The following is a 114,520-nucleotide window of genomic DNA, read 5'->3' on the forward strand; positions in this document are numbered from 1 at the left end:
CATGGTGGCTTTGCACCTGCAATCCCAGCACGTAGGAGGCTGAGACAGGGAAATTGCTAGTCAAAAGCCAGCCTGGGCCCCATCCTGAGCCACTGTCTCAAGAACATACACAGCGCAGCTTTTCATCCTTATTAAATGAACAGACACGGAATTACTTTGTGAAGTTATGGGAGTCGCTGAACGTGTCCCCTCTCTGCTTAGTCAGCAGATGGTGAGCAGAACCCAGATTGGCACCAGCTCCAGACCACACCGAGCAGCCTGGACCATCCGTGTCTAGAATAGAGCACAGCCCGAGTGTGGTCCACAAGCCTGTCTCAGTCCCCGTCTCTGCAACCTCGCCCTCCCCAGTCACACTGAGGGTTCATGCTGTCCCCTGATGTCCTTGGGGTCTCTCCTTGACTCTGCTGACTGACAAATCTTCCTTATTCTGAGTCTCTGCCCTAATCACCTCCTCCAGGAAGCCCTCTGACATTTTGTGTCTGAATTTGGGGCCCACTAGGGTCTTTCAATCACATGATCAGTGTCTCACTTCTCCTCCTTTCTCCATCTCTGCAGTCTCCTTCAGGCAGGGGCTCTTCCATGCAATGGAATTGTCCAGAGCTGCCGGCCAGTGGTGATACACTCCTTTAATCCCAGCACTTGGGAGGCAGAGGTAGGCAGTTCTCTTGAGTTAGAGGCCAGCCTGGTCTACAGAGTAAGTTCTAGGACACCCAGAGCTATCCAGAGAAACCCTGTCTCAAAAAAAAACCAAAGGGAAAGGAAGGAAGGAAGAAAGGAAAGAAGGCAGGAGGGAGGGAGAGAGGGAAGGAGAGAGAAAGGGAGGGAAGGAGGGGGGAGGGAAGAGATCATTGGGTCACTGTATAGTTTAGGATTCAGACCAGGGCAGCTTTCCAAGTGGTAGAATAACTCTCAGGCCAGGCACCAGGCATAAACCACAGCTATGTTAGACCAACAGAATGTGTGATCACTGCCAAGAGCACTCAACCTCAATGACAGGTCTATGGGAGACAGAAGGAAAGGGACAAGAAAGTAGGCAGGGGGCTGGGGCTGCAGCTCAGTTTGAGAATTTACCTGGCATGCATGAGCCCCTGGGTTCAACCCCCAGCACATTAAGCTGAGCATAATCCCAGGACTCAAGAAATAGAGATGGGAGGATCCGGAAGTATGGATGGAAGCCCATCCTGAGCTTCATGAGATCCTGTCTTAGAAAGGGGGGAGGGGAGGAAGAAACTTACCAGCAATGAGGAGGACAAGCCGACGGGTCTACATGTCTTCTATACCCTTAATTGGCCCAAACACCTTAACACTAGCATCACTTTCTCTGGTGTGAGCGGGACTGCCCCTCCTGAGCGCCCTCACTAATCCACGCACTCTGAGTAGAAGATTCCTTTCTTCTCGTCTACACTGCGGCTTCGGTTTGATATTGTCCCTGGATTCCAACAGCCATAGTCAAGTTTTCAGAGCCAGGAAAATCACTGCACGAGAAGAGGGAATTCCTGTGGCCCCCCGAATCAGATAGGAACATGAGTGGGCCAGGCTCTTTAGCATCCAGCAGACTGTCTCCTAGTCAGTCAACCTAGTCAGTACCACCTACGTGATGGGTAAGGGTGGATGGATGAATGAGCCAATGAGTGTAAGTGGATGCCCTGATGGATGTGTAGGTGAGTAAATGGGAGGGTAGGTGAGTAGACAGATGGAAGGATGATGGATGGATGGATGGATGGATGGATGGATGGATGGATGGGTTTTTTTTTTTTTTAAAGATTTATTTATTTATTATGTATTCAGTGTTCTGAATGCATGTATCCCTGCAGGCCAGAAGAGGGCACCAAATCTCATTACAGATGGTTGTGAGCACATGTGGTTGCTGGGAATTGAACTCATGACCTTTGGAAGAGCAGGCAAAGCTCTTAACCACTGAGCCATCTCTCCAGCCCTGGATGGATGTTTTTGAATGGAGGATGGGTGGGAGAGTGTGTGCATAGGTAGATGGATAGATGGGTAGGTGGAAGGGTGAGCAGAAATATGGGTAGGTAGATAGAGATGGGTAGATTGCTATTACAGGTGGATAAAGGATGAATGGGTGGAGAAATGGATAGATTGATGTGGGTAGGTAGGATGGATGACAAGATACAGAGTAGACGGATGGGTGATGGGCAGGCAGATGGGTGGGTAAGCAGGTGATGGGTCAGTGGATGTGATAGGTAGATAAATGGAAGGGCATATCGATAGATGGGCATATGAAAGGAGAGATGAGTAATCATGCAGATAATAGATGGGTGCATGACTGGATGGTGGGCAAGCAGTGGATCGGTAAAGGGAAGAATGGTTGGCAGAGGGTGGGTAGATGAACAGAAGAATAGATGTGTGGATGGATGGATGGATGGATGGATGGATGGATGGATGGATGGATGGATGGGTAGGCAGGCAATAGATGGACGGATGGGTAAGGGATGGATAGTGGGCAGGTGTATTACTTTCCTACTACCAAAGCAAAACACCAAAATCAAGACTACTTATAAAAGAAAGTGTTTAATTGGCCTTATGGTTTCAGAGGGTTAGAGCCCATGAAGGTGGAGTAACAGGAACAGCTGAGAGCACACAGCTTGATTCACAAGAAGGAGGCAGAGAGAGCTGAGTGGAAATGGCAAGGGCTTTTGAAACCTCAAAGCCTGCCCCCATGACACGCCTCCTCCAAAAAGCCATGCTTCCTAATGCTTCTCAAGCAGTCTTACCAACTGAAGACCAAGCATTCAAACGTATAAGCCTATGTGAGTTATTTTCATTCTAACTCCCACAGTGGGTGATGGATGGACGGGTGGGTGAGGACTGGATGCAAGACACAGACAATCAGATTGCCTAAAACTGAACCTCTTGGACTTGTCACAGGCCGGAAACAGCCACCTGTGACCCCACCTTTCCCTGCTAAAACCCAGAGAGAGAGTGATGCAAGGTGAACCGGCATGAGCCCGCAGCTGCCTTCCTTCCCAGGTTACAAAGTGCCGGGGTCTCCCCAGGGCTGAGATTTGTAGTTCCTGGTTAAATGCTGGAGTTTAATGGGCATGCTGGGGAAATCCTCTTTGGCGAGAGGTAAATGTCTCCCCTACGCCCGCAGCAGTCATTACTTCTGTGGAACCATCTCTCACGAACGTGCCCCAGGCTGGCAGGTAGGGAGCGGATCTGGACAGGGAAGGCAGCCTGCGAAGCCAATGCAGCCGGAGGAGACCGAGGGCAGTTCTTGCAGGAATCTGAGGAAGATGGGAAAGCGTTGGGTCAGTTAGGATGGCAGAGACCTCACAGTGTGAGAGCACACGAGACGGGAAGATTACAGAGTTCAAGGCCGGTCTGGGCTACCTAGTGAGACCCGTTTCAATAGCAACAATAGTGATAAATGAAGGGCTTAGGTCAGCTTGGAGTTTCTGAGGCCTCCGCATTATTTATTGACTGTTTCTGGTTTTGCTTATAGTTGGTTGAATTTTTATTTTATTTTTAAAGGTGTGTGCATGTGTGTGTGTATGTCCCCACATACGCCATGAAAAATGTAGTCATTTCTCTCCTTCTAACGTGTGGAGTCTATGGATCAAATTCAGGCCATCAGAGTTGGCAGCAAACACCTTTACTCACCAGCCCAGTTGTTTGGTTTCAGGAAAGTCTCTCTTTGCGACCCTGACTGGTTTAGAACTCACTACATAGTAGATGAGACTGACCTCAAACTTGGAGCAGCCTCCTGCCTTAACCTCTTCCATGCTGGAATTACATGTGCCACCAAGTCCATCTCTCTTGACATTTGGAGTCATAATGTTCTCCATTTGGAGGCCCGTCGTGTATATTTTTATTTAGTTTTTTTAAATATTGTGTATGTGTGTGTGCACGCACACATATGCCCATGCGTACACTATGGCACACGTGAAGAACAGTAGACAACTTTCAGGAATCACCTGTGAGCCTGGGGATGAAACTCTGTTCTCAGCTTGGTGACAAGAGGCTTTACCATCTCACCAACCCTCTTCTGTGTCTTATGACATAGTGAGCACTGCCCCTGGGTCTCTACCTACAAGAAACCTCCTCCCCAGCTGCATCAATCAGAATGTCATCCAGGGGTCTGCGGAGACCGTCACAAAATTAGCCACCTCTCCAGCAACCGGTTCAAGCATGAGAACTATCCTGGCTCATCAAAAGGGTAACTGAAGGACATGGCTCTCAGGGGCAAGCTGGCCTAGATGGAGCCGGCAGCTCCAAAGGCCATGCTGACCCAGCTAAGCACAGGTCAGGTGTCAGCGGTCCAGCGTCCAGGGAGCCTGCGATGCTGCAGGTGGAAACAATCTCTTCAGCCAGCCTCAGAGAGCTGTCTCCCTGCTCCAGCGAGATAAGAGGGAGCGCCTCCCCGCCACTGAGATCGGTTTTCAATTCAAATGATTAGCACTGTTTACTCAGACCCTGCAGATGTATAGGATCTATGCTAGCTGAAGTTTAAAGAATAAAAGGTGGGGGAGGGGGGACGATTCAGCCCAAATTGAAAAAGTCCCCCTGTAATTACGAGATTGGAGCATATTCACCGAGGGGATCAATAATGGGAAATCTAAGTGCCACTGTTTGCTGAGATTACAGTCTGGAATCGCTTCATCTTGGTTTTTAATTTTCTTTCTCCTTGGCTCATCACCACAGGATCCCAGCCTGAGAGGGGCGGGCAGTGGGGCTGGGCTGCAGCAAGGAAGTCCACGGGCAGGGCTGACCTTCTGTAGGGAATATTTCTTGCTATGTAACTGATTGCCATTCACTTAGCAGCTTAAAATGACCCACACTTATTAGCTCAGAATTTCTCCCAGATTTGAGGGCTGTTGAGAGTGTCTCTGTCCCAGGGTTCCCCCACCCAAGGCTGAGCTCGGTGTCTCAGCCAGGGCTGGGTCTTGTCTCAGGTTCAAGGACGCTCCTTCAGGCTGGCCAGTTCACCCGTTTAAGGCTGTAGACTGGAGGCAGCTAGCTCCATTACCAGACTCTCTGATTTTAAGCTCTTTGAAAGCCCTCACCAGATGTAGCCTGGCCCACCCAGGATCGCGTCCCTCTGACTCATTTGAAGTTCACCGTTTAGGGTCCTGAATGACACTTGCACAAACCCCTCTCTCTTTGCTATGTTTTATTTACTAGACTCAGAGGACATTTTTTTCTGTTGCTATAACAGACTCTCCCCAACCAGATAAATTGTTAACAATGGAAGGTTATTTCACTCACAGCTCTGGAGGCTGGAAAACCCAAGAGCATGGCAGCAGCCCCCAGAGAGAGTCCTCATGCCACGCCTTAACCCAGTTGAAGAGTGAGCCGAGATGGAGGAGGTTGGGGCTGGATCCATCCTGATTTCACCATGGGTCCACCCCTTCAACTTCTCCCATGCCCCCCCCCCACTAGAATTTAGGGTCTCTTCTTCGGTAATTATTATTGTTACACACAGAGAGACACACAGAGCCTACAGAGTCCAATTCGTGTCCCTGTGTATGTGTGTTTAGAGCTGACTTCCTGAGATTAAATAGCCTATCAGGGCACTTGTCCCTGAGAAAACTGATTCTCCCTTTCCTGGCAACCACTGATTGCCTTCGCTCTTCATCTAGAGGTGACCTTGGGACATTTGCCTCATTCGTGTTGGCACGTCAGCTGGTGTGGACTCTCTCCAGAGTCCCCGCCCAGCGCATGGTCTCCCCCACGACTGAGATGTCTAGAGAACTCCTCACGTGCATCTTCATAGGTGAACATTAATCTAGAAAATCTCTCACAGCTATGCCCGGAGGCTTGCCTTCTACCGGATACTCGATCCTGTCAAGTTGATAACGCTAACCACCAGAGGGTATTTCTTTTGGATCTGAATGCTTGATTTCTCTTTCAGTAGTTTGGACATCATTCCTTAGCTTTTGAATGCTTTCCCAAACCCGTATTTTGGGCTAAAGAGGTAGTTTAGTTGGCAAAATGTTTGCGGAGTATATTCAAAGCTCTGGGTTTGGTTCCCAGCACTGTATAAACTAGTGGTGCTTGCCTGTAGCCCCAGCTCTTGGAAGGTAGAAACAGGAGGATCAGGAGTTCAAGGTCATCCTTAGCTACTTCAAGACCAGCCTACACGAGCCCACGTCTTCTCTCTCTCTCATTCTTCCACTTACTTATTCACTACTTCAACCCATTCATTCATTCATCCCTTGGAAATTCTCTTCTGTGCCTTGAACAGCCCTGGGCTTATGGTCAACATTCAAAATTTGTCAAGAGGGCTGGAGAGATGGCTCAGTGGTTAAGAGCACTGGCTGCTCTTCCAGAGGTCCTGAGTTCAATTCCCAGCAACCACATGGTGGCTCACAACCATCTATAATGAAATCTGGCGCCCTCTTCTGGCATGCGGGCATACATGGAGGCAGAATGTTGTATACATAAGAAATAAAGAAACAAATCTTTAAAAAAAAAATTTGTCAAGAATGACACAGATGCTGCAAGCAAGTCACTCCCAACCCAGCAGGAAGGTCCCAAAGAAACGCTGTCCACATGCTGTGAGCCTACACAAAGGTCACCATGCCAGAAGTGGACCCTGCCCTTCCTGGGGCTCTGCTTGTGACTTGGGGAGGGCATACCCCACCTGAGTCAAGGAAAAACGAACTTCAGGAGCAAATGAAGAGGAAAGGATTCTGGAAGCGCAGAATAGGGAGGGAGGCTTTGCCCTGTCCGTGGTGCTGACCCACCTGTAGCTGTCACCCCATCTGTGCCTACCCTCAGGGGTGGGCAGGCAGGATGGAGGTGGTGTGGCAGTCCGCTACAACTTTCATTTTTTGTAACGACCTTCCTGTCTCCCTCCCAGTCTCGCTTGTCAGTCTGTGACCATTAAATTCCTCATTAGCAAACGAGATTTGGATGGGCTCATTAAGATGAGGGATAGCCCCGAGGTGCAATTGGCTGGGGGTGAGCGGGACTGCGTCTTCGCCTTCTTTATTTTCCTGCTTTCTTTATTAAAAAAAAAAAATGCATCCTACTTTCTGAGCACTGGGTTCCGTGTCACTGCCAGACCCAAAAAGTCTCTCGGTTCTTCAGAGGACCAGCTTACAGGGTAGGGAGGGGACAGCCAGGCAACAAACAGCAAGAGCTGCTGACTCATGCGATCCCCAAAGTCATCCACTCAGAGCCCAGGCTGTTGTTATCTTATTAAAGCTCAGTCTTGAGTGCGGTGTTTCAGCGCCTTCCTTGCCTCTCCATCCTCTTCTCCCATCTCTCCCACACAGCCCCAACCTCACTGTGGCTCCCACCAGTTCCTGAGAGCTTCCCAACACTGAGTGTTCATGCCACGGGGATCCTCTAGTGTTGCAGGTAAAGGCTTCTATCAGAAGCTGGACTCAGGGCTGGGGATGTAGCTCAGTTGGTATAGTGATTGCCTCGCTTGCCTGAAGCCCAGGGTTCGATCCCCAGCACTGCATATAAACTTGGCTTAGTGGCACATGCCTATAACCACAGTACTTAAGAGGTAGAGGCAGGATCAAGATTACCCTGGACTACATGGGGAGTTTCCTGCCAGTCTGTAATACATGAGACCCTGTATCTCATGAGGAGGAGGAGGAGGAGAAGGAAGAAAAGGAAGCGGAAGTGGAAGCCACCACAACAGACCTCAAGCAGCTGCCAACACCCACTGAAGCTGAAAGCTCCTGAGATGCATTTCCAGGCTTCTGTCCCTCAGGGCTACACTTCCATATGCTGGCTTTGTGCTTTCTCACGGTTCCTCCTTCTGTCCGGAGGGCCTCCAGTCACCTGTTAAGCCCTGCCAGGACTCCACTACATAGGATTCTATGCCCAACCAGAACCCCTCAACCTCCTGTCCATCAAAAACATGTACCTCTTTCCTCAAAGGAAATAAGAGCCAGTTCGTTCTGGAACCAATATGAATAACCATAGCCTGGGAGCACAGATTTCAGCTACCCCAAATACCACGCTCTGTGAAGAGTCGTGAATCAATACACTTGGGGAGATGGAGAGATGGCTCAGTGGTTAAGGGTGCTTGCTGCTCAATCGTGCGAACTTGGGATCAGACCCCAGCGCACACACTGGGCAAACCACAGTGCCTGTAACTCCAGCTACAGGGGATCCGATGTCCTCTTCCGTCTCCACGTGCATTCACGCATACACACATGCATACACTCACACAGACACAGTCAGACACACATAGACACAGGCATACACTCGTATACACAGACATAGCATTCACATGGGGGGCATACATCCACAGAGACACAGGCACACACTCAAATAGACACAGACGTATGCACTTACACAGAGAATATACTCATATATACACAGACATACACACTCACACAGACACGGGCATGCACACAGACATAGGCACACACTCAAATAGACACAAGCATACACTTACACAGAGAACACACCCACAGGGACAAAGGCATACACACTCACACAGACACGGGCATGCACACAGACATAGGCACACCCTCAAATAGACACAAGCATACACTTACACAGAGAACACACCCACAGGGACAAAGGCATACACACTCACACAGACACGGGCATGCACACAGACATAGGCACACACTCAAATAGACACAAGCATACACTTACACAGAGAACACACCCACAGGGACAAAGGCATACACACTCACACAGACACAGTCATACGCAGAGAGAGACACACACACAGACATACACACGCACATAAGTGAAATAAAGTAAGTTTCAGTGTCTTCTTGAGCCTCAGACACTATTTGATGACATTCTTGGCCTTTGGGTTGTGGAAATAGCGGGTCTGTTCATATATTCTGAAATTATGACCAAGTAGTCACAATCAGATCATACACAGAGGTGGGCAATAAATGGCTCTGTAGAAAGTTTAAGATGAATCTGGCTCTAAACCCGTAACATTCCAGTCCTCCACAGTCAACCAGCCTTGGAAGGTGCTTCCTATGACTGTAGCTTTTTTCTGGAAACATCCCTCTTCTACCTTAGGGGCCATTTAGTGATCATTTTCTTCTTCTTCCTCTTCCTCTTCCCCTTCCTCTTCTTTCTTCTCCCCCTTATCCCTCTTCTTCTATCAAGTCAAAACAGCTAAAGGAGAAGCAAGACTATCTGGAAAGGGAGGTAGGAAGCGGCCACCTAAGTGCCACATGAAGCAGGGCAGAAAGTCCTTCTCATTTCCCTAGGAAGTCAGACAGCAGCCACTCTGGCTTGTGTGTATACACCCCACTTCAGTGCCACATGTAAACGCCTCCCTTCTGTCCATTCTGTCCCTTCTGTCCTTTCTGTCCCAGCAAGCTTCCTCCCAGGTCTGATGTGACTCCAGGCAGACTTGCATACTCAACCCCTCTTCAAACCCTGCCTCGCCCCCCTTCTCCAAAGCTGAAGCCAATTGTACAATTGACTGCAGCCATTCTCTGTGGAAGCCTGGCTGAATATTTCGCCCAGGGTCATTATTACCAGTCAACTGCAGCAGTCTTGAGCCATTAATAGCAGGCGGCCTGTCAGAGACTTCTGAGAGGGGGGCTTGGCACAGGAATGTAGGAAAGAGTGGACGGAGACTTGTCTGGCCAGCATCTAGCATACTTCCTCCTCTACTGCCTTCTATCCCTGCCTCTCCTCAGCCCTCATACTGTCTCCAGAAGACACAGGCCATAGGGATGGATAGGAGCCACCACCTAGACCTAACCACTGAGTGCTTCTGAAGGCAGGTAGAGTGGAGGGTGGGACAGAGACATAGCCCTCACTTGGACTGGACTCTAGAGGACAGGTCAGGGTCTCTCCTTGATTCTCTAAAGGCTTTGCAATTTCTGTGACCCAGGAACAGGACAGGGCTGATGTTCTTTGTACAACAGGTGGCAGTGACACCTGCTTACCATGGAGACCACTAGCAGCGAACTGTGCCCTGGCCTGCAAGCAGATACAGATGCCCCATCCTGCATCCCATCAAGACAAGTCTGGATGTATATGCATTGTTTTTCTCTTCCTGAGCACAGGAAGAGAGAAGCCACCTAAATTGTGGGGCTTTGGCTTGCAGGGCTGTATTCTTACTGTGTCTCCTTCTTCCCAGGCTGGGTTCTCCCTGCAGCATCCCTGTTGTTGAACACATGCTCAGAGGCAGGTCTCTGTGCATGGGCCTGCGCTGCCTCTATGCTGCTCATACACCCTGGGGCCTCCATTTCCAGCTGGGTACCCCAGCTCTCTCTTTCAGCTCCACACCTTGGAGGCATTGCAGCGCTCTGGTAATTGCTTTTGGAAACTCGGTCACCAGTGGTAATTGGTAGAACCTGTCTTGGGCACTGTTGTGCAAGGAAGCAACACTGGGCCTGTCTTTCTCTGGATGAAGAGGGCAGCGTAGCTGTGCAGGAGGCAGCAGGCTGCGCTGTGCCCCCTAGGAGCCAGAGAGCCAGCCAGAGCTCTCTTCTGTCTGTGATGTCTCCCAAGAACTGAAAAACCAGCCTGGGAGAGAGAGATGGGAGGGAGAGGGATGGAAGGAGGAGGGAAATGGGGAAGAGGGAGATGGGGGAAAGGGAGATGGGGGAGCAAGGGCTAGTAAGAGCTCAAATTAAAGGACAGTACCTCAGAGAAGCAGCTTGAACCTGGGGAGGGGGTTGTTTTCTCTGCCTTGGGGCCAGCAACACACTGTTCTAGCCCAAGTCAATGCTCCATGACCCTTTTGGGTTCCATTAATGTGACTCTCTGGCAAGAAATGGTAAGTGGGGGGGTAAGATAGTGAACTGAGAGTGATCCCTCCCCAGCTCCTTCCCTAGGGAGTAACCTGGGCTGAGGTCCCACTTCCCTGAGGACTGTAAGAAATCTGGGGAGTAACCTAGGCTCTCTCTCCTAGACAAAGGTCCCACTCGCCTTCCAGTCTATAAGAACACAGTAAGAAACCAGGACCACCCAGACCTCCCCATAGTGCCCAAAAGTGAGAGGTTTGAGGGAGGGCCCGAAGCAGAGCTGGGGTGTGCTCACTGGTGGAGGGCCTCCCGGGTGAAGGAAGAGCAGACAACAGCAGTCCTGACCCATGGGCTGAGGCAGACGAGGCAGAGAGGGGAACTGGATGGTGTGACCCAGCAGAGCGGGGGTGGGGGGCGGGGGGGTGCTCTGAGACCCATGCCTCTGAGCCACAGGATAAGCCTAAACCTTGGGGAACAAGAGCTCCTCAGGAGCATCAGGAGCAGAGCGCCCCCACACAGACACCCAGAAATCCTGCCCACCCCTACACCCTGGCACATGTAAACACTCTCTAGCAAAGCAAGAAGCACTACCCTCCCGCCCCTCCTCCTGAGGGTCCAATCAGAGGATGACAAGCCACTGACCAGCGCCATCAGCCTCTCCCAGGGACTCCTGCCAGGCAGAGGGACCCGCAACCTGCAACTGATGGGACGCTGGATGTCTTCCTGTCACTCATGCCAGGGGATGCTCTCTACACCTTGTGATTGATGGACTTTAATTTCCCCGGCCCCTCAGTTGTGCCTCTGCTTTGCTCCGGCCTGTCAGGGTGTATGTCTCCTGGCCTCCTGCGCCCTTCTCCTTTCCCTGTTGTTTAATTTGAAGCATCCGTCTGGAGCATCCCAGGGTGGGGACGGTGGCAGGACTGAATGCATTAACTGCTGACAGCTCTATTGATTTTCTCTCCCACGCTGCATAATGCAAGATATATACACACTGATAAGCCGGCCCCTGCCCTGCTCTCTGAAGGGATGGTGTGCCCTTTTTCTTTCCTCTCCAATGTCCCCCCACCCTGGCACATGTTGATATATATAGGAGGGGAACCTGTCCCTTGTGCTCAAGATGGATTCTCCTCGGCCCCAATATTACTTTCCTTGCTGCTGGGAGACCGGTCCAATCTGTCCTTTTTACAGGAGGAGATTGGATGCTGGGGATGCAGTTTTAAGGGGAAAAGAAGCCTGGGCAGCGAGGCAGGGGAATTGAGGAAGCTTCATCTGTCAATGCCGACTCTGCACCCCCGGTGGAAAAGACTCCTGGGGCTTCCCAGGGTCCCTGCTGCCTCACCAAGGCCGGGCAAAGGAGGGGGCTCACTCTGTAGCCTACCTCCTCCAGCACCTGCCTAGGACTCACTCACCTTGCGAACAGCCACAGCGCCACCTGCTGCCCTGAAGAGGCCCGTGTCCCTTGGGTCTCCTGACCTCTCAAAAGCAAGGATATTGCAATATAACACTTAACCCACAAGTGGCTGGAACGGCCTGGCACAGCGCACATATGTACAGCCCTCCTTGAAAGAACCCATGGGCACAGATTCCTGGAGACTCTGGTGGAAACTCGGACCACCTGTCTCCAGGAGCAGAGTGTCCTCTTCCCGCCTGGATTAAAGTTATTCTGATCGCTCCTTTGCTCTCGTACTCAGGCATGGCGGATGCTGCCTTCTGGAAGGAAGGAACTGGGTGGATTCTCAGGTCAAAGCGACCCTCCCAGGTCTAAAAATCCCCAGCCTGGATGAATCATCCACGAAGGGTGCTTCTGGCCCATATGGTATGAAGAATTCTCCCATGTGACCGTGGTTCATCTCTGCCTTCACTGCTAGTCTCTGGGTTTCCTGAGGTGGGAACACAGGCTAAATGCACAGCAGGGAGGCGACCGACACAGGACCTGACTCGACTTGGGAAAATGTTCCCTCTCTGGCACCTTCACAGTGAATTTGGGGCATATTTTTGCCTCCTCCCATCTACCTGTCCCATACAGGCACAGACTTCCGCATGGAAGTTAATCTAGTCATGCACTGGGCTAAGAACAGCTGTGACGCAGGCCCAGGACAGAGGCCAAACTCAGTGCAGCAACCTTCTGATCTCCTGGAGAAAGTCTTTGACCTCCTAGGCTATATGTAAATATAGAAGCTGGGCAGTGGTGTCACACACCATTAATCCCAGCACTCCGGAGGCAGAGTCAGGCAGATCTCTGTGAGTTCGAGGCCAGCCTGGGATACAAAGCGAGTTCCAGGACAGCCAGGACTATCTCACAGAGAAACCCTGTCACAAAACAAAATAACAGGGCTGGAGAGATGGCTCAGTGGTTTAGAGCACTGCCTGCTCTTCCAAAGGTCCTGAGTTCAATTCCCGGCAACCACATGGTGGCTCACAACCATCTGTAATGACGTCTGGTGTCCTCTTCTGGCCTGCCGACATACACACAGACAGAATATTGTATACATAATAAATAAAACATTTTAAAAAAATAACAAAAGAAAAAGAAGTCAACACAAGAAAGGGCAGCAGATGCCGGTGGTGGCGCACGCCTTTAATCCCAGCACTCGGGAGGCAGAGGCAGGCGGATCTCTGTGAGTTCGAGACCAGCCTGGTCTACAAGAGCTAGTTCCAGGACAGGCTCCAAAACCACAGAGAAACCCTGTCTCGAAAAACCAAAAAAAAAAAAAAAAGAGAGAGAGAGAGAGAGAGAGAAAAGAAAGGGCAGCAGAGTGCAAAGACCTGGTTCTGAAGTCAGGCATGGTGGTTATCCCAGCACCTAAGATGCTGAGGCAGGAGGATTGCTGGGAGTCTGAAAAACAGCTTGAAGTACATAGCCAGTGCCAGGTGGAGTCAGGGCTACTTAACCAGACCCTGACTCAAATACAAAAAAAAAACAATAATAGTGGTCTGGGCTTAGAAATAAACAACCTGGTCAAGGGACTGGGGTGTCACCAACCATTAGCAGGGTGTCTGCCGAGCATGTGCAAGGCTCTGGGTTCCAGCCCTAGGGGGGGGATTCAGAATGGACTCTTCTTGAAAATAAAAAATATTCCCTTGGCTTTGTCCTGCTAGCCCTGGAGACTTCCAACGAGACCTGATTCGGCCCTGCAGGAACATCTAGCAGTGTGCATGGGCATTCTTATTCGTCCGGATTGTGCAGGTCCAGCATCAACTGGGCAGACAAGGGATGCTGCGAAAATCCCCCAGCGTTCCAGACAGCCTCACCCTCAGCCCCAGAGACAAGGATCTGGTCAGGAAACTGTCATCGGGCATGCTGAATTCCGGGCTGAAGCCGTGGCTCAGTTGGTAAAGTGCTTGCCTAGCACGTGTGAAGCCCTGGGTTTGATCCCCAGTACTGCATAAACTTGGTGTGGTGTTGTCTGTCTGCAATCCCAGTACTCAGGAGGTGGGCCAGGGGATGAGAATTTTGAGGTTGCCCTCTGCTACATAGTAAGTTTGAAGACAGCCTGGAATGTATATATTTTTTCTAGCCATTTTTTTCTGACACTTGGCTCAACAGCTGATGCGTGCCTGCTTCCCATGGCCCCCTATGTGTCTTGAAGACTCTGTGAGGGATGGGAAGGGGTGTATGCAGCACCCCATTTAGGCTTCCCATTGTAGATCTCTAAAAGCACAGCCCCTATCTCCTCTCCATCCTCCTCTCGTTTCTGATCCCCATCCACTCTTCCAGGTAGCCGCCAAACTCATGGAGAACCCCAAGCTCTCCCCACCCTGAGCGTCGGGGAGGTTTATGGACAGCTCCCACAGGACAGGCTTAAAGGCCAGCTATGCGGGCAACCCAAGGCACAGGCCTCCCAGGGATTTCCTGGAGACTAAGTGTGCCGGGTGAAGCAAGCACTCCTCGGGGTATGAAATGCTGCACCAATCACATCCACAATTCATAAGCCTGAGAATTGGGTTTTGAGCCACAGGGCAGATTCCTTGCCAGTCAGTCTCCAGTTGCAGCCTCAGCACCCTCCTGTGATGACGAGGGGACACTGTACCCACAGCCCAGACAGCCAGAGAGGGAGCCAGGATGTCTGGGGACCTTGCCTTTCCCCACCACACACACACACAGCCTTGGAGATTAGAAGCCAGGACTCGTGAGATTTCTCTAGCACAAGTGGGAATCGGGAGAATCAATTCCGCTTTGACCACACATTCCCAGGGAACCCCAGGTTCTCCTGACTGCAGGCTAACCATTCCCTCTGTCCTTCCCACTGGGAGCCCTTCCATCAAGCACTTTGTCCCAGCCAGATGCCAGGCAATCTTCTCGGCTCCTTCAGATCACACTATAAAAGAAACTACCTCTCTGCCCACCTGAGTGGGGGGCCAGGTCTCTGCCCCACTCATGTGCCTATGAACACTGACAAGAAAAATCCAAATGGATGGGCCTACAGGTGTTCCATGAGAGGGGTTTGGGGGGAGGCTCTTGGTCCCTGCTTTGGCCCTTCGAGGGCCAGATCTAAGCCCAGCAGGCAGATGAAGGCAAGAAAGGTGTGAGACCAGAAAGTAGTCCCCAGGTCTGACTCACGCCCAGCTCCAGCCCCCAACAGCCCTGCCTGAAAGCCCCCCCAGGCCCTTCTACCAGCGTTTCTGGTTCTCCAGGGTGCCTTAGCTTCCAGCCTGGGACTGTTATCCACCCTCCAGGCTTCACAGAGTGGCCCTGACAAGCAAAGTGGACCCCACTCTAGGCAGCTGTCAAGCCAGAGCCCTGCTCTCCTGCAGGATCCCCATTATCGGCTCCCATCACACCCATGTTTGAAAAGCATGGGAGCTATGGGCACAGGTCTTGCACGAGGGAGTGGCTCCAGTCCTTTCCCTTCTGAGTCCTATGCCACATCCTGACACCTGAGGCTCTGTCATGGAACCTGAGAAGTCCCCCGTCTGGGCACCAGTTCTGCCCTTCAGTAGCTGTGGTGTATTTTGTTATTTGTTTCCCCTGGGGATCTGGAGAAGATCTCAGTCCTTGAATAAATTTGTCTTCGTGTTTGTTACTATGCATCTACGTTCTTCTTAAATCACAAAACTCATGTGGGCCAGCATCTGCCTCTCTGGGACGGCTGCCAGTGGAAAGCGCAGCCCCCCCACCCCCATTGTCGCCATAGGATTGGTCCAGCAGGAACTGAGGCACCAGTTAGTCACTTAAAACATAGTGTGTGTCCCTACTGTGTGCTAGACAGTGCTTGGAGTACCTGAATCTCTACTTTTACCTGTCCCTTCCTGTCTACTTCTTTTTTTTTTTTTTTTTTTTTTTTAATTTTCGAGACAGGGTTTCTCTGTAGCTTTTGGTTCCTGTCCTGGAACTAGCTCTTCTAGACCAGGATGGCCTCGAACTCACAGAGATCCATCCGCCTGTCTCTGCTGGGATTAAAGGCGTGCGCCACCACCGCCCGGCTCCTGTCTACTTCTTATGCCCTCATCCTTCCCTCTTTCTGTCCCTTCCTATAGGGAATGCTTTCAAATGTCACGTCCTGCTTGAGAATCCGCCAAAGTCAGCATTAAGCACTTACTGTATACATCGAGTATCACATTCAAGAGCTGCCTACAGAAAGTTCTACCCCATTCTTGCCCTCCAACAAACTCTGCACAAATACAAGAAGCGCTTAGCCGTCAGTTGGTAGAGCGCTCGCCCAGGACGCAAGAGTCCGGAATTCAATCATTAGCATCAGCCATAATGGTTTGCACCTGTACTGCCAGCACTGTGGAAGCTGTGGCAAGAAGCTCAGAAACTCAAGCAGGTCATCCTCTGCTACACAGGGAGCCCAGCCTAGGCTACAAGATATCCTGTCCTCCCTCCCCCAAAAAAGGCTGGGTGGTGGTGGTAACACACGCCTTTAATCCCCCCGCCCTGCACTCAGAAGGCAGACTCAGAAGATCTCTGTGAGCTCAAGGTCAGAGAGCCTGTCTTAAAAAACAGGTGACCCACACCACTGCCACAAGGCTTATACAGAAGTGGCAAGGTGTGACATCAGAGCCAAAGGTCTGCCCCAAGTAGAGATGGGACAGGCTCCGAAGGGATGGCAAAGAAATGCCTGCAGACCAGAAGCAACCAGCAAGTTAAGAGACCGTCGGTTTGACTCAGAAGACAGTTTCTTGAGGAGCAGGGAGACAGAAAAGACCATAAAGGCCTCTGCCCAGGAGAAAGGCTGGCGGCAAAGCTGGGCACAGAATTGTGGGTGCCCTGGATCAGGACCGAGCAGCCATGATTCTCAGATTATATCTGGCCCTCAGGCATCTCACCCAAAACCCACCAGCTTCCCAGACAGGTTTTCAGTTCCGAAACACAGTTCTGTTCTTGAAAAAGACTCTTGTGCAATTATAGTTTTTCTGCCCTGTATCACCGGGAGGCAGGAACTCCACCAGAATTTCCTTCATCCAAAGAGGGGGCGGGAGGGAGGAGAGAGAGAGGTGCTGAGCTCCAAATAAAACTCCTGGCCAAGCGCGCTTCCTCCTCTGAGGGGGCCACTCCACAGTAATAAGTACAAGGCAATTACATTCTGTTGTGAGATTATTAAATTGGGGGGATACAAACATAATAAAATGGAGACATTTGTACAGAGTTGGAAATAAAATAAAAGTGGATAAAATAAAATCAATAGCCAAAGTTTCCCAAAGCCTACCCTCTAAGCTATTGTTATATTATAAGAATCAGGTCTAACTGTCTGCTAAGGAAGTTAGTGCCGGGAGGAGAAGGGAGCGGAGAGAAACCCGGGGGGCAAAGGGAATGCAGCCTTCCCAGAGCTGCCACTTCCTTACAGATCTCAAGACGTGATGGGTGGTCGGAGCTGGGTTGAAGAATCTGGCCAGTGCTGGCGCAATTCTTGGCTTGAGCAAGGGTCTCAATATGCAATAAGGGAGCTACTTCCTGTTACCTCGGTGACTGTAGAAGTTCTGCCCTGCCTGTTCAAGTGAAAGACACAAGCGAGAAAGTCTCTTCGGAATGTCTTAATCTCTGCCAGCCCTGTTACCCCATTTCAAAACCAAAAACAAACAAAAGTCAATCACTAGCCCTGGGGGCACTGGCTGCGGTTCTATTCCCAGCCCCCATGGAGCAGTTCACAGTTGTTTCTAACTCCAGTTCCAGGGATCCGACATAAAATAAAAATAAAATGTTCAAAAAAAAAAAAAAAAAAAAGACTGGGCAGTGGTGGCGCACAGCTTTAATCCCAGCCCTCGGGAGGCAGAAGTAGTTGGATCTCTGTGGGTTCGAGGCCAGCCTGGTCTACAGAACGAGTTCCAGGACAGCCAGAGCTACACATAGAGCTACACAAACACATTTTTGAGACAGGGTTTCTCCGAGACAGGGTTTCTCTGTAGCTTTGGAGCCTGTCCTGAAACTCGCTCTGTAGACCAGGCTGGCCTCGAATTTACAGAGATCCGCTTGTCTCTGCCTCCCGAGTGCTGGAATTAAAGGCGTGCGCCACCACCACCCGACCACAAAAAAAAAAAAAAATTTGAAAGATGGGTGACCTGCAGACGGAATAAGGGGGGCGGCGGATGAAGGAGAGAGGATGAGGAGGGAGGTGAAGAGTGGAGCACGCAGCCTGCTGGCCTTTACTTTAAGAAACGGAACTACTAATCTGAACCACAAGAGGGCAGGGCTGATGAAATGGAAAGTATGAACGCATAAATGGATCTTGGCCCTTTGCAGACACTGTACTCAATTTCCTCTGTTGGGCGGGCTCAACCGCCCGGAAGCGGAAACCTCGCTCTTTTTCCGTTCCCTTCGGTTCTGGCCGCTGTGAGTCTTTGGGGTAGTCGGGGAAGGGGGTTAAATCCGAGGTAATCCGCAGCCGGGTAGGGCTTGGGGAGCTCGGGTCTGCGGGGAGCGTGCGAGGGAGGAGGAGGGAGTGCGGCGGAGCGGGGTGGGGAGGCAGGCTCGCAGCCGGTTAACGCGGAGGTCTGCTCCCCACAGGTACGGTCTCCAGCGCCGAGCGCCCGTCGCCATGGTGAGTCCGGGATGAGGGACCCGGGCGGGCTTGAGCGTCCCCAGGATGCTGGTGTCCCCCGAGCTCACTCTCTTTTTCTCGTGTATTGCAGCCTCGGAAAATTGAGGAAATCAAGGACTTCCTGCTCACGGCCCGGCGGAAGGATGCCAAATGTGAGTGGGTTTCCAGAAGGCTCGGGATCGGGGGGATTGGGCGTCTCTACAAAGCAGATTCTGCCGGGAAAGCATTGGGGACACTTATGGTCGGCACCGCCTGCCCTGCACGGTGGACCAACCACACACGTGATCTCAGCGCGCTCTCTCTTCAAGTACTTTGCCGGACCTCACGAGGTAGAGGCAGGAGGATACCTGTGAGTTAGAGGCTAGACAGGGCTGCCTAAAGAGGCATTGGCCCAAAACAGAAGCGTGATCCAGGTGTAACAGCCCCCCAGTTTTCAAATAAAGGAGAAAGGTAATGAATCGGAAGCCTGAGCCAGTGTAAAGTGGCCCGTGCCAGTACAATCTCAGGAGGCAGAGGGATTGAGCATCCACGACCATGCTTGGCCTACATGGAGGGATCCAAAGTCGGGGATCGGGGCGTTGTTGACGGCTAGTCCAACGTGCAGGAAGTCAGACCGCGTGCGCAGGCTCTTGGGAGGCAGAGATAAAAGGATGGGAAAATTCAAGGTCCTCCAAGGCTACACTGTCTCAAAAACGGGTAACTGAAGTAAGCAGTTTGTCAGCTCCTGCTGGTTTTGTATTGTTCTTTTATACACAAGGAGGGGATTGCCCCCATTTAAAGGATGTTTGGGAGGATATGTCTAATAAAAAATCCTGGGTGGCATTATCTCGCATAACAGGAAGAAAGTATTTTTCTGCTGTGTGAGATAACCCCATGTGGCTTCCTTTTCCTCTCAGATACCTCTTTAAAAGATCCAGATCGGGAATGGAAGCAGAACTGTTGGGCCATCCTGTTAGGTTGGGCAGGAAGAGCCTTTGAATGAGCTACAGGGGTCTTAGGTGTTCCCTCTTATTCCAAACAGTCCGTTGCCTTTGATCTGCTGCTGTGTGGGCTGGTGGCCACCAGTCCTTCCCACTGGTGGGAAGTATGTTTCCCGCCGGGAATCAGCCGGTGTTTGCTTGTGTTTTCCATCTGGAAACTTCCTTCTGTGTCCCAGCTCTGTCGTAGATGATGTTGTTTTCCTTCCGTGAGCACAGGACCAGGTTTGAGGTTGTGCCTCTGGGCTGTTGAGGACATCTCAGCAGACCCTTCAAGTTCCTGCACGTGTTAAGAAATTGAATTAAGTGTACTTGTTTAGAGGTGTGTTTTTGAGCCCGATTTCTGGTGGGTTTTGTTTTTAGAAACAGGCTGTATGGGCCCTGAGTGCTCACTTTGTAGCCCAGGCTGACCTCAGATCTAGAGCTCGGGGGTCCTTTCTCAGCCTCCCAAGTGTGAGGATTTGTTATGTTTGTTTTGTATTTCTCTTTATTGCATATGTATGCACTGGTGGAGGTCAGAAGACAATTTGCGGGAGTTGGTTCCCCTACTGGGTGGGTCTCAGGAACTAAACTCAAGCCCCTGGATTTGGCGGCAGGTACCTTAATCCACTCAACTGTCTCACTGGCGTCTCTATTTCTTTTGGGTATTGACCCAGAAGTGGAATTGCTGTATCCTGCATGGTATGGCTGGCCTTAAGATAATGCCGGGGGCCAGAGGGTCTGCAAGCATCTACTTAGCATTCCTGGGGCCCTGGGTTCATTTCCCAGCACTGGGTAAATGGCATGGTCGAGCACCCCTGCTACCGCAGCACTTTTGGCAGTCGCAGAAGGATCAGGAGCATTTGAGGTTCTCCTCAGGCACACAGTGAATTCAGGACCTGCCCAGCTACATGAGACCCTCTCTGAAAAACTCGGTCACATTTCAGGGCTGCCAGAGGCAGTACAGCAAAGAATGCTGTGGTCCTGGTGTCTGGACCTGGTATAAAAGTCAGCGTAGCTAGTGCCTTGAGCAGGCTCTGAGCCCCAGTGCTTCCTGTGAAGTGCCCTGTCCCCGAAGCAGTTACTAACAGATGGAGTTGAGAATGCACGCTAATCCTGTGCCGCTAGTCTTTGAAGCATGAAGCACTTCATGGCTTTTATAGCTGGGAGTTGTAGGTAGTATCTGAAACGTTTGCATGGAACTTGGAGCCAGGGATTTGACAAGTACCCAGAATGGCCCAATCTAGGAAGCAGATGTGTGCTGTGCGTTTGGAAATGTCTTCACTTTGAAACACAACCGGTATGGTTTGGATTTGAGTGCAACTGGAACTTGTCTAAGCTGAAGTCACAAGATTGTTGTGCAGTACAGGACCAGGAAACTGGGACTGGAGGGATGGATTAAGAGTTAGGAGCCCTGACCAGGTGGTGGTGCATGCTTTTAATCCCACTATATGTCCACAGTATTCTTGTGTGCAGAGCACTTGATTTCCAGAAGTGGAGTGCTAGAAGGGTGTTAATCCCAGCAGATGACCCCTTCGCCTCCTTGACAGACTGTCCCTTTCAAGGGTTGTCATAGGTCATTTTAGAGTGTTCCGAGATGCTGTGTTGAGGGGGCCAAGTGTGGATTTCGTGTGCATGCGCAAATGAATTAATTGAGTAAACCCCAAGACCCATTAAGTATACAGAGGAAAATGTAGCTTTCCAGTATGGTCAGCGTTTAAAGTCAGGGAAAGAACGAGGAGGTAGGAGCTTGTTGGGCTGTCTGACCAGTTGTGGCCATTCGTTCTGTACCACTGGCAGGAATGTAAGGCACATGACCTGTGTGGTTCTCTACCAGTTCTTTTTTTTTTTTTTTTTTTAAGATTTATTTATTATACACGCCTACACGGCAGAAGAGGGCACCACATCTCATTACACATGGTAAAAGCCACCATGCTTTGTAGTTGGAAATTTAACTCAGGACCTATGGAAGAGTAGCCAGTGCTCTGAACTGCTGAGCCATCTCTCCAGGCCCTCGGCTTCATCCTTAATTCTGGTCTCTTTGACAGCTGTCAAGATCAAGAAGAACAAGGATAATGTGAAGTTCAAGGTTCGCTGCAGCAGGTACCTTTACACCCTGGTCATCACAGACAAGGAGAAAGCCGAGAAGCTGAAACAGTCCCTGCCCCCTGGTAAGTAAGCCTGATACAGAGTGGTTGGTGAAGGTGGCCAGGTCCCTGCTTCAGGTCATCCCCAGATTAGGAGAGCCACTTTGTGGGGGGTATTTGTCTTCGCTGTGAACGGTGCTGGGGCATGGTTGTGATTCGTAGATTCCGTCTGATCCCCAAAATAGCATCCTTGGCCCTAGGCAGTTTATAGTTGATTTAATCCTCACACACCCCTACTTAGGAATCATCCCAAGTTTGCAGAGGGGGGAGCCTGTGAAATGCAGTGGGCTAGGTCTGCAGGGACCATACGTGTCAACCATCTTTCTTTCCCCAGGCTTGGCAGTAAAGGAGCTGAAATGAAGCAGACTTCTGTGTTTGAGTATTAAAAACTCTAAAAAATCATATGTGTCCTCAGTCTTTAATGGGAAGTGATGTCACTGTGGCGGAAGGCGGTGCATGCTCCCGGGGCTGGAAGGTGCGCTGTGGGGTGGGTTACCTCCTGGCAAGTAACTGTAGGCTGAGCAGCGTGCCCGTCCTCCCTGGATGTTCAGCCTTGCAATACCCCTGGGTGCGCTGGGAAGTGTTCCCCCTGTGAGACTTGGGAAAGTCGGGGGTAAGGATAGAATCTGGGGGGCGGGGTGTCTGCCATGAACAGCTTGGGAGCAGGAAGAAGTGGGGCTCCAATGCCTCTGGGCATTGCATTGTACACAGTGCACATACATGCATACAAGCAAAATGACACTTTTTTTTTTTAGTAGGTAGACAATTTTCAAGAATTTTTTAAAAAATAGGGCAAAGTTAACTGTTCCTGTCCAGCAAAGTGTCTTTGAACCACACTGGGTTTACCACCAGGTGGCACCCTATTACAATGATGTGAATGAGCCACATAACTGGTGGGGGGGTGGAGATAAGATCCCAGGCTGGCAGGAATCCCATCCTCCTGCCTCCACCTGAGTGCAGGGGCTGTAGGTGCGGTGAGTGCCTACCCTATTAAATGCGCTAAGGTTGTCGGTTCTTTCTCTGCTCTTAAAAAGTGTGGTACAGCAGAGGGTTATTGAATACTTGAGTAGGTTCTAACTGGAAGTGGTGTGCTTGCTGGAGAGTTGCGGGAGCTGTGAGCTCATGGAAGATGACTTTGTTTATCCCAGGAGTGGGTGGGGCGGGATAGAATCCGTGGTGTTAACGGATTCTAGGACAGTTTACAGCTTTGGCTTTTTTGTTTCCAGCATATTTCTCAAAGACTCCCTGGCTCCTAGGAGACTGACAGGATTTGTCTGGCATTGTGGTCCACTGAAGGCGCCTTTTCATGCCATGCCTCCTACCCTGGCAAGCCTGAATCACGTAGGGTGCTTCTGTGGTCCAGGCTGGCTCTAGAGACTCAATAATGTCTTTGTGCCCTCAGGTAGCAGGGCACACTGCTAAGGTTCCAGCGAGTGTTTTGTCAGTGTAGGGCGTACTGAGCTCTGCTGTGGTTGGCTTCCCCTCACCTCTGCCTCGGTATACCGGGAGCAGCCAGATGCTCAGCGGACTCTGGTCTCCTGAGCTACACACGGTAGCCGTGCCATAACCCTGAGGGAAAGCTCAGAACTTGGCTGTTGCAGTGCAGCTCCTCTGACTCTGCACCAGGTTCAAAATCACAAAAGTTACTAGCTGGGTACATGAACGGTCTTGTCCTGGGGCCACTGAAGACAGGTATGCAGGACACTGGGCAGCACCTCGGGATCTTCTGACTGAAGGGGCTGGCTGTATCAGGTTCAGAGGCTGAGGGCATATCTGCCTTTTACTTGCTTCAACCAGCCTCACTCCCCGTCCGTTCCCTTTTCTCTACTTCCTATTGCATTGTTTTTTTATTTGGGACAGGGTAAAGGGGTTTTCTCTTGAGGCCCTCCCACATTGCCTGGACTGCTCTGAGCTTGTGACCCTCCACTTCCTGCAATCTCAGGCCTATGGGCATAGGTCACCATGCCCGCTGTTTCTCTCTGTCTGATTTACATGTATCAGAATACACTTGTGATCTCAGTACCTGGGAAACAAGCAGGATGGCCACATGCCCAAGGTCAGCCTAGGCTACCTAACAAGACCCTGTCTTAGTAGAAAAAGGGAGCCAGGTGTGCACACCTTTAATCCCAGAACTCAAGAGGCAGGCAGATCTGTGAGTTTGAGATCAGCCTGATCTACAGAGTGAGTTCTAGCACAGTCATGGCTGTTACTGAGAAACCCTCGAGGTAGGGGTAGGGGGGATAAAGATGGAAAGAAACAGACTCACCCTTCTGGGTGTAGATCTACGAATCTTTGGGGTTTTTGTTTTTGTTTTGATAAGGTTTCTCTGTAGCTTTGGTGCCTGTTCTGGAACTAGGTCTTGTACACCAGGCTGGCCTTGAACTCACAGAGATTCCCAAACTCCATCCCCGCCCCCCAAACATGCCAATGTAGGGTTCTGAAACACTGGGAATCCTCATAAGAGGTTTAAAACCTCCCCTACTGGGGACTGGAGAGATGACTCAGGTTAAGCAATTCCCAGCAACCACATGGTGGCTCACAGCCATCTTTAATGAGATCTGATGCCCTCTTCTGGCCTGCAGGCACACATGCAAGCAGAACACTGCATAATAAATCTTTAACCAGATTCAGCAACTACAGGATGGAGCGATGGTGAGGAGGGGCCCCAAATGGCTGGGCAGAGCAGGATGGAGCAAGGGCGTCTGTTCTGTTTCAAGATGCCACAAGTCTGTTAATGGTCCTCAAGAATTTAGGTGTAAACTAGGGGTAGACACTCACTGATACAGACTGAGGTAGACATCACCGCTGATCAGGCTGCCTTTGCCGCTTGTTCTGCCCAGGGGTGAAGAACAAGCCACCCGCACTGCTCCAACCAGTGTGGGACCGTCTCCCTCAGCCTTTAAACAATCCCACCCACAGACAAGACCAGGCCGTAGGGTTCATAATCCCCAAAAGCCATTGGCTAAAGGGATCGAGATCCCACAACTTCTCCCACCAGCAGCACATGTGTCCCTCGCCATTTCCAGGACACTAGCAGCACCTAGTGGACTCTGGGGACTCCCCAGCACTGTTCACAACCAGGCTTGACCCAGATTTGACCCTTTGGCCACCTCACAGGTGTCCCGCTGACCCTTACCTGCCCACTAACTGCCTCTTTTTTTGTTTTTGTTTTGTTTTGTTTTGTTTTCCCGAGACAGAGTTTCTCTGTACTGTAGCTTTGGAGCCTGTCCTGGCACTAGCTCTTGTAGCCCAGGCTGGCCTCACAGAGATCTGCCCACCTCTGCCTCCCGAGTGATTAAAAGAGTGCTGGGATTAAAGGCGTGTGCCAGATTGTAACCAAAAGACAGAGACGCGAGATGTGCCCAAGACCCTGAGTTCTAACCCCAACTGCAATAAACAATCTGGGTGTGGGTAGCACACACCTTTAATCCCAGGCAGAGGCCTTTGATTACAAGGCTAGCCTAGTTTACGCTCCAGGGCAGTCAGCACTACGTAGTGAGACGTGGTCTAGGAAAGAAAATAATGGAAGGATGAATTTAGGACTAACCCAGCCTCCTAGGCCAAAATTACTAATTATGTGTCCACTGGCCACTTTATTTTCCTCTTCCTTCCTTCCTTCCTTCCTTCCTTCCTTCCTTCCTTCCTTCCTTTCCTTCATTCTTCTTTTTTTAAGAACTCTTTTTTTAAGAACTTCTTTTTTTAAGGACTCACATAGCCTAGGTTGGCCTTCAACTCACTACCAACCTGAGGATGACCTTTGAACTCATGGTCTTTTTTGCCTTCCCTTCCTAAGGCGTACACCATTAAATGTCCACAATCTTGCTGTGCTAGCAAGGCATCACAGTTTAGGAACTGACGTTCACTTCTCTTCACACCTTTTTTACCCATCGGATCAGTGGACGCTTGGGGTCTAATTTCTGGAGCGGGTGGGTGTGTGCAGGAAGGAGTCCTGTAGGAGAGATCAGCCAGGGCCTAGTATAAGAGCCTTGTGCAGGGCGGGGCGTGTCCTAGCCTTGGGCAGGACTTGGGGCGGGGCCGAGGCGGGGCGGGGCCGAGGTGGGGCGGGACCCGATCGCGTCCAGAGCTGGGCGGTAGTAGCGGCCGTGGCACTTGCAGCGGACCGGCTGCAGCTTTTCCAAGCCATGCCGGCGGCGCGCGTGGAGTACATCGCGCCCTGGTGGGTTGTGTGGCTGCACAGCGTCCCGCACCTCGGCCTGCGCCTGCAGCGGGTGGACAGCACCTTCAGCCCCGGTGACGAGACTTACCAGGAGGTAAGTCCACGCGTCGCAGATCTGAGCCACTGAAAGGGACCTTCAGAGAGGGAGCCAGAGCTGGTCTGGTCTGATCGCGCCCAGGTCCCTGCTCCAACCTCTCTTGCCTCAGCAGCCCGCGTCTCCGTGCGTCTCAGACCCCCTCGGACCTCACTTTAGTGCCCTCCGCTCTCCTGAGGTCCTTGTCCGGAACGCTAGTCCTGGCTGGGAACCTCGGGGTTCGGAGAGCTGGAAAGATGGGAGTTAGAGTGCCCAGAGGAAGAGAGGAAAGGCGCGGAGGCTGCGCCCAGGAGGCGGGGGCTGAGCCACCAGGAGACTGACGGTGGGGGTGGGGCATCTGAGTCAGGGTGACTAGCTGCCGAGGTGGGTGAGCAGGGGTTCCCCGAAGTTCCCTTCCGAAGACTACAACACCAGACGCTTTTTCTCCGGGTCCTGACGGCCTGAGAGAAGTTTAGACAGAAACTGACTTGAGCGTCCAGAGTCCTTAGTGCTCCTTTCCCCAGCCCCAGCTGCCAGTACCTCTGCCTCTTCCCTTCTCAAAGGCAGCGGTACTAGTCACCATTAACCTTTTGGACGCCAAGAACCCAAACCTGTTTGAGTCAAGGAAGGAAGGAAGGGGGCTTCACCTCGTCTCAGACATCCTGCAACTGTCCTGTCTGTCCTGGCATCCCTACACCCTCTAGGCTATGAAATTCCAAGGTCTTGGTTCCTGTGCCAGCTACACTCTGTACTTCTGAATTGTCCCTTGATAAACAGGGCCTTCCCGCTGCGGGTTTGGTGGGCAGGTCCAGGCTTCTGATCCCCCTTCCAGACCCAGCTACAGTCTCTCAGCCTGTCTCAGCCGCGGTCAAACCCACAGCGGCATCAGCGGCCCCGGCTGAGTCAGTTCCCTCACTAGGTCAAAGATTCAGGGGTTGGGGCAACCTGGGAAGAGGGCCATTATCAGTTCAGAGCTCTGTGCCCATGTCGGACTTTGACCTCTACCAGCAGTGGCTAGGCACCATCTCCTGATCGCCGTTGTGGGGCAGTCTGACCGAGCAGAGCCTCTCTAGCCTGTACCCAGGAGTGGCTTATTTGCCCTCACAGACAGTCCTCATTCTGAGGCCAGGGGCTCCTGATCCCTGTGCTATGCACTGCCCACGAGCCAGTACCAGGGAGTCTAATTATAACTTTCAATGACCCTGCTGCTTGCAGGCCTGGGCAGTCAGCACCTGCTCTTCTGGGAGGATGGAACCCCTTTGTGCTGTTTGGGGTTGGTACTGTCACCCCTGGCAATGTAGCACTAACTTCTCTGGATCCGCACTATCCGCCCCCCACCTGGCGCCTTTCAACCTCCCCCCCCCCCCAAACATCTTGTCTGGTCCTGGAAGGAAGGCGTGTTCCCTACGGACCAGTGACTACCGGCGCAGCTCCAGGGAGTCTTCCTTCGGCAAGGGCTTGAATAGAGACGGATATGGTTTCCGAACAGCAGCTGTGTTGGGGGTGTGGAGAGATCCCAGAGACTGTGCTCTGGGTCCAATCATAGTTTTCTCCTCTCTCCTTGAAGAAATCTAGCCCCTCAGTTGGGTCAAGGAGACCACTAGCTGGGAGAGGGGTGGTGTGGGTGCTCCTGTCACCCCCACAGCCCAAGCCTGACTCCACCCACCCCCAGTCTATGGCTAGATGGCAGCTATACCGGTGAGTCCCAGTCCCTAAGCCCCAAACCTTTGGTTTTTGTTCTTTCTCATGACCACTGTACCCACTCCTGCTTCCATCCTGGCCCAGCAATGAGTGGAAGTAAAACCCTGTAAGATGAATGTGGTGGGCCTTCACGGAAGACTAGCATTGGGTGTTATTTAAGGCCACTCCTATATTGATAGGTTCCCTTGTTGTCTGACCACGGGTCTCTTTCTTACTGAGCCCTGGAGTCAGGCAGCTGATGAGCCCGCAGTGTAGACTGGGTGCCTTCTATCATAAGTCATCTTGGTGCTCAGCAAACTTAATTTGAGGCTGACTGTTGTGCTAAGGCCTGAAGATATGATAAGCAGGGCAGAGTGACTGAGGCATCTCTGAAGCCAACATAGTTTGAGGCAGGGGCATTACCATTCCTGGGTGGGATTCCAGTTCTATAGCTGTGTGAGCACGGGCAGATGAGATTCCCCCCCTCACCTGCATGTAATCCCATGAGTTATTCTACAGAGCACGCACAGTGCACGCGTTTGCACACGACACAGCCAGACCGTGATGCAATCATTAGGCAAACGGTCTTGAGATGATGGCTGTCTAAGGACTGTGCCCTATAAAACAGAAGAAGAAAGCTAAAGGTCCTGAGCAGGGGAGACTGGAAAATGCATGGGAAAGTCACAATGTGGACTTTAGGGTCAGTGTGTGTGTGTGTATGTATGTGTTTACACACATGTGTAGATAGATAGGCTGGAAATGGGCAGTTAGGCTCCAGGAATGACTCTTTGTGTGCTGGGACCTAGCAAGAAAACCAGGGCATAGAGGAGCAGACCATCTGATGAGCAGGCCACTTGGTAAGCACGTTCTATGATCTAGAACTTTCCTGAGAAAGACGGGCTCTGCTTGCTTCCTGGGATTTTTTTTCCTTCTGACTAGCGGAGGCAAGAAGAGGGGAGTAGATGCCCTTGGAACTGGAGTTACAGATGAGATGGGAGCCACCCTGTAGGTGATGGAAACCGAACCCTTGCCATCTGCAAGAACAACAAGTGCTCTTAATTGCAGAGCCATCTTGCCAGCTCTTGATTGATTGGTTGGTTGATTGATTGATTGATTGGATACGGGGTTTTATGTAGTTCAAACTAGCCTTGAATTTACCACACAGCAAAGATATTGAACTTCTGATACTCTTGCCTCTACCTCCCGAGTGCTGGAATTACAGATCTGTGTCACCAGGCCCTGTTTATGGAGAGCTGGGGTCAGAACCCAAGGTTTCCCACGTGCTAGGGAAGCACTCTACCAACGAGTTACATCCCCACTCGCCCCTCCTATTCATTCATTTATTTATTAATTTATTTTTGAGGCGAGTGCCCCAGTGTAGTTGAGACTAGCTTCCAGCTGGTGATCCATCTGCCTCCCACCCTAAGACTGGAATTACAGTTGTGTGTTACCACTCCTGGCTTCTGCCTGGGGACTTTGGGCACCTTGGAAGTCCCTATTCTGAGATGCTGGTCCTCCTCATCTTCTCTGTCAAGGACCGGCCTCGACATGAATACTTCTTCGACATGAATACTTCTTACCAGGGTAGAGGCGTGAAAATTGAAGAAATACAAGTAAAGAATACGAAGACACATCAAACAATAAGACGGGAATCGTAAGACAGTACCAGGAGGGTTTTACAGGGATTATTGAAATCCTGAAATCACCCGCATTTATTTATTTATTTATTTTTGGTAAGTTTTTTTTTAAACATTTATTTATTCATTCATTTATTTATTTATTTATTTATTTATTTATTTATTTATTTTACAATAGTTTGTGTGTATGCCTGCATGCCAGAAGAGGGCACAAGACCCCATTACAGATGGTTGTGAGCCACCATGTGGTTGCTGGGAATTGAACTCAGGACCTTTGGAAGAGCAGGCAATGCTCTTAACCTCTGAGCCATCTCTCCAGCCCCCACCCGCATTTATTTTACCACAGCTTTTATACCCAATGTAAACTGAGGGAGAAGGTAACAAAAGGCTTTATTTATTTTTTTTAATATTTATTTATTTATTAAGTATACAATATTCTGTCTGTTGTATGCCTGCAGGCCAGAAGAGGGCACCAGACCCCATTATAGATGGTTGTGAGCCACCATGTGGTTGCTGGGAATTGAACTCAGGACCTTTGGAAGAGCAGGCAGTGCTCTTAACCTCTGAGCCATCTCTCCAGCCCCCAAAAGGCTTTATTAATATGATAACAAGAGGTTAACTCACACAGTCAATGGCCTTATCACTCTGTGACATCAAATCATTAGCATTATGTTCTCTAGGTAGCTAAGGTGATCTAAGTCACATATGCTGAAGACCGCCCTCTATAGGTGACCTCACAGTTACAAAAGAAGGAACAGAAATACATATTTGCATATTCTGACCACCCATCATTATGGCATTGGGTATTGAGCTTTTTTTTTTTTTTTTTTTTTTTTTTGGTTTTTCGAGACAGGGTTTCTCAGTAGTTTTGGAGCCTGGCCTAGAACTAGCTCTTGTAGACCAGGCTGGCCTTGAACTCACAGAGGTCAGCCTGTCTGCCTCTGCCTCCCGAGTGCTGGGATTAAAGGCGTGCACCATCACCACCCGGCACATTGAGTTATCTTAAAAAAAAGAACCAGGCAACCACCTGAGTTAGGAGGTGCGATTATGCCTGTTAGTCTCCAAACTCTCTGACTGGCAGACAAGGTGGAAACGGGCCTGCATTTTTTTGGTCTCTACAATTCCTCTCTTTTTATTAATTTTAATAAAGCCTGTGCTTCTGCAACAGGACAGATGATATCCGCCTTAGGCGAACACTTCCCTATTTCCCAGACAAGCCCTTCTTTGAAACAGCATCCTAGTTATGCAAGTCCATGGCTTAGGTGGTGGTGGGGGATCAGACCCATCACTGACTGCTGACCTCTGTAAACATAGGATTAAGGGAGAAAAATGGGCTCTGTCTCTGAGACAATTTTTTTTTGTCAAGAGAGTTCATCTGTAATTAGGTAGTGTTTTGTGAATAATCATGCTACTAATGACTAATAACTAAGTCTCCTAATTAAAGGAGAGGGGGATCATCAGGGTTGGGAACGTCCTTTTCAGTTGGTGTAGAGCACTTTTTAACCTTTTTTTTTTACTGTATCAAAATCTAAATTTCTTGCCAGGCAGTGGTGGCTCACACCTTTAATCCCAGCACTTGGGAGGCAGAGGCAATCGTATTTCTGTGAGTTCAAGGCCAGCCTGGTCTACAAGAGCTAGTTCCAGGACAGGCTCCGAAACTACAGAGAAACCCTGTCTCAAAAAACAAAAAAAAAAACAAAAAAAAAAAAACAAAAAAAAAACAAAAAAAAAAAGAATAAACAGTCAAATGTTCAGTCTGTGTTTCTGGTCCGGCTCCATGGTAAACAGGACTCAGTAGTCTGGAAGTCTGTGTAGCAAGTCCATCAGGAGGCTGGAAATCACCAGTCATCACCATGATCTTCTCTCCCCGTCAGACTGCAGCCAGTTGTTTTCAGGATGATGGGTTCAGGTACCTCCTCCCTCGGCCTGCAGCATGGTGGTTATGAGAAGTCAGGATCGTGGGCTCAGGAACCTCTTTTCACTTCCCCTATGGAGGGGTCATCAGCGGCTGTGATGTCATCAGGGCTGGTACTCCTCTGTGGGGACGTTAGCAGCTACCGTGTCATGGGGGCTGGCTCTCCTTTACTCTAAATGCAGTCATGCAGTCATCTCATTCAGGTTTATTTTCTTCCTGTGAAAATAAACACATCTTCAACCCCCAAATTAATATAGGATTGGGTCTTTTTTATAATCCAGTGCAAGAGTTTTTTTTTTTTCACCTTGCCTTAGCAAAGGTCACCTTGGTGTCATTATGACATCATCTATACCCAATGTAAACTAGGGGAGAAGGTAACAAAAGACTTTATTTAAACGTGATACAAAAGGTTAACTCAAGCCGGGTGGTGGTGGCTCACGCCTTTAATCCCAGCACTTGGGAGGCAGAGGCAGGCGGATCTCTGTGAGTTCGAGACCAGCCTGGTCTACAAGAGCTAGTTCCAGGACAGGCTCCAAAGCCACAGAGAAACCCTGTCTCGAAAAACCAAAAAAAAAAAAAAAAGGTTAACTCACACAGTCAATGGCCTTATCACTCTGAGACATCAAATCCTTATCATTCTGTCCTCTAGGTAGCTAAGATGCCCTAGGTCACATATGCTGAAGACCGCCCTCTATAAGTGACCTCACAGTTACAAAAGGAGGAGCCCAAGTGTATTTGCATATCCTGACCACTCATCAAGATGGCATTGAGCTCTTAATTTCAAAAGAACCAGGCAACCACCTCCTGAGTTAGGAGCTGTAATTATGCCTGCCAGTCTCCAAACTCTGATGGACAGACAAGGTGGAAATGGGCCTCTATACCTCTCCCCATTGAACTTGAGTCTGAGTCCTCAGGAAGCCTCTACCTCCCCAGCCATTCAGAGAAAGTGCTTCTGGGCCCAGCAGAGGCTGACAGGGCAGGGATCAGGAATTCTACTGAGCTGTGTCTATAACAGGGAATAGCCTAGCTCTCCATCCCAGATCTCATCCCCTCTACAGGAGAACAATCCTGGAAGTGGGAGATGATCTGATCCCTGCTCTGAAAAGTAGCAAAAAGGCCAAAGAGCTCACAGGTAGGAAGCAGGTAACCATAATCCCTTGTGGGGAGTAGACCCCAACTGGCTCGGTACCCAGTTGGCAGTGCTAAGGATAATTAGAAAGTCACAAAGTTGAACTGTGTCATAGCAGGCTGCTCGTTTATTCCCAGCTGCTCAGCCCTGAAATAACCACACAGAAACTGTATTAATTAAATCACTGCTTGGCCTATTAGTTCTTGCTTCTTATTGGCTAGCTCTTACATCTTAATTTAACCCATTTCCGTTATTTTATATTTTACCACGAGGCTGAATTGTCTGTTCCCGGTGGCAGCAGCTACATGGTATCTCCTGACTCTGCGTTCTTTTTCCCAGCATTCAGTTTAGTTCCCCTCCCCAGCTCTGTTCTGCCCTGTAATAGGTTCAAGCAGTTTCTTTATTCATTACCCAATAAAAGCAACATATAAACAGAAGAACTTCCCACACCAGGGCTGTGTCTGTAAAGCTACTTCAGTTCCCTTCTCATCTGGGGAATTGTCGCCCTCATCATCCACCAGCCACTCAGGAGAGGCCAGACCCTGATGATGTCATGTCCACAGTACTTCCTGTTGGGTCTGTGAACAGCACACCCATCCAGGCCTTCTGCAGTCCATGTGTTAGGAAGGTGTTCATTGTTAGAATTTGACTTGGATTTTCCCACGTCTCAGTTCACAGGCTCCCCTGAGAGTCCCCTGTGAGAAGTTGAAGATGTGGCTTAGTTGGGAGTTCTTGCCTAACACGCATGCACGAAGCCCTGAGCTGCATCCCCAGCAACCCAAAAATCTGCTTTACGTTAAACACATGCCTCAATCCCAGCACTTAGAAAGCAGAGGCCAGTGGATCTTTCTGAGTTCTAGACCAGCCTGGTATACACAGTAAATTCCAGGACAGCTGGGGATTTAGAAAGATCCTGCCTAAAAAACAATAATAATAATAATATAAACACAAACAAAAAATAACTCTTGGCTTCATATGCAGTTTGAAACCAGCCTGGGCTATAGATCCTGTCTGTCTGTTTTTTGTTTTGTTTTGTTTTGTTTTGTTTTTTAAGCCCCCACTGAGTATAGAAGGGACAGTGTGGAATTCTGGGAGAACAACAGGATCCTCTGGCTCAGCTGGAGGCAGATCTGAGGAGGAAAATGCAGACTTTCAGAACCCAGCCCTGTGGGAGATGAGCCAAGGTCGGGATGAGGAAGCCCGTTCATTCCATCTGAACTTAGAGTCATGGTCATCAGGCAGTCACGCCAGTTCCCCAAGGGATTAACCCTTCCCTAGCTTTGAGGTGCTGTACTCCCTACAGAGCATGAGGAGAGACCACCTGCTTTGACCAGAGGCTAGCACACCACTCAAGTCGTCCGTACTCCCTCAGGGTCTGTCTACAGTGGCTGCTGCTCTCCCCCTGACCTGAGTCCTGGGGTGGAGCCCACTGCAGATGATAAACCAGAAAGAACCGAAGGAGCTTTGATGATGGGCATGGTACTGGGCAGGCAGCAGTGGTGGTGTGAGCATGGGGGGTGGGGCAGTAGGAATCGCGGGGTGATGTGGAAGTTGGCGATCGCTTGCGTGTGTATGAGTGGAATTATCCACCCGTCTTCCCTCCCCACACCCTGTCCTGTCCTTGTATTAATTAGGAACAGGGTCATAATGGCCTGTTAGAGCAGCAGGTGACACCAAGTTGACTGTGCTTCCCTCTGTCTTCCCCACCCCCTCTTTCTTTCCTAATTCCTTTCCTTTCTGTCCCTTGGTCCTTGGCCCATGGACAGCCCAGTGTCCAGCCCAGTCCTTTAGTTGCCCAGGACTCTTGGGATGAACAACTAATAGCCCCACCCTGCCTGTATTTGGGCTTCCTCTTCACAGCTATTTTACCCTGACCTGTTATTATTGACCTAATTGAGGCTAACTGCCTGGCCTGGAGAGGGCCCAGACCCAGAGCTGTCCAGGAAATCCAGGCTCAGGAGTTCAGGGCCCCGCAGGAAATCTGGGCTCATAATTTCCAGGAACCAGAAATCCAGCAACCAGGTGTGGAGAGCTGGCGGGTCAGATTTATAGACTGGAAAGGCAGTGGCTCATCTCCCTCCTGGCGGGGAAACACCTGGTAGAATCAATGGTTCCTTCTGCTTGGGGGGACCACAGAGGAGACCCTCCTGGGAGTGAAGGCAGCTGGGCCATTAGGTGCCAACGCCAGTCATTATTATTGAAAATACTTTCTGGGGCCGGAGAAATGGCTCAGAGTTAGACACTTGCCACCAATCCTGACGACGTGAATTCACCACCCATGGCCCACAATGCATAAGGTGAGAAATGACACACTAAAGTTGTTCTCTGACTCCCACACTAGAGTCATGGCATGTGTGCACCCCCACACATAAATAAATAAATGTAATAAAAATGTAAATTATATATCTATTCATTATAACTTAATACGACATGTCTAGTCTTAACTCTTCAGCTTAATCAATCGCACTGTCTCCCAAGACAGGGTTTCTCTATGCAGCCTTGACTGTCCTGGAACTCGCTTTGTAGACCAGGCTGGCCTCGAACTCACAGAGATCCGCCTGCCTCTGTCTCGTGAGTGCTGGGATTAAAGGTGTACACCACCACCTGGCTAATTTTCTTATTTTAAAAAATGTGTCTGTGTGTGTAGTGGTGGATACATACATGTGCGTTTTGGTGGATATACACATGTGTGCATATGCACATGCCTTTTCATACATGGAGGACAGAAGGAGACATTGGGTATCTGGCTCCATCACACTCAGCCCTACTCCCATGAGACAGGGTCTCACTGTGTTTATTTAGAACAAGGTGGGGGAGCCAACAAGCCTCCTTCCTATCTTCTCTCTATAGATCTGGGGTTATAGGTTTTGTGTGTGTGTGTGTGTGTGTGTGTGTGCGTGCGTGTGTGCATGTATGTGACCATACTCAGACTTTTAGGTGGGAGCCAGCATCCGAACTCTAGTCCCCATGCTTGTCAGCAAGTATTCTTACCACCAAACCCTCTCCGCAGCCCTCACCTTGTATGTAACACATTATCCTGGTCAAAGTGTACCCTTGACCACCTAAGGCACTGTGGCATCCGCCCCCCCCCCCCCCGTTATGTTTACCCATATCATATGTAGCTGCTGGTACCCTCTCATGCCTGTGTAGTGTTCCATCATATGACTACAGCACCAGGCGTGTGTTGAGTGGTGAGCACATGTGCTGTTTCCAATATTTGCTGACTACCGCTGAGCTGAGTGACTGTGGACTTTTGTATGTGGATCTTGTGGCAGTGACACACCCCTCCTCTCTATGAAGTAGAGCTGCTGGGTCACAGTGCATATAGACACACAGTGGCTTGCAGATTGTCCAATGGGAATGCCTGTTTCTTGGTGGTGGATTTCAGGGCCTGTGAGAAAAGTGGGGTGGGACTTACTTTTAGTTTTTGGAAACAGGATCTCATTCTGAAGTCCAGGCCAGCCTTACTTCCTTGATTGCTAGGATGATGTGTGCCACCATGTCCAGCCACAGAGTGTCATTTCTAGAGCTGGATGTGGTAGGAACACATCATCCCAGCAATTACAAGAGAGGGACACCAACAGGACAAGGTAAACCTGGGCTACATAGTGAGCTCAAGGACCGTGTGGGGACCTGATGTGGGATTCCCTCTGTGTGCTATGAATACCACTGGTTAATAAAGAAACTGTCTTGGGCCTGCGCAGGGAATAGAGGGAGGCGGGGAAAACTAAACTGAATGCTGGGAGAAAGGAGGCGGAGTCAAAGAGAAGCCATGTAGTCCTGCAGGAGACAGATAGACGGAACTTTATCCAGTAAGCCACAGCCATGTGGCAATACACAGATTAATAGAGATGGGTCAATGATATAAGAGTTAACCAGTAAGAAGTTAGAGCTAATGAGCCAATCAGTGATTTATATAATATAGTTTCTGTGTGTTTATTTCGGGGCTGAGCAACTGGGAACCAACAAACTGCTTCCTCCAACAGAGACCCAACAGTGGTGGGGCTGGAGAGATGGCTCAGTTGTTAAGAGGATTGACTGCTCTTCCAAAGGACCCAGGTTCAATTCCCAGAATCTACATGTCATCTCACAATTTTCTGTATTTCCAGTTCCAGGGTACCCAATACCCATGGCAAAACACCAGTGCACATTCAAACAAACAAACAAACAAAAAAACCAACAGTGGTAATTGTACCCCCAAGGCTCTGTGTGTCCTAAAGAGTGAGTCAATTTCAAGAAGCTAAACTGCTGGGGTGTGTGGCAGGATGGGGTGGGGGTGGGGAGAAGGATCATCTTTAATTAATCTGTTGCTTCTGAACTTGAGTGAGATATAATTAGCATGGGGTCAGCTCTAGTTTTGTTCTGTTCTTTGGGATTTTGTTGTTTGTCCTAGTTAGGGCTTTATTGCTATGAAGAAGCATCATGACCATTTCAACTCTTATAAAGGAAAGCATTTAATTGGGGCTGGCTTACAGTTCGGAGCTTTAGTTCATTATCATCATGGCAGGAAGCGTGGCAGCACACAGACAGACGTGGTGCTGGGAAAGGAGCCAAGAATTCTACATCTGGTTCAACAGGCAGCAGGAAGAGAGAGTGACACTGGGCCTGGCTTGAACTTCTGAAACTTCAAAGCCCACCCTGCCCCCCTCCCACACATCCCGGTGATGCATTTCCTCTGACAAGGCCACACCTCCTAGTAGTGCCACTCTCTGTGGGCCTAGGGGGGCCATTTTCATTCAAACCACACTATTGCTGTTGTTGATCTTTGACATGGAGTCTCATATGACCCAGACAGACTTCAGATCAAGTATGTAACCAAAGATGACACTGAGCTTCTGATCCTCCCCTCTTCAGGCTTACCTAGAGCTCAGAATTTTCAAAGGGAGTTGTTGTCTGTCAGGAAGTCAAGGTGTCCCCTCTACATGGGATTATAGGTGTGAACCACCAGGCCCAGCTTTATGCAGCGCTTGGGGGTGCAATCCTGGCCTTCCAGCTTGCTAGGCAAACCACTCACCTGGACCACATCCTCAACTCCTCTTAGTTCCGATTCTGACAGGCCAGGTCCAGGGTGGGCCTTCAGGGTCCCCCAGCTCCAGGGAGGTATCCTGCTTCTGTCAGAGAGCAAGTTGCAGGGTGCTGACTTTGTGTGGGTAGCCTTAATCACCCTTCCCTTGCCCCAGCCTCCTCTGCAGAGGAAGATGCCTTCCAGGAAGGTGGGCAGTGACTTCCCACTGTCTCATTGGACAGGAGAGTTTTGAGGTCATTCTCAGGGGCAGGTGAGTGGTCCAGGCCTGCCTCAGCTTGAGGACTATGGAGGATGCTGTGCTCAGAGATGCTGTCTTACCTTCCACCTCCCTGGAGGAGGAAGAAGCTCCTGTCCATGCTTGAGTGTTACCCAGGTGGAAGTGGGCATTTGCTAAGTGAAATGGGACATCTCATTTGTCCTCCCAGTTGACCTCATCACTTCCAGATTTGACCCTAAGGATGAGAAGCCTGTCCACCCAGTGTTAGCATCAGGGCAGCCCAGTCAGGGGTCCTATGAGCTGCCAGCATACTCCCAGGGATGCAGGGCAGCTGAGCAGTTGCCCACAGGGCTCATCTCCATACAGTCTACCCAGCCTGCAGCCACCAGCCGCAGCACCGCGAGTTGCCTCCCTGTGTTCTCCTGCCCACATGATTACTACCATCCACCTAGGTTCCCTGACGAAAGCTCTAGAGAGAGCAACCCCCACTGGGACACTCTGGATGAGGGCACGGCTGAGGCCGAATGGGAAGCCAGGAAGCTGTCAGCTCAGGAGCCTGACTTAGAGCCAGGTCCAGCCCTGGCTGACGGCCACTGATCCCCGGGGCCATCTGGCGTCCATCTGGCCAAATCAAGGGATTGGAAGAAGCGGTGGAGGGGGCCACCTAGGCCTCCTGACAGGCATCGGTTCCCTTTGAAAACCCTGAGCTGCTGAGGAGGAACTGAAGAGGTATCCCCACACCCTTCCACGTTCTGGCTTTACTGCTACACTGACATGTCAGTTGACTGTCCCTGGCAGGGTACAGCAAGGAGGACACCACAGAGCATCTACCCTATCTACCCTGGATCCTCTATGCCTATCCTATAGCACCGAGCTGACTTCTGAGGACTCTGGAGAGCGCCAGCATTTGGAATAAGCACATTGCCTTTTGATATAAAAAAGACTGGTCTGGCCTGGTGGGGCCGAGGTATGGCAGCATCTGTGATTCTTAGTGTCTGTAGCTTAGTTTCACGGAGCACCTAAGAGAGACCGAAGGCTGCTGCTTCAACTGGCTTTCTCTTTCATATTCAGTCTGGAACTCCAGCCGATGATCCCGCCCACATTCCTGGTGGATCTCCCCACCTCTATCAAATTGATCTAGAAACACACAGAGAGAGAGAGAGAGATACAGAGATACAGAGAGACCGAGAGAGATTTGAATTGCCTAGCCAATTCTGGACCCCTCGCCAACCCTTCTCATCGCCAAGCCCTCACGGTTTCTCCATCATCCCCAGGCTGGCACCTATGGAGGACAGCCTGTTTATTTAGAGAGCTGAGCATAAAGATGCAGTAGGCTCCTGGGACTCCCCACTCCGCTGCTGGACCAGAAGCTGACACGGCCCCTCCCTCTCTTACAGTCGCTGCTCTTCCTGGGGGTGGTAGCGGCCATTGGCCTGGGCCTGAACCTCATCTTCCTCGCTGTTTACCTGGTGTGTACATGCTGCTGCCGGCGGGACCACACGGTGCAGACCAAGCAGCCCAACTCCTGCTGCGTCACCTGGACAGCCGTGGTGGCCGGGCTCCTCTGCTGGTGAGTGTCCCGTGCGCAGCCACACCGTGGTTTCAACTCAGCTCACAAGGGGCCAGGTGGGCAGAGGGCACCCAACAGACACATGCAAGGGGGAAAGCCAGCCTGTGAGCAGGACACTCCCCATGTCCATGTGGCCCCTCATCAGTGACTGGCCACATTCACCAACCGAGCTGATGCCTGGATGAACAAACCTGCTTCCCCAAATGAATACTGTCCCTTTTGTGGCCACACATCCCTAGTGTGGTGATGGGGGTCTACATAGTGGCCCCCCCAACTCTTCCCTACCAGACTAGGTCCTGGCCTGACAGCTACCTGGGTGCCTCCCTGAGTTGACCAGATGACAGTGGGCATCATCTCTTTTCTCTGCATCCCCATCGCCTTCCACAGCTGCTCTGGGTCTGTAGCCCCAATCAGTTCCGTTGTCTTGTAAGATCAGGAGCTTTTAATGCCCTTTGGTAGACCTTCTCTTGTGCTCTGACTGAGAAATGAAGGCTCCCAGCACTGTGGGAGAGCCCACCCCATCCCTCCAACACCTAGCCTGTGTGTGCAACCTCTGTTAGGAAGTTGCTGTGTTTTGCTTGTTTCTCTACCTGTAGAAATTTTTCAAATGTGTAGCGCCCCCTTGAGACGTTGAAGGGTGTGGCCACCCTCTTGAGGTAAGAGTCCCTTGCTGCTTGTTGGAATGGCTAGTTCTAGGCTTCTAGTCTGCAGGAGGGACCCCTTACTCCTGAACATTTCTTTTCTATTATAATATATTCATTCACTGTTTCTTTGTTGCCTTTTGGCTAAGATAGAGTGTGGTGACATGTTCATGATATCACGTGGGTGGGAGTGTGTGGCTCATGGAAGCCAAATGAGAGGCCATCCTCAAAGCAGTGAACTAAAACCCAGTGAAACCGTGGCTGGGGCCAGGGCCTATGGGAAAGAGTTCCAGCCCAGATGGGAAGGTGATCTGACCAGAGACGAGCTAGAGCTCCCATGAAGAACTGGGGTGCTAAAAAGCCTCTACCCGGTGTAGGACATCACAGGATAGTTAGGGAGAGGTGGAACCCGAAGACACACACTAACAGTACTTGCTCCAATGCAGCGATCCCTGGATTTACAGAACACTACTGGTACTCCGAAGTTTCCAGTATGGTTACTCCCAGAGAAGCCTATTGTCAGGTACAAATGCCAGTAAAGTGCATTGAATGCCGGCAAACCCAGCGACCAAATAGCACCATCGTAATTTGGCCACGTGTATTTTGTAACAGGTAAAAATGGCTCTAAGTGGTCCAGTCCAATAAGCAATTTTTACCTGTAGTGAAGAAAAAACGCCAAGGGGCCGAATGAGAAGACGGCTCAACGGTTAAGAGCCCCGGCTGCTCTTCTAGAGAACGTAGGTTCATTTCTCAGCAGCCACACGGTGGCTCACAAGCAGCTGTATGTGACTTCAGTTCCAGGGGCTCCAACACTTCGTTGGGCCTCCGCGGGCACCAGGCACACAGGTGGTGCCAAGACATACGCTCAGGCAAAACACCCACGCTTACAAAATAAAATGGAAAAGAAAATCAGGAGATGGGTTTTCAGAATAAGATGAACGGGGAACGAGGAGGAGGAGGAAGAGAAAAGCTCAAAACAGAGGGGCCGTGGTAGCAGGATTCCTTCTGTACAGCATTCTACAGCTGGCTCCAGGCAAGAGGACATCAGCAGTAAAAGCCAGCCATTGCTTCCACCTTTTTTGTTTGTTTGTTTTTTTAGTTTATTTTTTAAGCATGCTTCCCGCGTGTGAATGTTTTGCCTGCGAACTTGACACCTCCAGCAATGGCGTTGGAGAAAGATGGACAGGGCCACGGTGCAGCGAAGCCGACTCAGAGTGGGTTGTGTCACTGCTTGAATGCAAAGAACACTGATGGGAGCCAGGCATGGTGGCGCACGCCTTTAATCCCAGGACTCAGGAGACAGAGGCAGGTGGATCTCTGTGAGTTCAAGCCCAGCCTGGTCTATAAATCGAGTTCCAGGAAAGCCAGGCTACAGCTGTCTCAAGGAAGGAAGGATAAGTATCTGTGTGTGTGTGTGCCCTCTTGCATTTATTTCTCCCCAAGGTAGTGTTTTGGATGAGAACTCAGGAGGCTGCTTGATTGGTCCTGTGATCGCTGGAAGGGAGGACCACATAGAATATGATGGATGACGGAGTTAAGATTGCAAATGATGTACTCAGGCTGGAATGCTGGATTCAAGCCAACCATGAAATTTCACACAGATGGATTTCAAGTTTGGCTTTAGGTTAAGATCAATACGACATCGTAGGAAAGAAGAGAAACTGAGCCTGACCATTCCTAAGGAGAAATTCTGGGAGGGGCTGTTACAGATCATAGGTCAGTGAGAACATGAGGGGCAGGCCAGTAGAGGGGGGTCCTAGAGCACGCATGCACACACACACACACACCAGCTCCCCACACTCTGCTCCGAGTGTTATTGGAAACCAGGCATGGAGACAGGGAATCAGGAGTTCAAGGTCATCCTCAGCTATATGGGGAATGTGAGACCCAAGCTGGGGATAACATGAGACCCTGTCTCATGTGTCTATCTCAGAGAGCAGAAGGCAAGAGGTGAGGTGACAAAGGAGCCACTTTGAAGCATCGGATGCAGTTCGTGGCAGAATTGGAGGCTTGTTCCTGCTACTGCAAAGCATGAATCAGGACCCAGTGGGTTCTGGGTTAACGAGGGCGGCAGGCAGAAGCTAAAACTTTATAGTAGAGAACTCCATCAGGGGTATATAGGGAAGTCTATGGTTCTTGGCCAGGTCAGGAGGGACCTGAAATTTGGCATTGAGCATATCAAATCAGATCTCAGGGCTCTACCAGGGCCACCATATCATAACACCCCAGGCTTGCCTGCAGTCTTGTGCCTTTTAGAAGTGTGTTGCCAGTCAGGACAATCAGGCTTCTGCCAGGTCACTTGAGGCGGTCCTTAACCTTCACCCTCAGACAATACCCCCTCATCCAACTCCCAGAATAAGGCTCCCCAGCTGAAATCAAAAGCCCACACTACGGCTGTTGGCAGTGGCTTTTATTCTCAGTTCCCAAACCTGCAGCCAGATCAAAGATATCCTTCGGGAGTTGAGTGAATGTGTAACATTCGGACAATGGAAATGTCCCGCTGAACTGTGAAAGACACTGGGGAACCTTGCATGCCTGTCACTGAGGCAAAGGAGCCAATCAGAAGAGGCTGCATTCTGTGACTCCTGCTATGTAACATTCTAGGAAAGGCCACGGAGATGATCAGGGCTGGGGTCGGAGAAGGGACAGGGAGAGGCAGAGCACGGGGCAGTTTTAGGGCAGGGGCTGACTCTGTGTGTCTAGACATGGCATTTCAACCAAGAGTGACCACCGTGCACACTGTGGGCCTTGGGTCGTCCCCGTGCTCCCACTGGGTTATCAGCGGTAGCAAGGATGCTTCTTCATAAAGGATACCCTCGGGGACTGTTCGTGAATAGAGGAATTCTACATGCTCAATTTTGCTATGACCTTGAAGACACTTTTGGGGGGGGGGATTTTATGTGTATGGATTGTTTGCCTGCATGTATATCCGGGCACTGTGTGGATACAGTACCTTTGGAGACCAGAAGAGGGTGTCAGATCCCCCTGGAATTGCTGTGCAGGTGCTGAGAACTGAACCCAGGTCCTCTGGAAGAGCAGCCAGTGCTTTTAACCACTGGGCTATCTCTGTAGTCCTAAAAACATTTCTTTTTTGAGACAGGGTTTCTCTGTGTAAAAGCCCTAGCTGTTCTGGAACTCATTACCTAGGCCAGGCTGGTCTCGAACTCACAAAGATCCTCTTGCTTCTGCCTCCTGAGTGTGGGGATTAAAAGCGTACGCCACCACACCCAGCTATAGAATCGATTTTTAAAAGGTAAATGCAAGGGCTGGGATTGTCCCTCAGTAGTAGCTTGTTTGCTTAGCGTGCCTGAGGCCCCAAGTTCAATCCTCACTCAGCACAAGGACGGACAGGGAAGAAAGACTGACAGCACTTTTTGGACCAAGGAGATAGTGGGTGATGTGCTTGCTGTACAAACACGAGAAGCTACCTGAGTCTGGGTTCCCAACACCCACATAAACAGCTCACACATCTGCAATCCCAGTGCTAGGGATGGGGATCAGAGACAGTTCACTTGCTGCGAGCATAATCCTTTCAGTGAACTCCAGGCACAATGACTCTTTCCCAAGGGAATGATACACAGAGCAATGGAGGAGACACAGAAGACACCAGCATCCTCTCCTGGCCTCATGGTGCACAGGCTCACACATGTGTACACATAGAAAGATAAGTGCATTCTCTTCTGGTTACATCACCTTTGTTTGGGGTTTTGCTTGTAGTGCTGCGGTGGGTGTCGGTTTCTATGGAAACAGTGAGACCAATGATGGGATGTACCAGCTGATCTACTCCCTGGACAACGCGAACCACACCTTCTCTGGAATTGACGAACTGGTAAGGATGGTGGGCAGGCGGCTGGGCACAGACACACACAGCCCATGAGATCAGCGGGGCCAGAACAAGGGTGCCAGTCGGCTCTCAGGAGCCCAGCTGCACCCTTCAGAGCTGTGTGGTGGATGCCGTGGGCTGGGCTGTCCTCTGAGCAGTCGCCCTACCAAAGGCAAACAGTTTCTATGACCCTGGCCAAGGGAGACTTCAGGGCGACTCTTTGCCCATCAGCCCCTGGTTGGTCTGCAGAGCATCTGAATAATTGCCCATCCCCAAAGGGCACCTTGAACACAGGTTTCTGGAGTTGTTGTTGTTGGTGGTGGTGGTTTCAATGCGAGAGGCCCCCTATGTAGCCCTTATTATTCTGGAACCCATTGCATAGACCATTCTCACCTGGAACTTTCCATGACATTTTTGTCTCTGTGTACGCAGTGCAAGGATTGCTGTCACATAGCCTACTGAGCATGGGTGGTTTGTTTATTTGAGAAGGAGTCTAACCTCAAACTCTGAATGTCTCCGGTGATGACCTGGGCTTGAATACAAGTGTGCACTACCGTGCCTGGTGGATGCAGTGTGGGAGTTTGAACCCCAGGCTTCTATACAATAGGCAAGCTCTCTATTTGAGCTACATCTTCTGTCCCGAATGTGGACTTTCAAATGTTAGTTCTAAGTACTTTGTACAAAGTTCTGGTCCATCTATCAAAAGGGAAACTGGGGACCTAGCATGGTGGCACACACCCTGCACCCCACCCCCCAAAAAATTTAAGTGGAGAAAAACAGTTTGGAAACAATGGAAGAACAATCCCCTGCCCCATACTCAAATTTTGAGGGTGTGCAAGGGGTGGGAAGAATCCCCATAATCATTGTGTGTGTCTCGGGACTCCGGTTCAGCAACAGTCTCTCTGGAAGCTCATGGTAGAAGACTAAGCTTCCAGCTCAGTGGAAGAAGAGAAGCTGGCTTGGTCGGAAGGATGACCTAACCTGCTGAGCCCTAATGATGGAACCAGGAACTAGTTCTTTCACCCCGGTCCCTGCCTACCTGTCACTTTTGCAGAGTGCCAGTCTTTCCTGCTGATTTTCTAGGTGATCACATGTGTTGTCTCCTGAGGACTCTGTTGGGAAAGGCCAAACATAGAACTAGTCCTTGGGCCCCTTACCATCTCTAGACCAGCTCCCTCTGGAACATCAAAAGTTCCAGCAAAAGGACCCATTTGCATCAGCAGCTTCCACCACCAAACCCAGCCTTAACTAGAGGAATCAGTCAGTCCCGGGGCATCTTTCTAGGGAGGACAACCTCGTCTACCCCCTCCTGGCAGGCTCCTTTAAGCTCCTCTACCGTCCTAATCCTTCCATCAGCCCCCGGGGGTGGGGGAGGGGGCCGGGATAGGAACTCTCACCTTAAAGAGACAGACTGTGCTGTTCTTGTGCACTGTCCAGTATTTGTGGGAAGTGACCCCTGGGAACTCGGCCACTCTTATTCACCTTGGTCCTGATGAGGATCAAGCCCCCAAGGACAACTTCTGCCTGTCCTTCCTTGTCTCTAGCCATCAGTGACCTTGGAAGGGGGAGAAGCCTGAGTGCTGGGAAGCCTGAGCTGAGATCTTCCCTGATGGGAAAATTCAGTCTTTATCTCTGGAGAGGAACTTGCAGTTGTGTGGGAACAAGCCCTAGGCTCCCAACCCTTCTGAGCTAGGTTTCAACACTTGGCTATGAGTTCCACTCTAGACCTTCCCTCACCCTGTGCTGGAGATAGCCCCTTACCCTTTGGCTGATACTGCAGTGTGGGACAGTTGTCCCAGGGCTCTGTGATGGTGCTGCCGACTATGAAAAGCTTCTGTCCCTCCTACCTAAGGGGCTGTGGGTGCCCAACAGTCTCAGGCCCCAAGGCTCCAGGGCGATGGTAGATCCTTATAGGGCCTTCCCCCTCATCTAAGGGGTGGGATCCAAATTGCAGGTAAATGGCTAAATGGCATCAGGTGAATTACCACCAAGGAAAGTGCAGGTAAACTACAGAGGGCCCTCTCCCTGGGGGATTAAGATAATGGTGTCATTACAATAATTATGGCTGGGGTTGTGGGAGGCTGTGGGTGGCAGAGTCAGGATGGAGATTCACCTAACAGCCCAGATGGCTTAAAGCTGGCTCCTGCTGGAGCCCAGAGGTAGCAGCCTAATGGTCAGCTAGAGGCCCTTCCAGGGCTGCCCCCAAACACAAAGGCCGGGGAAGGATGCTCTGCATTCCCTTCTCTAGGATCCCCCACCATCCTGGACCCGTAAGCCTATGGGAAATGACTCAGTAGAGAAACTGAGGCACAGATAGGTGTCCTCAGCAGCCCACAGCTGAAAATCAGTGCATCTCACAGCAAGAACACAGAGCCCAGGCCTCGGGTCTCAGCCCTGTGTTCTTTCCCTCCCCCTAGTTCCCTGAACCTGAGTTGGTGGTCCTCTCAACCACTCCATGCCTGGCCTAATGCGCTCGCGCTCTCTCTCTCTGTCTCTCTCTCTCTCTCTCTCTCTCTCTGTCTCTCTCTCTCTCTCTCCCTCTCTCTCCCTCCCTCCTTCCCTCCCTCCTTTCCTCCCTCCCTCTCCCAGAGGTTCTCAACCTGGCACTTAATCAGAATCACCTAGAGGTTGTTAGGATTTGTGGTAGCAGGCCCCACCCTGCTGGGGCTCCAAATCACCTCTCAGGCAAGCTGAGCATTTGCATTTGTAATGAGCCCCTGGGTGATGCTGCGGGCCTGGGGACCACAATTTGAAAACCACACCCCTGTCCTTTGAAACAGTGACCTTCTAGTTGTTGTAGCTGGTCCTTGTCCCCAGCTGGTGGAAGAGCTGAGCTGTTCCCCTCATCCTCAGTTCCCAAGAGAAAGCCACAGTCCATCTTGGGGGCATCACACCTCTGTCTTTTTGAACCTCAAGGACTGGGAACCATGTGAGCAAGCGCAAAGCTACAGGAAGGCCATTGTTGTGATGTGTTCTATCTATCTATCTATCCAATCAATCTAGCATCTCTTCCCAGGAAACAATACCAGAAGGAAAAATGAACTTGACAGATGTTTACTGGCTTGTGGCTTTGTTTCTTTTCTTTCTTTCTCTTCTACAAGGTTCTGCTATGTAGCCCAGGCTATCCTAGAACTCCTGATCTTCCTGCCCAGTTAGCTGTCTCTGTCTTGGTGTCTCTTAATCTCTTGCCATCTCTTAAGAGCCCAGCTGAAACCAGAAAACGGAAGAAGCAAGCGCTGACACACAGAGAAACAGAAAGCCATTCTCTCTTCTAGAATCAGGAAGTCACAATGTGGGGAAGGTATGAAGAGCCACAAGGTTAATGTCAAGTTCCCATGATTCCAGAGCTCAGAATGCTCTCCTGGGCCCCATGGCTGTGCCCTCCTCTGCCCCTTTGCTATGCCTTTATCCTGCAGGCTGTGGGAGCCAAGACTGCTGGGTAAGGATTAACCAGGCACCCTGCCCTCCATTAACTGCTTGTCTATGACAATGTCAAGGCCACAAAGCCAGACCCTGGCAGCAGAGTCCTATAGTGTCGGCTATCCAGAAGTTGGGGCAGGAGGATCTCAAATTCAAGTCCACCTAGACTCCATAACTAGTTCCAGGCTAGTCTGGGCAATTATGCAGACCCTATCTAAAAACAAAATAGAAACAAAGTCCTTCTTCATTTAACTGCAAACATGTGGGGCTGTGACCCCAAGCCTAGTGGCCCCTGAGTATGACATTTGCAGTGTAAGCTGCACCTTGCCCCTTGTTTAGGAGCTGGCAAGGACAGCCACTGCCACCATCCTTTCATTTCGGTCTGTGTAGGCAGATGTTCCTCCGGGGTTCATTTGAGGCCAAAGAACAGGTACCGCTATACCCAGCTAGCAGGACAGACGTCCTGGGAAGTGGGGGGCTATGAGCCCAAGAGAAGACACTGATTTCCTCCTCCTGCCCCAGGGCCAGGCTGGGAGGAGGAGACAGCATCTGTTCTTGGTTTCCAAGGCCCCATTGTTCTGCCTTGCCTTGCAGTTAGGACATTACAAGCTGATTCTAGCTCGAGACAAACCCCTTCTCTTGCCGGGTGCCTGGGGATCCTATTGGACAAAGTGGCAGCCTGGGGCTCTAAGTCTTTGGTTTCCTCACTGCAAGTGATTCAAACTTTAGGAGAATAATCAGGGAAGGAAAAATGAATTGGTTTGGTTCCCTTTTTGGAGTCCAGATTGAGCCCCACCTGTCTGAAATTCAGGAGACCTGAGGTGTTTGGAATTTTAGAGTCTGGGGGGTCTCTGTTTCGAGTTATTTGTACAGAGCTTGTTGCTTGCGGACTAAGATTTGAGTTTTCAGATTAGAGAAACTGAGGCTGCAGAAAGGCTTGGAGTGGAGTGCCAAAGCCCAGGGAAAACTAGAACAGGGCCAGACGGAACCAGGCTGTGTGTGCTTTCCAGCACTATAACAAATCACTGAGATCATCAAATTTATAAAGAAAAAGGGTCTGCACACCTATAATCCCAGCACTTGGTAGGTGGAGGCAGGAGGATCAGGAACTCAAGGTCATTATCAGCTTCGTAGCAAGTTGGAATTCAGCCTGGGCTTCTTGAGACCCTGTCTCAAAAATAAAATATTTTTTAAAAAGGAAAGCGAGAGGGAAGAAAGACAAAGACTGGTTTGGGTTCGACGTGGTTTCCACTCATGCTGGTTGGTCTCTTGCTTTGGAGCCTTTGATCTGAGAGGTCTCGGTGAGCCCACATGACGGGCAGAGCTGCTCACTTCGATGTATGCAGAAGCAAGGGAAGAGTTTCAGTGTCCCTTTTGAGGAAGGGCGCTCCCCCATGACCTAAAGTACCGTCACACACCTAACTACCATTTCCCAGTATCACCAAGTCTGTGACCATGACCTTAATATGAATCTTTGGGGAACATTCCAGACCTACAGGATGGCAGTAGACAGAGGACCTCTGTCCTTGGCATTCCCCTGGGGCAGCAGTCTCATGAGCTCCCTGGGTCTGTGTCAGTGTGGAACAGCCCTTCAAGCCCAGCTGGCCAATTGCTACTTTCTCCTGCAGAGCCCTTCTCAGTGGGCTATCCCAGGGCCAGACTCCTAGCCCCGTTCTTACCTCCCATAGGTGTCTGCAAACACCCAGAAGATGCAGGTGGACCTAGAACAGCACCTGGCTCCGCTCAGCGAGATCTTTGCTGCTCGCGGTGACTACATCCAGACCCTGAAGTTCATACAGCAGATGGCAGGCAATGTCGTCAACCAGCTCTCAGGACTGCCCGTGTGGAGGGAGGTCACCACGCAGCTGACTGAGCTGTCCCACCAGACTGCCTACGTGGAACACTACAGGTGAAGAACTGGGAAGGCAATGGGAGGACATGGAAGGCTACAGACGCAGACCCAGCCCCTCCCCGCAGCCTCGCTGTGTAGCACCTCAGCAATGCAGGACTAAGGGGAGCCACCCCACCATGACCACATCTATTATGTCCCTTCCTCGTGGCTGTAACTAAATATCTTGACCCAAACAACTGAAGGAAGGAAGAGGAGTTTATTTTGGCTCACGGCTTGAGCGTGGTCCATCGCCATGGCAGCAGGAGCATGAGGCAGCTGGTCCCATCACATCCAAAGTCAGGAAGTGGAGCAATGCCTGCTGGTGCTTGCTTTATCCTTTTTATTCAATGGCTCTTCCTGCTTGTCTTAGTCAGGGTTACTATTGCTACGATGAAACACCATGACCAAACAGCAAGTTGGGGAGGAAAGGGCTTATTCTGCTTACACTTCCACATCACTGTTCATCATCAAAGGAAAGCAGGGCAGGAACTCAAGCAGGGCAGGATCTGGAGGCAGGAGCTGATGCAGAGACCATGGAGAGGTGCTGGCTTGCTCAGCCTGCTTTCTTATAGAATGTAGGGCAACCAACCCTGACGTGGCACCACCCACAATAAGATGGACCCTCCCCCACCAATCACTAATAAGGAAAATGCCGTACAGGCTTGCCTACGGTCTGACCTTATGTAGGCATATTCTCAACTGAGGATCCCTCCTCTCTGGTGACTCTAGCTTGTGTCAAGCAGTCATAAAGCCAAGCAGCATGTCACCTCAATTAATATAATCTACAAAATCTTGGGTCATTGAAATAGTTCAGCTGGTAGAGTTCCCTGGTCCAAGCTTGATAACCTGAGTTCAATGCCAGGACCTCACATGACGGAAAGAAAACTGGCTTCTGCAAGCTGCCCGTGACCTACACATGTATTATGACATGTGCTGTGTATGTATACACACACACAAAAATAAAATCTTTCTCAGACATGCCCAAAGATTTGTCTCCTGGGTGAGTCTAAGCTCCATCAAGTTGACAATCAAGTTAATGGCCACAGCAACTTAGGCCTCCAAATGCATCTCTGTCTCATCCAACATCTGTTTATGTCCCTCTGTAACCCCATCCCTGGTGACGTCACTAAACTCGGGTCATAGGCCCCAGACTGGCTGCCCTCCTTCTGAATACAGAGTCTCAGAAGGGTCACCGTTGAGAGCCAAGGAAGGAGACAGCTGTCCCTGACCCGGGTTGACCTTCACCCAATGGTAGCATGGACTCTGTGCGTGCATCGTGTGTGACACACACGTCATTGTGCTCAAAGGGTCTGGAGTCCAGGATCATAGACACAGGGTGGAACAGATACACGGGTCTTGCATGACAAGTGTCAGCTCTTTAAATCCCACCCTCACCCAAACGACTTGGCACCTCTTCAAGCCACTGACGAAGAGCAGAGCCTCTGCCCAGCATTGCACAATATAGCGTTGGTTTTCTGTATTTGTGTTCTGTTATATCATAAAACCCCACCCGGGAGGCTGCAGCTGGGGGCTGGGTCCAGAGGAAGTGTTCAAGGCCTCCCCCATCAGACTCCCTTTCCCAAAGGGAAGCACTCACTCAGGCCTGAACTCCATGTGCCAGTCAGGGACCCATCTGGGCAATGCTCCCATCCCATAGACCTTGAATTTCCTTGATATCAGAGATATTCTAGATGGACAGGGCTCCTGGGGTTACTCCTTTCAGACATGGGCAAGATGCCTTCCTCCTTGGGGACCGAAAGGAGCTGCCAACTCTGAGGAGACAATCTGCCCCCGCATCAAAGCCAGTGGAATATTCATAGGGGTGTCCTTATTAACCTGACTCTTTCCCTGGAGTTCATCTGGCTAATCCTGTGGATGTTTTAGTAAAGACCATGATGAAATGGGTATAGGTTTTATATATCAAAAGAGGCTCCTTATTTGGGTCAGGTTAAGGAGCAAGGGTAGTTCAAGCAGGGCTCCTGAATGCTGAGGGTCACTTCCCCTTCTCTGCTTGGGTTAGTAGCTCACAGGCTTCTCCTGGAGGCTTCCCAGAAAGGCTTCCCAACAGTTCCACTCCCAGGAGCACTTTACTGGGGAGACACATCCAGCTCCAGCGTGGAGGGGATAACAAGCCGAGTTACTGCCCGGGCTGAGATGTGGACACTGGCTTACAGATGCCGGATGTGGTGGGGTGAGGGGTGAAGCCAGCAGCATTAGTTCAGCAGGCAAGAGCCAAGTTCATGGTGAGAAGCCCCTCCCCCAGTTCCCAGAGGCTCCCGTGGGAGTACACATTCGCCCGGGAGCTGTTTCTAGGAACCTCTTACAGGGGCAGCGGTTGCAGGAGCTGCGAAAGCACAGCTGTGGGGGGGACAGGAGCCCCTCTGCATCTGGATTTCCTGCAGATGGGAGAGGAGACGGAAGGAGTAACCCAGATTTAGGTTGGGAGCATGGAACCCATGTTTTGGAGGGTGTTGGGGCTGTGGGGTGGGGCTATGCCTCTAGAAGGAAGGAGAGTATAGGATTCCCATGCAGCTTCCGGAAATCTTAACCATTATGAGTCTCGACCTTCTAATCTGTAGCATAGGACGCCAACACTAGATGGATCCCAAGTTCCTTTCAACTCTGACTTAAAAAAAAAAAAAAAAAAAAAAAAAAAAACTTGCTCCTTGGTGGCCTCCATCAAGTGGCAGGCCAGCTCAATTCATGTCCCCAAGCCATAGCCCCATTTCTGGGACCCCAGAGACCTGCCATGGGCTACCTGCTGTTCTGGGGGGTTGAGGGTTTTATTTAAGCCCCTTCTTTTAGGCATCAAACCTCCATTCACAAAGACAGAATCTTATTTGGCTTCTGGGTCCACCAGCTTGCTCCATCCTCCTCAGAGCCTCTGTCACTTCCTGTCAGCTCTATCATGCCCTGCTTACACCCCAAGGTCCAATTTCCAGCATCACATAAAATGTATGGTGGTGCACGCCTGTAATTCCAGCACTTGGCCTGCAAAGGCAGAGGAATCACTATACTGCACTGTGTATCCCATGCAGGTTCCGTGTGTAAGATGGAAGGCCTTGGGCAAGACAGGCAGGCATCCCTCAAATAAGGGGGCCTCTCAGGGGCTCTCCCTGATCTGTGACTGCAGTGTCAGGCCTTACCAGATCTGCTCTCTGAAGGTTCTAGAGACAAAGCGGAGCATCCGGGAACTGCCTGATCGATTGCGGGGAGGGAACCGCAGAGACAGAGCTGTGCAGTCCACTATGGACACTTCCAACCGTGTGTGTCAGAGTGCATTAAAATTTGGCTGGGCGGCTGGGGTGTAGCTCAGTGGCAGAACTCTTGATAGCATCTACGAGGCCCTGGACCTGCTCCCCAGCCTCATAGAAAATAGTAGTATTGCTGGGTGGTGGTGGCGCACGCCTTTAAATCCAGCACTCAGGAGGCAGAGGCAGGCGGATCTCTGTGAGCTCGAGGCCAGCCTGGTCTACAGAACTAGTTCCAGGACAGCCAGGGCTGTTATACAGAGAAATCCTGTCTCAAATAAATAAATAAATAGTAATATTAAGTAAACTGAGACATTCATATCTTGTGATATCTTTGTAGGCTGAGTTTGCTCTATAACCCAAGCTAGCCTGGAACTCCCAAGAGCTGGATTCCAGGTATCTGCCACCACCTTTGGCTTCATTTTCTCGCTTGCATAATTCATACCTCAAGTTCTTGGGTTCCCAGCAGGCATCTATGAATAGTGGCGAATAGAGTGGACAATATAGATGTAGACTGTTTCCACCATGATGGAAAGTTCTAGTGCCCGGTACTGGACTAGGTATTCCACTGGATGGTTAAGGCAAGGGGTAGGAGAATTTGGGATGCAACTTCAAGCCGCCAAGGATCCACAGCCTCTGGACTGTGCTCTCGCTGGTCCGGGCTGCTGTTCTGGCCTTCCAACAGCAGCAGGTGTGTGTGTGTGTGTGTGTGTGTGTGTGTGTGTGTGTGTGTGTGTGTGTGGAGGTGGGGGGGGTTCTGTTATATTGATCCTCACCTTCTCTTTGCCTTCACCCAGATGGCTCTCCTACCTCCTTCTTTTCATTCTGGACCTGGTCATCTGCCTCGTCGCCTGCCTGGGACTGGCCAGGCGTTCCAAGTGTCTCCTAGCCTCGTGAGTAGCCCTGTTTATGGTCCTGAAGCAAAGAGTTGGGCCGGAAGCCCCCGATAGAGGGAGAAGAGGGCCTCGGCAGGCCCTGAGAGTAGTAGCAGCCACGATGGCCCTCCTCAGCACCAGCTCCTTTGCAGGCAGGGGCTCCTCGTGTGTCACATGCCCCACACTCCAGCTGTCTCTGTACGGTCACAGCTGGATCTCTTCAACCCTGGGGTCCACTGGGGTCCACAGCCCTTTGCTACCTGTTAGCAGAGATGGGACAGGCGGAGGGAGTCAGTGCATGACGGAGATGGGGTGGGGTGGGAGGGCAGTGCATGGCCAGGTAGGGCTCTGCCTCGGAGGAAGGATGCTGAATCCAGGTAGGATGACTGCTGTCCAGAAGACTCCCTCCTGTCCACTCTGCCGAGATCCCAGAGTGTCTGCCTCTCTCCTAGCATGCTGTGCTGTGGGGTGCTGACCCTGATCCTCAGCTGGGCTTCTCTGGCTGCTGATATGGCTGCAGCAGTGGTAAGTAGGGGTGATTGTGGGTGGCTGATCTGACCAAGACAGTCCGTCTGTCCTGTCCTATTCAAAGACCCCAGGCAGGCTACCTTTGGACTCAGTCCCTTACCTACCATCCCAGAGTCTTGAACTGAAGAGACTTGGTTCACTTTGGTCCTGGCTAAGAGACAGGAAGGGGTTTGTCCAAAGTTACAGGGCTTCAGGGACAGAGCCAAGACAAGACACCCTGATTGTTTGGGCATGCAGAGAACGCGTGGGTGGCCGGGTAGCTTTTGTGCGAGTGCGAAAAGCTAACCTGGTGGAACCTGGGTGGGTTCCTTTACCTGCCCCTAGACACCAAGTACGAAGAAGGTGGCATCTCCTACCTTCTGTCCCTGCAGTCTTTTGCCCTTACATTCACACATGCTCTGAAATACACGTGTGTGCTTCTGCATGTGATGCCTCAAATGTTATGGAAAAGTGAGGGACTTCCTATGTAGGCATATCATCATAATGTGATATGAATCACTAGTTATACGTGCTTGCTCGCTCTATATGTGTGTATGTTGCTGCATGTCTGTGTGAACATGCATGCACATACAACTGCACACATGCTGAAGAAGACACACTTCACTAGGCGATTTCAAGGAACCAGTCTGCTCTGAGGGTTGTAAGCCAACCCTGTGGTCTGCCCCTGCTTCTCCTTACCCACATCACACCTTGCCAGGTGTCCCTAGGGGTGGCTGGGAGCACTGGTCTTGGGCACTGGTCTGTCATATCCATGAGATAAATGCCCCTGGTGCCACCTGGCTCTGCCACTTTTGAAAGAGGCCTTGTAGAAGTGCTGAAAAGAGCCAGTTCTGGTGACACAAGTCTATGGCTCCAGATGCCCCGGAGACGGAGGCAGGACTGCAAATTAAAGGCCTGTGAGCAACAGAATGAATTTAAGTTTGCTAAGTAAGGCCCATCTTGTAAAGGGGCCAGGAGGCTGTGGGGGTAGAGAGACAGCTCAACTCCTAAAAGCACCTGCTACTCTTTGCAGGGGACCCAAGTTCCAGTCCTAGCTCCCATGTGGTGTCTTGCAGCCATCCATAACTCCAGTTCCAGACTATTAAATGCCTTCTTCTGACTTCTGAGCAGGGCACCAGACACACATGTGGTACATACATGCATACACACACACACACACACACACTGAATCTGGGGGAGGGGTGGGACTGGAAACATAGCTCAGTGGCAGAACCCTGGCCTAGTAAGAAGCTGTAGGTTTGAGCTTTACTACTGTAAAAGGGGAGAGGGAGGGCTGAGGATGCTCAGTCAGTAAGCTTTCTGACACAGATCATGCTGTGTTCGATCCTCAGCACTGGGTCCACTGGCCATGATGGTATCCATTTGTTATCTCAGCACTCGAGGCGGCTAAAGGCAGGGGTTTGTAAGTGTGAGACTAATTCGGGTTACATGAGGTCCTGTCTCAAAACCAACAAAACAGAAAGGACGAGGGCATCTCTCATCTCCCCTTTCTGTGCTGCGACCACACACCAAGGCCTGGTGCCGAAAAGACAGTGCTGGAGCCCAGGCTGTGTTCAAGGCATCCTGGCGGCCTTGGGAGCTGGGAGGTTGTAAACACTGTGGGGAGGGGCTCTGCTGCCCAGAGTGATGGGCACAGCTGCCTGGCTGGCTGCCTCTGCTCCAGAGACAAGTGCAGGCACAGAGAAGCTTTCCATGCTGAGCCTATGGGACTGGGTCCTGCTTCTGGCAGCCTCTGCCTTTTGAAGAAGCGATGGCATCCAGCTTGCCACCGTGAGCTGCCCCTTGGAAGCTGGCGCCCTTCCCGCAGGGGCTTCTCCCATCAGGCATCTCGCCGTTCAAGGAACCCACGGGTCGTTTTATCTGCAGCCGGGTGCCATGGAATGCCAGGGAGCTGGGAGCCATGCCATTTCCCTAATTCCTTTAGTCAGGCCCTTGTGCGGGAGAGGCGGGTGCGAGGGTTCTGAATGGGTCTTTGACAGAGCCGAGGCTGCTGTGGCATTTTAATAGGAAAAGGGGTAAGGAAGAGCTGCGGGTGTGTGGGGGGAGGCCGCCAGCTGTCAAGGGGTCATTGTGCAGAGCTTTTTGTGTTCCCCTACTGCCGCCCTGCCCTCTGAGGCCTCTTGAGGGCAGTGGGGCCAGATTCACACTGTTGCCCTTCCCCCAACCTGCCCACCAGGCAGGGCATCCATAGGGTTGAGTGTGGACACTAAGGCTTCCAGGGCACGCTGAGTTGGGGGAAGGCTGAGAACTGGGGACCCAAGCTCAGAGCCTCCAGACCTGTGGTCCTAGGCCCTCACTGCTGGCCTTCCTGGCCACCCCTATGTAGTCGGTAAGAGCCACAGGCAAGCTTTTAGGTGCCAGGGGGCTCTTTTGGCAGAGGAGAGGCAATGCCAAGAAGGAAGAGAGCAGGAGGAGTCTCCACAGCTGCTTTGACTGCAGCAACGGTGACAACACTCCCAGAGCACATGGGCCTGAGAGGCAGCAGGCCCACCTCCTGGGTCGGAGGCAGGAGCATAGCTTGTAGAGCCCCTAGCCTTAGCCTTATCTTCCCTTCATCCCTTCCCAGCAGCAGGACCCCTGGAAAGTCCCTGAAGTTCTCCACACCACAGTGCTCTCCTGTGTAAAATGGGGAGAAGAGCAGTACCTGGTGCCTCAGACGGCACGCAGGGATTACTCGAGGTGTGGTAGCCATCTTGGCTTCTAAGACAGTTTCCACAGTTCTGAGGGTCACAGGCATGACTCCTTCAGATACTCAGGAGCTTCCTGCAGGCTCAACCATCACCTGGCCTAGCTCACCTAGGCTAGCTCACATGGGCTAGCCTCTGGCAACTCCTCCTACCCGTCACACTTGCACTAGTTACCCTCTTCCTGACATCCTAGTCACCATTGAAGGAATACTTACTGTATGAACACATACATGCATACACATGTATGCCTGTGCACACATGTATATCACCTTCACCGGTAGATCTGGATTCTCACAGTAAGCCATGTACCCCACACTATCTTAACCCACTTTCCCAGGAGATGTGGGCTAAAGCTCAGACCTGGCTTAAGCAGAGAAGGAAGCGAAGTCTCAGCAAAGGTGAAACTCGTAAAGGGGTTCCTAGTTCCCCCGTCTTTGGACCCTAGGCTTCTTGAGGTGTGTCTCCACTTACCATTATTCTCTCCAGCAACCCCAACCCGGCTCCCCATCTCTGCTAATCCAGCCAAGGGGTGAGGGTGCACCGCCGGGCCTGCTGGTGCTGCAACTCTAACTGATAATAATAGGCTCACTGATTTATTATGTATGTTGGTGGTTTGTGTGTAAAGCCATCCTCTGCAATCCTGAGTGCATGTGGGTGATTGCATATGTTGGGGGGAGGGTGGTCGTGTCTGTGTTGGGGAAGAGATGAATGAAGGTCAGGGTACTCTGGAGACGTTTTGAATCTAGAGGAGCCTATTGCTCCCCAAAGTCACCCCCCACACATTTTCTACTCTCAGTACCAAGACACAAACATACACCCCTGACAAGTACCAGACCTCAGTCCTAAAGCCATGCCCGCATCTAGAAAGAGCTCAAAACCCAAGTATTGATTCAGTGGGTAAGGGGTGATGCTGCGTATAGACAGAGTACCCCTCGTGTTGCAGGACCACCTGCAGGATTTCCAAGCTCGGGGATCATGCACCAGAGAAGTGGGTAGCCCCTTAGTACGGGGCACAGGAACCAGAGTTTGCCCCTGCTGCTCTGAGAGGTAGAGCGCCCCTTTTCTCCAGTTCCCCATTGCACCCCATGTCAGTTCTAGGCTCAGAACATGGCATCCTCCTGCCACTCCTCTTTCATGCAGTCACCCTGACCTTAGTGGTCCCTTAGCCAGCCCATGCTCCCTCTGACTCCCTGCCCCTGGTCTCAGCGACGGAAGTCTGTCCCCATAGGTCCCAAGATAAACTTTTTCCTGGCCTAACCCCTCAGATAGCAAGTCAGAGTCAGGCATAGTGACGCACGCCTTTAATCCCAGCACTTCAGAAAGCAGAGGGCAAGCATATCTCTGTGAGTTCGAGGCCAGCGTGGTCTACAGAGTGAACTCCAGGACAGCTACACAGTTAGATTCTGTTTCGTTTTGTAAGTCGGGGACCTTCCAGGGGTTGACCACCAGAGTGTCCAGAGCTTGGCACAGGCAGTGATACAGTTGAGAAGAGCAAATAAGCCTGAGAGGAAAGGAGCCCCCCCGCCCCCCCCCCCGACTCACACCTGCAGCTGCCCCTGGGTTAATAGTCCTATGTGAGGTGAATAGAGTCATCAGGTCTATACAATAGATGTGACTACTCCGACACAAAAAGTAAGTAACTTGCCCAAAGTAACAGGTAGGAAAGGACAGAGGCAAGACTCAAACCTGATAATCAGATTCCCAGCCTCTTTTCTGCCCCAGGCTGGGTTAGAGATCTTGTGACCAGGGTAGCAGGAGTCAGGCTCACTCCTCCCAGTGCCTGAGGGTCTGACCTTCCTCTCCCCATTCCTGTCTCCAGGGCACCAGTGACTTCTGCGTGGCTCCTGACGTCTACATCTTGAACAACACACAGAGCCAGATCAGTTCAGGTAATGTATTCTGGGGCCTCTGTCCCTAGAGCCATTCATTAACTCAGGCTAAACCTATATGACCCAGTTACCTACATGCTACCTCTTCCTGCAGTCGCCAAGGGTCTTCCCACCCAGACTTAGGTTTTTCTAGACCACTTCCTGGTTAACTGCCTTCTTTGGGAGCTGGAGGGAAGAAGGGAGTGGGTCTGGACCACTGAGCAGGCAGAGGGTCCGGTTTCCTGTGGGCTTCCTGACACAGATGCTGTTGCTTTGCAGAGGTGACCCGCTACTACCTGCATTGCAGTCAGAGCCTAAGCAGCCCCTTCCAGCAGGTACAGCCCCCCAAGAGCACCCTCATCCTTCCCGCAGCCCCTCATCACCTTCCTCTCAATGGATCCTGAACCCTGCCGTGTACCAAGATGGTGGCCAGTGGGGCATCTCTTCCCTGTGGTCCGTCTCTTAGCCGTTCTCTGAAGGGGGCTTTGCTCTTGATCACTGCATTCTGTACCTTTCTCCTGTGCTCCCAGTGTGCTCTTCCTTGGAGAGCTGGTCATTCTGCTGGTGCTGTGCCAGTGGGGATAGAGCCCAAGGTTCTGTTTTTCTCACAAGCTCCATGGCAAGTTCCATGTAGTCTGAGGACCACATCTGAGTAGCTTGAAGCAAGAGGACTGTGGGACTCTTAAAAAGCCAGAGGGATGTGGGGAAAGACGCCTTATGTGGGGAGGAGAATAATCCTACCATAGTGATTGGGTTGGCCGAATGGCTCAAAATCTGAATCCTGGGGAACAGTTTCCTTCTATGACTTAAAGTCCAGTGTTCCAAAACCAATGGAATCCAGCTTCTTAAGCCTGTCCCCTGAATCCAGAGTCCAAGAGCCCTTTACAGTGGGTACAGCCTGTTCCTCCTATATGTTTGCCTGATGGTGACATGGCTACAGGAGGACAAGCCTCCTTGTAGCTGTGGGACTTCTGGGGGAACGGATTCTCACGAGAGGCTGTGGTCTCTCCACCCAGTCGCTGACCGCCTTCCAGCGCTCGCTGACCACCATGCAGATCCAGGTCGCAGGCCTGCTGCAGTTTGCCGTGCCCCTCTTCCCTACAGCAAAGGTAAGGGAACTGCCACGCATGCCAACTGTGTCGGCAGGAGTGGAGCCCTCGCTGAACCCCCACTCCCATCCGCCCTTTCCTCTGCCACACTCCTACCTGTACCCTGGCCAGGTTGTGTGGGGGAGGCATTCTGCCAGCTGTGCGTCCCTCACTCCCTGTGGCTCAGCCCTTCCCTCCTCCTACTGCAGAAAGACCTTCTTGGCATCCAGAGTCTGCTAAACTCCTCTGAGACCAGCCTGCACCAGCTGACTGCCATGTTGGATTGCCGAGGGCTGCACAAGGTACTAGGTGACTGACCGTGGAGGGTGTGGGAGACACCAGCAAGACACATTTTCCTAGAGAGAAGCCAGCAAAGACCTAGGAAAAGGACTTCCTGGCCTCCCTTCAGGCCCAGGAATGAGGCTGAAGCCAGATAGTGGGAAGTGGCTTTTTGATTCTCTCTGACGGCTGCAGGGGAGCACAAATAAAGGAACTTAGGGTGGGAACTAGGAAGGTTGGGCAGGTTAGTTTTCGAATATTAGAACTCCCTAACCTAAATAATGAATGTATAGTTAACCATTGCCTAGACTTCTTGCCATTGGGTCAATCCATCCATCTCACTGTTTTGTAATCCAATGGTTCAATCTCGTTACCAGAATACAATGTATATATGCATGCCCTCCTGACAGACATGCTAGTACATGCTTGTAGTCCCAGTACTTAGAGGCTGAGGCAGCAAGATCATGTATTTAAGACCTCCTGGGAAGCCTTGTCTTAAAGAGGGAGGGAGGGAGGGAGGGAGGGAGGGAGGGAGGGAGGGAGGGAGGGAGGGAGGGAGGGAGGAAGGAAGGAAGGAAGGAAGGAAGGAAGGAAGGAAGGAAGGAAGGAAGGAAGGAAGGAAAAGCCAGATATGGTAGCACACACTTTTAATACCCAGAACTTGGGAGGCAGGGGCAGGTGGGTTTCTGTGAATTTCAGGTCAGCTAGGGCTACATAGTGAGATCCTATCTAAAAAATACCAAACCCTAACCTCACGTATATACAATAATGCAAAGCACACAGGGGTATGTGAGCACCTCGCCCCCAAGCAATGTATGAGCCGATGTATGCCAACATCTTAAATAACCCATATAGATTTAGAGTAAACACATATTCTATGACCCATGTATGCCCCCCCCCCACATCATATACACTTAGACATAAGATAATAGACTTTTTGAAAAAAGTAATGGAGTTATAGATGTAACCTGTTTCCAGTTCTACAACTAGTGACCTCCTCATCTGTCTAGTTGGAAGTCAGCCTCTGGTGTCCAGCACACAGTAGGAGGTCAGTAAATTCCTGTAGAGCAGTCTGTCCCAAGGAGTCCCTCAAGTGCCTCTAGAGTAGGGACCCTTAAAGGCAGTGAACTGTGCTTCTGGTTGGGAGAGCAACCAGAAGATGGTAGGTGAAGGCAGGAAGGAGAGGGGCTTCCAGGGAAGGGCTCAGAACCTAGGCTTTGCCACCCATCCCTCTGCAATGGCATGTCCCTGTTTCCTTAGGACTACCTGGACGCCCTCACTGGTATCTGCTATGATGGCATTGAAGGTCTTCTGTTCCTTGGTCTCTTCTCCATCCTGGCTGCCCTGGCTTTCTCGACCCTGACCTGTGCAGGACCTCGAGCCTGGAAATACTTCATCAACAGGTAGGGTACCAGAAAGGTGGCCCCCTGCAGCATGGAGGCTTTCTGTAGGGAACACCGATGAGCTAGTCACCTGAGACAGAGGAGGGCAGCAGAGGGTGTGGCAGGCTGGATGGATTTCTCTAAGGATTGAAATAGATCCCCGCAAAAGTAACTGGGCCAAAGATGGTGACAACCCTCCTGACACTGCCCTGTATCCCTTGCTCTGCTTCCTAGGCAAGACTTTGCAAGGTGACGTGATGAGAGGGAGGCCCCAGAAAATAGCAGGGAGGATCAAAGATGTCATTGTTAAGATAGAACCTGTAGGCTCCTTATGGAGAGAGACAAAGACGAGATTTCAGGACCTCACGGATAGGTAAGGTAGGGTGAGTGGATCACCTTCCCACCACCATGTCTGCAGTCAGTATGGAGCACTGTCTGGAAGAGGTGGACATGGAACTGGAGTCAGGTGGAGTAAGTCGTACCCTGAGGACCATGCTTTTGTAGTTGCTAGAGATGTGTATGGCCCGAGTATCCTAGAAAGAGAGATTGGGGAGCATAATAGGACCTTGAGCCTCATCCGTCACAGCTGACCAACTTCTACATCTTGTTCTAGGGACAGAGACTATGACGACATTGATGACAATGACCCTTTCAACCCCCAAGCTCGGCGCATCGCAGCCCACAACCCAATGAGGGGGCAACTGCACAGTTTCTGCAGCTACAGCAGCGGCCTTGGCAGCCAGTGCAGCCTTCAGCCTCCTACCCAGACCATCTCCAATGCCCCTGTCTCCGAGTACATGTATGCACAGTAGAGCCCCCGGGTCTCCCACACCCAGCATAGCCCTCCCAGCCCCGGAGTGAGGGTGGGTTTATAGACAGAGTGTTTGGTCCCCAAAAACACATGGGGGAGGTCACACATCAGAGAGCACGGGTTGCCTAATAGGAGACCCCTCCACAGCCATGTATGCTGGAGAAAAGCGCGCTACAGGTATCAAGATGTGGACTTTTTTTTTTAAGTTCTTTTTTTTTTTTTAAATTTTATTATGTATACAATATTCTGTCTGTGTGTATGCCTGTAGTCCAGAAAAGGACACCAGACCTCATTACAGATGGTTGTGAGCCACCATGTGGTTGCTGGGAATTGAACTCAGGACTTTTGGAAGAGCAGGCAATGCTCTTAACCTCTGAGCCATCTCTCCAACCCCCAAGATGTGGACTTTGCTACAAGCCCTCAGGTCAGTCCAAGCCTGAGAAGCTGCACTTCTCCACACCATAGTGCTCCTGGCATCTGTCCCTCATTGGTGGTCTCTTCCCTGGTCCCCCTGGAACAGTGGTTCTCAACATGTGTGGTATCAGATATCCTGCGTATCAGATATTCACATTACGGTTCATAACAGTAGCAAAATTACAGTTTATGAAGTAGCAATGAAATAATTTCACAGTTGGGTAGCCCAAGCTGTCTTCACCCTCCCCGATGTGCCGGCATCAGAGGTGTGAGCCACCACCCCCGGCTCTTTTCCCTTTATTGTCCTACCCACAATCCCTCCATCATACCCACCTCCACCTGCCGCCACCACCACCCTCGGCTCCCATGAGCACAAGTTCCTGCACACACACCTGATCTCTCCTCTGGGCCCACAGGAACCAGGCCATACTCTTTGGTGGGAACCCACGATACGAGAATGTGCCACTCATCGGGAGAGGTTCCCCTCCGCCCACAGTAAGTATCCCTTCCGTGGCAAAGTCCCTATCAGGGACATAATCAAAGATAAAACCTGTCAACACAGTGTGTGAACCCCACAGAGATAAAAAAGAAGGCAACAGCTTTGCTGCTAGATAGAGGCTGCCTCACATGCCACGGGACATAAAGACACAAAGCAATCTCACCCTGTTAGATGGTCTCCCGGGCATGGCCCACTGCACAGCTGTCCTCAAGATAAATGGCCTCTGTCCTCAATCAAGAGGACCAGCAAGAACATTTGTCCTACTGGCCCAACATAAATCCACCCCATAGTTAGAGCAACATGCTCGGCTGGTCATTGTTTTCACTCAGAGGGAAAAGCAAATTTCTCATACCATGCCATAGTCCGGGGCTTCCAAGTTGGAGCTCGGCACCTTAGCTGTCACTGGGGAGGGAGTGTCTTCTATGATAATGGCCTTTACAGGGCTCTCAAGAAACTGTTCCTAGGGCTAGGGTTGTGAATCAGTTGGCAGAGCCCCTGCCTAGCAGGTGTGAGGCCTTGGATTCAAACCCCAGCACCAGGGAAAAGAAGTTCAAGGTCACACAGAACAAGTTCAAGGCCATCCTGGACACAAGAGATCCTACTTTAAAAGGAAAAAAAAGAGCGAAAAAGGAAAAAAAACATTATTTTATTATTCTTGTAAGATCAAAAGGAAATTTCTTCTGCTTTATTCATTTATTTATTTGATGTACTTGGGGTTTTTGCCTGCCCCACGTACATGCCTGGTACTTGTAGAGGCCAGAAGAGGACATCAGATCCCCAGGGACTGGAGTTACAGGTGATTTTTTTTTTTTTTTTCGAGACAGGGTTTCTCTGTGGTTTTGAAGCCTGTCCTGGAACTAGCTCTGTAGACCAGGCTGGTCTCGAACTCACAGAGATCCGCCTGCCTCTGCCTCCCGAGTGCTGGGATTAAAGGAATGCGCCACCATCGCCCGGCTACAGGTGACTTTTAAACCATCATGTGAGTGCTGGGAATTGAACCTGGGTCCTCTGGAAGAGCAGTCAGTACTCTTGACCACTGAGCCATCTCTCCAGCCCCCCACTCCACCTCTTAAAAAGGTTAAGGTTGAATTAGCTCAGTGGTAAAACACTTGCTTAACGTGTCAGAGGTTTGGTCCTGAGGAGAAGCGTCGTGGTATTTTTGCCTCCTCTACCACTTCCAACCAAGAAGCCGTACAAAGGTAGAGCCCAGGCTGACTCTTAACTCACTCATAGCTCACTGTGCACTGTGTAGCTAAGGCTGACTCCTTAACTCATGCTCACTGTATAGCCAAGGCTGTCCTTGAACTTCTGATGCTCCGACCCCTACCCTCAAGTGCGGGCTTCACAGGCTTGTGCCTCCCATGGTTTATGTAGTAGTGACCTAGAGACTGCACCTTTAAAATCCCGTCCTGCCTTCTGCTAGTCAGCTTTCTAGACCTTTCTTTCTCCCTCCAGCTGTCAGGCCCCAGTGGCACAGGCTGTCTTTATTATTAATCTAAGCCAAACATGATTTGGGAAGATCTGCTGCTGGGAAAAAGGAGTTAATCGCTATACTGCGATTGTAAATAAAAGGGATTTCTAGGTTACCTTCTGTTTGAGACAATCAGGCCACTCTCCATGTCCTCAACCGAGGTAAACAACAGCTGACCTTATTTGCAAGGCTGGAGGACAGAACAGCCCTCATTGCCTTGGCAAAGGTGATTACCAGCTGTCCCATCTCAGCCAGCCTCAGAGGAAGAGTCCCACCCTCTGCCCTTGCTGGGGACATCTGGAGAGACGGGTACTGATGCTGTTGTCCATGGAAACCAGCAGGATGAGGATGTGAAACACACACAGCCCAACTGTCTGCACTCCACTCCATGTGCCGTCTCTGAACTCTTAGCCCAAGCTGTGAGGGAGAGAGGGTTCTGCCTATGCCTCCACCTCCCTCCGAGTCACCAGAGCGGGTGAGTGAGAGGAAGCAAGGCCGCCAATGACTCGGCCTGGAAAGTGTCTTCCCCTTAGTTCTATCTCCACAGAATCTCTCTTGTGTTTCCAGACCCCTTCTTAGACCCCAACAAAAATAACTCGGGGCGATTGTGAAGATTCCTGAGTTCAAGATCTTCACTGGCTTTATCTTCAGTTCTAAGCTCTCCCATCCTATAAAACAGTGGTATTCTTGTAAGCCCTGAACGGGGTGGTATTGATGCTGAGAACTAGAACTCGGGACCTCACACATCCTCCGTCTACCGCCAGGCTATACCCTCAGCCCCAAGAGATGAGCTTTACAGATAGCAAAGGACCAAGGAGAGCAGAAACAAGGAACGAAATTCTGATTGGTTTTTTTCAAAGTTCTGTCTTGTAAAAGAGATCCTTGTAATCCTTACTGTTGGGTAAAGATTAAAGCAGAGGGAACCTCATGATCGCCTGCTCGAAACTGACCCATTTCGAGAAATCTTGGCTGTTCTCACTCATGTGGCACTTTAGCGTGAGTTACTCCATTTTGATTTTCAGTCTGGCCCAGTACAGAACTCAGGTTCGATTCTCGGTCCAAAGCAGTGACCCCTTGTCATTTTCTTATAATAATAGTTGCAGGGTTTGTTTTTGTTGTTTTGTTTGTTTTTGTTTGTTTGTTTGTTTTTGATTTTTCGAGATAGGGTTTCTCTGTGTAGCTCAGGCTGTTCTGGAACTCCGTCGACCAGGCTGGCCTTGAACTCACAGAGATCCACTTGCCTCTGCCTCCAAGTGCTGGGATTAAAGGCAGGCGCCACCACCACCTGGCTTTGCCTCTGGCCTTTTATCGTTCTCTATTCTATACGCGTTTCTTCTTACTCCGTGGCTGGCTGTATAGCTGCGTGGCTGGCCCCTGGAGTCCTCTCTCCTCCTTCTCTCGTTCCTTGATCCTCCTTTCCTCTCTTTTCTCTATTTAGTCTCTCTGCCTGCCAACCCTGTCTATTTCTCTCTCCTGTCCATCCGTTGGCTGTTTAGCCCATTATTAGATCAGTCAGGTGTTTTAGGCAGGCAAAGTAGCACAGCTTCATGGAGTCGAACAAATCTAGCATAAAAGAATGCAACACATCTTTTTTTTAGTATTTATTTATTATGTATACAATAGTCTGTCTGTGTGTATGCCTGCAGGCCAGAAGAGGGCACCAGACTCCATTACAGATGGTTGTGAGCCACCATGTGGTTGCTGGGAATTGAACTCAGGACCTTTGGAAGAGCAGGCAATGCTCTTAACCGCTGAGCCATCTCTCCAGCCCCCTGCAACACATCTTTAACTAATATTTCACAACAAATAGCAGCACGGGGGTTCTCCTCAGACTCGCTGAAACAGACCCTCCCAGGGAAGCGGCCTGGGAGATTTGAAGTCTAACAAACTGACCAGGCGAATTTGGGAATGTTGCTTTCTCCGGGGGGTGGGTCTCATGCATGTGTGTGCACTGGAATCTGTGGGCTTGTGGAATCTGGGCTGGGACCCAGGCAGAGCTGATGCTGGAGGCCTGGGAGTCAAAGTGGAGAGCCAGCACTCTCAGGCTGCCTTGCTCAGCGGCCCCAGTGCTCTAATGGACAGGATGGTCCTGTGTGTTGAAGGTGGACCGCGCGCTGTGGGATGTTTACCTGGTTTCTGCTTGCTAGATGTCCGTAGTATCCTGTCCTCACTCCTGCCCCAGCTGTGACAACTGGAACATCATTAGATATCGTAGGTGTGTCTGAGAGACAAGATCACCTCATAGAGATGCCCTGGGCCCCCTGAAGAAGCGTTCCACGTCCTTTCTACTCCTCATCCTACCCCAAGTGGCATGCTTGCTGTTGTGTGTGACCTACACCTCAGAAAGGTTCCTGGGGCTGGGAGACTCTGATCCTGGGCAGACCAGCAGCAATCATGAGCTTGTCAAGAAATGTAACATGTCTGACTGGGTGGTGGTGGCATGCACCTTTAGTCCCACCCAGCACTTGTGAGGCAGAGGCAGGTGGATCTCTTGAGTTGGAGGCCAGCTTGGTCCACAAAGCAGATGCTGGAACAACCAGGACTGTTACACAGAGAAACCTAAAAGCCTGTCTCAAAAAAACAATCACCAAGAAGGAAAGAAGGAAAGATGGAGGCAGAGTCCCGGGGCCAGAGAGGTGGACCAGTAGCAAATATTACTGCCTCCTCTTGCAGGGGACTCAGGTTCAGTTCCCAGAACCCACATGGAGACTCACAACACCTGTTCCTCGAGTTGCAGGGGTCCGATGTCCTCTTCTGACTTTTGCAGGCCAGGTACACATGTGGAGTGAATGCGCGTGCAAATGCAAAACACTTCTACAGATAAAATCAGTCTAAACATTTTCTCAGCAGGAGCAGAAATGTTGCCTCTCGGTCCCGGGTCAAGGTTCCTGATGGGGTCCGCTGGGTTTGCATGTGCACCTCAGCTTCTTCAATTCTGGAATTCCCAGAGCAGCATACTTTTTTTTTTTTTTTTTTTTTTTTTTTTTTTTTTTTGGTTTTTCGAGACAGGGTTTCTCTGTGGTTTTGGAGCCTGTCCTGGAACTAGCTCTTGTAGACCAGGCTGGTCTTGAACTCACAGAGATCCGCCTGCCTCTGCCTCCCGAGTGCTGAGATTAAAGGCGTGCGCCACCACTGCCCGGCCTAGAGCAGCATGCTTTAAAACTGTTATTGACAGTTTTAAAAGTTTGGTTTGCTAATATCTGTATCCTACCTCAATACAGGGAAAAACAAATCTTGGTGGGTATGGCCCGAGTGTGGGGATGTTAAAGCCCCCTAGATATTTGAAGACCCTCGTAGCAAGGGTCTTGCTGAATTATTTTAGGTCTGTTTTTTTTCAAGTGGGGAAACAGGCCAGGAGAGGTTAGAAGACCTCCGCCAAAGTCCCGGGTAAGGTAAAATGTATAGACGGGGACTGGATGACGGTTCAGGCAGGAAGGTGCATGCCTTGTGAGAACCCGAATTAGAGCCTCCAGAATTATAAAAAGCATTAAAAAATATAAAAATATATTCCTACATAATAGAGAGCTAGGTGTGGAGTCTGTACTGTAATCTCAACACTGGAGAGTGGAGATGGGTGAAGCCCTGGGGCTCACTGGCCAGCCAACCTCACCTACTGGGGAGGCTTTAGGTTAATGAAAGACCTTGTCTCAAGGGGAAAAGAAGGGCAGATAGCAGCTACACACCTACGATGCACACTTGGGAGGCGTTCAGACCTGGTTCCTAGAATCTGTGGACCTGCGCCCCTCCTTCTGTGGCTGCTAACTGCACCGAATGTCCCTAGTGCGCCTGATTCAGCCCAGTGTTGTGCCTCAGTGAGATTGCAGGGTGGGAAGAGGAGGATTCCTGCTCTGTGTGTATGTGCTGTGCTAGAGGCTAAAGCCTGGGGCCCCCGAGGGATGTCAGACTAAGCATCAGTGGACCCGAAGCTTCTCACGCCACCCTGGTATTCCCCCAAGCTACACGATACCTTGTGATAAAAACACCGTGTCTGACTGCTGTACCTGGCCAGGTTGTCGTCCCCTGAGAAGTTCCCGGCATCTTCGATGGTGCAGGTGCCCCCTCTATGTACACAGAGGACCAGCTCCAGGAATCCCAAGGGTACCAAACTCCGATGATGCTCAAGCTCCTCGTGTAGAATGATGTGCTACTTTCCATGTAACTGGTGTCATTGCCTCTGAGTGTGGTGACACACACATACCATCTCTCTGGAGGCTGAGACCAAAAGACCCTTTTGCGTTAGAGCCTAACCTGACTACATAGGGAGTTCTGGGCTATCCTGGTCTACAAAGTAAGACCCTGTCTAAGCAAATAAGTAAGTAACAGAAACAATAGAAGAAAACCAGAAAGGCCAGGCGGTGGTGGCGCACTCCTTTAATCCCAGCACTCGGGAGGCAGAGGCAGGCGGATCTCTGTGAGTTTGAGACCAGTCTGTTCTACAAGAGCTAGTTCCAGGACAGGCTCCAAAACCACAGAGAAACCCTGTCTCAAAAAAAAAAAAAAAAAAGACAGAAAGTACAGACATGCGTAATACAGAATTTTTTTTTCCAGAAGCTTTGATTTGAGCCAAAGTTAGTTGAGTCCTTGGGTGTGGAACCAGCAATGGAAAGGCAGGCTGTATAATTTCAGTTTGACCCAGTAGTGAGCTGTACCCTGTTCTGACTGCCCCTCCTCTCCTCCACAGTACTCTCCCAGCATGCGGGCCACCTACATGTCCGTGGCAGATGAGCACCTGAGACACTACGAGTTCCCATCGTAGCAGCTTCCGGGGTACCTGCCGCCTTCTGCCAGCTTGGTTTTCAGCAAATGCAGATCCCAGCTGTGTTTCTGTGACAGAAACTGAAAAGTTCCCAGACGGGCAGGCTCCTGTGGCAGCAGGGACACAGCTGGTACTCCTGACCCAGAGCCACAGGTGGACAAGACCAGTCTCGGGCCAAGCTCTCTCTCCTGGGACTCCCCAGGGCTCAGGGCCTGGTTCAGCCCCCCCCTTTAAGTCCCACCCTCAGCAGAGGAGAAGAGGCAGTGAGGAGAGGACCACCAGTCGAAAAGCTCCATTCTCTCAAGGTCCTGCCACGGGGCCCCTGGCTCTTGTTAGAGTGGCCCTAAGCCCGGGCCACACCTTCCAGTTAGTTCCTCTGTCCTCGGTTCCTAGCAGGTGACAATTGGAAATGTGTTAGGTCCTGGGACCACGCAGAGTCTGCCTAGACCACAGGATAGCATTACGAGTACTTCCCAGAGGGGATTGGTGGCTTCAAGCTGGGCACTGCAGTCTGGCAGTCTTGGGCAGGAGCAGGGGAGAAAGCCTGCCATGTTCTGCCTCTCTCACCTCCACCAGCCACCTCCATTCCGGAGCCAGGTCTCAGCTGCAGGCGGGGACAGTCTCAGGTATGAACGGACATCTTGTTCCCGGTATTTTAAGACATTTTGATGATCCGAAGAGTCACCCCTCCCTCACAGGCACCTCAGACGGGCTCAGGCTCCACCTGTTTCCAACTCTGGCTCTCACATAAGCTGTGCTGCAGATCTGCGGGAGATGCTGGGAAGTGGGTCGTGGGTTTTTTGTTTTGGTGCGGTCCTTGGCCCAGAACTCACAGAGATCCACCTGCCTTTGCCTCCAGAGTACTGGGGTTAAAGGTGTGCGCCACAACACCAGGCCAGGAGCAGATGGGGGGGGGGGTATGTTTCAAGACATGATTTCTCTGTGTACCCTTGGCTGCCCTGGAACTCAATCTGTAGACCAGGCTGGCCTCAAACTCACAGAGATCCACCTGCCTCTGTCCCCAAGTGCTGGGATTAAAGGTGTGCGCCACCACGCCCAGTTCTTTTTTTTTTCTTTTTCTTTTTTTCTTTTTTTTTTTTTTTATAAAGATCACTGAGGCAACATGTCCCAGATGCCTGGAGAAGGATATTCTGGGGATAGACGTGATAACTAAGAAGGCTGAGGGCTTTCTCTATCCTGAAGAATAGGCATTTCCTGGCTAGGAGAAAATAATGATCCCTGTCCTGCCTACTGGGGGACCAGGTTAGGCTATTTGGTGCTTCCAACTTCCTGCCAATACAGACACACTAAAGCCCTGTGGCCTTGCACACCCAAGCAGGGCCTGGGTGATCGTGTGCGTCAGAACCGTTTCCATTTCAGAAGAGCCACACTGTCATCGCACTAACAGCTCCCAGGCAAGCCGCCAGGCGCCGGCCTCACTGTGTCTCCTATTAACCCGTGCATACTGTGATCCACCTTTCTGTGTCTGTGTCCTGTGCAGATCTTGGGCTGTGACCTCAAGGCATTTGCTTCTAATGTTTCCTCTGCAGCAACGGAAGGACTTTTTAATGCATGTACATCAAACTAAAACTCCTCCGGGTTCTACAGGAGTCGGGTGGGCAAACCTCTGCTTGAAACGTCTTTGCCCTCACCTGAGCCAAGAAATAAACCACTTCTCTTAAGATGTGCGGTTGACTGCGTGACTTACTTGCTAAGCTTTGGGGGACTAGCAAGGGTGCAAGCCCTCTCCACAGAGGTCGGGGAGGGAGGGACTACGAGAGGCTCCTCCCAGCAGCAGTATCAGATTTCAGTGAGAGACGAGATGGGGAGCTGTGAGGAGCTGGGTAGGTGGCTAGGCAGGTTAAGAGTGCTTGCAGCTCTTCCAAGGATCTGAACGACACCCACATCAAGCAGTTCATAACCCTCATAGCTCACTCCATCTCCCGGAGATCCACTGCCCTCCCTCTGATCTTCCAGGATAACCACATACATATGATATTATGCAGAGAGACATATATACACATACATAGAAATTAAGCAAATCTTGGAGCTGTAGAGATGGCTCAGTAGTTAAGAGCACTTGTTACTTTTGCTGAGGACCCGGGTTCGGTTCCCAGCACCCACATGACAGACAACCCATGATCCTCAGACACTTCAGTTCCAGAAGTCCTGATGCCCTCTTCTGTCTCCATGGACACGCAAACATATGATGCACACTCATACACAGGTCTCATTATGTAGCATTGGTCGACCTGGAACTCATTGTGTAGACCAGGCTAGCCTAGAACTCAATGAGATCTGCCTGCCTCTATCTTCCAAATCCTGGAACCAAAAGGTGTGTGCTACTATGCCCAGAATAAAAACTTTTTTGTTGCCGGGCGGTGGTGGCGCACGCCTTTAATCCCAGCACTCGGGAGGCAGAGGCAGGCGGATCTCTGTGAGTTCGAGGCCAGCCTGGTCTACAAAAAAAACTTTTTTGTTTGTTTTGTGTTTTGAAAGAGAGCTTCTCTGTGTAGCCCTGGCTGTCTTAGCACTCACTCTGTAGACCACACTAGCCTTGGAGACTTCCGTCTCCCAAATGCCGAAACTAAAGGTATTGTTCATCCCCACATCTAGCTATGAAATCTTTTTTTTTTTTTTTAAAAGGGAGGGGGGCTTTGAATGACTATCTCAGGTCACAGGGATCTGTGGCCTTTGCCTAATTTTTGTTTTGTTCTTGTTTTTCGTTTGTGTGGTGATGGGGTGTGTGTACGCCATTACTTGTGTGTGTGTGTGTGTGTGTTGCACATACACCAGAGAACAAAAAACATTGGCTCTTCTGCTCTACCCCCTCCCCATCTTATCTCCTTGAGGTGGTGTCTCTCAATAGTCTGTCAGCCAGAAACACTCCTGTCTCCCCACTGCAGCACTAAGGTTACAGGCATGTCACACCTGGCTTTTTAGGTGGGTACTGGAGATTCGAACTCAAGTCCTCATGCTTACACAGCAAAAGCTCTTATCTGGCTGGGTGGTGGTAATGCATGCCTTTAATCCCAGCACTTGGGAGGCAGAGGCAGGAGGATCTTTGTGAGTTTGAGACCAGCCTGGTCTACAGAGCTAGTTCCAGGACAGGCTCCAAAACCACAGAGAAACCCTGTCTCGAAAAACCAAAAAAAAAAAAAGAAAGAAAGAAATGTGATCAGGCAAGCACAGCAACTCCTGTAGTGAGTGGAGAGGCAGAGCAATCCGTTGCTCATCAGGCTGCTATATAGTAAACAGTCTTTATTAAATGTTCACCGGGAGCCAGCAATCCTCCCTAGTATTGATATAAATTTTTCATCAGAAGCCAGGCGGTGATGGTGCACGCCTTTAATCCCAGCACTCGGGAGGCAGAGGCAGGCGGATCTCTGTGAGTTCGAGACCAGCCTGGTCTACAAGAGCTAGTTCCAGGACAGGCTCCAAAGACACAGAGAAACCCTGTCTCGAAAAACCAAAAAAAAAAAATTTTTTTTTCATCAGAGTAAAAATATAAAACAGGTGCATCAAGAGTCAGGATCTGGATTGAGGACAGACCCAGGTGTTACACAGAGCCCTGGACCCTGTGCTGGGTGACTCTGGTCAGGTAGGAGCTGCCCAGGCTGTGCTCCTCCAGCCGCCATCCATGGATCTGTGCTGTGTACTCCCCAGCACCTTGCCTTCAAAGGTTGCTTCTCAGGACAGGGATGACTGGACCCATGCCTCTGGGGCAGCCATTCCCCCCTACACAAAGTCTCTGCTGGCTCAGCAGCCCCCAGTCTGGTGCTTCCCCATTGGCAGAGTGACGGTTCACACCCCTGTGCAGCTGAGCTTCCGGAACTTCCTGGAACATCGCGGAGCTCCTGGGCAAGCTGCTGGAACCTTTGGGGGTGCTTGAGCATCACATGCAGATGAGCTCAGCTACCCAGCAGTGGACACGTGCTCTTGTGGCTTTTCCTGGGCTCTGTCAGCCCTAGGGAACCCACAGCCTTGGGTGAGAAGATGAGTAAGAACCGTATGGGAACTCCCATAACTAGTTTGATTTTGGGGGAAAATTGCTTCTCAGCACCCAGGTGACGCAGGCTGTGGGGGACTTTATGGTCTCTGCTAACTTGATGAAGCTTGAGTTGCAGAAGGACTGCGAGAAGTAGGAAGACCAGGACTGGAGAGATGTTTCCATCTCTCTGCCGTTCATCATCTGGCTGCTCTTCCAGAAGAACTGGGTTCAATCCCCAGCACCCGCATGGTAGATCCCAACCATCTGTAACTCCAGTTCCAGGAGAGCCAACGCCCTCTTCTGGACACTGCGGGTACTACCTGCACATGGCGCACAGACAGAAATGCAATCAGTACACCCATACACATAAAATAAAATAAACTCAAAACTTTAGTTCTCTTATTTATTTAAGAAAAATAGAAAGGTGACTCTGAGTGCACAAGCCCAGGGGTGGTCACGTCAGCCCTGTGTCACCTCTCTGTCCCAAGAAAGAACCGCACACTAGCTGCACACCGAGAGAAAGTATGTGGTAGTCAGAGGTCACCATTCACTGTCCACCGCTGGGCTTTGTCTGACTATCATCTGGCAGTGACGTAACCACTAACCCAGGAAGCACCAGCTGGAGGAAGAGGACGGCTATGTAGCCTGCTCCCTGGGGAAAAACCGGACTCCACAGAGGCCCTCAGTGAGCTCAGGCTTCCCTGGGAACAGATGTCCTAAACCACTGTCCCCAGTGCTTCAGACGGGGCCGCTCTGCCACTGAGCTACACTCCCAGCTCAGCACTCCCTCCTCACTCCAGACCATTCTCAAGAGGCCAGCAATGCCCACTGCCCAGTCAGATAGGAACCGTCCTTGCCAGGCCCCGTGAGAACTTTGATCTGTGCCTCCTAACCCACAAAACCTAACTCTGTGATGGCCCCTTCCTTTCTCTGAATTCTAGGGCAGTAGGGGTGTCTGGGAAGACATGGGCCTGGGGTGGAGTTTCCAGATGGCCATGTAACAGAAGCAGCTCCGATTGCTTGGATATGGGTTAACGTTTGTGGGCAAGACTCCCATGATCTTGTGCTTCCTGTTTTACCTAGTTCTCTCTCTTTCTCTCTGTGTGTGCATGCGCGTGCGTGCGTGTGTGTGTGTGTGTGTGTGTGTGTGTGGTGTCTGGTGGTTTTGGTTTTCATTTGAGATGAGGTTTCACTCTATAGCCCTGGCTAACCTGGAACTCACCATGTAGACCAGACCAGCCTGGTCAGGAGGGCTGGGATGAAAAGGCACCCAGCTTGGTCTAGTTTTGTTTGCTGTTTGTTCTGAGACAGTCGTATACAGCCTAGCGTGGCCTCAAATTTAGTGTGTAAGGTTGGCCTTGAATTTCTCATTCTCTTGCCTGTACCACAGAAGTATGGTATCATGGTTTTACTCCATTTTAAAATTAGAAAAACAGAAAACAAAACAACAAAAAACTGGTGAGAGCAGAAGGTAATGGGGAGTAGATGTGATCAATGTACATTCATCCATGCATGCATGTATGCACAATGAAAGCCCTAAACCTGGACTATTCGTACTCACTGACGTAGACCACTAAGGAATCTTTCTGTAGAGCTCTAAGGCCCAGTGTGATGGAGCTTGTACGTACAGCTTTTAGGAGGTGGAGGCAGGAGGACCAGAAGTTCAAAGCTAGCCTGAGTTATGTGAGACCCTGTCTTAAAAAAACGAGAAGTTGGGGGAGGAAGCCAGTGGTGGGGTGTAATGGACTGGGGACCTGCCTGGAGTTTGTCCAGGGCGGGGGCTGATCTAAGCAAAGAATTTCTGTGGCCAGTTACGCTGTGATTGGGTAGAAATCCGAGAAGGTGAGAAAAGAAAAAAAGAAAAAAAAAAAACCCGTAGGACTTTCTGAATAGTCTAATTATATGACCTCATGCTGGCCTCCCATGGTGCTTGAAGCTGGACCTGCCAAGAGTTCCAGAGCTGAGAGTGAGTGAGTGAGCCAGTGTTGGTCGCTCTACACAGGTCTGAGTGAGGGGAGGGGAGGGTAGTGTGGGGGTGGGAAGCCGGGATAACATCATTGTCATAATAAAAACGACTGAGTCCAATTTCCCCCACCCCCTTTTCTTATCTACACTCCACCCCCGCTTCCCTATCCAACGCGTCATCAGAGGGGCCCCAGCTTGCAACCCCAGCCAGCCACAGTTGCTCGAGCCTGGAACTGCTCAGCTCGCTCCTCTGGTTCCCATCATGCCCCACCCCCACTCCGGGACTCACTCACCGCTCCATCCCCTGCAACTCAAAACCACTTTCTAGGGCTCAGTTCCAACCCCATATCCCACATCTTGGTGACTCATTCTTTGCCTGGCTTCATCCAAATCTCCAGTGCCCACGCCTGGCCTCAGGTTCACCTCATCCTCCGGAGCCTGTAGCGGCAAGCACAGCGCTGGCCGAGCCGCAACGCGGGCTGGGCTCTCCTCGGTGTCTGACGGCGCATCTTCACGATACCCCGGAAAAACTGTCACTGTCCTCCTGCTGTGAAGATGTAGAAAGTTAAACCCCAGAAACGGAAACTCAGGTTGGGGATGCAGTTCACTGGTAGAGCCCTGTCCTTTCGGTGGCAAGGCCCTGTTCAATCCCAATACTGAAAAAATGTCTTAAGTCACGGGTCGATTATACAAGAAAGCTTTTAATTGGGGGTTTGCTTATGGTTTCAGAGGTTAGTCCGTAATCATCACGGAAGGAAACTGCTGGCAGCATGGGGGCAGACATGATGCTGGCAGCAAAGGAGTTGAGAGCTGCGTCCTGATCCGTAGGCAGCGGGAAGAGAGGGACGCTGGGCCTGGTGTGGATACTGGAAACCTCCAAGCCCACTCCCCACTAGTGACACACCTCCTCCAACAAGGCCACACCTCCTAAGCTTTTCCAGCCAGCTTGCCCAACTGGGGACTAAGCACGCATATCTGTGAGCCTGTAGGGGGCCAATCTCTTTCAAACCATCACCAGGTACACGATAAATAAATGACCAGTCTAGGGTCCGCAGTTCCAAACGCTCTTAGGGTCTTCTGGGAAGCTATATGAGATTCTGTAGCTTTCTTTCTCTTAAAAAAAATCACTGTCACACCACCTCCTGTGGAGTCTTCGGGGTCTCTCGTGTAAGATGTGGCACAAGCTTCAGTAAGAATGCCCGCAGAGAAGTTGTGTGTGTGCTCTGATTCCTGCATTGGAGTCCTTATACTTCGGGTATTACCTGCTTATGTTCTAAAAACTAGAGTCTGGTGTCCCCCCCCCCCCCCAAATAGTATGTTTAAGTTTCCAGAGTCTAATAATGAGCCATTGCCATATACAGGAGTATATGATGCTAATAAAAAAGATGGGTTAAGGGCTGGAGAGACGGCTCAGAGGTTCATAGCATTGCCTACTCTTCCAAAGGTCCTGAGTTCAATTCCCAGCAACCACATGGTGGCTCACAACCATCTGTAATGGGGTCTGGCGCCCTCTTCTGGCCTTCAGGCATACACACAGACAGAATATTGTATACACAATAAATAAATATTTTAAAAAGATGGGTTAATATTCAAGATAAAAAGGTTTCCAGGTTTAATCTGATGCTTATTAAAATTAAGACAAATTCAGCAAAAATAAGATAAAAATAAAAAATAAATGCCTGTAACTTCTTCTTTTTTTTTTTTTCCGAGACAGGGTTTTTCTGTGGCTTTGAAGCCTGTCCTGGAACTAGCTCTGTAGACCAGGCTGGTCTCGAACTCACAGAGATCCGCCTGCCTCTGCCTCCCGAGTGCTGGGATTAAAGGAGTGCGCCACCATCGCCCGGCTGCCTGTAACTTCTTAAGACTGGTTCTGGGGATGGTTAAAAAAAAAGTTAAAAATATAAAAATAAAGTTCTTCTACATAAATTACAAAAATATAAAAAGACCGTAGACTGTGTGGCTGTCAACCTCAACCACTTGCCCTTAGCTCAAAATGCCATAAATTCATAACCTCGATAATGACTTATATCAAAATTAATGCCAAGCCATGTCTGGCATGACTGACCACAGACTCACACCAAAAATGTCCGTCTGATAAAAATCTGTTTTCATGTATCTAATAAAATAATTCTAAAAATAGTCTATACTGCATAAAAAACAATACATGCTGTTTTGTTAAACAATCTTTTCTATATATAAAAAATGAGCCTCATGTCTAGTAAAGACACATTCAGATACAATTCCTTTAAATCTTGTGTCTGTCATTTGACAACTCCTTACCCACCTATTCCTGAGACCCTGTCCTGTCAGTCCCAGTGCTCCAGCTGAGCTGGTCTGTCGCAAATCACTATGTGTGTGTGTGTGTGTGTGTGGTGTGTGTGTGTGTGTGTACATTCATTACACTCATGTGGCATACATAGCACAAATATGGAGGTCAGAGGACAGCTTGGGGAAGTTAGCTCTCTCCATCACCATGTGTGTCCAGGGGCACAAACCCAGGTCATCAGCTGTGGTGACAAGACCCTTTCCCAACTAAACATGTCACCAATCTAGATGTAAGACTAACCCCCCTTCTTTAATTTTTTTAAATTACTGATTTATTATTATTATTATTATTATTATTATTATTATTATTATTAGTGTGTACTTTGGCAGGTGTACGTGCCTGCTGGGATTTGAACTCAGTTTGTCAGGTTTTTGAGCCAAGCGCCTACTGCTCACTTAGCCGTCGTCTTGCCGGCCCTCGGTATGGTTTTCTAACCCCTCCCACATTTTCTCACTGCCTTGTCTTAAGCTCAGGAGAAACAGGCGTCTCACTGTGTCATTCGTACTTCCAGCGGTTCTTTCATTCATGCAGTGAACCATGTTCGCTATGCGCCAAGCACACAGCTAAGCCATGCATATATTCAGCCTGACCCTCGAGGAATTTCCATTCTGGAGTTCTATTCAGAAGGGTGGTGGTTCATGGGATATGGCAGCAGAAGAGAACAGAGACAAACCAGACAATATAAGAACTGAACAGGCAGGCTTTCCCTAGCCCAGGCACAGAGCTTCCCACCCACTGGCCACTTTAGTTGCGTTTTTCAGGGGACTTTGCCGGACTCATAACTAGCCTTGGGTAGGCGTTTTGGCCAAGCCCTTCAAGTTGGTTAACTTCCCTCCAGATAAGGGAGGAGAGAAGGGCTTTGCTTCCCACCAGCCGGACCATTGTCACGTGCTCCAGATCGCCTTCGGAACGGCCCGTGTCTCGGCCCGGCTGGGGTTGCTAGGCAACCAGTAAACTCCACAACTCCCAGCCGTTTGAACTGCTCTGGGGACCAGACGTGGCTTGGGTACTTCCCGGGCGCGCTGTGGCAGAAAAAAACTGAGCCTAGATCAGGGACTGGAGCTCGGGAGGACGTCCAAGCCTGAAAGGAAAGCCGGCGTAAGGAGGGAAGAGTCCCAGAGGGTAATTATCACCAACAGCGCAAGAAACCTAGGAGATTGCTTCTAGGAGAATTGTCGGATGCTTGGAATGAGGACCAGCGCTCCCTAGCGCTCTTCCCGCTGCATTAATCCTCGTTGCCCGGAATATTCTCCAAGTTTCAGGACCTTGCAACCCCCAAGTACTTTGCCTTCTGCACCACCACTCTACCAGGCCCTAACCCCGACTGTGTCCCGGAGTGGTCGGGACTTCTTTCGGGCTTTCAGGTGAATGAAGCAAACGTTCTGCCCGGGGAGGATGGGGCTGTTAAGAGAGCTTTCAATTAAGAGGATGGAGAGGGAAAGGCACACGCCTGTGATCCCTGCACTCGGGAGGCGGATGCAGGAGGATTGCCAAGAGTCCGAGGTCAGCCTACACTACTTAGTAGCTTCCAGGCCATCTGGACTAAGGGTGAGAACCTGTCTCAAAAAACTAAGAGAGGGGCCTGGAGGAATGGCTCAGCAGTTAAGAGCGAGTACTGTTCTTGCAGAGGGCTGGAGTTCGGTTTCCAGCACCCACATCAGGTGACTCACAGCCCCGCAGCTCCAGCTCCAGGGGATCTGACACTTCTGGCCTCCACCCCACTGCACCTGTGTGCACATATTCCCCCCCCCACACGATTAAAAATGAAATCAATTTAAGAGAAGTGAGGTTAGAGAGTAATGGTGGGAGGTCACACGGGTACGGTGAGCTGGGTACAGGGACCATATGTAAATGCATCCTTTTGTTTGGCCCTCAGTCTGAGAGCTGGCCTTAGCATGCCCATTAGAGTCATGAAAACATTTTCCTAACCGAGTCCAGAAGGTTCTCAGAGACATGGGGATGACGCAAAGAGCCCTGTCTCTCTGCGTTCCTACTTCAAGCAAGGATCCTCTGTTCCCAGCACACAGATGGGCTGCCCCACGGGACAAAGGCTGGCCTTCCTCCTGGCCTCTTTCTGGCACTGACACCCCTGCTTCCTGCCATTCCCTGGGCTCCCCTCCTAGCTGTATACCACACTTCCTGTTAAGTCGCAATGCTTCTCTCTAGGAATGACTTTGTTCATCGTCCTTGCATGAGGCAAGTTTTATTTTGATATTGGGTGAAGGATCCACCTTGACGCTCCCCAGGAGGGTGCAGAAAATGCATGCATGTTTTAGTGTTTGGACCAGGCTAAGGAGGTTCTTTGTGATTCTGGGTTTGGGAATTGTTGGGGCTGGGTGTAGGTTGGTGGTAGAGTAGACCATGTTTCGCAGTAGGGGCGGGTCGGGGGTAGACTATGATTCTTCATGCTTCTGGGTCTTTAGACTCCCATAGGGACAATCTCCCCCTGACACTCCTAGGCAACAATAAAACTCTTGGTCCCCTCTGCTACACACACCACACACACACACACACACACACACCTTGCTCAGACCCCGGGGAAGCCCCACCCTGCAGCATTTATCTCCCCAAAGAGGGAGAGACTGTTGTGGCACCCTTGGCTGACCTTGTCATTTATCTTCACCGTGCTAGCTTGTTAGGAAAGAGCCTGCGCCAGGTCCTTGAATGTGCGACCTTCCTGTCACCAGGCTAGCCTTTAAAAGCCCCCTCTGTCTGCCTCCAGACACAGGACAAAGCCTCCGTTCTTCAAGAGGCCTTGACCTTGGGAAACACCAAGGACAGAGCAAAGCTGTTAAGAGTCTGATTAGGGCTGAAGAGGGTATTTTTTGTTTTTTGTTTTTTTTGTGTTGTTGTTTTTTGTTTTTTTCTTCCCAGGATCTTCTCATTCTCTTAAGTGTCCTTACGTCACCTTAGGAGTCAGCTGTGCCACAGCAATCGGAGATGGAGGGAGACAGCCCCTAATTGCCTGGCTCCAGCTGCCAGGACTGGTGGGAGACAGGGAATTTAATTGACTTCTTTTGCATTCTTCTTTTTAAAAAAAAAAAATTATTTATTCATTATGTATACAGTGTTCTGTGTGCCTGCAGGCCAGAAGAGGGCACCAGATCTCATTACAGATGGTTGTGAGCCACCATGTGGTCGCTGGGAATTGAACTCAGGAAGGCTGGAACAGCAGGCAGTGCTCTTAACTGCTGAGCTATCTCTCCAGCCCCTTGTTTTGCATTCTTTTCCCCAAGACTTCAATTTCACCCACACAGAACAAAGATATGGGGCACCCGCATGCAGACTGCTGCCTTGACCACCCCTCTGCCCTCTGAGACATTGCTCCCACCCTTAAGGGAGACTTTCCAGTCTACTTTCTCCATGAGTATGGTTTGTGTTGGCTCTGGGAGTGGTTAGAAGCAAGCTTTTACAGTTTTGTTGGCCTTGAATGGTTTCACTGATGCTAGCCTTGAACTTCTGCCCCTACCTCCCAAGTACTGTGTCTCCATGCCTAGCAGGTCATGCTCCTTCAAGGAACACTATATGGATGCCAAGAGACAGGGGAGTTAACCCCACCCTGTCTCCTCCCTCATCCCCTGCTCCAGCTGTTCCCTTCCACCCGGGCACCTGCTGCTAGATGGGCGTGCCCAGCTCTCAGCCTCTCAGTGTCCAGGACTCAGCAGCCAGAGCCTTGGGTGCAACTCCTTGTAGTCGTGGGGTCTTATAGTTTCTGCTCTTCCATTTAAAACCACACAGCCCGATTCAAGTTCATTGTTGCATATGGTGAGAGGTTCGGCTCTTTCTGATATTTTGCTTGGGGATGCCCAGTTGTCCCAGCACCGTCTGCTGAAAAGACCATCCCTCCCTGCTGCATCCCCTGATGCTTTGTCAGAGATGAGCTGACCAGAAACACGAAGGGTTAGTCCTGAGCTTTCGGTTCTGTCTCATTGGTCATCTCTCTTTTCATCAGGACGTCACTGCCTTCATTACCCATGATTGGACTGATTTATTGATTGATATTAAAAGTTTTTTTTTTTTTTAGTTTAAGTCTCACTGTGTAGCCCTGACTAACCCGACATTCATTCTGTAGACCACGTTGGCCTCGAACTTGCAGTAATCTTCCTGCCTCTGCTTCTTCAGTGCTGAGTGTATAGACACACTGGCATGGCTGGTGCATAACTGGTTGATTGTCTCTCCTTTCCCCTTCCTCTCTCTTCTCCCTCCCCCACCTTCTCTGTGTCTTTGAGATAGGATCTTTTAATGGGGGGGGCGATTTTGAGACAGGGTTTCTCTATGTAGCCTTGGCTGTCCTAGAACTCAGTCTATAGACCAGGCTGGTCTTGAACTCAGAGATCCACCTGCCTCTGCCTCTCAAGTGCTGGGAGTAAAGGCATGTGCCACCACCACCAAGCTCAATCTTTTAATTTTAAAAACATCATTTTAAAAATGTTTACCTTAGGGGCTGGAGAGATGGCTCAGAGGTTAAGAGCACTGACTGCTCTTCCAGATGTCCTGAGTTCAATTCCCAGCAACCACATGGTGGCTCACAACCATCTGTAATGAGATCTGGTGCCCTCTTCTGGCCTGAGGGCATACATGGAGGCTGAACACTGTGCATACAATAAATAAATAAATCTAAAAAAAAAAAAGTTTACCTTATTTGTATGCATGTTTTGCCTGCATATATGCCTAGTACCCACAGAGGCCAGAAGATGACATCAGATACCCTGGAACTGGAGTTACAGATGGTTGAGAGCTGCCATGTGGGTGCTGGGAGCCAAACCCTGGTCCTCTGAAAGAAGAGCAAGTTCTCTTTACCACTAAGCCATCTCCCCAGGCTCTGGGAAAGTTTAATTTTTGTTTATATGTATGTGTGTTGGCCCGCTTGTCTGTCGTGTGTCATGTGGGTGCTGGGAACAAAACTCCAGTCCTCTGCAGAACAGTCAGTGCTATTAACCACCCGGCTACCCCTTCAGCACCAGACAGGGAACATAGCTCAGCCGAAGTCCAGCGTGCACTGTATGATGCCCCAGATGGGCAGCCTCCTGTACTCAGCCTCCTAATGCACAGGGTCTCTCTGTGCTCAGCGCAGGGCAGCTGGCATTGTCTGTCTGTGTTCTCAGGGACTTTGATAAGGAGACCTTTCCTCACACTGTGATGTGTGCTGGTGGCGCCTTTGCTGCTGCAGGTCAGCCCTGGAAAGACTCGGTCACCCAGCAAAGGGCACACTGCTGGTGAAAAGCGGGTCAGGACTCCAGGGTCTTGTCTGCCTGCCTTACAATTATTTTTTTTTAATTTAGAGTGCGTGTGTGCGTGTGTGTGTGCTTGTGCAAGGCACCATATGTTGTGTGATGATTTATTCTTTTGACTTTTTGAGAGGCCCACCTCCCAAATGAATCACACATGGAGGCTCATTCTTAGGAATGGCCAGCCTTAGCTTGGCTTGTTTCTAGCCAACTTTTCTTAAATTATCCCGACTACCTTTTGCAAACTCTGGGCTTTTTCCTTTTCTTCTGTATCTTGCTTTCACTGTTACTCATGGCTAGCTGAGTGGCTGGCCCCTGAAGCCCTCCTCCCCTTGTTCTCTCATTACTCCCCCTCAGCCTCCGTTCTCCTATTTATCCTCTCTGCCTGCCAGCCCTGCCTATCCTTGCTCCTGCCTCGCTATTGGCTGTTCAGCTCTTTATCAGGACCATCCGTCGTTTTAGACAGGCAAAGAATCACAGCTTCACAGAGTTAAGCAAATGCAGCATAAACAAAACAACACAGCTTAAAATAACATTCCCCAACAACCATGCATGTGTAGAGGCTGGAGAGCGACCTATTGGAGATTGTCCTCTCCCGTCCACCATGGGGTCCCTAACCTGGCTCCCTGCCAACCAGATGCAAAAACATGGCCCTGCCTCTGGTGGGACCTGAGGAGATGAGCAGGCTCTGGGTGGGACACCTCACCAGTCTCAGACTCTCCTCTCTCCCGCCGCAGCCGCTGCAGCCATCACCATGGAGATCGTCTACGTGTACGTCAAGAAGCGCAGCGAGTTTGGGAAACAGTGCAACTTCTCAGACCGCCAGGCTGAGCTGAACATCGACATCTTGCCCAACCCTGAGCTGTCCGCGCTGTATGTGGAGCGGAACCCAGTGGACACGGGCATTCAATGCTCGGCCAGTATGTCAGAACACGAGGTGAGTTCCTGCCCTGGAGACCCTGGGAGGGAGGGCTCAGTGAGGAAACTGGCCTACCTGAAAAGAGAGAGCAGGTGCTGGAGGTGTATGGGCAGGGGAACCCCAAGACTCACCTCCGTGCTAGCATCAATAGATAACACCAACTCTACTTAGGCCAGAGCAGGTGTGTCCACGGAATGCACATGGCATGCCCATGCTCTGAATGCAGTCTCTGTGATGCTGAAGAATGGAGGTTTTTTTTTTTTTTCCTTTTCTTTTGAGACAGGGGTTCTTGTGTAGCCTTGACTATCCTGGAACTAACTCTGTAGATCAAGCTGGCTTTGAACTCACAGAGATCCGCCTGCCTCTGCCTCCTAAGTGCTGGAATTAAAGGCGTACACCGCCATTGCCCGGTTAAGGATGGAGGATTAATCACTGTTAATATGACATCTCCTGGGACAGCTGGGTGGATTCCTGTGCCTATTCACGTCCAGATATGGCTGAGAACAGGTGTGAATGTGGCCCAACACAAACTGGCAAATCTACTTAAAGCATTATGAGATTTTTTTTTTTTGTACGTGTGATTTTTTTTTTTTTTTTGATGTCTGTGGCAGAGGGTCTGTGCACCCCAGCTTGGTCTTGAACTTGCCAAGACAAGAATAACCTTGAGCTTCTGATTGTCCTGCCTCTATCTCCCAATTCTGTTTTTTAAAGATTATATCTATTTTCTCTGTCCAAGGGGGGAGGGAAGAGAGAGAGGGGGAAGAGAGACAGAAAGAGAGTTGACCATATGGTTACCGAATATGAACTTTGTAAATGACAGTGTTGGCGGGGGTCCTATTACAATATCAAAAAGACTGGACATGTCTAGAACTGAAATGTTCCTCCCAGGACTTCTGGGACCTCTAACATGTCACTGGAGTCTTTCTTGGCATTTGGCCCTTCGCAGGGGGTCTTGAGGTAAAGGAAGTGTTACATAGAAAATTTTCGCTGGAATGGGTCAGGGCTCCAGGAACACTGTGTGCCTGTGAATAGGGGGATCAAGCCCCAATCCTGTTGGTCACAGTGAGAATCATGTGGAAAGAGCGAGCCCATCTCATCCTGGGGTCGACCAGTGAAAGTCTCACCTGACTTGGCCAAACACCTTTCACAGTCTTGTGGGCGCGAGCGATCTTGACGACTCACGCGTACGAGCGTCTCGCATTCCCAGCCTGACTGCTGCTTCCGGACCCACAATGACGGTGCTCATGGCATAGCACACCGCCCAGGGCTCTCCAGTTGTAGTATCTCACCCTAGGAGAGCCAGCTTAAAGCAGAGAGGAGGTGGAGCAACCAGTTAATAGGCATGGGGATTTTTTCCCTGCAAGATCCTGAAAAGTTGTGCAGCCACAGAGAGGTGATGGCCGCAGCACACTGCGTGGAGATGAACCTCAGTTGGTAGAGTTCTTGCTGAGCATGCATTGAGAGCCCTGGGTTCCGTCCCAAATGTGAGCCAGGCGTGGTGATGCACATCTTTAATCTCAGCACTCAGAAGGCAGAGGCAGGGGATTCTGAATTCAAAGCCAGTTTGATTGGCATTTTTCGAGTACCAGGCCAGCTATGGCTACATAGTGAGTGAGAACCTGTCTCAAAACAAACAAACTAACACACAAATAAATAATAAAAAAAATAAAATCAGCTGAGCGGTGGTGGTGCACGCCTTTAATCCCAGCACTTGGGAGGCAGAGGCAGGTGGATCTCTGTGAGTTCAAGGCCAGCCTGGTCTACTAGAGCTAGTTGCAGGACAGGAACCAAAAATAGCTACGGAGAAACCCTGTCTCGAAAATAAAAAAATAAAATAAAATCAAGTTTGGCAGTATATTCTTATAATCCCAGCACTCTGGAAACAGAGGCAGGAGGATCAGAAGTTCAAAGTCATCCTTAAGCTACACAGTATGAGGTCCACCTGGGCTACATGAGACCCTGCCTCAAATATAAAATGAATGAATAAAAGGATATGGGGGTTGGGAAGGCTGGGAGGAGTGTGAGGGAGTCAAGAAGGCAACTTTAGCTGAGAAAAACTGTCCTGCCTGCTCCCCAGAATGCACTCGGCAAGCCCACGCTCTGAGTTACGGTTGATTTGCAGTCTCTGTGATGCTAAAGGATGGGGGATTGATCATTGCTAATACGATAGCTCCCAGGACCCAGGATGGTTGGCTGGGCTCCTGTTCCAGAGAAAGATGGATGCAGTGGTGGCACACGCTCTAATCTCAGCACTTGGGAGGCAGAGACAGATGGATCTCTGTGAGTTCGAGGCCAGCCTGGTCTACAGAGCAAGTTCCATCCAGGACCAGTTTCAAAGCTACAGAGAGGCCCCGACTCGAAAAGAACAACAACAAATAAAAGATAAAGACGGAACTGGGTTTTCCATGACCACCATTGCCCCCCGCAAAGCTGTCAGCATAGTGCTGCTGGACCACATAGGGCCTCACTTTGTTTGTTTGTTTTGAGACAGGGTTTCTCTGTAGCTTTGGTTCCTGTCCTGGAACTAGCTCTTGTAGACCAGGCTGGCCTCGAACTCACAGAGATCCACCTGCCTCTGCCTCCGGAGTGCTGGGATTAAAGGCATGTGCCCCACCCCTTCCTCAGCACCCCCTGAAGAGCTCAGGGTGCCATTATCCCGGGCGCTGGGTTTGCAGAAATGACTGCTTAGACCTGTGACATCTTCTCATCTCTGGTTCTCTGTTTAGGCCAACACGGAGAGGTTTGAGATGGAGAGCTGTGGGGTTAATCACATCGAGGGGGGCTGGCCCAAGGATGTGAACCCCCAGGAGCTGGAGCAGACCATCCGCTTCCGGAAGAAAGTGGAGAAAGACGAGAACTACATCAATGCCGTCATGCAGTTGGGCTCGGTCAGGCTCCCCCCAGCTCCAGCTGTCTGACACCAGCTCCCCTTCCTCGGACTGTGCCTAGGCTGTGCATAGCCCCCTGTAGGCTCCCATAGCTCCCAGCCAGGGAATGGGGACCCTCATTGCTGGCCATAAAGGCCTATAGCCACGCAGGTTTTAGAGAGTCTAAAATGCTGGAAGAGGGCTGGCAAGATGGTTCAGTGGGTAAAACCCTTGTCACCAAGACTGACCACTTGAGTCGGAGCCCTAGAACTCACGTGATAGCTGGAGAGAACTCACCCCTGTAAGGTATCCTCTGACCCCCACACATGTGCAATGGTGAGTGCATGTCCCCCAAACACAGGCACACACAATAATAGTAATAAATAAATAAAATGCAAGGAGCCTCTTGGGTAAAGGGTACCTCAAAAGAGCCTATCAATCAGTCAGTAATGCTCATTTATGCACCGACTAATTTTAAGTCTCAGTCAGGCACGGCAGAGACTGCAAGTTGAATCTCACATGCCTCCTGCCCCCAAAGAGTTTGTAATTCACAGACATACAGACTTTACCAGATACTATCACAAGGAACTCTGTCAGAGACAGGGATTTGCCAATTTGCTGCATAAGGAGGGAATTTCCTACTAAAAGGGATCAAAGAAGTTCCCAGGAAGGGTGTTAGGCTTGGGCTAGACCTTGCTGAACATCAGAAATGACAGGGAGGGCCTCTGAGGTGGTTTGTCCTTGACGTAAGTGCTGTGTGGGTCATGCTTGTATGCCTGTGTCCCCAAGAACCATTTGTAACTCTTTGGAGGTGATGCCTCTCCCATGAAACAAGGGCAGGGACCACTCCACATTTGTCCATCTCGGGCTGCAGGATAGCCCTGCTGGGCTGGGACAGAGCTCTCTTACAGCTAAGAACTCTGGGTTCTCCACAGATTATGGAGCATTGCATCAAGCAAAACAATGCCATTGACATCTATGAGGAGTATTTTGATGACGAGGAGGCTGTGGAGGTGACTGAAGAGGCCCCTTCAGCCAAGACCATCAACGTCTTCAGGTAGCTCCAGAGGGCGGGGTGCCGGGTCCCCGAGAGCTGGATTGACAGGTGACCTGCCCAGTGAGGATGCTGGGAACCAAACTCAGGCTCTCTATGGGAATCTGATACCCTCTCTGGCCTACACAGGCACCAGGCATGCGTGTGAGGCACATCTATACATGCAGGTGAAACACTGGTACACATGAAATAAACAAATCTTTAGAAAAGTAATTGACTTTAGCTTTTCACACGGTTTTAGGCTCTCAGCAAAATTGAACAGGAGGGCAGAGAGTCTCTCACGTCACTCCAGCACGAATTGCACAGCAAACCCGGAATTTCTCTCAAGCCGGTGTGATACTCCACACTCCTGTAGTCCTAGCACTCAATAGACTGAGACACTGAGACAGGAGGATTGAGAGTTCTAGGCCAGTCGCAGGAAGATGAGGAGTTCAAGGCCATCCTCAGACTCTGATACTTAGTTCATCCCGGGATGCACAGGACTTTGTCTAAAAAAAAAAAAAAGAGCCAGCTAACCAATCAACCAAATCTCCGCCATGCAAAAGCCGTGGTTTCCATTGAGGGCACTCTTGGGCCTCACAGTCTGGATTTGGACCAAGCTCCAATGCAGAGCAGGTTCTCACTGCCCTAACAAGTCCTTACTGCTTTCCCTATTCATCCTCCTGCCCTCCAGCTCCTGGTACCCACTGATCTCTCCATCACCACCGACGTCCACTCGCCGCACAATGCCGTACACTCTGTGGCCCAGCTAGTCTGCCTTCTTCCTCTCGCCAACGGTCTTGTTTCTTTGAATCTTTTCTTTCCCTCCCCGCTTCTCCTTCCATCCTTTCCTTTTTTTATTTCCTTTATTTCTGTGACAGGGTGTCCTGTATCTCAAGCTAGTCTAGATTCACTATGTAGCCAACACTATTCCTGAATTCCTGATCCCTCTGTCTGTCTCCGAAGTGCTGGGATTAGAGTCCATGTTTTATGTGGGGATCAAACTCGCGGCTTCATGCATGTAGGCAGAGACTATCGAGTGAACTATGTCCCCAGATCCCCCTTTTGTTTTGTTAGAACCGGGGTCAGGGTTGTAGGTGTGTGCTGTCATGCCTAACCGGACAGGAGTTTTGAACTCATTTTGGTGAAGACCAAGTAGCGAAGTGGCTGGATTTTCCACCTCTTTTATGCTGATAATTGTGGAATCAGTCTCCCAGTCAAAACTTTGATTAGGTAAAAGTGTTAAACTAGGCCAACATGGTAGCTTTTAAGACCAGCATTTGGGAGGCAGAGACAGGAGGATCTTTGATTTGATTTACATAGTGACTTTTAGGCCAGCCAGGGCTGTCCAGTGAGACCCTGACTTTAAAAAGAAAAAAGAAAAGAAACGTGTTAGACTACAGCTCATTGTGGTGACACATAGGGGTATCAGATCAGTCAGGGCTACACAGGCACTGTCTTGCTGCGGACACCGCCTGTGTTGGTGTGGCCTAGCATGCACGTACAAAACCCTGGGTTCGATCCTCGGTACTTTATAAACTGGGTGCACTGGTGCATGCCTGTTCTCTCAGAACTTGGGAGGACCAGAAATTCAATGTTATCCTCAGTTCAAGGCTAGCCTCGGATACATGAGCTCTTGCCTTGAAAAATAGCTATATTATTAGCCCGAATCTCACTCATTTGCATCCCTGACTGTTTCCTCTAGGTGGAGCCATTGGGATCGACTTTCCGTTTAAGGGAGTCTTGTCAGCTTTGGGGTTTCTGTAGGTTTCATCTTCGTCTAATCAGACGAGATCGGGCGCGTTCAGGGTGGTATGGCCGTAGACCATCTTCATCTAATCTATCTATCTGTCTGTCTGTCTGTCTGTCTGAGACAGGCCTATCTACTCTGTAGCCTAAACTGGCCTCTAGAGCTGTGGATTACAGGCAGGAGCCACCCCATCATCCAGCTTTAACCTCGTAACATCATTTCCAAAGAGAATGTCTTTGCTTAGATCTACTTGGATTATTTTGAAAAGAATCCGATAGACACAGATTTGTGTGTGTGTGTGGGGGGGGGGACCCTGTTGTAATATGAACAGTGGGGCTGCGTCCCCAGCACCTGGCCGCCCACATGGCTAGCTTATGCCCCGAAATAATTACATGGAAACTGTATTATTTTAATCACTGCCTGGCCCATTAGCTCCAGCCTCTTATTGGCTAGCTCTTACATATTGATCTAACCCATTTCTAATATTCTGTGTAGTACCATGAGTTGGCTTACCAGGGAAGATCTTAACCTGCGTCTGTCTGGAGTGGGAGAATCATGGCGACTCACTGACTCGGCTTCTTCCTCCCAGCATCCTGTTCTGTCTACTCCACCCACCTAAGGGCTGGCCTATAAATGGGCCAAGGCAGTTTCTTTATTAAATGAAAGTAACTCCTCCATCAGGACCCTACCCTCCAATCCTCTGCCTTGCCTGCTCTCCCTACAGGGACCCTCAGGAGATCAAGCGGACAGCCACACACCTCTCCTGGCACCCTGATGGCAACAAGAAGCTGGCGGTGGCTTATTCCTGCTTGAACTTCCAGCGAGCCCCCATGGGCATGAGCTATGACTCCTATGTCTGGGACCTGGGTGAGAAAGAGGTGGTTCTACTGGCCAGGGAGGACTGAGGGGCCAGGTCAGAGGCCAGCAAAACTTGGGGAGCCGAGAGTAAAAACAAGGGGTGTTGTCTGATGTTATATTCTCTTGGCTTTTTGAGGGGCCCACAACCGAGCTCCCAAATAAATCACACCCAGGGGCTTATTCTTAGCTATGAATGCCCAGCCAGCCTTAGCTTGGCTTGTTTCTTGCCAGCTTTTCTTAAATGATCCTGACTACCTTATGGCTTGCTGTGTAGCTGGGTGGCCCCCAGTGTCCGCCTCTCCTTGTTCTTTTGCTCCTTCCTCTTCCTCCTCTTCCCATTTATTCTCTCTGCCTGCCAGCCGGCCTGTTCTTGCTCCTGCCTCGCTATTGGCCATTCGGCTCTTTATTTAGGATCATCAGGTGTTTGAGACAGGCAAAGCAACGTTGCTTTGCAGAGTTAAACAAATGCAGCATAAATAAAAGCAACACACCTTAAAATAATATTCCCCAACAAAGGGGGTCAAAGACACACTGTAAGGGGGCACCAGGGGCAGGAGGTGGGCTCTTGTCTCTTCCCCATGTGGGAGCAGACAGGCACATCTCCACAGACCCAAACCACACCCAGAAAGTTCTGGTCCACTCTACATTTGCCTTCCGCACCGGGCATGGATTGCACAGCCTTGTGAGTGTTAGGGTTGCTACTCCCCAGCCCAACTCCAGATTGTTAATCTGCGGCATTAAGACCCAGATCCATGGGATACCCAGATCCATGGGGTCCCCATAGCAAAAGGATTACTACTTGACCAATCAGGGGCCCAAGCAGAGGGAAACTATCCCGCCTTTCCTGACACTTGCCTTTTATTCATGGCAGATGATGACAGACCATTTTCTACAGGCGGCAAATGTGTAGGCACAACTCAGAACTGGCACCCACTCCTTTAGGCAGCTCATCGAATTTTGACCGCTGCCTTCACCCAGGTGACTCCATGGAGTTTCAACCCTGGTCCTCCAACCTGGGTGGAGGACATTGACAGAGTAGATTTTTTGAAAAGAGTAGATATTGTTTGTGGGCAGGACGCATGTGTCATGGTGCACATCTGGAGGTCAGACGACCACTTGGTGCGGTCATTTCTCTTCCTCCTCTTTTATCTGGTCTCTGAGGACTGAACTCGGTCACATCAGGCTTGGGCAGCAAGTACCTTTAACTACTGAGCCATCTCACGAGCCCCAAGAGTAGACTTTATATAAAACCTCAGTGCCATTAATCCATGGACCCAGGGACTTGGAGCTGGCTGAAGCAGCAAAGGAACGAAGAAAAGACAAACACAGACAGACACACTGGAAAGCTGAGGCGAGCGGTCTGGACTCTCGCCTGCAATATTGAGGAAGTGCGGTCTTTGTGGTATAGAGTTGAACAGAAACGTGGGGCTATTACACACAGCTGAACAAGGGTATGGGGTTAGCATGTACAGATAAACAAAGAGGTAGGGTCATTGTACGCAGCCAAACCAAGGAGGCAGGTTGAGGGAATCTCGGTAGGGGCCATCTCTGTAGGCGAGCTGTCTTCAGTTTGTAAGTATCTATCTGGCGAGGAGAAAGCTATGGTAGATATTCTCTGCACGCTCTGTCCACACTCATTCTAAGTCAGCTGAGGGAAGCGGTACCATTTCCCTCTGGGCCTCCCCTCTCCCCACCACATGGGATGGGGGTGGAGTCTTCCTCCCTGGGGTTCTTGGCATGAATATGCCTGTGTCAACAACACACACACACACACACACGCACACACACACACACATGCACATACACTCACTCAGGATTTCACTCACTCAAACGTCCTTTACTCCTTCCGCCTTAGGATAAAAATTTCATTACCAAACCTAGGAAATGGATTAGAGCTGAAATTTAATATACGAACACACACCCCAATCCTGATTCTCTGCCCCCAAATAAAGGTACTAGCCAAGATTCAGGCAAAAGAGCCCATCGGCTGAACTGGTCGGCCCTGCCCTTTCTCTGTGTTGGCCTAATGGATTTTTTTTTTCTCCTTTGTTTTAGAAAACCCCAACAGACCTGAAATTGCCCTGAAACCATCTTCTCCTCTTGTCACCCTGGAGTACAACCCCAAGGATTCCCACGTGCTCCTAGGGGGTTGCTACAATGGGCAGATAGGTAAGGAGACCCCCCCTTGCCCCCACCAGCAGCCAGGCAGGATGTCGCTAACCCACAGGCCACCAGGGCTCAGCCTGGACTTAGCAGGCGGACCACCCGGGGAGCTAACACTGCAGTCCCCTGGGAGTCAAGGTTTGCTGACACTTTGGTCTAGTCGCCGGTCATACTCATTCAGGTAAGTCTAACACTAACTAGCAGGCAGTAAGAAGGTTTGAGAAATTATAATGCAGGTCAGGGAGACTGTTGTCTTTAACAAGATCTCAATTAATTGATTTTACCAATAAAGACTTGGGAGCCAAATGCCGGGATGAACGCCTGCTAATTCAGAGAGGAAAAAGCATCCTTCTCAGTGGAAGCTCCCGTCTTCTCCAACCAGACTTCTCAGACTGTCCCCCTTTTACTTCCTGTGCGCCTCTCTATCCATCCTCTTGACTCCCTCTTACTCTCTATGGTTTTTTCTTAATAATCCCATGTTCACTTCCTATCAACTGGTTGCTTGCTTCGCCTCTTGACCTACGGTCGGCTTTATTTAATCGTGTTTACAATATTCAAGCAGAAAGCTCTTGGACTAAGGGTGTGTGCTAGGGTCAAGCCACACCACAACTCCAAACAGGTTTTTCCAGTAAATAATGCAATCTCAGGGCTCCCAGCGTGATCAAATATCTGGCAACCGTTGGCTCCATTGGTCAAGGTGCCTGTCCCTAAGTCTGATGACCTGAGCTGACCTGTGTGGTCCACATGGTGGACGGAGACCAGTTGTCCTTTGACCTTCACATGTGTGCTACGACACATGTACCCACACACGTATACTTGCATAATAAATAAATAAATAAATAAATAAATAAATAAAGTGTAGGGGTTTTGCTTGGTTGGTTGGTTTTTGGTTTTTCTGTGTAGCACTGGTCGTCCTGGAACTTGCTTTGTAGACCAGGCTGGCCTGGAACTCAGAGATTCACCTACCTCTGCCTCCTGGTTGCTGGGACTAAAGGAGTGAGACATCACTGCCCCAGCAAATCTAGTTTTTGTTGTTGTTGTTTTAAAGCTCAAATAAACTCAAGGACCAGGGTTGGTCATGGAGGAATGTGAGGACCATCGTGGAGTCGGTCCCGTCTAGGGAGAGGGGTCTGGAAAATTACGTGGAATGAGCGTGGATGACGCTGGGTTTGCACATGCCGTCAGGAAGCGTAGCCTCCTGTGTTAGCTACAGCTCCTATTGCTGTGATACAGCATCCCAGGGGAGAGACAGACCAGGGGAGAGAAGGGTAGAAAGGTTCCCAAGGGAGCAGTCCATCATGCGGTGGGGTGGGGTGGGATGGGGGGAGAGCATGGCAGTTGGAGTGAGCTGGTCCCTGGTGGGGGAGGAGCTTGCAAAAGGGGCTTCTCATGGTGGGCCCACCAGAAAGCAGAGGGTTCTGGCATTAAATAAGGCTGTCCCCCACTACAACACACTTCCTCCAGCTAGGTTCCACATAAACACCTGGGGATGTCTATTTATTTATGGAGGGGGAGAGATTCCTTTTCCTAAAGTCCCAATGATAAACCGAGACACAATCTGGAACATGTATCGGGCTTCCTTAAGGAGCACAGGATTTCCTACAGGGGTTTGGGTGCTCTGTGCTCTTTCTCCCAACAAGCCCCACCTGGAAAGCTGTTACCCAGCGGGATGAGAACTTCCCCCGTAGCTTCATAAGGAAAGCCATATGTCCCTGCCATATTATCCACTGTCTGAGCCATGAGCACCGCAGCCAAGCTGCTGCCATGACTTATTCAGCAACCCTCCTCGCTCATTATTCATGACCCCTTTCATACTGGCTCAGATCAGCTCAGCCCTGGGGTCCTGCTCCCATAGCAAGAAGACTCCAGCTGTGACATCAGGATCACAGTGCGCATCCTGGGGCACTGCTTTATAGAGCAAGTTCGTCTTGAAACATTTCTGGGCCAGGCCAGGCCAGGCCAGGCAAGGGTCAACAGCCTCGGACCTGGGGACTACTGGGTCAAAGCTGATGGGCAAGTAAGTATGGCCCTTGGTTTACAAAATCATCTTTCCCAGAAATGGCTCTTGAGTAAGTATGTGGGCACTTGATGCCCTCAGGAGGAAGGGAAAGCCAGACACTGCAGGGCAGGAAGCAGGAAGGCTATATCCCTTTGTTGGCAAAGCACGAAGGCGTTTGTGTGTGTGTGTGGGGGGGGGGGTTCACAGTAGAAACCTGAGCATGCCTGTGAGTTTTCTTTCTTTTTTTTCTTTCTTTTTAATTTTATGTGCATTGGTGTTTTGCCTGTGTGTATGTCTTTGTGAGGGTGTTGGATATTCCGGAACTGGAGTTCAGACAGTTGTCAGTTGCTGTGCAGGTGCTGGGAATTGAACCCAGGTCCTCTGGAAGAGCAGCCAATGCTCTTAATCTCTGAGCCATCTCTCCAGCCCTATTTCTTTTCTTTTTAAAAACTTCTTTTAGGAGTTTTTGTTTGTTTGTTTTTTGGTGTGTGTGTGTGTGTGTGTGTGTGTGTGTGTGTGTGTGTGTGTGTTGGGGGGATGTCAGAGGAGGCCAGAAGAGGGCGTCAGATCCCCTGGAGCTGGATACAGGAATTGTGAGTTGTCCATTGTGGGTTCTAGGCACCAAGATCCATCTCTGCTAGAGCAACAAATGCTCCTAGCCACTGGGCCATCTTCCAGCCCTGTCATTCTTATCATTTAAAATGTTGTCCATATGTGTGTGTCTCTGTGTGGGTACACACACCTGCATGCAGGCACCTGCAGGAGGTCCATGTGTGTTTGTCTCTGATGTGGAAGCTGAGAACAGAACTCTGGTCCTCTGTAAGAACAGCAAACATTCTTAACCAATGAGCCATGTCTCCAGGCCTCTTTTTTAACTTTTTAAAATATATTTATTTATTCATTATGTATACAATATTCTGTCTGCATTTCTTTTTTAAATTTTAACTTACATTTTAAAAATGTGTTATGCTGGAGGGTGTGGTAGTTTGGATATCATTGGCCCCCATAATCTCGGGGAGTGGCACCATTAGGAGGTGTGGCCTTGTTGGAGTGGGTGTGGCCTTATTGGAGGAAGTGTGTCACTGTCGGGCGGGCTTTGAGGTTTCTTATGCTCAGGATACTGCCCAGTGTTCAGTTGACTTCCTGTTGCCTGCAAGATGCAGCAGGCTCAGCTCCAGCAACCATGTCTGCCTGCATACTGCCATGCTCCCCACCATGATGATAATGGACTGAACCTCTGAAACTATAAACAGGCCACCCCAGTTCATTGTTTTTTTGTAAGAGTTGCCATGGTCATAGTGTCTCTTCACAGCAATAGAAATCCAACTAAGAGGGATACATGTATAGCACGCATGCCCGTAGAGATCAGAGGACAACTGGACGGAGGTGGTTCTTTACTCCTGTGCGGATCTCAGGGGTTAAACTCAGGTTATCAGGCTGTAATGGGCTCCTCTCCCTGAGGAGCTGTCCCACCAGCCCTTTGTTTATTACCATTCATTATTAATTCTCTTTAGATTTATTTATTTTGTGGACCATGTGTTTGTCTAGTTAAAAGGTAACGGATCCCCTGGAACTGGATTCACAGATGGTTGTGAGCTCCCAGGTGGGTTCGGGAAATCAAGCCCAGGTCTTCAGGCTTTGTGATAAGACGCTTTACCCATAGAACCATCTCTCCAGCCGCCCCTCTGTGAGCTTCTTGCAGCACAGTGTCCATGCAGCAGGGTGCTCTGCTCACATTCCAACCTCGGGGCCTCTGCTTGTGTCTCCCCTGCCTTGGATCCTTTCTTCACCCCCTTTGTTTGACTGGCCCTACCCTCCACCTTAGCTCTCTGCCACCTTCCCCTGCTGATCTTCCCTGACCCGCCCACCTTCTGTACCTCCCTCCCATCCCTGCCCTCCCATCCCCGCTCCTGCCTCTCCCAGTACCAACCCTGGTCCACTCCCGAGAGCTTCACCAGGGCGTAGAAAGGTCTCAGAACATGGCTGGACACAATGGAATGAATGAAGCCTGAACTCCAGGAGTCTCTGCATAGATTGTGTGGGACTGGTAGAGAGTGTAGGCTGGTTTGAATGTTTGAATGTAGCCCTGGTTCTCAAATTCCAAACTCAGAGAAACAACATTCCTCCAGCTCAGTTCCTTACTGGGGAAGGAATCCCATCACACACACACACACACACCCCAAACACAGCTCTCGCCTCAAAAGGAAACGAGAGACAGTTCTAGAGTTAAACATGAATGACCGTGGTCTGGAAACATGGATGGGTTACAGCAGATACTAAGTAACAATGTGACAATGGTTTCCCGAAGTTCTTAGAGGCTCAACCGAAAACCACTAACCACTGTTTTTTTCAGAGGCAGTGGCAGAGCCATGGGTGACAGCTCAAGTCTGTAAGCCCAGCACTCCTGAGGCACAGACAGGAGACTCAGTAGTTCAAGGCCATCCTTAGCTATAGAGGGAGGCCAGCCTGTCTCAAGGAACCAAAACCAAAGCAAATGAACACCCACCTCCCACAGCCAAATATCAGTGAAAATAACAGGCAGGTGGGTTATAACAGTCCAGGAAGGCCTCACACGCTATCTGATGGCATTTTCTTCTGACTTATTTATTTTGAGACAAAATCTCACTATGTAGCCCTGGCTATTCCGGAACTCACTATATAGACCAGGCTGACCTCAAACTCAAGAGTTTCAACTCTCCTCGGTCACAGAAAAGCCTTCCTGCAGGCTTGGTCAGTTTGCTCTCCTGGGAACTTCAGTTCACAGCTTCCTCTTCTCCCCTGCCAGCCTGCTGGGACACCCGGAAGGGCAGCCTGGTGGCAGAGCTGTCCACCATCGAGTTCAGCCACCGAGACCCAGTGTATGGCACCATCTGGTTGCAGTCAAAGACAGGCACCGAATGCTTCTCAGCATCCACGGATGGGCAGGTACCACCTGGCTGGACCCTGGAGAGGAGGGCCCATGAGACGCATCCAGAGAACAGTGCCTTGCATTTTGCTTTCCATCATTGCTTGATTGTGCAATGCCGGGGCTGGAATCCAGGGTCTTGTGCAGGGGAGGTGTTCTACACTTGAGCTACATCTCCTGCCCTCTCCTTTTAAAAAAGAAATGGGGGAGAAAGGAAGGAAAGGAGAGAAAAAAAGAAAGGCAGAAAGGAAGGAAGGAAGGAAGGAAGGAAGGAAGGAAGGAAGGAAGGAAGGAAGGAAGGAAGAGTAAGGACGAGAAAGGAAGGGAGAAAGGGAGGGAGAAGGGAAAAGGAAAAGAAAAAGAAAGACAGACAGAAAGAGAAAGAAAGAAAAGAAAGGAAGGAAGGAAGGAAGGAAGGAAGAAAGAAAGAAAGAAAGAAAGAAAGAAAGAAAGAAAGAAAGAAAAAGAAAAACAGACAGACAACTTGTTTGGGGCAATAGTGTGTGTCAAGGTGCCTATGTGGGTACCAGAGATCAAATTCAGGTCTTCAGGCTTGGAGCAAGCACCTTTACCTGCTGAGCCATCTCATGGCCCTAAATTCTCTCCCTTTAACACTGAATAGTAAACAATTCCAAAGAGGCAAGGGCAGTCTCTGAGATGCCTCCTCTAACCACAGACTCCTAGTCCCTCCCTCCGTGTGTCAGTTTTCTGTGTCTGCCCTGAGAGATGCTCTCTGTGTAGTCAAGCAAACACCCATCTCTCTCTGTTCTTCCTCCCCGATCTTTTTTTCTTTCTTTTTTTGTTTGTTTGTTTTTTTGTTTTTTTTTTCTTTGAGACAGGGTCTCTCTGTGTAGCTCTGGCTGTCCTGAAACTCACTCTGTAGACCAGGCTGGTCTTGGACTCAAGAGATCCATGTGCCTCTGCCTCCCGAGCACTGGGATTAAAGGGGTGCACCAGCACCACTGCCCGGCCCTCCTCCCCCATCTTGCACACTTTATACCCATCTGCACTCTGCTGTGTTCCCTGAGCCTCCTCAGCAGCCCCTTCAGATTTTATGAAGCATGATTCTGTGCCTGGTGGTTGCTTAGTGTCAGTTTATTGTGATTTGTTTAAGATTTTACATCTTAGCCGGGCGGTGGTGGCGCACGCCTTTAATCCCAGCACTTGGGAGGCAGAGGCAGGCGGATCTCTGTGAGTTCGAGACCAGCCTGGTCTACAAGAGCTAGTTCCAGGACAGGCTCCAAAACCACAGAGAAACCCTGTCTCGAAAAACCAAAAAAATAAATAAATTAATTAATTTAAAAAAAAGATTTTACATCTTGTTAGCGTCAAAAAAGGAATAGTGAGAAGTGTGTGTTTGTGCCCACATCTCTGTACACGTACACAGGCAAATCTATAGTGTATAGTGCTGGCAGTGAGAATGCTAGCCTCTTTTAGTTGTTGCTGGTGGTGGTGGTTTTTGTTTTTTTGTTTTTTTTAAAATGTATATACTGTTCTGCCTACATGTATGCCTGCAGGTCAGAAGAGAGCACCAGATTTCATTACAGATGATTGCGAGCTACCATGTGGTTGCTGGGAATTGAACTCAGGCCCTCTGGGAGAGCAGCCAGTGCTCTTAACCTCTGAGCCATCTCTCTAGCCCTGCTTTGGTTGCTTTTGTTTTGTTTTGAGATTGGGTCCCATGTAGCTCAGGTTGGCCACAAACTGCTGAGCTTACTGCCTCCACCTCCTTGATGTTAGGATTACAGGCACATATCACCATGCCTGGGTCCCATTTTCATCTTGCTAGATATTGCTATGTGGGGGAGGGGAGCGGGGACCGGTCTTGTACCGGCATCTGAATTGTATAGAGTTTGCTTTTGTGTGTCTTAACAAATATGTCTGTCCTCGTTAGCACCACATCCTTTGAGGCCCTGATTGGTTTGGGAGGCACAAGTCAGGGTCCTCAAGGTCTCAGTCGCCTTTCCATGCCAGGTCATGTGGTGGGACATCCGCAAGATCAGCGAGCCCACCGAGGTGGTCATCATGGACATCTCCAGAAAGGAACAGCTGGAGAACGCCCTGGGAGCCATCTCCTTGGAGTTCGAGTCTACTTTGGTGGGTGTTTCTTGCTCTCTCTTCCTCATCCTCACTTGTGGGACTGTGAGCTGACCGGGCTGGTGTAGGAGATTAGGGAGGAGGACCCTTCCGGAGTCAGCCTTACTCCATGCGGAGACTTTACCGAAATGTTCCAGCAGGGGGCAGCAGAGCACCACCACGAAGGCCGCCACTCTCACAGGCTTGAGGCTGGCCTTTCTGAGCAGAGGCAAACTTTAAAACCAGAAAAGCACAGTTTCAGGGGAAGGTCGCTGGCCAGGACCAGTATACACACTGCTTCGACGTCATTTGAGGCCTTCTACAGGGGAAGAAAGAAGTGTTGGAGAAGGAAGGAGTAGCAGAGGAGCCTGGGAAAACAGAACACAGACAGGGTTGGCAATTCTCAAATGCCAAGAGACCCCAGAAGCAGGGAACGGTGGAACATGCCTGTAATCCCAGCACTTGTGAGCTGGAGGCAGAAAGATCAGGGGTTCAAGGTCATGCATAGCAAATTTGAGGTCCTGTTTTTGTTTTTTGTTTTTTTTTTTTTTTTTTTTTTTTTTTTTTTTTTTTTTTGGGCGGGGGGGTTCGAGACAGGGTTTCTTTGTAGCTTTGGTGCCGGTCCCGGAACTAGCTCTTGTAGACCAGGCTGGCCTCGAACTCCCAGAGATCTGCCTGCCTCTGCCTCCCAAGTGCTGGGATTAAAGGCGTGCGCCACCACCGCCCGGCTGGTCCTGTTTTTTTTTAAAAAGGCAAAACAACAACAAAACAGAAACAAGAGGCTGGCAAAGAGGGTTCAGTGGGTAAAAGCATTTAATGCACAAACCTGAGGACCCGAGTTCAATTCCTGGATCCCGCTATGGAAGGAAACTGACTCCCGGATATTGTCCTCTGACCTCTATGTATACATAGGATACCATGGTGTGCATGTACACACATGTCCCCCCACACATAATCTTGATAATGATAAATACAAATTTAAAAACTAGCCAGGTGCTGGAGAGATGGCTCAGTGGTTAAGATCACTGACTGATCCTCCAGAGGACCAGGATTCAATTCCCAGCACGCACATGGCAGCTCACAGCTGTCTGTAAATCCAGTTCCTGGGCAAACTGACACCTTCACACCATTGCACATAAAATAAAGTCAAATAAATCATAAAAAATAGAAAGTATAAAAACTCACTAGGTGGTAATGGTGGTGCACACCTTTCATCTCAGCACTGAGGAGGCAGAGGCAGGTGGATCTCTGTGAGTTCGAGCCAGCCTGATCTACAGAGCGAGTTCCAGGAAAGTCACGGCTACACAGAGAAAAAATAATACTAAATAATAATACTAAAGCCGGGCGATGGTGGCGCACGCCTTTAATCCCAGCACTTGGGAGGCAGAGGCAGGCGGATCTCTGTGAGTTCGAGACCAGCCTGGTCTACAAGAGCTAGTTCCAGGACAGGCTCCAAAACTACAGAGAAACCCTGTCTTGAAAAAGGAAAAAAAAAAAAAAAAAAAAAAAAAACTCAAAGTTGAAGCCAGAAGCAGAAGAATCATTGAAAATTTGAGAGTTCTAGGTCAGCCAGAAATACATAATAAGACTATGTTTCAAACATACAAAACCAATAAAATAAAAGCACAAAGCTTGAAGTTTAACAGAGCAGTCGGAGTGAACACTCAGTAAAGAAGGCAGGAAAACCACGGTTCCAGGTAGTTGCTGGCATGGACCGGTCCTTCCTCTACATCTTGCTGAGGTTCTGGTTTGTTGACCCCCTCCCCCCCGTGCCTTGGGGGTGTCACTGTTTGCTTAGGCTCCTGTCCCATCAATCCTAGGACCTTGGGTGGCTCTGATCTCACACCTGCCCTGAGGATCCTCAGACACTGGCCAGAGTTCAAGGCTGGGGTGATAAGGCGGAAGGCAAGCCTACTGCCCTGCCACCACGGCATAGGAGGAGCCCCTGAATTCAGAGCCTATCTGGGAGGGTTAGTAAGACACTGTGTCCCAAAGCTGGGATTTCTAGGCCACGTGCTATGTGCAATGTCCCCTCTTCTCCGTGCTCGTCTCTGAGTACGCAGCCTTTGCCAGACACGGGCAGCCGCCATGCTCCTTTGAGATCTTGATTTTATCCCCGCTTCCCCATAGTCAAGAGGACTCTTGGTGACAGTAAACTGAGTGACCTGGCACATGGTAAAGCTGGAATCTGAGCCCCCCAGCTCTGATCCTATCTCCACCCCAATGTGACGTCTGAGGCAAACAGGCTGGGCAGCTTGTCCCTGGCCACTTACAGGTACCCTGTAGCTGGCTTAATAACTTGCTTCTCAGAACCCCCCAAATTTGGTCTTTTTATCCGATGCCCAACTTAGTAGCTCAGTTTGTTCTCTCTCTTTCTTTCTCTCTCTCTCTCTGACTCTCCTGAATACTGAACCTGGGCTCAACATTTTAACACTAAGCCATCTTCTATGCTATGCATGTTTTAAAATTTTTTGTAAAAACTCATACAATTACCACCTACACTCTCGCCCCCCTATACCCCCGACTCTTTCGAGACAGGGTTTCTCTGTGTAGCCCTGGCTAGCCTTGAACTCAGAGATTCACCTACTTCTGCCTCCTGAGTGCAGGGATCAAAAGCAGGCGCCCCCACTGCCAGCTCCTCCTCTCTTAACTCTTTATTATTCTTCATTTATTTTAAAGATTTATTTTTGTGTGTGAGTTTTCTGCCTGCATTTGTGTGTGTCACATACAATCCTCATACCTGAAGAGGGTACCCCGAAACTAGTGTCATAGATGTTTGTGAGCCACCATGTCCACACCAGGAGTCGAACCTGGGTCCTTTGCAAGAGCAACAAGGGCTCTTAACTGCTGAGCCATCACTCCAGCCCCTCTTAACTTGTTATTTTGGACAAGTTCCTTTATTCAAGGCTTGACTTGAATCTACTATTTTGCCAAAAAGAACCTTGAACTTAAAAAAGAGAGTGAGATATTACATTTTAAGTATTTATTTTTGGTGGGGGCCGTTCTTGTGAATGCCTGAGGACAACGTGTGGGAGGCAGTTCTCTCCTTTACCGTGTGAGGGGATGAACTCAAGGTGTCCAGTTTGACAGTTAGGGCCTTTATGCATTGAACCGTCTCCCAGACCCATGACCTTGAACTCGTGATACCCCTGCCTCCACCACTTAGTGCCGGGTTACAGGGGAGCCCCACAGGTGTGGTCTGGTTTAACCACCTTGAAAGGCCAATCCCGTGTGCCCCACCCAGTGTCATACAGTCATCCCCACCACGGACTCCGGAATTTCCCCGTCTCTCAAAGCTGAAGCTCTTTATAAAGATGTGACATTTTATTTACCAGTGGGACAGAAGAGACAGAGCCTGGGTGGGCAGGAGCCCTGCCTCCTATGTTACTGATAAATATGATTGTACTTCCTTGTAGCTGTGTGGGTTCTGCTGACTCACCTTTAACATGGCTCTTTCTCAAAGGAGTTGGTTATTTTTTTTTAATTTCTGGTGAAGCTGGGCTTGGTAGTTTATGCCTTAATCCTAGCACAGGCAGGCAGATTCCTGGGAGTGCAAGGCTAGTCTGGTCTACACAGCAAGTTCCGGGACAGCTAGGGATGTATAGTGAGGCCCCATTCCAAAAGAAAAAAGAGAAAGGAAGGAAGGAAGGAAGGAAGGAAGGAAGGAAGGAAGGAAGGAAGGAAGGAAAGAAGGAAGGAGGAGGAGGGAGGGAGGGAGGGAGGGAGGGAGGGAGGGAAGGAAGGAAGGAAGGAAGGAAGGAAGGAAGGAAGGAAGGAAGGAAGGAAGGAAGGAAGGAAAGAAGGAAGGGGGGAAATCCCATCAAGCCTCTTTGCCTAGTACTCATTCTGATTTTTCAAATGTTCAATGAAGCATATGCTTTCTTCCCCAATAACTAATAACTCTCCTGCCAGAACAAACATAAAACAAAACTGAAACCCCGTGCCTGTGAGAACAACAGCTCTCCATTTCCTTCTCCCTGAGACCTCATCACTCTTTCTACCTCGATGGCCTGGCGTACTCTGGGGACATCGAAGGAGAAGGGTCATACAGCAATTGTCTGCCTTGCCTTGCCTTGCCTTGCCTTGCCTTGCCTTGCCTTTCCTTTCCTTTCCTTTCCTTTCCTTTCCTTTCCTTTCCTTTCCTTTCCTTTCCTTTCCTTTCCTTCTCCTTTTTTAAAGCAGGGTCTCATTTAGTCCAGGTTGGCCTCAAGCTAAGTATTTGAGGGTAACCTGAAACTTCTGCTCTGCCTCCCCTCCTGACTGCAGAATTTCAGGAATGCACCACACGCCCACTGTGCAAGGTCGGAACTGGGGTTCCACGCCTGCCAGACAAGCTCCCTACCAACTGAGCTGCTTTCCTGGTCCTTTTCTTATTTTGTTTTTAATTTTATTTTTAAAAGTTCACTTTAATTTTCTGTGTGAGTGTGTGTGTGTCTGTGTGTGTGTCTGTGTGTCTGTGCTTGCACGTGCACCCATGCCCTGGTGCACATATGTGTAATGTACCTGTGAAGTTAGGGCTCAGAGACAACTCAGCTTGCAGGATCTGGTTCTCCCCTTGCACTGCTGGTCCTGGGAACCAAGCTCAGGCTGTCAGGTTTGGCAGCGAATGCTGTTGGTCACATCTCCGGTTCCTGATTGGTTGGTTGTTTTGTTTGTTTGTTTGTTTGTTTGGAGACAGAACTTTACCCCAAATGGTGCCACAAGTTTCCAGGCTTGGTGGGAGGGAGGAGGCACCTTGCACAGAGAGACATCTCCTGGAGTTCACAGACGGAGGTGGGGGACTTGCATCACTGACCACCTGTTGGCTTTCTGAGTGATGTCTGGCACCTGTCTGAGTTCACAGTGACATCCAGACTAGATAGTGTCCCTGTGGTGCCAGAGAAGGTTTCTGCACGATCAGAGCCACGCTGTGTCCACGCTGGGCCTTCTTCATTCCACACATAAACAAATATCCAAAATCCTTACAACAGAATGCTGACTGGGGAGGTGGCTTCGTGGCTAAAGCACCTACTATCCTTTAACTCCCGTGCTGTGGGGAAACGGAGACAGGAGGATGACTGGGGCCTGCTGGCTGCCAGCCGATCTAAAAAACAAGAACCCTAAGTTCAGTGAGAGATCCTGCCTCAAAAGAATAAGGCAGAGAGAGAGATAGACACCCAAAGCTTCCTTTGGATTCTATACACCTACACACACAAAAGTGCATTCAACACACACATATTCCCTCTCTCTCTCTCTCTCTCTCTCTCTCTCTCTCTTCTCTTCTCTTCTCTTCTCTCTGCATAGTGTGCATTGATGCCTGTGGAGGGGCCTCCTAATGACCCTCTGGAGACCAGACCAGCCAAGGAAGCCCTTATTAAGCCAGGAATACTCCCAAAGAGGCTGGGAAGCAGGATGGGACTCAGCCTGATCAGAGCTGAAACAGACAGCAGGCCACATGGGTCCAGCCTAGAGCCCAGGTCTCATGACACCTTTTTGTCTTTTGTTTGTCCCCTCCACAGCCAACCAAGTTCATGGTGGGCACCGAGCAGGGCATCGTTATCTCCTGCAACCGCAAGGCCAAGACATCAGCCGAGAAGATCGTCTGTACCTTCTCAGGCCACCACGGCCCCGTCTACGCCCTCCAGAGAAACCCCTTCTACCCAAAGAACTTCCTGACTGTTGGTGACTGGACAGCCCGCATATGGTCTGAGGACAGTCGGGAGTCGTCTATCATGTGGACCAGGTAAGAAAGGGTCACAGAAGAGCAGAGGGGACACAGCGGTCCACTTCAGACACTTGGTATGGTAGCTCGTGCCTGTTATCCCAGCACTCACCCCTGATGTCCTCCTCTCCTTATTCTCTCGCTCCTCCTCTTCCTCGGTTCTCCTATTTATCCTCAATGCCTACCAGCTTGTCCTTCCTCCTGTCTCGCTGTTGGCCGTTCAGCTCTTTACTAGACCATCAGGTGTTTAGACAGGCAAAGAATCACAGCTTCACAGAGTTAAGCAAACGTAACATAAACAAAACAAACAGCTTAAGATAATATTCCCCAACAATTGAACCTCAGCTCTACCTCTTTGGAGGAGGGAGAATGGGTTCAGAATAAAACTCAGAGAGAAAGAGAGGGGGGGGGAGGAGAGAAGAACGAGAGAATTTTAAAAATATTCCACCTGCTTTGATCCACTTTGAGGAATGAATCTTTGTTTGGCCTGGTCAGATACCACAGTGGATGAAGGTACTTGCTACCAAGCCAGACAGCCTGTGTTTCCTTCCCAGAATCCTCTTAGGGGAAGGAGAAAATGACTACTGCAAGTTGTCCTCTGCCCTCCACATGTCTGCCGTGACATGAATGCACCTGCACACATGCAAACACACACATAAAAATGTATGTCTTTAAAATCATTCAAAGTATTTCCTGTTCACCAGACAAGCTTTTGAAGATCCAAACAAGGACCAGGAGGAAATAGAGCCAACTCCCATCTCAGAGTTGTGGACTTTACTGGGTGTGTTCTTCCTGGGACCCCATGGCGGATCCCAGTTCTAGTAGGTCTGACAGTGAGAAACACTGAGGCCCAGCCAGCCCGTGGGGAACAGCCACACCCCCAGGTCCCTGCAAAGTTCAGCCTGAGACCCACAGATGAGTGAGGCTGGCATTCTAGAGGTCAGGCCCAAGAAAGAACTTCCTACCCAGAAGGACTCAGAGGCCCTGGGTCCTGGGAGAACCTCAGTGAGGAGCTGTAAGCAGCCTCAGCCCTCCCTCCCCCACACAGGCTCTGACTCCGACCGTGGCTCCTACAGGTACCACATGGCTTACCTCTCTGATGGAGCCTGGAGCCCCGTGAGACCAGCCGTTTTCTTCACTACCAAGATGGATGGGACCCTGGACATCTGGGACCTGGTGTTCAAGCAGTGTGACCCTGCCCTCAGCCTGAAGGTCACATGTCCCCCTCCCACTGGGGTTCTCCCTAGATGGGTCCAGGGTAGGGGGGCATGTATATGTGTCTTGTTGCTGCTGCTCCTGGGTAGATGCCTTTGGACAGAGTCTCTCTGGATAATCTGATTTCTGCCCAGCTGCACTCTGGTCTTGGGAGCATGGGTTCCTGAAAAAGGGAGGGGCCAGGGGACTTAACAGCTGTGCTGATGTTGAAGAATTGCCCCAGGGAATTTAACCAGAAGGGAAGGACTAGAGGTGCCAGTCAGTGGCAAGGTACTTGCTTTGTCTCTGTCAAGTCTGAGTTCCATGCCAGGACCACAAGAAACAAGTTTATTCAGTTGGTAGGACTCTTGTCTAGTGTGCACAAGGGCCTGGGTTCTGTCTAGCACTGCAGAAACCAGGTACAGCGGTGCAGCCAGAGGATCGGAAGTTGAAGGTCATTCTTGTCTAAGTAGTGAATTCAAGACCAACCCGGGCTGCATGACTCAAACAATAAAACAGGGGCGATCTTAAGAGAAAAACATTTTCTGCCCTCCCCAGTGGTGATCCTTATACTCAGACCCCTCTACTCAGATTCTCTGCGGCTCCCCCATCACCCTGTATTAGCAGATTGCAGCTGAGCCCCACTGGCTGGGGCCACGGAAGGCCAGGGAGCTTAGCGATCCACAGCAGGAATAGAGCTAGACCAAGAATGAGGCTGGAGAGCATGGTCTTGGCAGCAAGTGAACCTCATCCACCGTGGAAGGGTGTATGACTGGGGGTGTTCCAACAGGGCCAGATATTAGGGTGTGTGTGACTTTGGTTTTCTTTCCCACCCTACCTGGTTCTGCTGACCCCCTTCAACAGGTGTGTGATGAGGCCCTCTTCTGCCTCCGGGTTCAGGACACGGGGTGTCTCATCGCCTGTGGCTCCCAGCTCGGAACGACCACTCTGCTGGAGGTCTCCAGCAGTCTCTCCACCCTGCAGAGGAACGAGAAGAACATAGCATCTTCCGTGAGTGCCAGGGCAGGGCCCACTCTGTACACATCCTGACCTGGCTTGTCACGTAGAGACCCAAGGCAGGAGAAACGGGTTGCCAGGGTTGGCGAGGGCAGCATGGCGTCACCAAACTGTCGGTCTGCCCTAGCTCCGCTGCTAGCATTCAGTAGTCTTGGCCAGGTCACCCGGCATGCCCAGGTTTTAGCTTCTCGGCTGTAAATCAAAGTGGTTTGATGGTAGAACAATGGGACTTCTTGGCAGCAGAGCCTCTCCGCTGAAGGCTTAGCAGTCGCCCACAGAGACAACAAAGGAAGTGACCTGCCTGATGATAGAGCCACTGAGATCCAGCACTACCCCTCTCCCTACCCTAGGCTCGTTCCCCAGCAGTATGGGGGACACTGGGATTGAAGGTTTTTTCCAGAAAGGGTTTCTCTAGCTGTCCTGGAACTAGCTCTTGTAGACCAGGCTGGCCTCGAACTCACAGAGATCCACCTGCTTCTGCCTCCTGAGTGTTGGGTTTAAAGGTGTGCGCCACCAGATCTGGCTTAGTTGTTCATTCATTTTTTTCCAGTGCATGAGTATAAATAAACAAAAGCAAGTGTGCAAAGTTCACATAATCCAAGATGTATTTTCAGTTACAGATTTACTTGATGTGTAAGTATTGCTGATATCTTTTTAATTTCACAGGGAATAGTTCAATACTAATAAATCTCTCACCTCTGGCAGAGATTTTATTTTTAGACAATGTTTTGCAAAGTAGTCCATATTGTCAAACTTTCTTTAAGACCATCAGCTCCCCAAATAGTGACATGGAGATTTTTTTAAATAATTTATCTAATTTTATTTTATGTGCATTTGTGTGAGGGTGTCAGGTCCCCTGGAACAGTAGTTCACAGACAATTGTGAGCTGTCATGTGGGTGCTAGGAATTGAAAGAGGGTCCTCTGAAAGAGCAGTCAGTGTTCTTAAACTCTGAGCCATCTCTCCAACTTCTGCCCCAGATATTTGAACGTGAGACCCGGCGGGAAAAGATCCTGGAGGCCAGACACCGTGAGATGCGGCTGAAGGAGAAAGGCAAAGCAGAGGGCAAGGATGATGACCAGAAGGATGAGGAGATGGCCCTGAACCTTGAAGAGCTAGTTGTCAAAGCTGAAGAGGAGTTCTTCGACGTCATCTTCTCAGAGCTGAGGAGAAAGGAGGTGGAGGCATTGAAGAAGAAACCGAAGCCTGTAAGTACCTCAGCAGGGACATGGGTGGGCTGGGGTTTGCGAGAAAGCAGTGAGACCTTGAGTTCTGCCCAACTTCTGACCTTCTGGGTGACCTGGAGCCAGTAACTTTCCTGGATGGATCTTGAGTGTCCACTGGTAAGAGGGTGGACTTAGTCCGATTGCCTGAGATTTGTCTCCCAGGAGACACCAGAGAGAACATCCTGCCTCCTGCTGTCCTCTTCCTTGCCATGGTAGGGCTTGTCTTCAACATGCAAGGTGCCCCCTGAATCAGGCCCCTGAAAATCTGTAAGTGAGGGCTTTGAGGAAAGGGCTGTGACCTTTGCCATCTGTGCGCTGTTATGGCTTAACCCAACCAGGCGACAGGAGTGTGGCCTGTGACTGCTCCCCACCCCCGGCCCCAGCCCACAGCATTTTCTGCCTTTGTCCTCTGGCCTCTCATCTTTCTTCCCAGTGCCTCAGTTGCCATCTGGAAAGTGAAGAAAGCACTGTGAAGATGGTGCCTGGGGTCCAAAGACAAAGAGAAAGTGTGGAGCCCTTGTGTCTAAAAAGCACTTAGGGGAAGGGGCTGGAGAGATGGCTCAGCAGTTAAGAGCACTGACTGCTCTTCCAGAGGACCCCAGGCAACTGTCTAACTCAACTCAAGCTCCAGGGGATCTGGTGCCTTCCCCAGACCCCTGTGGACACCAGACACACATGTGGTATTCTGACATCCATGCAAGCAAAACACACATACACGCTAAAAACAAACAAAAATAAATAAATGTTTTAGTGGAGCCAACAAGATGGCTTAACCGGTAAGGGCACTAACTACAAGGCTGGTGATGATCTGAGTTGTCCCACATGGTGGAAGGGAAGAACCGGCTCCCACAAGCTGTCCTCTGACTACAACCAGGATATTGTGGAATTCAGGTCATGTGCATGATCACACACACACGCACACACTAAATAAATATAACGACTATTTAGAATGGCCTGGGATATAGCTCAGTTGTTAGAATGCTTACCTGGCATTCATAAATTCCTGGGTTCCGTCTTCAATACCAAACCACAAACCAGGTGGGATCATGACATCTGGAACACCTGTACTGTCAACACATATGTAGATCCAGGCAGGAGGGTGATGTCACAGGAGGAGGCTGTGAGACCCCCTGGAGATGGAGTTAGAGGTAGTTATGAGCCATCTGACATGGATGCTAGGAACGGAATACAGATTCTGTGTGAGAGGAGCAAGTGTTCTTAAGCACTGAGCCATCTCTCCAGCACCTCGTTTTCTCCCGCGCCTCTTTCTCTGTCTCCCTCCCACTTCTGGAGGACAGGGAGTGATTTCGTGATGTCATTTGTATACGGATAGCCCTTGGCTGAGAGCCATGCATGTGAGCGGGAGGGGAGCCCCCATTTACAGCACAGGCTGGACTAGAGTCCCGCCTCTCTGTCCCGAAGCCCGAGGCTCTTCCCATCTATTACTTCTGGTCCACCCCACCCTTCAGAAAGCAAAGGTTACAGTGCCAGGGGGTCAAGAGGCTTGTTTGGCATCCTACATCCTGAAAAGCTTTCCTTACAAAGCTTAAACATTCTAAATGATGCTGAACTGGAGAAGGTGTTGAGGTTCACAGACTCAGCTCCTCTTTGCCCACCCCAAACCTCCTCCTCTCAAGTCTCCACAGTTAGCCTGAAACTCTGAGGGACACAGAGCATCACTCGGGAGCTAGGAAAGATAATTCATCCTGTAACCCAAGCACTGCAGGGACCCCGGGAGGGAAAATCCACAATTTGAGGCCAGGCTCTGTTATACTGCAAGAATTGGTCTCAGAAGAATGAAAGCGGGGAGGGCCTACCCATGATGGAAGCGTTTCTATACGCTATCTCCACTCACCCTTATCTCTTAAGGCCAGCCGTGAGGGTGTCATGCCTACATCACAGGTGAGAGTAGCAAGGTGCTCCATGTGGAGGAGGCTCAAGGTAACCTACTCTGCAAGCGGCAGAAACCTGGCTCTTAGATTCCCAAGGTCTTGCCTGCCTTCTCCATTCCATGGCTCTGAGCACTGGCTGGGCCAGCTTGGAGTGAGCACCATCGGTGCCTAGGGACTTCCTCTCTGGGCTCCCAGCAGCTCCCTGCCCTTGGTCTTCGGGGTTTTACCTCTGGGGAATAGGGAGGGCCTGCCCCTCACCAACATTTCTGTTTCTGCTTCAAAAGAAAAAGCGAAGTGTAGAGACAGAGGGCGGAGAGGAGCTGTTGGAAGAAAATGTCGAGGAGGAGGAAGCCCCCGAAGAAGCCGGTGAAGAGAAAGAGGAGGAGGTGTCCACCTAGGGCAGCATCGCCCAAAGTGCTGTCCCTTTGTGTCCCTTGCGAGCCTTCTTCTTGATGCCACCTCCTCTGACAAGGGAAAGCTGAGTTTCTTTCTTTCTTTGACAATTCTTGATGGGGACAGATCAGAGACAGTCACTGCCCCATACTGGGGCTGAGCTCTGCATACACCCCTTTTTAGTGGGGAGAAGGGATAGGGCTAGCTCCTCCGGCTTCAGCTACCCTGTGGCTCACTCCAGCTCAGGGCACACATAGCCTTGTTAGACTCTAGATATAGCCCTAGATTCTGCTTATCACAGGTTCCCTAATTAAGAGTTACTGGTGCCTTTCTCTAGAAGCTTCCAGAGCTCATCTGAGCTTGCCCCCATGGTACAGGGGCCCCAAGAGCACCTATAGAGGGGCATGTTTTTTTTTTCTCCCTCTCCACCCCCTCACCTACTTTCAAATAGGAACAGAAGTTTTGTCCCCTTCTCCAATGCCTCTCCAGGCAACCCCAGGGGGATCTTGACACGCAGCCACGTGAAGGTGGTCTATGAGAAAATAGATAGATGGACCTGGCTCTCCTTGTACATTCATGCTTTTTATTGCTATGCTTTTTATAAAAATTAAATCAGTGATAACAGCAGTCAATGTTTGTTATGAATTTCTACACTTGGGGCCCCTCATTGACCTCATATAGTTCTTCCAAAGAAGAAGGTTTGTGTTGATCAGTCCTTATTTTACCAAAGAGGAATCTGAGGCTCTAGGAGAGCTACCTGGTCACAGCTGCTGAGGCATGGAGCAGGGACAAGAGCATTAGGCTGTTGACTGTATGCCAGGTACTATGAAGAATAGTAGGCCTTTTGGGGTTAGACACTGGGCTGGGCCCCAGAACCATGGTTCCATATAGTAGTATGTGGGTAGAAGGCACCTCTGAGCCAGCTCTGTACCCATACAAGTCCCAGAGGGTTATGGATTCTGTGACCATCAGCAGAGACTCAAAGTGCCTGCAGTAGGACTATTATGGCCTGGGCATGGTGACATGCACCTTTAATCCCAGCATCTGGAAGGCAGAGGCAGGGGGTTCTCTGTGAGTGCAAGAGCTCCAGGATAGCCAGGGCTACACAGAGAAACAAACAAACAAACAACAACAACAAAAATAAAGGCAGAAAGAAAGGCCAGGGAGCTAGCTAGCTCTCGCTAACTCAGTCATTACAAGTCTTGCTGTGCAGGCATGAGGACCCATGTACCAAAGCCAGGCATGTTGTCAAGCACTTGTGATTCCAGCACTAGGAAGGTGGAGGCAGGCAGATTCAGATCCCTGGGGCTCACTTCCTGGCCAACCTTGATGAATCCATGAGCTCCAGGCTCAGTGAAAGACCTTGTTTCAAAATCAAATGGGTGGCACTCAAAGTTGACCTCTGACCTCCACAGACTAGCGCTTAAATAGCGTGTGGAGGGAAGACACGGGCCATTGCTTTTGCCCCAAACAGTGAGGGACACTGAGTTGCTGCATTTGGCTAGACTTTAATGTCAGTAGTCGCTGTTCATATTTATTGAGGGTTAAATCTTCACAGGAATCCAACGAGGGCCTCAGCATCTTCCACCCATGCATCACCAATGTGGCAGGTGACAGAGAGAAGGAAGAACTTCTGGGTCTTGTAAAAGCAAACGATATAGTTCAGTTCAGGGTTGTTCATGATCAGAGCGCATATCACACTGAACTCTGAGCACCAGCCTCCAGCCTCAAGAGTTGGCTCAGCTGGGGCCCTGCTCCCTGCCAGCTGCTGCACCCAATCTGGAGGCAAAAGGTACTGCAGGAAGTAGAAGGTTCCTCACAGAAGGAGACACAGGGACCACCGTTGATGCCCTAGGGACTTTCTTCTCAAAGGTGTGGTTCTTTGTGGGGTGGGTGGATTTTGCTGCATTGGGACATTTGTCCACATCTGGAACATTTTGATTAACACATCTGGTAAGTAAGTTATTCCTGGCATTTCACATAGAAAGGCCTGGGTGCTATACTGCTTAGCATTCTAGAGTTCCCAGGACTCTAGACTCCTACCAGAAAAAAATGGTCTTGTCCAATATGTCAGTAGAAGGCTGGGGTAGTGCCTGCCCAGCGCTGCAGAAAACCAGGGGGTGGGTGGCGCGCCAGCAGTCCCTGTACTCAGGAAGAAGAAGCAGAAGAATCAGACATTCGCAGTCAGCCTGAGCTACACATCAGGTTCAAAGCCACCCTGGGCTATAAGAGACCCCCTCACACAAACAAGCAAAATGAAATGGAGTCTGGGTGCAGAATTCCAATTTGGAAAGCAAACTCAATCAAATGGAGAGCTCTTGGGGAAGGGTCAATGCAGCTACTTGTTGACTTGGGCACTGATTGTCCCTGTGAGGGGCTGCCCCTCTGAGATCAAAGCAGAAGAACATTCTTTGGCTATTCTGGAATAGTCTTTGTTTTGTGCTCGCAAAAGCCAGTCACCTGCTAGGGCCTGAAAATCCTTTCCTGTGGGTACAGAAGGTGCCACTGTGGATAAGATGGCATTCAGAAACGAACTGTGGGAAGAAAAGAACCTGCAGACAGTGCTGGGCAAGGGGCTGGGAGAGCTCTATGCATATGGTGTCTCTGTTACCAGCCTTATTGCAATGTCCTTCATTGGCCTCATGCACCTGACAGCTATTGTTCCTTTCCCTCTGTGGTGGTGGTAAACCTTTGTAGGGTGAAAAGAGTCAAGGAAGAACCCCCTGATCCTGATTTGGGAACAGGGGATTGAAACCCTACCAATCCCTGAGCACAAAAATCCACCAATCCCAAGTCACACTAAAAACTCTACCCCCAAGGAACCCTAGATGAGCTCTATACCCTAATCAGTTTGCCCTAGAGGCAGCCATCCTCCTGGAGTCTTCCCTCCCAACAAATCTCTTGAATGAGATTTGGGTGACCACTTTCTTGCTCCAGAGTGCAGCTGAGCGGAGAATTAAGCGCTGTTGCTGGACCTGAAGCAGGGCAGAGCGGAATAATAACACTTTTGCTGGCGGAGACACCTTTGCTTGCCCTAGCAGAGCAGAGCTGTTGCACTCTGGGGGACCTAAGCAGAACTGTAATAACTTCGCTGGGGAAACTTTCCCCTAGAGGAGAGGAGCTGTAACACAGAACACAGCTGTAACAACTTCACTGGGAAACCTTCCCCTGCCTGAGCAGACTTGTTAAATTGGGGAAACCTTTTCCCAGAACAGGGCTGTAAGCTGTTACACTTGCAACCACTTTGTGGTACTTCTTGGCTCCCAAGTGCCGGGATACCTTTCCATCAAGCTACAATGTTATGATCTTCATTGCCAACTTGACCTAAGAGCCACACCTCTGGAAGTATGTATGAGGGTGTCTCCAGAAAGGCTTAACTGAAAGAATGCCCACCCTGAATGTAGGTGGTACCATCCCATGGACTCAGGTCTCAGAGTGAATGAAAAGGGAAATACGGGGAAAGCCCAGGCTGCCCTTGAACTCACTCTGTAGCTGACGATGCCCTTGAACTCCTAATCCCCTGAGGACTGAAATTATAGGTATATACCACCATGCTTGTCTATGCAATGCTGGGGATGGAAGACAGGACTTTATGAACGTGAACGTTAGGCAAGCACTCTATCAACTGACCAACATTCCCCAGCCTCTGGGGCAACATTTTTAAGGAATGCAGACATTATGAGAAGGATAACAGGAGGAAGTGTCCTAGCTCCCTGGGAGTACAGGGAGAAGCTTTCAGGTGCCCTCCATGAGAAACTGACAAGCAGAGACCCCGAGAGGAAGTGTGAGGCACCTAGGTGGTGTATAGCATATTTCTGTACACATTTGCACACGTGTGTGCCCGTCCACCTGTGTACACATGTAATCATACATCAAAAACAGTGGCTTTTCCGTTAGCAAAGGCAGGGCTTGTTAGTAAGTGGGTGAGGATTTCAATGAACTCAATCTGAGCTCAAGTAGATTCATAGTGATCCTAGATACCTGCAGCGTCCCTACCTCGCTGAGTTTGAGGACTCTCATGAAACCAGGAGAGGGTGTTGCCAAGAGCTTCATCCACTTTCCCTAGAGGGAAACAAGGGGGTAGTGACAGTGGTGATGGGTTTAGCATCAGAATCAGTGTGGAAACTCACCTCTGAGTCTGAAGATATTTCCAGAAAGGTTTAG

The 114,520-nt window shown here is 50.3% G+C and overlaps 3 protein-coding genes across 4 annotated transcripts; all 3 read left to right on the forward strand.

The window, feature by feature from the left end:
- The first annotated feature begins 18,381 nt into the window (after positions 1-18,381).
- On the forward strand, positions 18,382-22,148 carry Rpl38 (ribosomal protein L38). 2 transcript variants are annotated; one of them, XM_057774409.1, is made up of 5 exons: positions 18,382-18,435; positions 18,610-18,643; positions 18,735-18,795; positions 21,648-21,770; positions 22,081-22,148. In XM_057774409.1, exons 2-5 carry the CDS (start codon positions 18,641-18,643, stop codon positions 22,104-22,106), a joined length of 213 nt encoding a protein of 70 aa, XP_057630392.1. In that variant the 5' UTR covers positions 18,382-18,435; positions 18,610-18,640; the 3' UTR covers positions 22,107-22,148. The 2 variants fall into 2 exon arrangements, with proteins under 2 accessions (XP_057630392.1, XP_057630393.1); XM_057774410.1 differs by having other exon boundaries at positions 18,428-18,476.
- A 3,698-nt stretch (positions 22,149-25,846) lies between these two features.
- Ttyh2 (tweety family member 2) lies at positions 25,847-70,519 on the forward strand. Its single transcript, XM_057774408.1, has 14 exons — positions 25,847-26,017; positions 38,998-39,170; positions 43,529-43,640; positions 48,743-48,963; positions 52,994-53,089; positions 53,524-53,596; positions 58,106-58,175; positions 58,434-58,489; positions 59,171-59,263; positions 59,452-59,544; positions 60,782-60,924; positions 61,517-61,702; positions 62,545-62,623; positions 68,780-70,519. Exons 1-14 carry the CDS (start codon positions 25,889-25,891, stop codon positions 68,852-68,854), a joined length of 1,599 nt encoding a protein of 532 aa, XP_057630391.1. The 5' UTR covers positions 25,847-25,888; the 3' UTR covers positions 68,855-70,519.
- A 7,915-nt stretch (positions 70,520-78,434) lies between these two features.
- Dnai2 (dynein axonemal intermediate chain 2) lies at positions 78,435-110,867 on the forward strand. Its single transcript, XM_057775983.1, has 13 exons — positions 78,435-78,500; positions 83,102-83,301; positions 86,010-86,171; positions 87,086-87,207; positions 89,658-89,800; positions 91,847-91,960; positions 96,739-96,878; positions 98,833-98,955; positions 104,433-104,656; positions 105,712-105,847; positions 106,694-106,840; positions 107,826-108,053; positions 110,248-110,867. The coding sequence occupies exons 2-13, from the start codon at positions 83,119-83,121 to the stop codon at positions 110,359-110,361; spliced, it is 1,836 nt and encodes a 611-aa protein (XP_057631966.1). The 5' UTR covers positions 78,435-78,500; positions 83,102-83,118; the 3' UTR covers positions 110,362-110,867.
- Positions 110,868-114,520: the final 3,653 nt, after the last annotated feature.

The sequence above is a fragment of the Chionomys nivalis genome, chromosome 7 (assembly GCF_950005125.1).
Source record: "Chionomys nivalis chromosome 7, mChiNiv1.1, whole genome shotgun sequence".
In the NCBI taxonomy this organism is placed as follows: Eukaryota; Metazoa; Chordata; class Mammalia; order Rodentia; family Cricetidae; genus Chionomys; species Chionomys nivalis.

What these genes read in the sequence shown, in the direction of transcription:
- Rpl38 (XM_057774409.1), top strand. An exon ending in CCGGCGGAAGGATGCCAAAT is followed by an intron (nt 18,796 to 21,647) that starts GTGAGTGGGTTT and finishes TCTCTTTGACAG; the next exon opens with CTGTCAAGATCAAGAAGAAC. An exon ending in GAAACAGTCCCTGCCCCCTG is followed by an intron (nt 21,771 to 22,080) that starts GTAAGTAAGCCT and finishes TTCTTTCCCCAG; the next exon opens with GCTTGGCAGTAAAGGAGCTG.
- Ttyh2 (XM_057774408.1), top strand. Translation starts at nt 25,889, where the DNA reads ATGCCGGCGGCGCGCGTGGAGTACATCGCGCCCTGGTGGGTTGTGTGG. An exon ending in GCCTACGTGGAACACTACAG is followed by an intron (nt 48,964 to 52,993) that starts GTGAAGAACTGG and finishes GCCTTCACCCAG; the next exon opens with ATGGCTCTCCTACCTCCTTC. An exon ending in TAAGCAGCCCCTTCCAGCAG is followed by an intron (nt 58,490 to 59,170) that starts GTACAGCCCCCC and finishes CTCTCCACCCAG; the next exon opens with TCGCTGACCGCCTTCCAGCG.
- Dnai2 (XM_057775983.1), top strand. Translation starts at nt 83,119, where the DNA reads ATGGAGATCGTCTACGTGTACGTCAAGAAGCGCAGCGAGTTTGGGAAA. An exon ending in CAGCATCCACGGATGGGCAG is followed by an intron (nt 96,879 to 98,832) that starts GTACCACCTGGC and finishes TTTCCATGCCAG; the next exon opens with GTCATGTGGTGGGACATCCG. An exon ending in TCGTCTATCATGTGGACCAG is followed by an intron (nt 104,657 to 105,711) that starts GTAAGAAAGGGT and finishes TGGCTCCTACAG; the next exon opens with GTACCACATGGCTTACCTCT.